Raw genomic sequence first — 144,179 nt, 5'->3', positions numbered from 1 at the left:
TCTAGATATTTGTCTTCCCATGAAAAGTGCCAGACCTCTTTTTTGTGTATCCATTGTATAAGTTTCAGCTTAGACAAAAGATAGCCATCAAGACCTTTGTTCACCAGGTAGCCATAGCCTGAGGATACGTTCAGGGGTATAAAAGGACCCCCGATTCCAGCCCTCATCGGGCTTGTACAGCAGAAGTTCTGAGCCTGATTCCAAGCTGGGCTTATTGAGCTTTGAGTTCCAAACCTGATACCTTGCTTGTAGAGCTGCTACTCCAGGCTTGAGTTCCCTGAGCCTTGCGCTCTGCTGAAATCACTTGGGCAAAGCCAAAGCCCTCTCTCTCAGGCCTCTAGTTAGCTTTGCCCACTGGAACTCAGCTCCTAGCCACTGCGGTCGCCACTTTCTTTCCCCGTTCTCGCGGCCATGTCTCGCCATCCCCCATCACTCGCATCTGTCGCATTGGAGAAGACTCTTAAGGTAAATATTTACCTAAGGTAAATATGCCTCTATTCTTTCTCCTTTACTCCCGAACTCACCCCTCCATTGCTTTAGCATTAAGTGTGTGTGTGTGTGATCCCCTTTTGTTGTGTGGCTTTAATAAATGTTTATATTTTTATTGCAACTCATTGGCATTCAAGTCTCTGTTTCTTGGGGTTGGACTAGATGACCTCTGGTATACACATAGGGAACCAATCCCGCTGCGTGCGTTGTTAGGACACACCTCTCGTAAATTCCCCTAATTCGATCCTTCCTAACAAAATGAAGTGTTAACTTATACAATACTAGAAATGTGGGAATTGAGGGAAAATTTAATTTTAAGGACATAATATTTATGGGGGGACAATGCCCCCAAGCCTTTCCCCCCAGCTACACCCCTGCTGCCACATCATCTTCCTGGACTGACTGGAAGAGAGAGATGTGTGATCAAATACATCTGAACAATTCCAGGTGGCGAAGGTTGGTTTTTCAGATGCTTGCCTTAGCAACTCAGAAGAATGTGAGCATAGGCTGTATTTTACAGAGCACGTATGGTTCCTATTGCTCTTTATTTCACTTCCTTCGAGGTCCTTTATGAAATGCATGCCTCTTCATTATGTTTCACATGCTTCAGGACTTCACAGTTCATGACAGCTGATCAAAAGCAAGCTGTTGTTTTAAGTGAAAAGACATCAAAAAACTGTAAGCAATCAAAACAGGCAATACACATTTCTCCTCACAGTGTGATTTCAGCAAGACAGTAGAAACTTGGAAATTCTCATTATTCCATTCAGTGTGACTAGCCAGAATGGTTGTTTGGTTCTCCCAGAATGGTTACCTGCCCCTTACAGTCCAAAAAACCTAGATGACATGTCCATTAAGGGTTTAGTCATATCATTTTTTTAAATTACTTTTTATAGACTTTTCAGCAACTTACATTATGACATTGATACATCTACAAACACACATACAAATCCATATAAACAAACACATACCACTACATATGTATTTACAAATTTTAAATTCCATTGTTACACATGGCTTCATTATAACAGAGACTTTCTTATTAATTTCCATCTTCCATCTTCCATGCCTTCTTCTATCTTGATCCTTTGAAAACATATACTGTCTCTCTTGACATTATTTTTAAAACACATATAAAATAAAAGAGTACTTCCTACTACTTGCATTTTTCCTTAAAGTCCTGGTTTTTCTCCATTGTACTATCTTTTCCTTTCTATTGAAGTTCCCTTCACCTTAAAAAGAATTTTTTGATTTATATCCCACATTTCTCCTTGTACAGGATCCAAGGCAGATCCAAGGAGTTAGCACCATGGAAATACATTTTACACATAGGAAAGACTTACTCCCATGAAAGTATTATAGGATTCATGCTTAAATTGCATTGTGCATGGAGATGTTAATGTTCAATTGTTTTTCCTTTTGAAGAAGAAATGAATATTTTTATTGAACTCCCCCCCCCCCCCCTGTTAACTATCTCACTCTATGACAGTAGGGATGGAAAGAATATTAGCCATTATCTCTCTAATCTACTGAGGCTTTTTGTGAAATTTTCATTCAATATGTGGAACTCTAATGTACAGGAACTTATTATGTGCAGAAACACAGGTGAGCGTTTTGCATGAAAGCTGTATTTTTGTGCAAAAGCCAGAACTTTACATAAAACCACTGTTTCCAGATAACTGCATGTGTTATACCTCAAACTATGCAGCCAGGTTTCCTGCATTTGGGGAAATCACAGGGATAAGCACACCAGGACTGCAATGGATGAGCCTCACCCCAGGAAAACCACCTCTGTGATCATGGTATCTCCCCTGCAAGGAGTGATGGAACCCCCCCCCCCCCACACACAAACACAGACACACAAATTTGCATGAAAAAGTGTACAAAATATCATGTGCATTTCTGTACATGATAATTTCCTAGAATTCTTCAAGATGTGTGAATACCAGATAAGAATTGCAAAGAAATTTTGTTTTCTCTCTTAAAAATTATTTGCCCTGATTTACAAAGATGAAAATGGGTGAACAATTGCATTGCTACCAAGAGATAATCAATAAGAAACTCTATGCCAAGTGTGAGAGGCTGACACCGGTGGCAGAATTTATCTTTCTTTCTACTACTCTTTTAGTTTGTTGTAGTTATGTGTTTTCAAGACAACACCAGCTTATGACAATCATATCTTAGGGTTTTCTTGGCAGTGTTTATTCAGAGGAGGTTTTGTTATTGTCTTTCTGTTACTTTGAGAGAGCATAATTTGCCTAAGGTCATCAAATGGGTATTTTCCCATTGAGTATTTGCGCTGGTCAAGCAAGGATTCACATTCAGGGCTCCCAGAGTCCTAGTCCAAACCTTAATCTACTATGACATATTGGCACTCTTAAATGTTAAGATTCTGTCTTATGCTTAAAAACCTCAGGGCAGCGTACTATACAATTAATTTAACCCATTTAAAGCAATAAAAATATTAAACACAGTGCACTTGTGTTTTACATGGGGACGCCATACGTGGCTTTCAGCATATGCACACTGGAAGAGCCTGTTGTGTGCCCCAGAAGAACAAATGGAGTGTGCGCCCGCTGCTGTGCTGCTGTGTGCAGTGAGCGTGAGCTCCATTATTTCCTATGCGGCTCCAGCATACACTGATTTCCCCTTATGTAGAGGGATCCAGAATGGATCCCCGTGTAAGGGAAGGGCCCACTGTATGCACAAGTGCAGATTACTCTTTTCCTATTCTCTCTCACTCTCCCTTTCTTCTCCTCTCAGTGAGCTGCTGAGGAGGGAGGGAAGAGGTCATTTGAAGACTGAAGTTAAAGCTTTTGGAATGGCCATCCCCCCTTCCATGATGGAGGAGTTGGAGTGAGGATGGGCTATTTGCTTCCCTCCCACTGGTTGAGACCAGGATGGTTAAATCATGCCATGGCAGCATTACCATGACATGGGACTGTAGAGGGCGTGAATGGCAAGTTTTGCCAATCACCCCCCCCCCCCATGGTCTCATTCTGAGATTTTTTTATTGACCTACCCACCCACCACTGGTATAGTGTGGAATTTTACCTGTTGTCCTGGGGCTGGGTAGAAATTTTTGCCCTTTTCCATGGTTTTTTTGCCTACCCCATACTGTGTCCAGTGGCATATGGGAAATTAGTCAGGGTGGTGTCAGGATAATATTTGATTTGGCTTTAAAATGTTGAATTCTGATTGGTTTATATAATGATACATCATGGCATAAATATTTGATTTTGGGGAGCACCTTGGACACCATTTGGGTGAAAGGGATATTTCTGGTACCACCTCTTTAGGCCTTGAGACCTGGGAGATGACACAATGAAACTGCCTTTAGGTCTGACTGGAAAGATAAACTCATTTTTTTTTAATCTTCGCAGAATGGGAGAGGGGCTTTCTTGTTGGACTTCCTTATGCGGGCTGGCCAGCAAATAACCCAGCTTTTGGGTTGTCATTGAAGGCTCAGATGTTAACGTCCTGATTAGCTGCAGAGATGGTCTGAATAAGACACCAGATGCAGCTTCTCCCAAACTTGGTTTTGTTAGGAATTAGTTGCGGTTCCGTTAAGAAGTTAATAAATAGGTCAATAAATGGCCATGTTTTTTTTCTGGTCTCATTATTCTAGGGGTTGGATAACAATTATGTTGGTCAGGGAACACAAGTTTTCCTTCTATATGACATTTTGTCCTGTTTTATGTCATACTACTGTATGACATTACCTTGCAAAGGGGCATTTCTTTGTTAAATCCAGAAATGGGGAAAAATGAAAAAGAAGAAGAGGAGGAGGAGGAGGAAGAAGAGGAAAAAGACAAAAAAGATCAAACAACAATAACAAGATACCCAGTTTCATCTTCCTTGGATTTCTATAAACAGAATAACCAGAATACAGAACACTTCAAAAATGCTACTTTAAGACTCTGTCACCTGTGTAAATATGAACAGATTTATTACTATTTACCTTCTCTCAATCACTGTTTTATTATCAACAGTGCTTTATAGTCTTGGAAGAATTATGAGTCTTTGTAAACTAAAATAATGGATATTCCCTCTTTGATTGCCAACTTCACGATAGCAAAATTGATTCACATCACACCAAGGGGGTGAAAAGCAACAGAAAAGCAAAACAAAAGCAATTAAAAATGAATTTTGTGTGCCTGGTGGCTTAAAATCTCTGTGACCAGTAGCAATAATACAAATGAACAGTTACAAAAAGGAAGTCTAATCTAATACATTCTTATGTTAGTGCCTCAGGCATACAGTGAATTTTCAGAGCAATATACTTGTGAGTTTTATGAACCTTCACTTCATAACAAAATTAGCAGCTGCTTTTTTGTTACTGTCCAGAAACCAAGAAAGCTGGGTTAAAATCAATGGGCAGTTAACTCCTTTTTACAAACCAGATCATTAGAAAAAAATGTCATCCTAGTCAGAAAAAAAAGTCCTGGAATCCCGAATGTTTTGTGCTATGACCCAGTAGGAATCAAAGTGTTTCTGTGATTATTTCTACAGATAGAAGAGGTTTTGAAGGCATATGTACCAATAATAACTGGACAGAAACTTGTTGACTAGTACCAATGAGAGTAGACCTATTGAATCAACTGTTGAGTGATGATGTAACAGTTAAGTAAAATTTATTGGTTCATTGGATCTACTCTAGTTAGTACTAACAGTATAATTTACACCATAGTATAACAGTAATATTTGAGGTCAACTCTTTTAGGAAGAGTTGTAAAGTCCAACATTTCATTCTCTCATGTATAGTCTAAGATCCCATCTGACCGTGGAAGCTAAGCAGAGTCAGTCTGGTTAGTAGTTGGATGGGAGACTGTCAATGAATATCAGGTGCTGTGGGCTATATTTAAATAAATAAATAAATAAAATTTTTATTTATATACCGCCCTTCCACAGATCAGGGCGGTTTACAACATTTTAAAAACAATACATTAAAAACATCAATACCGTTACAATAAAAAACAGAGAAACAGAAAAAGCCCCGAGTTAGCCAGTCCCCTTGCCAGTGAAGAGGAAGGAGGTCCATAGGACATCTTAGTCGGGGAATGCAATACCAAAAAGGAAGGTCTTCAAATCCCTTTTAAATTGGGCCAGGGAGGTGGCCGAGCGGAGCTCTATGGGCAGCGTATTCCAGAGGGCCGGGGCGGCGATGGAAAATGTCTTCCTGGTAGTGGAGACGAGCCTAGCCCCGGGAACCCTAAGTAGTTGCTGCCCAGATGTTCTGAGGGTGCGGGACGGAATGTATGGGGAGAGGCGGTCCTTCAGGTATCCTGGGCCCAAGCCATTTAGGGCTTTATAGGTCATCACCAACACCTTATATTGCGCCCGGAAGCGAATCGGCAGCCAATGCAGATCTTTTAACACCGGTGTAATGTGGCTGGCCCTGGAAGTACCAGTGACCAGCCTGGCTGCCATGTTTTGTACCATTTGTAGCTTCCGGGTTTGGTATAAGGGTTGCCCCATGTAGAGTGCATTGCAGAAATCCAGTCTCGAGGTTACCAGAGCGTGTACCACAGTTTCAAGGTCCCTTTGGGCCAGGTATGGACGCAGCTGGCGAATAAGCCGAAGCTGATGACAGGTGCTCTTGACCGTCGCATTCACCTGAGCAGTCAGGTGAAGGGACGAGTCAAGAAGCACCCCCAGACTGCGCACGGAGTCCTTCACAGGGAGCGTGACCCCGTTCAGGACAGGTGGAACCACCGCCATTCCTGGACCAGGGGAACCTATCACAAGTACTTCCGTTTTCTCTGGATTCAGCTTGAGTCGGTTTTCCCTCATCCAGCCCATTACTGACTCCAGACAGGCCACGAGAGGAGAGACGCCATCCTCGGTCACTGCATCAGTCGGAGACATAGAGAAAATTATTTGGGTATCATCAGCGTACTGATAACCCCACGCCCCATGTCTCCGGATGATCTCTCCCAGCGGTTTCATGTAAATGTTAAATAGCATGGGAGACAGAATGGCTCCTTGAGGGACCCCAGTTTTAAGGGCCCTCTCATCGGAGCACACGTCTCCCAGCTCCACCATCTGGGACCTCCCAGAGAGGTAGGACCGGAACCACTGGAGCGCAGTGCCCCCGATTCCCACCTCTGCCAGGCGCCCCAGAAGGATACCATGGTCTATGGTATCGAAAGCCGCTGAGATGTCCAAGAGCACCAACAGGGACACGCTTCCCCTGTCGATGCCCAGATGGAGGTCATCGACCAAGGCGACCATGGCCGTCTCAACCCCGTAACCCGCCCGAAAGCCAGTTTGAAATGGGTCCAGATAATCCGTTTCATCCAAGACCGCCTGAAGCTGGATTGCAACCGCCCTCTTGATCACCTTCCCCAAAAATGGCAGCAGTGAGACTGGCCGATAATTATTATGTACCAGGGGGTCGAGGGAGGGCTTTTTTAATAAAGGTTTTACAGTGGCCAATTTGAGATCAGATGGAAATTGCCCTTCCCTCAAGGATGTGTTAATAATCCGGCGTAACAGTAAAGTCACTGCCGGTCCCCCCTGGGCTGCTAGCCATGAGGGACAGGGATCAAGAGAGCAGGTCGTTTTCCGAACACTTCCGAGGATCTTGTCCACATCATCGGTACTTACCAACTCAAACCGATCCAGTTTAACTAAGTCCACGGAGGCTCTGGATGCCTCTACCCTAGGTTCTGCTTGAATGTCGGCGTCAAGACCTTCGCTTATCCGAGAAGTTTTATCCGCAAAGAAGTTATTAAATTGGTCACAGCAGGCCTTAGAAGGTTCAAGGATCTGGTTCGGGGCAGGAGGGAGCTGAGTTAGCTCCCTGACTACCCTGAACAACTCTTCTGGACGCGACTCCGCGGACGCGACACGAGCACCATAGAATGGATTCTTAGCTGCTCGTATCGCCTCTCCGTAGTCCACTAACAGTTGGTCTAGGAGAGTCTTGTCGTGTAAGCGAAGGTGTTTACGCCAACGGTACTCTAGCCGTCGCAGTTCCCGCTTCCTCGCCCGGAGATCTTCCGTATACCAGGGCTTACGTTTGGAAGCGGGTCTGAGAGGGCGCTTGGGAGCGATACTGTGTATAGCCCTCGAGAGACCAGTATTCCAGATACCAGTCAGGGCATCCACAGAATCGCCGTCACTTCCAACCATGTATCCCTCTAGGGCTTCTTGGAACCTTTTGGGTTCCATCAGCCTTCGAGGGTGGACCATCCTAATAGGTCCACCACCCCCGGGAGGGATCTGGGTAGAGACCTTGATTTTTGCCTCAACCAGGAAATGATCCGTCCATGGCAGGGGGGAAATATTAGTTATTTCCGCCCACGGATTTTCCGCATCCGAACAGAAGACCAGATCAAGAGTATTACCCGCACAATGCGTGGGACCCAAGATCAGCTGGGACAGGCCCATGGCCGCCATGGTATCCATGAATTGGCGAGCTGCACCGGGTGGAACATAGCTGGCCGTGAGGGAGATGTTGAAGTCACCTAGGACAAGTAGCCTGGGTGTCTCCAGCGTCAGTTCAGCGACCAGCTGTGTCAGCTCATTAAAGGAGTCCGTTAGCGCACGGGGTGGCCGATACACCAACAGAATACCTAGACTGTCCTGCGTCAAAATTTCAGAGGAAGGAACTGGGAAAATCATATCTGACTATTCCTTGTATAAGAAGACCCTATGAAATTCATAGTGCCACCATGAGTCAACAGGTGACTTGAAGGTGCACCCATACACACACTGTGGGAGAATATAATAAAATGTCCATGCTTTGTTCTACTTTGATGAGGCCTCTGCTACAAAATTTAAGTAATGTGTATACCCAATTTCATTGTTGTATTATCTTAATGATAAGGATACCAGTTAAGAACAAACAGATTATTCAATGAAAGAACAATTGGCATTAGCCTAAGAGCTGATGAATTCTTGGGAGGATGGCTGCGCTTTTAAATTAGATTCTCTCGGTAACTATCTTTGTGCTTTGCAAATCTTTGTTTCGAAGAGGATCTGCAGTAAAGTACAATAACTACATTGAAATTATGAGTAGTACAGAAAGGAGAGGGGTAAGTATAACATCCACAAGGCATTTAGAGATAATATAAGAATGAATTTGCACTATTAAGCCTAATGGACCAGAGCTAGAACAATCTGGACTGAACCCAGAGACATTGTCAGGGCAGAACTATATATATATATATATATATATATATATATATATGATTTGCAGTCAAAACTCTGTAGACTATCATACTTTGACTATACTTTGACTATATTATGAAAAACATGACTCACTAAAAAGATGATAATGGCCTGGTGCAGACCGCCCAAAAAGGGTGGTCTGCTGGTGCCTGGTTTTGCTCCGTGGGCAAGTCACAGCCTCCAGACCGCGGGACTTCCCTGTGGAGCAAAAAGAACCCCCAAAAAGGGAGTTCTTCTTGTGGCACCATAATGATGCTGCAGTACACCAATGGCGCACTCGCGATGTCATTATGGCACGTCGATGTGTGGACACTAGGTGTCCATTGCGTCAAAATGGTGGTGCCCAACCCTAGTACATCGCCAGGATGTGCTATGTGCCAGTCTGTACTGGGCCAATACTTGGTAAGGTAGAAAGCAGTAGGAAAAGAGGAAGACGGATGGACTCAAGGAAGACACGAATGTGAGTCTACCAAAAATGAGGAGGGCTGTTGATGACAAGTTGACTCTCATTCATGGAGTAACCATATGTCAAAATTGACTTGATGGCAATTAACAACAACAAGCAGAAGACAGATCTGGCTGTACTAGTAGATATTTGGAGGATTCCCGGTTAAATCCAGTGGTGGCTGGTTGACTCAGTTTTAATTGAGTTAATGAGCCCCTGTGCAGACTTGCCATTAAGGCCAGCCTGGGGCGGTGTCGGAGCATGGTGTCCACATGATGCATGCCCCAACTCCGCTCCCAGGTTTCTGTGATGTCATGCACTGCTCCACATGATGTCATGGTGCCCCTTTGGCACTGCATCCACATGATGCAGAGTCAAAGGAGTACCTTAAAGCCATGGCACCGCAGCTATCATGCCCTTTCCAGGGTGCAAGAAGGAGTTGCTTTATTTGGTTCCTTTTTGCACCCTGGAAAGGCCAGATCAGAGCTGTGGCATATGCACATATTATAATATCTTGTCAAATCACTCATTTTTATTATTGTACATCTGCTTTATAAACACTACATTTATTCTTCTTATTTGCATGCACCTTTTTACACATGTTTACACAGGTCATTCTCTATATATCTCTTATCAGAAATAAATTCTACTGAATTTAGTGGACCTTGCTCCCAAGGAAAGAGTTTATCTCCAGCCTCCTTTCACTTTGGTAAGGGGGAAAGGGAGTGAGGATTCTCTGGATTTTCATCCCCAATTTCCCCAAACCAAAAGCACCTTTGAAAATTCTCCCTTTTGACCTGGGGAACATGCACCCCAACTCTCCAATCCACCCACCCCAGTTTGAAGCATATACTATGAGATGTTGCATGTGTATATAACATCTTAGGCTGGAAAGAACAGATAATGGTTCCCATGAAAAAATAACAAGAAGAATCAACATGTCCCTGCCTGCTATATGTGTCTGATCAAAACTGAGATTAAGTGGGGGCATGTAAAAAGGACTGAAATAACCAGTGATATATTCAAATATTTTACTCCATGTCTCAAATCAAGTCTCAGGTCACTACCTTCAAGGCAAAGGTTGAGTCTCATGTCCTTGCAAGATCCTTTCAAGTCAAGTCTCATGTCTAGGAGCTCAAGTCTGGGGTGCATTTCTCTAAGAGGAACAGCAAACATGCTAAGCAATGGGCTTCAGGGAGGGTTTGAGGTCTGCTTGGCAGCCCAATCCCACTGCACATCAGATGAGTCTTCTAAGGTTTTTCAAAAGCTTTAGAAGGATCTATCCTCCTCAGGCACTGAGGTGATTTGAATCCGATGAGTAATGGACTAGAGTCTATGGCTCAATACAGACTTCCCAAAAAGAGAGGCCTGTCAGCACCTTTTTCCCCCTGCAGGGAAACCGCAGCCACCAAACCGCGTGGCTTCCCTGCAGAGAAAAAAGAACTCGCAAAAACCAGGTTGTTTTTGTGCTGCACCAGTTATGCCTGAGTGTGCCAATGATGCATTCATGATGTAACTAGCGCAATGTGACATGCGGATGCTATGTGTCCATCACGTCATAATGGAGGCGCCCATATACATGGGGTGCCACCATTGTTACATGCGGTTGCTGCGTGGTCCCTTACCCCTAGTACACCACCAGCATGGCACATTTGGCCCATCTGGACCGGGCCTATATCACTAGAAATAACCCAGTTTAAATGGAGAGAAAGAATGAGACTAAAACAGAATGACCTTAAGCCCGAAGGAATGGAAGAAGTTTGGATTTGACTGTAAGGTCACTGAATGTTGTGTTTTAACACAAGGCTAGAAATGGTGCAGAGCTACATTTTCAGTCCCTTACAGATTAGTCCTGAGCTTTTATAAATTATGTTCTTATACATTCATGCCATTTTCCACAATCATTGGGCACAGAATCAGTGGCCTGTCCTGCCAACCCTGCCCTGCTTCTATGACGTCACAAAACCCAACTCTGTGGCATCAGCTTCTCCTTTGTCTCAGATTTTGGCTGTGAAATGTCAGGTGATGGGATTTTGCTGATACCTAGAGGAGCAGATTGCCTCTCCCTTTTTGTAAATAGCAGCTTTGGATGTGGGCTGTTAATACTAAGGGTGTAAGAAAGAGTTAAAATCTCTCTTTAGTCTTTCTACTTTTCAACCCTCTCTTCCCTACAGTTGCTATTTATACTTTTAAAATGTGTACATTAATTGTATCACATAATTAATAATCTCATAATCTGACAATGCAACATGTTCTTTCAAGCATTTAAGGTATTATCAGAGTCTCCCTCCTCTCACTTTTTATGCTGTATGAAAACAAAATGAATTGGGCTGCAAAATAAGCTGCAGTGATGAATATTAAATTGTGAAAGAGAGTGAGTGTATGTGCAGTTTCTTTCTTTTTTAAAAATAGGATCATTTTAACAAGTAAATAGACAGCAAATGAACCATATAATTTACTGTGGTTAACAATACATTACTTGAAAAACACACCTCTGTGAGCAGCATTTGTTTTCCTGTTCTCAGAGGGAAAAGAAATGTTAAGATTCAAAATGTTTGTGGTGGAAAGCTTATGGGGGTGAAAATGTAAGAGCTAGTTCTAAAACCTGACATTCATTCAAGGCTTGATTAATCACTTCCTTTGCACTTTTCTGCTGTACTGCTAACTCAGACATTTTCTAATTGGAAAATCCATGAACAAATTGATGAACATTGATGACACATTAGGCTCTGCTATTAGTATGCTAGAGCATAAGACGAATAATTCAGGATATTGTTTTTAAAGCTGGAAAAGTGTAGAAAATACTAAAGAAATCTGCTGCAATTGTCATTATGGTTCAGGTCCAGGTTACCTACAAGATCACCTTTTCCCATACAATCCACCTTGTACATTCAGGTCCTCTGGGAAATGTTTGAGTCAACTGGCCAGAACTAGACTGGCAATGGTTTTCCAGAGGATCTTTTTGTCTTCTGCCCCCAGACTGTGGAATGACCAGCTGGAAGAGATACTATCACTGAAAACACTGATGGCATTTAAAACAACATTAAAGATACATTTCTTCCAGGAAGCCTGCCCAGTCAATTTTAAATCATTACTTTTTAAACTGGTATATTTTCAAGAATGTATTATATCAGTATATTTTAATGGTTTTATAGTACTGTATTTTCACTATTGGTTTTATGTGTTGTTTTTAAACTACATTTTGCATTTTAACATGTTGTACCCTGCCTTGAGCCCTGAGGAGAGGAGGTAATCTGTACCAACCAGGAAAGCTTGGAAATGTTCTTTTTTGAACTACAACTCTCAAATGTTCATGTTGGCTAAGGGATTTTGGACTTATAGTCCAAAAAATAACTTTTCCAAGGTCTGCCAGTGGGACAACATAGAGTAACTGTGTATTTTTAAAGAGGAGAAATGGCTATCATTCCATAACTCAGATAAGTTATCCAGATCTCAGCTCATGGTATAGAATGCAGCCTAATGAACATATCCACATGCACTTACCTAACAGAAACTGTGATACCCATAAACTGAAGGACATTAAAATAACTAGGAATCTCCATTAATTTTCATCTTAAATGAAGCAACAAATAATTTTAGCAACATTCTTCTATCTGCAAGAAAGTTTTTGAAAACAAAGTGATCCAAAATAGAGACTGTGGGTCACTTCATAGCACCAAGTGAGAGCAGGGAGCATTGGGAATAGAAATATTGACACCAACACGCACACCCCTGGAAGTGGGGCAAAACTAGCTCCAAAGCTGCAAGTGTCTTTGGACTACCCTTTCCCTTTCAGTGACTTAAATCATGTTTGGTCAGCAGATTGGGGTAACAAAAGTCTCATTCAAACTATCACATAACTTCTAAAACATTGTTGTCTTGCTGTGGTTAAAAATATTATTTAAAAAATACTAAAGAAAATGAAGATTTTTTTTTTGTGAATGTCAGAAAACCCAAAATATTTGCAGTTCATTATTTATTCTTGGCAAAATTCTCATCATTCAGAAATCTCCAGAAAGAGAGAGAGTTCACAACCTTTTGAAGCAGTCTGTTCCACTGTTGAATAATTTGTACTGTCAGTAAGTTCTTCCTAATATTTTGGTGATCAAGAAGGTTTTCATATTTCCAGATTCTTTACTTTCCTTGAAAGCTCATCACCTAAACGGTTAACTAGTGATTTGTCTAAGAAAAAGACAGGTCCGTGTTTTGCTGTGATGCTAGGAGGAATCCTGGAAACTATTCCCTTTTGCCATAAATACTAATCTCCAGTCAAAATATTAATTTCCATTAAATATGAAATTTAATAGGCACAGTTAATGCAATGTAGCCATTGTTTTGTTTATAGCATTTCAAATACAGCATGTGAGACAAAATTCTCACCCCCAAAATAGATATCAATACAGAACAAGAATCGTCTTTTTATGTTGGCACAATGACATTGTTGAATTGACTAAGGTGTCTATCATCTCACTAGCACAAGCAAGACAGGTGTCTCAGCCATCTGTTCTACTGAATAGTGCGTGCTTCTATTAACAGCGCTTCCCTCTTATTATTCCCACATACCTGAATGAAATCCTTCCTCTGGTTAAAATGTTCAGCTTGTGAAGATCATTGCATTACCAGATTGCTGTAACTAAAAACAAGTTCTCATTGTTTGGAGGCAGCTTCTGGGGGTGTTAAAGGTGTATTTTAGGCTTCAATGCTTATGCTAAGAGATGAGAAGGGGAGAAAGCCATCTATGTAGTAATACATATTTAGTTTTATATCATTGTTATTGTTGTTTTGTACCTTCAATCATTTCCAATGTATGGTGACCTTAAGGCAGATCTATCATGTTTTCTTCTGAGGCTGAGAGTATGTGACCCACCCAGGTTGACCCAGTGGGTTTCCATGGCTGAGCAGGAAATCAAACCTTGATTTCCTTAGTCCAGTGTTCAAACCACTGCACCATAGATCTATATGCCCAGATAAAGACACAGCTGGATATACACATAGCTGGTGGATTAGCAATATTTCCTACTTCTTTTTTGGAGAGGCTGTCATTGCAACTAAAGGAAATTAATGGGTAAGGAGCAGAAAGTGATTGGTTGGAGATGAAAGAAGTGAGAGTCTCAGAAATCTCTCCCTTGAACAATAAGGCATGGTATACACAGTTAGCCCAGAAACTGTACAGAGTGCTGGGATGCTGAATAGTTGATGGTTGGGGTCAATTTCAGTTTACAAGCCTGAGAAAGAGGATTTAAAGACTTTGTTCAACTACCTGTTCTCTTCATTCTTGACAGTCTTAGCTGGGATCATCTAGGAGTGTGACACTGACAGAAAATCTCAAGAGTATTAGTGTTCCACTACTGTTTATGACCATTGCATTGAAAGAGCCTGTGCTATCTGATCACTCTTTAAGGCCCCATTCCCACGTGGCCTATAAAGCGATTTATATCACTGTGAGTCTGGATCGGATCAAGTTTCTGAGCTGTATTTGAATCAAGTCCATCGTTCCCATTACAAAAGGGAGTAAATGGACTCGGTTTTTCTTGACCCATGTTCTCGTTCCCATTGATATTTCTCCATTGTGTTTTGAAGCAGGTTTTTTTGTTCTCCATTCCCATTGCCTTTCTGGAACCGTTTTTTAAAGCTGTCAATCAAACACTTAAGTGATTAGACATTACAGTGATGTCTAATCCCCCCTTCTTCTTCTTATCCCCCACTTCTTCAAACCACCCCAATATGCAGCAGCCAGCCACCCCTTTTCTGTCTCAATAAAGGAAACAAGGCTGGATGCAGGAGCCACATTCAGGGTTTTGGGTTTTTTCTCTCTCTATTTTTCCTTTCCGCTCACAGAAAGTTTTTGCCAGCCTCCCTTTCTCCATATCCCATCTCCTCTTTCCTTTCTTTTTTCCTTCCTCTCCAAAAAACCCAGTTTAAGTTTCTCCTTTTAAAAAAAAAGTTTTACACACCACTGTGGAAAGGCTACGCAAACAAGGGAAAATGGCACCTGGAATGCCAGGAAAGAGAACAAAGCTGGTAACACCCCCGGGACAGCCCCTTGAACATTGCTCCTCCCCCGATTTGGACACCCTTGTCATTCCCATTAGTTTGCCATGGATCCGACACAGCAGCTGCCAAAAATACCCTCTGGAAGAGTGGTGTCAGGATAACCCGGGTTATCCACTGCTGATTCGAGTTTTAGCTAGAGAAATCAATCAAAGTTGAATCGAACGCAGATTCAAATGGGAATGATTTTCCTTAAATGAGGATCAAAAGTGAGTTCAAATGGGAACAATGTTCCTATAATCCGTTTCTTGATTTGATTTATAGCCCAGTGGGAATGGGGCCTAAGACATTATCTCTGGTCCTTTGGAGTAGTGACTTGAGATAGAACATTTTCAATGGCAGCACTCTGGTTATGAAATTCTTTTCTCAGAGAACCATGATTAATCTTCACATTGTTGAGTTTTAAAGAAAAATTAAAAGTTGTTTCTCCATGCTCTTGAAATATAGCTTGGCTATGGGAACTTTTTGCTCTAAAATAGGATGTATTATTCTGCACTGTTAGCTTGGTGTTACTACTGGTTTTTTAAATTATATAGAATTAATATATTGTTATTATGTTGTAATAAAACTAAGAGAAAGGGTGTTCCATCTTTTCATGACACAATAATTGCTGGTCTTGCAATTGTTCATATTTTGGGACTTTTTGCAAAAAAAAAAAAATGTATAAAAACATTTTGCACAGAAAATAGTGTCGAGGTAGAATCTGAAACAAACCCATGCTCCAAGGCTAAAAACTAGTGCAAAAAGAAGCTGAGGTACTCCACACCAACATATAAACAGCCCAGCACCAGCCAAAAAAAAAAAAAAAAAGTATACAGTATTAAACAGGGAAGGTCACCAATAATGCAATGGATGTAATTGCAACATATACAAACCAGACAATCCAGTAGGGGACATGGGGGTGAAGGAGGGATGAAGGGGGCATGTATAGAGGGCCTCCAGGATTGTGCTTTGTCAATGTATCATTTGGCACACTGATGCACCGATGCACTGTACAGGCAGTGCATCACATATGTGACTGTGTGGCTGATCATACAAGCAGGTGTCCAATGAAATGGCATCTGGGTTGGAAGAGGGAGGTAATTGGAGGTCACAAGCAGTGCTTGTGCAATGGTGTGCATGCATGGTAGGGAGGTGACAAAAATACAGCGCGCCCGCGCCATACGCGGGCGCACCATACATGGGTGCACCATACATGGTCTTGAGCGTACACGCTCAAGCCGCGGGGAGTGCACAGGGCGGAAGCGGCAGTGCGTCCCATTCAATTGAATGGGGGCGCGCACCCATGACATCCTGCACACTGCCATGCTGCTGCACCGCTGTGCATGAGCCCCGTTGTTTCCAATGGGGCTTGAGCATAGGCGGAATTCACCTTATGTGGCAGGATCTGGAATGGATCCCCCATGTAAGGAGAGGGCCAACTGTAATAATAACCACACATCACAGTTTGATGCCATGTGGTGTTTGGTCCACCTTGGGAGTGGGCTGTATGGACAGCAAAGTTTCGGCCCACTTTTAGAAAACCCATAATTGAGCTGCTTTTTCCTGCTCATCTGCTCCAACCCTAAGTTGGTTGTTTCATTTCACATGTGCATATTATTAATTGCTGAAACTTGCTTAACTTGTGTTCCTTTTTATGTGGTACATGAACCTATTAATAGTGGTTCCATGTCATTGCTGCCTTCTTTTCTATTAAAGAAGTTGTGTCCAGGAGCATATTGACTTTGTTAACCGAGGTGTGTGTGTGTCCTGCAGAAAAACAATGTTGCTTGTACAAATAAAAGGTTTGCACTAAATGTCTCCAAATGTAATAATAACAAAAACACAACAACAACAACACACCTAAAATATATAAAAACTCTAATAATCTAACTCAGTGGGGAAGTGTTTCTTTTCGTATTGGTCACCACCACCACAAATTCCAAATAAAACATAATTATAATGGGCTCCTTGTGGATAAAGGGTGGCAATATAATGGATGGATTCAAAATTACACCACTGCACTATTAAAATATAGTGACCAAACTCCTAACACAATGAAGTTGCCCCCCCCCCCGAGGGAAAAGACTACCAATGCCCTCCTTTTATTTTCCCAGAGTCCAGTAAGCTAGTTTGCCATGTACTCCCCTAAGCTTGCCTGATGAAAATTTGATCTCCTGAGTTGCATGGATTAAAGTATTCTAGAATAACAGATTTCTGAGGGAAGATGCAGTTTATTGCAAGTTTCATGAGACATGAAAAGAAAATTTTCATAAGGAAATACAAACCCAACAAATTTTCTCAACATCCCTCTGCTTATCATATTCAGTTTTAGAAAACTAAATGCAGTATTGGCTGAAGATATATATTTTTTCTGTCTGAAACAGAGCCCATATGTTCGCACTCCACAAGAAGACAGTATAAAGGGATATTTCTGTCTCACAGGCACCATGTTTTGCTTGTATATGTCTTCTTGCATTGTGTTTCCTGGGGCGTGGTGTTGTTTCACTCTGATGCACCCCAGGACTGGTACTCTTTGCGCTGGCTGCATGTGGTTCATAGGCTGCGTGATACCACCCCCAACACTACACAGACAGTAACAAAAGCTAATTGATTTGCAAAGTGTTTCCCCAAAGCACTCTTTGACCTACTGTTCTAAAAAGTGCTCTTTTAAAACTTCCTTAATGAGTCAAACCCATTCACAACAATATGTGTGATAACATAGTATTTTAGAAGTTTCCCTTGCACCCCCCCTCACCCTGGCACAGGTCTAGTTAAAATTCAACTTGATGTCTGTTGTAAAATTTAAATTGGACTCTAGATCATAAACTGGGCATAACTTTTCCCTATAAATATTAATGAAGTGCCTTACAGCAAAACAAAATTGATCTAATAAGTTCTGTTTTGCTTGTTTTAAAACCACCTAATTTAGTTACAGATCATAGGTTAATTCCACATTTGTAATGAACCCACAAGCCTGCCTTAATCCAACACTACATTTATTTTAGGCCACTTATCTGGAAACTAAAACAACAATAATGAGAACAGGTAATTTAAGGGGGTGATACATCTATGACCGTAACACAGAAATGTTTCAGTAGAAAAGCTTGCAGTTTCAGGAGAAACCCCTCTTCAAGAGGGTTTTCCCTGCCCCTAATAGTGTTGTGCTTCATGTACATTATACCCCAGTTGTTATACCCCAGTTGTGGTACTAAATATGCTGGATATCATCTGGACTGCTTGCCTCAGAATTGGAGTTTGGGACATATGCCATCTAAACAGGATGATGACTGAAAGGGCAGGGGAGGTTCTTTGGCTCATGCAGACAAGGACTCAGTCAATAAATCATAGAATCATATAATCGTAGAGTTGGAAGAGACCACAAGGGCCATCCAGTCCAACTCCCTTCCATGCAGGAAATGTCCACTATTAGAATATAAAAAGACTATTAACATACAAATGTGAACATGTAGGAGTTTCTTCTAGTGACTGGAGGGCTATAAAACATTATACCCTCATAATATTTTGGTTACAACCAATGTGAGTTTCTCACAGTTATCTCATGAACACATCAAAACAGCTTGTTTGGGAAACATGTTTTTGCATGTTTCATTTCCTCCTTTGTTTGAAAGCAAGTGAGATCTATTTGCTCTACTGTGTATATGAGGGCATATATAAGCTTGAAGCTTCTTCATTCTTGTCCAGATCAACGTAAATATTAGCATGCTAAGTGTAGAATTTCTATGCTGATGTGTGTAACATTCCCATTCTAAGGACTATTTCCCTTTTTTTAAGAAAGGGTGTGCCCTTGATAGTTCAGACTTTTCAAATAAATCCAGTTATGGTTCAATGAATGATGCCATTTCACTTGTATCATGGCTCATAACATTTTAAATTATAATTTGTTCATTAGGAAGCATATTAATATTACGGCAACCTTTGTTTTTGTTTTACAATAAAATCTTCTGTATTGTGAATCTCACAAAATACATATTACCTTATTTATGATAGATTTAAGTTCAAATTCCCACACATCTGAAAGGCTTGGCAAGTGCAAATTTGTCATGTTCAGTACAATAATTCATTCAAAGCCTGGGGAAATTGTACTATTTAGTTCATGGGGCATAGTCTTAAAATCAAGGCTCATTATGTCATGTCGTTGGCTTATTTTTTATTTTTATTTTTATCTTTTTTTAAAAATAGAAGTTGAAACTGTGGGGAAGTATTGTGAAATGTTCCAAACTGGGGGGGGGGGGGGGCTCTCAAAAAATCAGTGGTGATTCACTTATTTCCTACAGTACAAGAAGAAAAGAAAGCATACATTTCACTGTTTTAATAAATGACACTCAATGTCCTCAGTCTGCAGGATGCAGGAAATCAAGGGCAGAATATGTATTGTGTATTCATCACTCATTGTCCATTAAAATGTTAAATAATACCGCAGTACCTGAGAATGTCGAACGCACAAGAAAGGTATTGTCTTTTGACTTAATCACACTCTGTACAAAGCTTTTCTCTCACTCAGGGGGAGACGGGGCTTAAATTGCAATGTAAAGCAAATTTCCTGTAGCGTATCAGGGAACATTACAAAGAGCTGTAAAAAGTTCGGTCAGTAGGCTCTTTAATGTGAAATGATAACAGAGGCAGCAAAGTTCCCATGAAAAAGGAAAGAGAAATCCACCCTGAAGCATAACCCCCAAAGGAACTGCCTCAAAGTTTATAGTGACATGTATGTATAAAGTATGCATATACAGGTATTCACATGCCATTAACTTGCCAAGGGAGTAAAAAAAGTCTTTTACTTTGCCCATGTACAAACTATAACAGGAAAATTTCCTTTTTTAGATTACAACTCATAGAGTCCCAGAATCTTTGAGCCATTATGCCCAGTTTCCATGCCAAAGTTGAAAAATTTAACATTTCCATGTGCCATCCATTTCACACCACAAATGTTTTAACCCTCTTATTAGATCCTTAGCTAGAACAAATTTTTTGGCTAAGAAACTCCAAGATGGCATTTTCTCATTAAGAGAAAATATATTCAAATTAGCAAGACATTTAACCCTCATTTCAGTATTAACAATGCATCAAATGAACTGTGAGGTATTTTCTGGCCCCAGTGAGAGTTCTGATTTATTGGAGATTAGAAGTAGATGTAGCAGTTTGGTGAAGGTTTGAGTTGGTTTCTGTACCATGAGTTCACCAAAACATATTATAAATACTGCAATGGCAATGGTGGTAGATTCTTGGGACTTTTTTATGTTTGTAAACAAGCAAACAAACATAAATGTACATGTCATAAGTCTAAAATTTGGGGAATTTATTTACTATTCAGGTGATAATTCCACTGAATGCCTGCATTGTAGGTCTACTTCTTCTAGAAAATGTAAATGGAAGACTAAAATGTCCCATCCTGGTGCTTGAGGATTAAATAGAACAATAATTTAAATGTGTTATATATTATGTCAATGATACTAAGTGTTATTTTATTAGTGCTTGTCAATTATCACTCATTGGGTAGAACATTAAAAGGTGGGAAGAGATGGAAAAACCTCTGACATCGGTAGTCTGCATGTTTTTTATTTATATATTCATGTATAAAATTTGGATTTAAACCTCATTATGCCACCAAGTCTAGCTAAGCTAGTAAATAATATCTAATGCATTTACAGTGACAATCATCATCATCATCATCATCATCATCATCATCATCATCATCATCACCCACTGTTTAAATTCTTTAAAACAAATGTATCTTTTATTTCATTATTTTAAGGGAGGGGTGGGTTAGCCACCTGGCAATTGATTAGTGGCAGTCAGTAGATCCATCACTCTGGATTTTAATGGTGGTCTTCCCACAGTTGCTTTGAGATGCTACTTAAAGATGTCAGACTATAGCCCAACAGTGGCAGAACTCCTCTCAGATGTGAATGAGTTTCAGGAGGAGTAGATTTGAAACCCATATCAAGAAATCATCCTTTAAAGGTCATCCTTTATATTGATCTACTAGAGAAAGAGACAGAGTGAGCGAGAGAGAGAGAGTGAGAGAGGCATGGTCCAGACAGGTGCAATAGGATGCCTTTGTTACATGCGGGGGACAGAACTTCTAGATGCCCCTCACCTTTTACACATGACGAGGGCATCAAAATGGTGGCACCCTGTACAGATGGGCGCCGTCATCATTACATGACGGACGCCTAGCATCCGCATGTCGCGGTGCCATTATGACATCGTGAGTGTCCCTTTGGTGCACTGCAGCATCATAATCATGCCACAGTAATCATGCTTTTGGTGAGTTCTTTTTGGTCCGTGGGGAAGTCCCATGGTCTGGAGGCTGCGGCTTCCCCACGGACCAAAGATAGCTGCCGGGAGACCATCCTTTTTGGATGGTCTGTCCCACGCCAGAGAAAGCTTAAAGAAAAATCAAGAAAATGTATGATAAAGATAGATGATAGATAGATAGATACTTAAAAAATAAATAAAAAGGAACTCAAAATTCAAATAACAAGCCTAGAATCTTCCTGAGTGTTCTGAGACCTTCAGACATATTTGTGTCTGTGGTGCTGCCTATCACTTTTTGTCTGTGAAGAGAGTTCAAAATAATGTGGGAATGGAGAGGGTGGATTCTGCTAGAAATTTACAGCCCAGTAAAGCATAATTCTGCTGGCCACCTATCATACAAGGGCTGAAAGAATGTTTTTACTTCAGCGTAGCCTGAAACAAAATAAGAAATGTTATAATTGGTTTTTGCCCAGCAGTGACCCTAGAAGTAGTCCCATTAGTTGCAGCTTCATGGAACGTAATATAATGTAATAAATACTCCTCAAAATCCACATCCAATTTATACTGGAAAAATACATTTGTTAATATTTTAAGGTCTGATCATAGCATTTATTTAGACTTCTTCCCCCACCCCTTATGTTTGTCACATCAGTGTTTCAGCTGCAAAGTGAAACTTTAGCCCAATAAATCCTGTGAAAATACACACAAAAAAGTGTTGATTAAACCTCTTGCACAGCTTCCCCTAGGAATAAAAGCCTTCCATTCCCCCAAATGTCTTACCAGTGTGCTGATAAATTATCATTTTGGATACAGTAACATTTTTTTTAGAAAATGGCATATGATAAATATAAGATGAAAATAATTAGAAATAGCTAGGATGGTTTTAACACTGGTTGGAATTAATTGGCCACTGGTTTCTTCTAGTACATTCACATATACTAACAGTAAGAAAGAAGGGAAAAGGATTTGAACATATATTAAAAATGGTTAAAACGGGTTTCTTGAGTGTCAGGAAAACTAGCAAAAAGAATTCTAGATAGGCAGGAATCTTCAGGACTTTTATGTGGATACAGAGACAGATTCTTGAAATCTCTGCTGCCTTTTCTGGGATTTGGTTACAAGTACAGTGATCTAGCCATACATTCTCCAAAAAGATTCCAACACACTCCAGTTTTTTAAGGAGAAAGAAGTGGGGGGGGGGAGCCTTGTTCTCCTTTCTCCCCCAATGTTGAATTGGGGTGTTGAGGGTAACAAATGTGTTTGTTCACAAGGTATCCTTCTAGTACACAAACATTCCTTCTTTATCCATCCGTTATTTATGAATATTTTCAGCATACAAGTTAAACAGATAGAATGATAAAATACAGTCTTGCCTGACCCTGTTGCAAATTGAAAACCATTCCATTTCATCATATTCTGTCCTGAAGGTAGCCTCTTATCCTGAGTACAGATTACACATCAGGACAATCAAATGTTGTGGCACACTCATTCCTTTAAAACCACTCCAACATTTGTCATGGCCTACAAAATCAAAGGATCCTATTCCATCAGAAATGCTTGGGGCTTTTTGGCTGTGTAGCTATAATACTTGACAGGACAGCCTTACCCTCGCTGGAGGGAGGATGAGTGCATCTAAGAAGAAAATTCTACTGTTGCCAGTCATTAGATTAGAGTGAGGATTTCCTTCTGGCTAGCACAAAAGACAGGGATTAGAGAGGTGAGGAATTCACAAAGGGAATGGTGCTTGCCTCCAGTTCTCTGTAGTCATGACAGGGAACTTCCTTGGGTGGGAAATGAGATGCAACATTTGGGAATGGTTTCAGTTGACATTATTGTGGTAAGCAGCTTGATAGATAACACATTTGGAGACATTTTCTTCCCCCTGGATGAAACAATAGCTATCATCAATTAGATTTTCACAGCTCCTGCTCAGTCATTACATGTTGCTTATGGCTACCTCTGGGTTCACATTACTTTCATAATGAAATTACATAAATGTCTTGTCTTTTAACTAGATAAACTAAATATACAGGATATCGTTTCTTATAGATTTCTGTTTTATAAAGTTTTTCTTGCAACTTTTAAATTTTATCTATTTTTACCAGCAGGAAAATTGAGGTGATGTGGGGGGCTTCTTAAGTAGTCAGTCCCCTGATTGATCAATTGACTTTAATTTCACATTAGCAAGCTGCTCCCCAGATAATATTAATACAATGGAAAGATAAATTTAAGGTCTCGGTCCTTTTTCCTCTTTCCCCCTCTCTCTCTTTTTAAAAATATTTATAAGTTTTATGGTCCATAATACAACATATATAATTAAACTTTACAAAAAAATTACCATTGTTAAATCACATACGTTTTGCCCCCTCCTCTTCCCTGTCCCCCTCCAATGGCTATGACCAAATAATTTTAGTACCCAATATTCCAAGAAGCACAACAAAATCGAGACTGTGAAAATTTAAACATCCTTACAATTGCATAGGAGTCATGATCATATGGGATGCCTACACAATGGCTGGGTAAACTTGAAGTGTTTGGAGGCCATCATCCTCATAGTCATTTTCTCCTCTACAGCACCCACATGGGCCACACATTGCTGTGTGGAGTTGTGTACAGGTAATTACCTGAAACATGTCTGATTTTTGCTGATTGGGGACTGCTGTTTGTTGGCTGGGGGCTAGCTGGGGATAGTGGCAGGACACAAACCACTTCACTGTTGTGGTATTTGGAGGTATGTTTTTTTAAAATAATAATAATAATAATAATAATAATAATAATAATAATTTGAAGTGTGGGATGTCAAGGCAGACACAAAATGGTATCCTAAAGGCCAGCTGCAGTTGACAAGCTGCACTTTTACCAATCAAGGCCAATCACTGCTGATTCCTTACATTTAGCAAGGCTTTTGATTTCGGCCTTCAGCCAACAACACCTCGGAGGATTTTCAAAAGCAGGTAACAGCAGAACTTCTCATAGGAAAAAGAAAACCTGCCACAGCAGAAACTCTGTGGGGTGACTGCATGCACTTCAGTTATTCTTGAAATATATTTTTTTAATTGTGTTTGCACATTTTTGACCTAGTCAGATTCCTGTTCTCTCAAAAATTCTACCATGTGAGATGTGCCTCATTGCTATACTTTTCATTCTGCAGCTGTTTTGTAGATTTAATTGACTGGGCCTCAACAATTTAATAAATAAACTAAAATGACCACCACCAGCTGCCAGAATCTGAAAAACCTGGATCTTATCACTGACAGCTAATCAATAAGCAACAAATGAGAAGTAATAATGCCCAACTTGAGAAATACTGTTTGTATTCCTATCCTCAAGCCAGGGCTTACCAACATGTTAAGATCAATCAGCCTTTACTTCCAGACTTAACTTAAATCTAAATAAGCAAACCTACTAATGCAATGTATGCAGAACAGTCTCCTACCTACATGGAAACACCCAAAACAAAATAAAGACATAAGAGAACAACCTGGAATAGAACTACTATAGTATGGTGTTGAAAATACCTGAAGTAAATAACAAGATGTTTCTCCCCAGTTCAGATTAGCTTCTCTGCCACAAGATGATCAGTTTGCTTTAGGTAAATGTTTAAGGCAACATTTAGCCTCTTTATCCATTAATCTGCCTGCCATATGATTTGCAATATGAAGTAAAGATTGGGAAATTCAATTTTGAAATCAGCTTGGCATTTGAGAAAAAAACATACTTTGGTTGGCCCTGACCTGGTTTTCTATGACTTGGTTTCCACACCTAAACTGATATTTAGGGACCTAAACCTTCCTGTCTTCCACTGGCTATTGGAAATATAGAAATTGATATAATCTTCATTCTCTTTGTAGCAATTGGATTAAATTTGCAGAGTCGGTGAACCTTAGGATAAAATTATGGTTGCCAACCAATTGGTCCTGGGGATTTAATGTTACATACATCTAGTACTGATTGTATTAAAGGGAAGGGGACTAAGAATACAGAGTTCTTTTCCTTTTTTTCATAAGACATGAAGGCCCCATTCACACTAGGAAACTGTTCAGAACAGTTTTCAAAAAGTGTTCCCTCTGGAACGGATTGGGAACAGAAGAGAGGGGGAACGGAACAAGTGAGGGACTGGAGTGTGCGGTAAAATCCGTCCCCCACTCATTCCATTTCCTGCCGGGCCGTTCTGAGAACGGCCCACAAGCCCAGTGCAGTAAGCTTCCTAGTTTCCACACTGGGTTATTTTCTAGTGTGAACAACCCCCAAGGCTGCTAAATTTCAGATGAATAGGTGGATATAATTTTGTGCAAGTGTATTCTTTACAACTGAATACAATCCAAAAGTGGTCACAGTCTTCTAGGTAGACCATTATCCTGAAAATATCACACTGCATACACACCAACTGGAAGAATTAATAACAAGGATTTATGTGGAAGGGTAGTGATAAAAAATATTAAAGGGGAGGATTCTTTGCTTCCTCTATTCTCACCTATGTTTTTTTTCTCCATTTAATTTGTATTTAAAATGGACATACATAATACAAGTCTTCCCAGGACTGAAAACTACAAAGCTTCAGAAGAACAAATGAAGCATCCAAGAAATTAGGATGCTTGAAAACAATATAAGGATTTTAAAATAATGAACAATGCTAAGGGAAAAATAGTTTGGCTATGTCAAGGATCCATCCCTGTCCACCCCAAAAGTACAATGATTCAGAGGCTTTCATAAAATGCTTCTTAAGATTAAAAAAGTAAAAAAGTCACTCACCCTACTCCATCCTTCTCTCTCCCACCATTCTCTTCACATATATCAAAGCCAAAACATGCTACTTGTATGTCCCCTTTTTCTTTTTTTTATAACATAAATAAACATTATCACATCCAATACAACCTTTCATAAAACCTTTTATAAACCTTACATTACAATTATTCTACAATCATGTTTCAAAACATAACACATACAATTTGTTCTATATATCCTTCTCAACTGTTTAGTACCATTTGCTTCTTATCTAGAATGGTATTTTTCTCTTCTCCCAGCTTCAACCAAATTTGGCTATATATTCTTATCTTTTTTTTAATGTATTTATTTCTTCCTTCATGATTATCACTAAAAAAAAAACTTTGTTGAAATTTTTTCTTCCTTATATTGTACTCAATATTTCCAACAGTATATACCTACATATATATATATATGTGTGTGTGTGTGTGTGTTTCTTTTTAATTTCAATTTCAATTTCGATTTTGATTTTTTATTTTTTTTATTCTCCTTTAATTTTTATCTGATATTTTATTTCTCCAGTATTTTGCTATTAAGTCACATTCTTCCTGTTTCTTTGTATCATCTTCATGTTTTAACCTGTGTGAGAGTAAATCCAGATCTCTCATCTCAAGTTAATTTTCTAACCATTCTTCCTCTGTCAGTATTTGACAAGTCTTCCATTTTGTCCATATAATAACCTGGCTGAGATCACAATATATCATTTTTCAATATTTCCTTTCTATTTCCTTATGTATTACAGAAGTTATATTCAAGAAATAAATCTCTGATTTCATATAGAAGAAGGTTCCTAAGATTTTTTTGATTGATATATGAATAATTCTCTAATATATTCTAGCTTTTTTTGCAATTCAGCCACATGTGGAAATAAGATCCATCTTTTACTTTACATTTCCAGCATTTTGATCTTAATTTTAAAAATAATTTCTTGCCAATTTAATTGGAGTTAAGTGCAACATGTTCAACATATTATAATATTTTTAAAAAAAAAAACATTGACACAAGGTAAAATTATTTGTTTTTTGCCATGATTTTTCCCAAGGCTCCAGATCTATATTTTCTTGTATACAATGACTCCATTTTACCATTGCTTCTTTCACAGTTTCCTGTTCCAAATCTCTTTTTAATAATATTTTATAAAATCTACAAATTTCCCCCCTCTTTCCCAAAATTATTTCATCCAATTCATTATTATTTGCTTATTTTCCTACAGTTTTCAGTCTTTCTTTTTTCTATCTAATAATTGTCTATATAAAAAACAGTGTGTTTTTATCCCTTCTTTCTCCAGTTCTTCTCTAGTTTTCATATTTATTTTATCTCCATTACTTTTTTATTTGAATCAATTGTTTATATATAGTCCTGTATGTTTCCCCTCTTTCTGAATACTGAAGCTTCAGCTAGTGTCCAGAATTGATTACGTGTTTCAGAAGGCATCCATACCAATCTGAAAGGGTCAAATTTACCACAGAATTTGGCTTTCATTTACATTTAATTCACATTTCTAAATATTTGTCAATATGGTTTGGAAGCAAATGTGTCTCAGTTGCTCAGACTATTTTCTTGAGAGTAGGCATAGGATGTAAGTATAGGAAAATGTGGGGGGGGGGGGATCATTCATCAGATGTTTCAACTGCTACCCTAGTGAGTTTCTTGCATCTGATATGTTTAACTCAATCAAGTTTATTTTACAATAGCCAACCAGGCTTTTGTATAAAATCACAAACAATCCAATGCCACGTTAAAACATTAATAAAATGGGACAGTTAAATTGGTAGTAAAACATACAAAATAAGACTAAGATTATATCTTGTCTTTAAAAGAATAATTCCTTCCTTCCTTCCTTCCTTCCTTCCTTCCTTCCTTCCTTCCTTCCTTGTTTTATTTTCCACCTTTCGCACATAAATGAAACTAAAGTTATCCCATACCATCATTTTAAAAGAGAACCTGGAAGGGCATTAAAACACAATTAAACAAGTTATAAGGAAAGAACACAACTAAATTCTAAAAAGCACATAACTTAAAACAATAATTTAAAAATTAAGAACATTCAAGACCCTCTTTAGCCATTAATCCATTGTTGGCCTTAATTTTATTACTAACATGCTCCATGAGATCTTTTTTTAAAAAATAGCATTCCATATTGCCAGCTTGTTTGTTTTGTGTATGTGTGCAGATTTGTTTTTCCTTTTCTTATTTACATTTGAGAAAGATTTCCAATTTCTGAAGGAAGCCTTCTTTTCTCTAACAGCTTTCCTGACACTGCTTGTTAACTATAATAGTGACCTGCTGGATTTGGCATGACCTTTCCCAATTGACAGTATACATTCTAGCTGAGCTTCAATTACTGTAGTTTTTAGTATCACTAAAATAATTTTGGAAATATTTGACCTCTTGACTTCTTTTCTACCGTTCCCTTCATTTTAGAGGAATTTCCTCATTTGAAGTCAAATTTAAGTGTGTTGAAAACTTCCATGCCAATTATCCACTTATAGATTGAATGTAACAGTGCTATGGGCACTGTTGCCTATTAGTTTAACAGCACTCTTATCTCAGACTAGGTCCTGGTTAACATCATTTAAGATTAAGTTCAGGGTCACCTCCCCTCTGGTCAATTCTGTAACCATCTAGCACAGCCATTTAGGGTAAAAAGAAATGCTATCTTTGTCATGATTCAAACATACATTTGATTTATCTAGTCAATATAAGGGTAATAAAAGCCACCCATTACTATAACATTTACCCTTTTAGGCAGCAATCTGACTTTGTTCTCCATGTTGCAATTAATCTGAGCATTTTTAGTCAAGGAATAGCACTTTTCAGTTTTACATTTTAAAGAGTCTCTGAATAAGACCATTGAACATATTTTTAGTACAAGGGCTATAAAGCTGGAAGCTAGTGTAAAAGCTAAGCTGGAAGCTAGTTAAATCGAATATAAATGAAATCTAAAGTTCTTTTAAAAACTTCTTTAGTAAAAGGGAATATGTGAATGTAAATTTAAAACTAAAAAGTGATGCAGTATAAGTTTCACAGGTAATAAAAAAATACTTTCAGGAGCAAATATCTGTATTCAAGTTTATACAAAGCAAAATGTTGACTGCTAATTGAAAGAAATGGGGGTACAGTGGAAGTCTAATGTGGAAAACTGTTGCTATCTCATCTCTAGGCTAGAGATGTCATTTTTATGGATGCTGCTTCACACACAAGTTCAAGGAGAACATTTGCCATATGGTCAGTAGATCCATCCACACAGTTGTACTGATGCTGGGACATAATTCACTAAGATGTGAAAAGTTATTGATGTGACACAGTCCACTATCCATGTCATGCAGCAAATCAGTGACTTGGATGAAATTTGTTTGCTTTTCCATAGCACAAAAAAGAAAATGAATCAACCCCCAAGTCAGTATTTGACAATTATAAAGTTATGATGAATGCAATATGCATTTTTATGAGAAGTATCCAGAACCTTTTGACTCTATGATAGTCACATTGACTCTTCATTCAAGGCATTCTTGCTTTGAAGAATTGCTTTTTTGTAATTGCTCTTCCTGAACAACCTTGTTCTGTTGCTAATTTCAATTACTCAAATTAATTAGGATATAAACACACCTAGAAGGACTGTAAAACCACATTATGACTGTAATATAAAACAGGACATTTGCCAATGCTAATTGAAATTATATATATATGTTTATAGGATATGCAGACCAGCTAAAGTCATCCCTCCTTGCCTTCATGCAATGGTACAGTAAATGCTTACTTTTCTTGATATGATTACATTTTTAAACAATAAAGAAAGAGCTGATTCCATTATCTTATGTCAAGCAAACCCCCAGAGAAGATAAAAGTCCAGTTAATAAACAGGATTTCTTCCCAACAGCAATTGCTCTATAATAGAAAATGCACTTTCTAACCTTCTAGCCTAGGATGTTAATCAGTTAATCAGTTCTCTTTCCATAATAATGGCTTGAAGCATTTTCCTCCCTTTAGAGTAAAGGTGAATTCAAGGTTTCTGTACAGATGAGCAGTTAGTGAGCAAGTGGAAAGAGGAAGTGCCACACACTACACTCCTCCCCATATACACACATACAACTATCCATACATTTCCTGTGGTGAGAAGTTCCTAGGATAGTTCTACGGACTTAATATCTTTTGAATGAAGAAACAGCTGGAGAATTATTTAACAAAATGGACAACAAATCATAGGGATTATCTGAAGTGCATCATCAAGAAATCTTGGACTCAATGATATATTAGAGGAGAGATTATCTTCATGTACTTCCCAATGGGGTGGCATAACAATAGGTCACTCCCTGTCCTTCCTACCTAGGTATCACATTTAAATTTGTGGATCCAAATCCCCTATCTCCTCTACTTGTCTGTTCACTTGAGCCAGCTACTTCCTAAATTACAGATATACTTACTTTCTCACATGTTAGCTGAGCCATTCTGTGACCTCCTAGTAATGTGCCTTCCTCTGAACTGGTGTTACATAGCAGCATCTTTACCTTGCATAGATAATCCTCATCCACCACCCCTTCTAACACCTGTATACATTTGAGGGCCAAATCATCATGTTGTGCAGTTCACCCCTAGTGGATTTTAATATGTTGTGAGCCGCTTTGATTGTCTAGTTACAGAAAAGTGGGATAAAAATAAAAGTTTTATTATTTATTTATTTATTTATTTATTAGTTTCGATGGGGGGCACTGACATCTATATTAGGGGGCAGTGACCAGCCCTCTGGCAGGTACCACCCCACTTTCTGGCACAAATGATAACAGCTTCCACACTATCAAATATAGTTCTGAGGGACACCATACCATAGGATGGGGTTGTTCAAACCCAGAGGTGTTCAGATGGTGCAGGTGCTGTCAAAGGTGTTTGGCACATGCTTAATGATCAATTATTAAGCTCAGACTCAGGCACCAAACAAACCGCCCCCGAAAGGGTGGGCTGGAGGCAAACAGTTTTCCTTTAGAGGGACACTGCAGCAGTCAAACTGCATGGTGTCCCTCCAACCCAAAAAGAACCCAGAAAAAATGGTTCTTTTTTGGACGTCACCATTGGCACACTTTTCATATAAGCAACGTGCAGTGATATCTATATGCTGCGCATCACTTACATCATGATGGCAGCCCCCATATGAATGGGAGGCTGCCACTACAATGATGCCATGACGTGCTAGGATTAGGGGCCATGTGGTTGGTACGTGGTCCCTAACCCTAGAATCGCAGCCTGGACGCCACTTCTTGGCAGTATGTACCGGGCCTCAGTTTGCTTTAAAAAGTTCCCCCATTTTTCCACAGTATGATCAGGGGTAAATTGGCTAATCTTCTGCTTCAGATTAAGGTAACTTCTGTACCAGTATCTAATAGAACCAGTACTCATTCAATATAGACCAGTAAATAGTAAATGGCATTTGAAGGTGTGGATCTCCAGGTATAGCCTTTTTATTTACCTTTCTGATGGAGTGTCACAACTCCATCAGAATGGGGACATCTCCCATCCTTCTGGCTCTTTAGTTGGCAGAGGAGGATATAAATATAGATGCTATAAAGGAGAGCTGTTGGTGAGGCACCTCTAATAGGCTGAACCTCTTCTTTCCCTCTGTGTTTAGGGGTGCATTTTTCTTTCAGATGTTATAAGAAGATAATATAAACCAGCTGTTGGTAGACCATCTATATCTATCCTAGACACTTCACATTTTAGTAACTCAGTAAACATTTGTTGTCATGACACCTTGCTAGTCTGAGAATTCTCACTATTTGGCATTGCCCTTCCTCTTTTCCCATTCTAGCCCATGGCTTAGCTTCATTTTCTTCCTGTATGTCTCCTAGTTGGCCAGTTAGAACCACCACTTCCCTGAGCATGTCCCAACAGTGACAAAATATAACTCCACATGTTGGGGGGCAGAGCATTAAACGAGCTCTCATACTGGAAGTAAGAAGTGGGACATCAGGTTTCTGAAATCCAGCCTGATGCCAGTTTCATAACTCAGTTCTTCTTTGGTTTCTTCAATGTTATGCCATGGAGGTGTTTTCTCCACCCAATCTGTGACAGTGGAATATCTTGCTTATATGGTTAATATACAGCTGTCAAACAAACAAACAAAAAAACACCCAATGTCCCTAATGTTGGGTTCCTAAGATATTGACTGATTAGTGTATCTCTTAAAAAAGCACCTAGTTTTGTTAACAATAGATATATAAATGCTACTGGCACCTTGTTCCCACAACCTCACTACCCACTAGCTTAACCCCTGTTTTTTTCTAGAAAGTATTTGAAACTCTTGCCCCCTGCATAGATTGGAGACATAAACATGCACTCAAATAATAACATTTTAATAATAATAATAATAATAATAATAATAATAATAATAATACATTTTATTTATATTTTCCCCACTTCTCCCGATGGATCGAAGTGGGATTACAGTCAAAATGTATATACCACAGTACAATACTAATGTAATTACAAATACAAACACAATTATATAATTCCAATAAGAGTGTTAAAAGCAGGGTATAAAAACAATCTTTTATCTAAAAAGATACGATATACCGATCTTAATAAACATCTTGAGGTAGACTTATAATAATAACAAGCAAAGATAATGGCCAAATACACCTCAAAAGAGTAAATGTCAATACATTTGTGTATTGTACCTTGCTGAACCCCCCCCCCCCCCAAAAAAAAAAAAAAACAACCTGGAGGGATGTCTCTGCAACTGAAGTGAATGGAACTTGAGTAAGATTCTCTTCTCTACTGTTGCCTAGCACTCTCTCATCTCAGTGAGATGTGTACATAAGAAGTCCCAGTGGATCATGCCAGTAGCTTTCTGCTGCCAAAACCCACAGAAGAATTTGTCAACTTCAAGCATTAACACTAAACATCACTATGTAGGGGTTGTATTTTGAGGTTGGCTAACAGAAGGTAGGAAGCAACATACTCCTAGTACTCTCTCTGTGTGTAATCAATATGTTAATCTTAAGAATAGAGTTACAAATGTCAGCATGGGAATATACTTTAAATAGTTCCCTCCTCTACCATTTACTTTAATTACCATCTTCTATTTCAGAATACAGCATACAATAAGGACAACTACACAATGATTTTTGTATTTACTTTTAAGCAAATGTTGCAATTCCAAACCTCTATTCAAATTTTAAGATGTCTTTTTTAAATCAGTCCCTCTCTATTGAGGCAGTGCAGTGTAGTGCTTTGAGTGTTGGAGTACGGCTCTGGAAAATCCATGAAACCCACTGACCTTAGGCAATTCACACTCTTTCCATCTCAGCAGAAGGCCATGGTAACCCCCACTCCCTGCCCAAACAAATCTTGTCAAGAAAATCCATGATAACTTCACCTGAAGTTTACCATAAAACTGGAAATGAGTTGAAGGCAGACAGCAACAACAAACCTTTGTGTTCCTCCATTTTTTGCTAAAACTCTCTATTCCTCCTCTTTATTGAACATGTATTAGATTTGAAAAATACTTTTGGTAAATTAAGGGAATTCATTTTACTTTGCCTTTCCCTGTATTAGAGCCTAGGAAATGCATCAGTTCCACTTTATCCCTCTTTGAATGATGACCAACGATGGAATAACAAGATCAGACAAAAAAGCTTAGGGAGGCTAAAATGTTCTGCAACTGGCTTTGGGGTATTCTCACTTCTAATATATGACTTCTGTCTTCCATAGAGACTGTCCTGTTTGTCCAGTGTAGCATGCAGAGGGAATGGTTGGTATAAAATGGCAAATATCACATTGTAAGAAGAGTAAGTAAATACACTTCTAACCTTACAAGTGATGTTATTGACCCCTGTAATATTGCTAATCCACGAGATTGTGAAACAGTTTCTACATATATTTATGGAACAAATTGGATACAAGCATGGGTCAAATTCTGCAACAGATTTGGATTCTGGAAAACAGTTGGACTAATTAAGAACTGCAGCACATGAACTTTTTCATCAGTCTTGTCAATGAATAATATTACAACAATTTATTCTATAAATGTATATGGAAACTGGCTAATTGTCTATTACATGGTTGTTTTAAATATATTGTAATGGATAGCTTAAAATCTTAGTAGACAATATTTTTGACCATTTGCAATTTCATTTTTCCTTTCAACCCATTAGTATTTCAAACCATCTCCCTTATGGTTTGGTTTGGTGAGAGGTAGAGCTGGAATTCCCCCTTCTGTGTTTCTGTCTCTGTCATATTGCTCCCAGAGAAGATGTGGGGACAGAGTATGCATCTGGATTTGTGACAGGATCTTGTCCCTATATTACCATCCATGTTATGTATCCTGTTGTAAGTGAATAGTTGTTTAAAATTTGGAGCCCGTCTAAAAGCCTAACAGGATAGTCTAAAAGGACCCAGGCTGAGGAGGAGTGAGGTACAGGGACACAATCCCTATGGTCTAGACCTCAGAGATTTTGGGAGACTGGATAGTGAAAAAATAAACAATATATTAACAAATATGTATTGGTATCTCAATAGACTAAAGAGCAGCTGTTGCTAAATGTCGGGTAGATAATTGATCATGCATCTTACCCAAACACCAGTGCCAGCTTGAAGCAGCCCTGGAAAAGTACATGTTAAATAAAGAAACAAATATCCCCCATATCCTTAGTATAAAAAGGTTCAGCAGTAGTTTCACCTCAGGATCAACAGTTGCTCAGAGAGGTTTTTAAGTTTCTACTCATCTCAAGCTATCATGCAAAGCACTAACAGACTCATTATGATACAAACCCATTCTCTGTTGGCTCACTCATTTTGGTTTCACCTCTTGGTCATCTGGAAAGTTCAAGTAAGCTTCTGGATGTTGCAAAAAACCCAAGAAACCCATCAGTCATGAGCAATCAACAGCTCTCCAGCTAAGGATTCCCTGTAGATATTTATTCTCTTCAATTCTGTAAGAAATATTGGGCACTGCACCTTTCATTCTGTGCTGCAGAAATCTTTGTGGACTAATTCTCAGCTCAGTTAGGCACTCAGGCATAAAGAATGAAATGTAACAACTGCTGTATGTACCATCTAACCAATTATACCAAATGTGAACAAAAGGAGCACAAGAACACAGAAGTGTTCAAGCATCCATTATAAATAGTTCCAATTTCGTTTCTAAATGTCAAGTGCAAAATATATATTTTACATGCAAATAACTCTGGAGGGTGGTTGCTAATATACTCCTGAAATTACATCTTTTTTTCTAAACCATGACCTTTCTTACTAACAATAACTTACATTTTAATTAAATCTGTGGCTATTTTCACTTCACGCCAAATATCCCAATGATATACATTAGAGACTTTCTCTGTTAGAAAAAGAAAGCAAAAGGTCAGAGACTTAAATAATTATCAACTTTAACTTTCTTGATGATTTATATTTTAAAACCTGACAGGTGTGTGAATTTGTTACTGAAAAAAAGCAGAATGGCACTGTAAGTGAAAAAAATGTGAGTGACAAGCAAAAATTTCTGCACTTTGCAGAGATTCTGAAAGTTCAGTTATTTAGTAAAGATTTATCTCTGCAATGGTGTAAGTCTATGCAGATTTTTCAGATGATATCCAGGAAGGGTACAGTATTGTTCTGTTTACTTAATGTTGCATTTATCTCAGCCATTCATTTTTAATCCTAAAGTATTTTCTGTTTGATGAGTATAGCTAGACAAACTAATCTAACACTCTAAAAAGCAATTTTAAAATGTACGACTATCTTTTATGAGAACAATACTTTATGGAAGAGTTTGGAATTAGGGTTAGATGAAACTGGAAAGTGGGAGAAAGAAAACATCTTACAAATACATTTGTGAATTTAAAATTAAGATTTGGGAATCCACACAATAAAGGTGGATACTTCATAGTTTAATAGTACGGCACATTATTTTCATGTTGTTCAAAACCAGCATCTTCAGATAGGGCTCGGGAAAAAGCCTTTCTGAAGCCCTTGAGAACCACTCTACCACTGTACCTATTAGAACAGTCTTTCTTTTGTTAATAGATGCCACTTTCCTTTTCCCCCAGTCTGAAATCCCATGCAAGTAACCCAGTATTTCACTGTATTTCTGAGTCTTAACAATTTTGTTATGTATAGGGTCACCATATTCAAGTCCCTCATATCTGGGCAATTATGCATATTATTAATTTATATTATGAGTATGTAAATTCAACACATTAATAATTGCATTTTTCTACCATTATGTTTCAACCTCAGCATTTATTTTGTGCTTTTTGGTTGTCTGAATAAAGGTATCATTATTTTGTGGATTTTTGGATGTTATCGTACTTTGCTATTTGGTCAACACACCTAATAATAATAATAATAATAATAGTTTTTATTTATATCTTCCTGCCTCTCCCGATGGATCGAGGTGGGATCACAACAGAGTTAAAAACAATTACAATATTACATTAGTTACCACATAATTAAAAGTAGTCCAACCTACCCCTGAATATAGTATCAAGCTAAAATCTCCCCCCTTCTTTTCCCACCTAGCTGTTGTGAAGAGAGAGAGGCTTCAAAACAGCCCCAGAAAGTAAAGGGTGTCCCTTTACTCTCTCCAGGTTGTTTGAAAGTGTAGTTTCACCATGCTGCCTAGCCCTAGGCTCAAGTCACTGACACAATAAACAACATAAGGCCATCTCTGCTCATGTCCTTTTCTTTCCTGGGTCTATGGGGGAGAGGGCAGGGAATGGAAGAATATCATGGCAATGTTATCCCTGTGCAGTAGCAATCAGATTCTGCAGGGTGAGATGAAGCTACCATCAGTGCCAGTCTTCTTGGATGGTTTTCTGCTTCATCACTACTGCTTTTTAACCTATCTGTAGGCCTGTAATGAAGGAGAAATTTGGGATTTACTGCTTTAAGTGGCCCAGCCAGCCAGGACAATATTTTGTCCCACCAATCTGTTATTTTCCAGGTTTTCTGGTTGTGCTGGTCTATGACCTCAATAAAGATTCTATTCTATTCTATTTTCTATTCAAATTTTCTGGGACAAAAGGCAACCCTAGTTATAATTTTGTTTTTCTTATCTTTTGTTTTGTTTTATTCAAATAATGCCCTCTAGATGCTTTTGGACTACAGCTCCTATGTCTCATAGCCACCATAGCCTCTGATAAGTGATCACAGAAGTGGCAGCCCAGCAACATCTGGAGAACCACAGTTGCTCATATCTGGACTAGGGGGAAAAAAGCAAAATAAATTAAGATTTAAATCTCATTCAGAGTGTATCTTGTGAAGTAGGATCTAATAATACAAGTGGACATAATTAAAAGCTACATCATGTAATAAATAGCACATAAATATAGAATATTAATCAATAAAATTGCAAATCAATAAGATTAAAACACTCATATTTCTGGAAGAGCAAGGAATGAGATAAATTCCTGGGCTAGAATGAAATGTGAAAAAGGAAAAAGGAAAAGGACAAATATCAAGAGAAAGAAGAATAAAAATCAAAAAGAGTAAAAATGAAATGCACAGATATAGGATGGGTGACTCCAGGTTTGATGTCAAAAATACATAAAAGGGATCTCAAATTATTAGTGGATCACAGGCTAAACATGAGTCAGCAGCTAAGAAAACCAATGCAATTCTAGGCCGGATTAATAGAAGTATAGTGTCTAGATCAATAGTACCACTCTATTCTGCTTTGGTCACACCTCACTTCTATCACTGAATACTCCAAGGTCATCCAATCCATCATTAGCTGCCGCTGCATCTTCTTCAGTTTGTGGCTAATTCTGGTCACCACAATTCATAAAAGATGTTGAAAAGTTGGCATGTGTCCAGAGGAGGGCAACCAAAATGAAGGTTGCTGGGTAAGTTTAGGGAGCTGGGTATGTTTTGTCTGGAGAAAAGAAGGTTAAGGGGTAATGTGAAAGCTATGTTTAAATATATAAAAATATGTCATATTGAAGATGGAGAAAGCTTGCTTTCTGCTGCTCCTGATGACAGGACACAGAGCAATGTAGTCATACTGTGGAAAAAGAAATTTCACTTAAACTTTAGGAAGAACTTCCTGACAGAAAGAGCCTTTCAACAGAAACACCCTACCTCAGAGAGTGAGTCTCCTTCTTTGGAAGGAGGATGGATGGCCATCTGTCAGGAATGCTTTGATTGTGTATTCCTGCATAACACAGGATTGGATTGGATGGCCCCTGTGGTCTCTTCCAACTCTATGATTCTAAGAAAAAAGATGGTTCAAGAAATAGGACACACAGATTATCAAATAGTTCTAGTTCACAATAAACATGTAAAGTACTTGAGAATTATTAGTTTTGTAGTATTCCTCTCAAAATCAATATAATTTATATTACATAATGCCTTTTGTTTCATCTCAGTGGTGTTTATCACACTATACTCTTATAGTGCTACTATTCCACTTTGACTGCTCTAGCTGCCTCCTGTTGCATTCTGGGATTTGCAGTTTTAAGGAGGGGTATTTAGAATTCTCAGGCAGAGAAGTTCTCTGCCTGAGAATTCTAAATACCCCTCCTTAAAACTGCAAATCCCAGAATGCAACAGGAGGCAGCTAGAGCAGTCAAAGTGGAATAGTAGCACTATAAGAGTATAGTGTGATAAACATCAGTGAGTAAATTCTTGAATTTTTACAAAATGCTCTCTGGCTTTTCTTTGCAAACAAAGATTCAGGAAGGACTCATTCTACGCTTTCTACAAGCGTGTTGATGACTAAAAAGGCCAATCTGAGATAAACAAGTCTGGCTGCAGAAAGCCATCCATCCACAGCAGAAAGTCTCACTGGGTGATGTTTCCGGGCTGTGGTTCTTTCTGCATTGTCATTTCTCTTCGAGAATCGTTCGGCATGAGCTTTCAAAAAAGGCTGCAGCATCATGGATAGTGTGTCTCCATGCCTCCTGGTGCGAGGCCAGGGCAGACCATTGTTGGTGATCAATTTGGCCAAGCCTGAGATGTTGTTTCAGGGAGTCCTTGTATCTCTTCTTTGGTGCACCCCTCTTACGCTGATCCATAGCAAGTTCACCATAGAGTATTATTTTGGGGAGGCAACACAGGAGACTACCTCTGACTTGTAGTGGTTGCATCTTCCAACTATGAGTAGGGCATCACTTTTCATTGACGGGGAAACTTATCAATGCTGGTGATCACTGCTTGCTCAAGGACAGCAACATTTGTCACATAGTCAGTCCAGTGTATATTTAGAATTGTGTGTAAACAGCTCTGATGAAAGCGTTCAAGGAGTCGTAGGTGTTGGCGATCGGTAACCCATGTTTCAGACCCATAAAGGAGAATAGACAGTACAATGGTTCTATACACACTGATTTTTGTGCTTCGCCTCAAGTGTTTGTTACTCCAGACTCTTTTGTGAAGCCTTCTGAATGCACTATATGCCTTTGCTAATCTGTGATCGATCTCTTTATACAAAATGCATGGCCATGATAAACAAAGAAATAAGTGGAATTTTAAAAGTATTGGTCATGTAGGCACTTGGACATATCTGTTGCCTTTTTGGATGCCTTCACTGATTTTGCAGTATATGCAGATTTCCAACAGTGTAATTAACACCAGGCTATTTGCATAAAATAAATCATAAAAGTGTTTGCCTCCAGGCTAGAATAATAGTTTGCATTTATGATGCTGTCCAATGGTATTCAAAAACACTGTTGAAAATGATCACTTTCCTTTCAAACAGTGTAATTCTACAAACATACAGGATCAATCTGACAGCTGTTCCATCTATTTAAAAAAATCCTCATACAACTCTATTGAGTTTTGTACTCCTGTTAATTAAACAGTAGTTTGTTTTCGTCTCCTCAGTTTGTATGTCAATCAATTTTTGTAACATAGGATCTTAAGAGCCGGTTCATATTGTAACTAACTACATGCCATGTATACCAACAGAAAACGCAAGAGATTATGACATGTGACTTTTAAACCTTGATTATACCTGGAAAAAAGTGGCATTGGTGATATTTATCACATGAGACCACCTCTGACTTGTAGTGGTTGCATCTTCCAACTATGAGTAGGGCATAACTTTTCATTGACGGGGAAACTTATCAATGAGGTCTCAATAGTGCAAGTCCCTAGGTGCAAAATGTTGCTTTGTCAGCAGTCATGTGGTGTCAGTGTCCCCTCCTCTCCCCCTGTCTCCCTTCTTCTCACTTTTTCCAAGCAGCCCAATTGCATCATCCAAATTTATTTTCTTTTTTACTTTTTTACTTTTACTGCAAAGCTCTGGAATTGAATGAGTTAAAAGAAAAATAAATAAAAATAAGATAAAAATAAACATTAAATTAAATACCAAAGGCATTCTGCATAGGGCATAAGACAGGGAGGTGGAGTTTTGGTGGACTCAGGAAGCAAGTGTGATGGCATGAAGAACCCCATATGCATGATTCCAAAGATGTGCAGTACTGAGGTTATGAACACGGTATGTTCCCTTTCCTTTCCTTTCCTTTCCTTTTCTCTTTCTTTCTTTCTTTCTTTCTTTCTTTCTTTCTTTTTCTTTTCTACTGCATAATTGCTGAAATAATGAGGCTCATGTGGTAAAGTCTTCAGTCTCTGAGTGCCAGTCCATATGTAGCCAACATGTCAGCTTGTATGTATGTATGTATGTATGTATGTATGTAGATGTAGATGTAGTATTAGCACAGCAGGATTGGAGTTCATAGCAGTACAACACATAGAGAGCCACAGATAGACAGGCAGCTGCTTTGAATAGCTTATAATATCACACAATTTCTGAAGATAACATATGCCTTTCTGTGAATTTCCTATGGGGAAGTAGGGAGGAAAATGTGTTAGCACTCTTTCATGCCATCTAGGCATCTATTTCATGCATATAAACTTCTTTAGATGTATTATCTGTGTTCCTATCCACAAAAGCTCATGTTAAAATAAAAACCAGTTAGTCCTAAATGTACTATTACAATATTTTCCCCCTCCCCTCCCTTCTTCTTTTTTTGAGACTATAATTGCTAATTATTTGAAAATTACAATGGGGAATAGGCATTTGAGAGATTTTGGGAGGTGAAATCCTTTGGAACTCTTGACAGTGTCTCTTTCAGTAAAGAAGATAAACTTATAAACATTATCATTTCTTCCAACTGGTGGTTGAGAAGTGAAAAGACTGGACCCAAAACAGGACTATGAAGAAAGGGGAGCAAGAAAAGTGAACATGCTTTACTTAATCCAATGTAGATAGAACTAGAAATTGTTCTTTTTAAAGGTAAAATGGTGCCAAGCCTCCTTTCCACAAAATCTAATAAAGGGATGACCAAGTTCAGTGATTACAGGATCTCACATATATACACAGATACTGGGGTACCCACCACAAAATTTATACAGCAGACCATATAACCACTATTTCATCAACAACATTTTAAAAGACCTCTGCATTTGTTTCAAATATCTGCATAAAGTGAAAACAGTTGATGCATTATAAAACTTTATTATCTGCAATTGAAAAAGGGAGGAAACTGTACTACAGAAGCTGCAGAACACTTTACATTAACCTCTTATGTCCCATTGGGAGAAAAAGTGTTGTTATAATCTTTAAACTGAATCCGTATCTCCTGAATTATGAATAGTCAAATTGGAATTGAAAATTTTAAGCTCTGGTATGGGATAGGAACTTTGTGAATGATTTGACAAGAATCCTTTAAAGGCACTGTTGTCAAAACATCATTTTATAAACCATTTTTAAAACGCATTCTAACATAAAATAAAATACAAGACACAAAAGGAGAAGAGAATGGCAGTAGGGAATGGGAAAAGTCCAGCAGATCTGCACTCCCTTGGAGGCCTGTTGGAGCTGGGTTGCCTTCCTCTCCCTTAAGATGGTGGATAGAGGGATGGAGTCAGATGCCTTCTGGGAGGGCTCAGTTCTTTAGAGAAGGCCTGATGATGTTGGACCCACCTTTTCTCTCCCTCACAGGCCAGGATGGAGTCAGATGCCTTCTGGGAGGGTCTTCTCTACAAAGCCCAAAAGGCCCATCCCTCACTCATCCCCATTCTGGCATCAACCTGTTTGGATGACACACAACCAAAACCCTGTCCTGGTGTTGGCAGTCTGTATGGTATCCAGCATGTTCTGCACCGGAACCAGGGTAAAACAAAGTTGAAAGGCATTTTAAAAAAACTCTTATCAGTTGCTCAGATCTTCTGGAAAAGTGTGAAGCTCTCAATTTCTGTGTTGCCATGGCTGTTTGCCTGGGTGTTCCATTGAGCCACTTAGCATATCCTCCATTACCATGGGTTGTTTATTCTGAGGTCAGAATGAAATGACCAGAATGTGAACATTATTGAGCACATTGTTCTGACTTCAGACATGAGTGACCTGTGGTAGTGGGGACACACCAGAAGGCCCACTAGGTTCTCTGTACAAACCTATAACAGAAGACCAGGGCCTCATTCCCACTTATAAATAAATCAGTTTGTGATCAGAATCAATGGATCAATTTGACAGTGGAGTGTGGTTCACTCTACATTTGCCCTGATCACATTTTCTTGTTGAAAAATAACCCACTTGTCATTCACATTGACTAATGAATTGATTCAAAATGGATCTTATTCAGTGGGTCACTGATCATGTCATGGGAAATCAATTTTTAGCCACATCTCATTCACACTTGTGCTGAATTGATTTATTGCAAAAGACACAGAAAAAAATGAATGTTAAAAAGACACATGTTAAATGGGTCTAGTGCAGGGCCCCCCTCACCAAACCACTTCAGCATTTGTGAAGTGTGAACAAGGGTCATTTAAACCACTTCAAACCAGTTAGCAAGCTGGTTTATAATGTAGTGGGAATAAGGCCCAGGTAACTGGGGGAAATGGGGCTGCTGTGGGGCTAAGATACTCTGAGCTGCCCCTGGAGTATACTTACCAGTGTGGACCATTTCTTTATCTTTGATTGTAAATTAGATTGTTCATGTTCAAAATTAATTTAAAAATTGAGCTATAAAGATGGAAAGAAAATACCAGATGGATAGCATGATGACAAAAATGGAGGACATCCCTAAAGGTAGTGAAAGAGGTCAGCTTGGGAAGACATCCCATCCTCTTTCCAATAATTTTCCGGTTTGTAGTAATGAAAGATCTTCCTTAGTTCCAGTATGCAGCCAGTGTCTTTATGAATTTTAGTATGTGGAGTGGTTGGGTCATCAATCACTGCAGTGAAACTCATGAGCTGTGGAATAATGTTAATGAAATGCTAATAGCTTGCCAGTTTCCTCTGGGCAACCACGTGCTGGGACTAATATAATATTGATCCTGGGAGGCAGTAATGCAATAAGACTAGCAGGATTTCCTCTGAAATAAACATTTCTGAAGAGTTCAACAATTATGAGCAATTTTGTGTGTAATTATATTAATTCCTGAAAGGTCCTTCAGAATTTTCTAACAAGTTTTCCCTTGCACTTCAAGGCTTATGTGATGCAGGATGAACTATAATGACAAGGGCAGTGAAACTCTCCATGTGGCTACTCCCAGAGACTTGAAAAAAACTATTGTTTGAGGGGCTTCTGGCTGGGAAATTCTCAACCAAGAAATTAAGTTTTCAATTCCCAAATTACTGTATTCTGTCTGGAAAACTCTGATACAGAGTCAGTGCTCTCAATAGCACAAAAGGCCACTCACATCAGGCAATAATAATTGTGGATGATTTTGCAAGTCTAAAGGGTTGTATGATACTGCACTTATCTCTGCTGATGTGAACATTTAATTTTAGAGGACCAGTTCAAAACCTTTTTCTGCATGAGACACAGCAGCACATGTTTCTCCTCCCTACCCCAATCCTAGTCAAGATACACACTGATCAAAATCAACAAACCTGTGTAAGTACTAAAAGCAGAAACTTTGACCAATGCCTCTCCCCACCCTGACAATAAAAATACTGACCAGAAAATAAAAATACAGACCAAATACAGATACAGATTGCTTATGGGAGCTATCATTTCATAAGTGGATTTACATATGCAGGAATTAGAAATGGACTGTTCTGTAACATTAATATCCAGTAGAGCACTGCTGCTACGTTACTAAGTGGGAGCTGGCAAAGTGACCAATGTGCATCAGAATCAATCCACAGTGGGAACAATGCACATCAGTCCTGTTGTCCATCAGTCTCAATGTATATTAACCCCTGCAATTGCCAGTGTCCTGTTATACATCTTTGCAATTCGTTAATAGTCTTGCATAGCACATCTGCTACTTAGTCAAGTATATGTAAAGTTAAGTAAAAGGACTTCAGTGACCATAACTTAAATCAGTAATCATGCTGTGTGTGTCTGTGCTTTGGATAATAAAAGAGGAAGAGATAACATTTGTTCAAAGGCTTTTTAAATAAATGATAGGAAGCTGATGGAGGAAGGTGCTGAGAATTTGCTGTAATTTAGAAGGGTGAATCCTTGTGGTAGTTGCCAATATTTTATTTTCTCTCATAGAGAGTGAAAAAAGTTCACCAATTATATCCACATTTCCAACAATACCAGCAACAAATACTTGGCAATGGAAGCCTATGTGAGGCACTTCATCTCACCATGATGAACAGAGGTGTCAGGTTTGTAGATACGTAGTGAACAAAGATATGTAGTCGCTAGGGGAAAGGGGTTGGGATAGATCATGATGAATGATGGAACAAATAATTTGGCCAGTGAAGATTATCCTCAAGTGTTCTGGACATTCTGAGTGTATGTTGTGAGTGAAAAGAAGAGGTAGATGCTGGGAAATCCTCACCAAGGGCATTCTTCATCAGTAATCTGAATAAGAAACTATGTTCATAGACAGTGCTGACTGTCCACCATAGTGTAATGATGGTGGCATTGAACCTGAGTGTGGAGGTGGCAGTAGAGGCATGGAATACCACAGACACAACATCCAAGCAGTCACTTATTAACTGAGGATGCAGGACAACAATTTATGAAGAAATCATCAGTTTGCATAATGTTGACTGTTGCAACCATACCTTTCTACTGCTGTTTCTTTATATCTAAAGTGTAAAAAATGCCCTTCTCATGAGAAGTTTTACCTTATCAGCCACCAGTCTTTATGACACTTAAAAGAGTACAATGTGAAGTGAAAGGCTTTCCCAGCTGGTATCCATAGATTTTTTGGGTTTTCCTGGATTTTTTTGTGGGTTATTCCTGATGTTTCTCCAGCACTTGTGGCTGGCATCTTCAGAGAATGCTGGCATTGAAGAGAGTGGGATATATAAACTGTTGGTTGAGAGGAAGCAATTTGAATCTTAATCTGTTAATCTGTTGTTGTATGGCAAGGCCTCAGGGTGTTTATTTAATTAATGAACCATTGTCTGTGGGTCTTGATTTTGGTGTTTTTCAGTATTGGTAGCCAAACTTTGTTTATTTTAAGGATTTCTTTTTTTCCTGTTGAAGTTGTCCAATTTCAATGGCCATTCAAATCCATAAACACCTGGGCAACTTCAACAGGAAAGAAGAAAACCTTAAAGTAAACAAAGTTTGGCTACCATTTTTTTTAATACAAGTTAATGTCAATTGAATATTAACATTGACATATGATCTATTATTATTATTATTATTATTATTATTATTATTATTATTACTATTATCAGCAGCAACAGCAAATCAAACATTTCTTGAAAACTGTAGGTATTTTCTTTGTTCACAGCACAACATGAACTGCATAGTTTTTGAAAACTGTGCAGGAGTTTGAGAATCTCTGCAGCTTTGTAGTTAAACCTGCATGCACACACACACACACGCATATATATATAATTGCACAGCTTCCCAAGGTGGCAGGGGTGGTGGTGGTGGTATTCTCACTTGCTTCTATTGTTTTCCATTATCTACCTGGGGAAAGTGTAGAAAAATAGCAAACTAAATGGATCACTAGCCCTATACAAAGAACATAGTACATCACTCAGTGTTCTGGCTAAAGCCTGTTATCAGCTTCGGCTAATCTGCCAGCTGTGCCCTTTTCTGGAACCAGGAGACCTAGAAACTGTAGTACATGCACTGGTAACCTCACAACTTGATTTTTGCAATGTGTTCTACATGGGGCTACCCTTGTGCCTTGTCTGGAAAGTTCAACTAGTACAGAATATGACAGCCAGATTGGTTTCTGGAACATCTAGAAGTGAGCATATAACACCAATATTGAAATCACTCCACTGGCTGCCTATTAGTTTCTGGGCACAGTACAAGGTGTTGGTTATCACCTTCAGAGCCTTCCATGGCTTGAGCCCCATTTATTTAAGGAATCACCTAATTCCATACAATCCTCCTCATGCTCTCATGTCCACTGGGAGGAATTTATTGCAACCTTTAAAGACCAGGTTATTTGCTACCTCCCAGAGGACTTTTTCTGCAACCACTTTCAGGTTATGGAATGGCCTGCCGGATGAGATCAGTCAAATCACCAGCTTAAATGCTTTTCAGAAAGCAATTAAGACGGACCTCTTCCTGCAGGCCTTTCCAGAATAAAGTCCTTGGCCATATAACAACCACACAACGACCACTTCCTTACCCTATCGAGTTTATGTATTATGTTATGACTCTGCCCACAACTTATTAGATTTTATACTTAATGTCTTATGTAGTTTTAATCGCAAATTGTTTAATTCTTTTTTTAGGGGGGGGATATTGTGTATATGATACTACTGTATGATTTTATACGCTGTTAGCTGCTTTGATTGTTTTTACAAAAAGCAGGATATAAATAGAAGTTTTATTTTTATTATTTATTATTTATTTGTTGGCTTGAAAGTTACACAACCGAAATGTTATGCCGCAGGAAAAGAAACTCATCCCAAAGGTAGTTTCAGCCACATGTGACTTTGTTCTGTAACACTGCTGAATCTTGCATGACATTTTTGTTGTGGAACATTTCTGTTTTTTATGTGGAAAGTAGCAATGTGATATAACAAAATTGTTCACAACAAAGATGTTATGCACAAATTCAACAATGTTGCACAAAAATAGGCACATGATTTTGTTGTACAAAAAGTGAAGTTTTCTGTGCAACACTTTTGTTGTGCTGAAATTTTGTTGTGAACATTGTTCTTTACTATGTTTACAAAATATACCTGTGGCCTCCTGAAATCTGTCCTTTCCATACCAAAAGCAGCACAAGTTTGAGGGAAGCCTGCATAGTTCACAGGAGGAAATACCTATCTTCCAGAAAACTGTGCAGGTTTCTGGGGAAGCTGTACAACTTTCATCTGTGTTGGAGGAAAAAATTCCCAAGTGTCTTGAAGGTGTGTGTGTGTGTGTGTGTGCGCACATGCGCTCGTGTGTCCACTCACCTGTGCACCTTCAGGTCTCTCATGAATGTATGGTGAGTCCATAAATTTCATATGGATTTTTTAGGCAAGGAATACTCAAAGGGTATTTTGCCAGTTTTTTTTCTCTGAAATATCATCCGCCGTACATGGTATTCCTTTATTATCTCCCAGCCAAGTAGTAACCAGGGCTGACTTTGCTTAGCTTCAAGATCTGGTGCCTTTATGACACTGACTGATATTTCTTGATGTCTACTGAGACTTGGAGAAATTAATATTTACTATTCATACTTCAAACCATGCATGACTGAGGGAAGATCTATGTTCATAAAAAATTGCAGTTAGAGATGTATAAAAGCATTCCTTGCCATTTCCATCTTTTATCTATCCAGGAGCAAGAATGATCTCAGGAGTTCTTCCAAACAGCAAAGTGTCTGGAAGGGTGGGATATCATAGTGCACTAGGTATGATGTACATCAGTGGTTCATGAGACTAGCTATGGGGATACCATTTGGTTATAAAAGTATGGAAGGGTGGTCTGCACTGGAATACTGAAGGAAGGGATAATAATTTTAACAGTAGAGTTTTTATTGGCTTGCAAGAGCCTTTCAGAATATAGTAAATATGGTGCAGAGGTGAGGATAAATAGTAAGAGGAAGGAAAAGTTCCTTGTATGCTGTTCATGGCTGAGTGAACCAGAAAATAAGTTTCCTTTCTCCCTCACAAGCTCTACTTTACATGTCAGGAAAACTGCTAAAATTTTTGTATGATGGCATTAGAAGAACAGATGGCATTCAATTTGACTAAAGTGTTTATGTGCTTGTTGGAAGGGGATTAGATTTAAGAGTTTACTAGATTCTGCAGGAGATTAGTCATAGTGTTCTGCTGAAATAATGCATGTGTTATAAAATCAGAAAATATAGTTTTCATGTAGTTTGGAATTGGCAGACCTATCTTTTCTCGATTATTCCGGAGCGGGGAGAAATAATATATAGCATAATATTACTTAACTACATTCTTCATTAATAATGTAATCCTTAAACCATGTGTATTAACACTGCAATAGCCAAAAGTAATTGTGTCTTAATAACATTCAACACCTTTGTAAGAGATTCATACAAGGATGTGTGTTATTCAAATGCTTCTCAATTACCATGTTCTACACAAATTATAGCGGGCCTGTCGGCATGGAAGTAAGTCACATTGTGTTCATGTGCAGTTATCCCCAGGTACATGTCATGTACATGTCAACACAAGTATGTTGCAATTTATTATTTACCTTATTGAAAGATTATTCAGCCACAACGGCACTGCAGAAAAAATGCAGTTTTATATCACTGGCTGAATGCTATAGAATTCTAGCAAATATCTCCCCCCCTTCCCCCCTTTTTTCTTTTCTTTTTTCTTTTTCTTTTCCCCCTTTTTTGGATTGCAACTCTCAGAATCTATCAATTGACACAACCATACCAGTGTACACATCGCCCTGTGGATTCTGGGAGTTCTAGTTCAAAGAAGTAGCATTTCAATGTCTTTGGTGTGAAGTAGGCTGTACAACTGATTCAACTGAATCATTAAGCAAATTGGGTTGATTTGATGGATTTGTGCCATCTCCCAGATTAGATGGAACAGGATCACACAATTCAGAGTGATCTCGATATCAAAGGATGTAGCCACACTGAAAAATTTAAACATTTTGTCACTACTTTAACTTCTATGAATCTATCTGACAGAATCATAGGATTTGCAGTTTGTTGAGGCACAAGGACGATCTGACAGACTAGGCTGACTACCTCACCAAACTACAAATTCCATGATTCTGTAGGCTAGAGGCTTGGCAGTTCAAGTGGTGTCAAACTGCTTTAATTCTGCAGTATGACTATACCCCAAATAAATGGACATTTCTAGACAGTATGGTCTTCAGCATGACTATATACATGATGTGATATGGGATAAAGAGAAAAGCTGAATGTAATCTGTGGATGCCGTAGCTGGCAGTCTTCACTCCCATTAATATTTTTAAGGACTCAAGATTATGGTAGTCAGAACACATGTGCTTCCAAAGACAAGAGTTCCAAGAGGCTGAGATAACCAACTGTGGAAGATATGGGATAAAAACAGTTATGGGGCTCTGAAATGGAAGTTTCCAGCATCACCTCAAATCATCAAATGCCTGAGTGGGGACCAGGGAGATTGTCAGGGGGCACCAACTAGAGTGGTGGTAAAGTCTCTCCCCATCTCTCTTGTGTACTTGTAATGTCTCACATAGAAGATTTTCACATGTGTGCTTTCTAAACAACCCAGCAATGTTTTACCAGTGATTCTGCCAGGTATGAAAATCTTCATAATCTCATTGGATGCTAGTAGATTAAAACAAAAGCATACTGTCAATTAAGTTGACATTCGTTGTCTCTTACATTATTATATCAATTGTTATTTGCACTTCAACAATCTGAGCTGACTGATGCTCTGTGCTTGACAAATTGACTTAAGAAATAAAAAACATATAAACACGGATCCTTTTTTGCCTGTCTGCCAAGTGCTACTAGATCTCCACTGCCCACTTTTCTTCCTTCTCTCCCTCCCTATCTTTTTTCTTTTTTTTCTCTTTAGCTTTGAGGGTGTAATTCTTCAACTGCAGGAATCAGAGATCCTCTTAGTGTATCCCAGTACTAGAGAAACTGTGTTAAGAAAGGATGCTAATTCTTTGGGGTCTATCAGGCCATCATATTTTATTCAATATTTTATTTTATTGAAATCAGCATTTTGGTTTTCCAGTGAAGTCTATGGGACAGGACAACCAATCCAAACTTCCAAATTTCAATTTGCATTTGGGTGCCAGTTCATATCGGATTGGGTTTGAACTGAATGGGTCCAGAGTAAACAGATCAAACTTGCTGACTCCATCTCCACTTCAGAAGGGACACGCACAGCCCTCAGAAGTCCCCTTTGTTTTGGAATGAGAGCATTTTGAGCTTCGAGAACATATATGGATTTGTATTTTCCCTGTCAGCTTTCCCACTCAAACATTTCCACATGGAAGAAACTCACTTTGGAATCTCTCTCTCTGCTGAGATTATCACACAGTCATTATTGCCCTGGGCATGGATGGGATGGGATTGAGGAGGAATGAGGAGAAATGGATGAATCGCACAGAAAATTGCTGCTGTGCTTCTGCTCAACCATCACCCATCCCCCGGACATGCTCTTCTGGACAGTTTTGGTTGTATGGAAGGCTTCCATACCACCAAAATTGGCTGGCAGAGTATGCCCAGGGCACAGGTGATGGTCGGATAGTAGGGCAGCAGCAATTTTCTGTGCAATAACACCTGTTTTTCCCCGTTCCACCCTGATCCTGTCCTGTGCACAGCCAAGGCAAAAATGGCCATGCAACAATCTCATCTCTCTGTCTCTGTGACTACATGACATTATTTCTTCACCCAGAAGGTGCCTAGTCCTTACATTAATAACCTTGAAACAGTAGGCAGCTTTATGGGGATGACCTAAGAGTAGTGATGCCATGAATCTCTGTTAAAGGTTTGAACAGTATCAGATCCAACCAGTGCTAATACTCTGCCTGTATAAGGCTATAACTCAAAGGGAAGAACTATGTAGTCTTCCAGATGTCTTTAAATGATAATTTCCACCACTACTCATTGGTGATTGTGTTAACTTGCATTCATCTGTATCAGATAATTAATGCAATTTGACACTGCTTCAACTACCATGGCTCAATATAATGGAATTCTGGGATTTGTAGTTTTGTGAGATATTTAGCCTTCTCTGTTAGAGCTCTCTGGTGCCACAACAAGCTAGAGGCTCCAGGATTCCATAGGGTGGAGCCATGACAGTTAAAATGATGTCAAATGTATTAATTCTGCAGTGTGGCAGCAGCCTGGGTCTGATGGGAACTGCAGTACAAAAACATTGCAAGCACCAACTTCTTTGTCGTTTCCATGTGCTTATAAGCTGACTCCAGTGTATAGACACAGGGTTGATGAGGTTTATTTTAAAATATTTATTCAAAGGAGGTTTGCCATTGCCGTCCTCTACCAGTGAGAGAGTGTGACTCTCTTAAGGTCATTCAATGGGTCTAGATGGCTTAGCAAAGATTTTAACCATGTTCTCCCAGTGTACCATTGGCTCTCATTTGCCTAAGCCTTGCTTTATCTATTAAGATCAAATCACACATTATAAAATTTGTCATTATATTGTTAGTTTTTTTAATAATAAATTGGGGTGCATTTTTATTAAAATCACAGCTGGAGAACAAGGCTTAAACCTCTTTGCATAATGCCAACCTGTTAAAAATTGCTCTGCATCTATGATTCTATTTTCAAAAACTCAGATATGTGGTTAGCATCATGCCTAATTTACAAGTGGAATATTTTCAAGCCTCACATACAGCTCATGTTTATATGATAAAGACAACACTACCACTGTCTTTGTCCCTGAAATCACACCTAACCTCTGAAGATTTTGATTCATCTAAAACAGAACTAGCATGTTTAATTTCCTGTGCATGTCAACTTTGCTTTGTCTCACATAAAGAATGATGGCCAGGGATTGTACTCTAATGGATTTGCAACGAATACATGCTCTTCAGCAGGACCTTGTGGAAACATATCACTATTAGTGGAGAAATATTGTACATGAACCACAATTTCTCATTTATGAAAACGAACATGTTCTCTCTATTCAAGTGACATGTTTTCATCTGAAAACAAAAGGCAATTTCCACAGGCAAAAGCTGTAGCTTTAATGCAGCTATGATTAGATATTACTGTGCAAATGGCAAAATTTTGCCTGAAGCACTTCTATGAAATTTAGACTCCTCTCTTTGCACTCATAGAAGCTGAATATAGCAGGATAAATATGGTGAAATAACATGCATAATTCTGACAAATTTTACAGTCACTTCTGAATGTACTGAATTAAATTCATAGTATTGTGCACTAAGCTCTAGAACCTTCCTGCTGTTGTCATGGTTTGCATTAGTAGCAATTTTGAACAAAACTCCAGCATATTTCTGTCTGTCTGTCCACCCATCTATCCATCCATCTATCAGTCTAATCATTCACACATGAAGTACCAAAGCAGGCTATGAGTGGAGCATGAAAAGTTAACACCATAGCTCATGTTATTGCACAGAGAAGAACATGAACATGAAAAAGAACATGAACAACAGCAATAGGTGTACTCATAGGTATAGAATTCAAAGTGTACCAGTACAGTGAAAAGTGTTTGTAGTCCTAAGCATTTAGAAGAGGGGAGACTCGACCTGTGCTTACTTTAAAAGTTTCATATTTGTTGCTTTCATCCATTATTCTTATAATTCAAGACGGGATAAATATAGAAGTAAGAGAATTAATAGTGCCACTGTATTCTGCTTTGGTCAGGCCCCACCTAGAATATTGTGTCCAGTTCTGGGCGCCACAATTCAGAAAGGACATTGAGAAACTGGAGCGTGTCCAAAGGAGGGCGACAAAAATGGTGAAGGGTCTGGAAACCATGCCCTATGAGGAACGACTTAGGGAGCTGGGGATGTTTAGCCTGGAGAAGAGAAAGTTAAGAGGTGATATCATAGCCCTGTTTAAATATTTGAAGGAATGTCATATTGAGGAGGGAGCAAGCTTGTTTTCTGCTGCTCCAAAGACTAGGATCTGCAACAATGGATGCAAGCTACAGGAAAAGAGATTCCACCTGAACATTAGGAGGAACTTCCTGACAGTAAGGGCTGTTCGACAGTGGAATGCACTTCCTCGGAAGGTGATAGAGTCTCCTTCCTTGGAGGTCTTTAAACAGAGGCTGGATGGCCATCTGTCAGGGATGCTTTGATTTGGATTTCCTGCATGGCAGGGGGTTGGACTGGATGGCCCTAGTGGTCTCTTCCAACTCTACGATTCTATGATTCTATGATTCTATGATTAGTCTGTTAAAGCATACAGAATAATATTAAATTTTGGAGTGTGTGTGGAATTCACTTTGACCCCAAGCTGATCTCCTAGTGGCACCGCCATTTCTCCAAAGCAGAGATGCCATGTAGGCAACTTGCAAAGGAGGGGGTAGGAGCCCTAGAGAAAAGGACTGGAAATTCCCCACAGGAAATTTCGGATTTACTAGACAAGAAAAAACATCTCTTCCAAAAATCAACACAATACTTGCTGTTTGTTTTCAGCTCCACACCTGATGGCCCAGTGATTAAGTCAATGGCCATCTATTCATCTGTTTGCCTTCCCCAATTGTGTTCAGATCCAAGTGCCTTGGCTAAGTCTATTCTTCACCTTGGTTTAACAAAAGCCCAGGTCTTTACACCCTTTGTCTTGGCTGCAGCTAGAGGCTAGAAATTGTCTATATAAACCACAGTCTAAGCACACATTGGTGTGCTATATTCAGAATACAGCCTGACTTCATGTCAAGACAGAACTCTGATTTTAGCTCCCTTGGCCATTTTCCCCCCACGTTTTGGCGGCCGTGTCCTTTCATGATCTACATCCACATCTGGTTCCCAGAGAAGCCTTTGGAAATAAGTAGATTTGCCTCTCTCAACTCTTTCCTGAATTTCCCTCCTTTACTTTCATTGAGAATTGTGTGTATGCATGTGCCCTTTGCTGTGTGTTTGTGTTATCTTTTTCATAAGTCCGTCTCAGCGTCGTCTCTCAAGGGATTCTTGGGGACCTTTTCGTATACACTACAGGGCACGGTCTCATGAGGGTATTGTTAGGACCCTCCCCCTCAGCAATTTGAGCTAAATTCAGAAATTTCCCTAATTAGATCCTTCCTAAGAAGTCTTTGGTACATGTTCCACTCCAAAAGGCATCTCACTCTGTTCGCTCTTCCTGTATATATGGATATGGCAGAGAGTTATGTTTGAAGGAAGAAGACTTCTGCATGGATATCCCTTTCAAATATATATTGGTAGATTGGCAAATTATCTGTGGGGCAGAGTGATTAACTTCATCTTTCTTTCCTATACTTCTCTACTCCAAGTGATCAACTCTGTCAAAGATGACAGCACTAATCGGTCAAAAAGTTGAGTGTGAATATTCACCTGTGGAACAACAGTTGCCTCTGACTGTGCCTGAGGATCTTTGGATTAGGCCAGGTATGATGTATAGTTACTGAATTGAAAGAAGCCTGGAGTTTTGTTACCAGTATCTGAAATGTTCAAACACACACACACACACACACACACACACACACACACACACACACATATTTTGAAGGCAAGTAACTAACTCAGATTTTTAAAACTGTCTCTTATGAGGAGAAGCAGCTTCATAGATGCTGCACTGCTTATGGTTAATATTAAATTACAAGGTTACATGCCCGAAGGCATAGAAAATTGTTACTGTTATACATATACACAAGCCCCTAAATGTATACTCTCCTTCAAAAGACAGAGGAGCAGTCTTCCTCCCTTGAAGGCTTCAGATTCTTACAATATGATTATCATAGAGGTCACGTATAGTTTAACTTTTATTTGGCAATATTGCCTTCAGAACAAATATTTTGCTTCAGCATTTGAAGCATTTTCTTATGTGTGTGTGTGTGCATGTACTCATGCAACCTGGATCAGATGGAGCATGTGGGGCATCTGAAAAGTAGGGATTTACACAAACTCTAAAAAATTAGGTTAAATTCCAATCAGGTGCTTTCTAAAAGGGCCCAGTTCTACTCAGATTAATTTGTAACTAGCTCTCTTCAACTGAAGCCTCAGGTCCAAGGCAAGATTAAGGTATCTAGTAGCTAATGTACAAAGAGCAGGTTAAACAAAATGTAGCCCTCCAAGTATTGGAGAATTACAGCTCCCATCAGCCTTGCCAGCATACCTAATAGCAAGTACAGTCAGCCCTCCTTATCCATGGATTATTTATCTACAGATTCAAGCTTTCAAAAATATTTAAAAAAATTAAATTCTAAAAAGTAAACCTTGATTTTTCCCTTTTATGTAAGGGACACTATTTTATTCTCCATTGTATTCCATAGGACTTGAGCATCCATGTATTTGGTATCCATGGGGGGGGGGGGGGTCCTGGAACCAAACTCCAGTGGATACCAATGACCCATTGTAATATTGGAGGTGCAATAGAGTAGAGAAAATTAGAGGACTATGTATGTAAGTGTAAATCAGAGGACTATGTATGTAAGTGTAAATCATCTGGATAGTGAAATATTTTACCTAATACTTATGTACTGAATCGTTGTTCTTCTATAGCTAGAAGAACAAAATCGTCCAGTAATAAACAACAAAAAATCAGTATATATAATTTATTATAATTTATGTGATGCATTGTTTTGAGCATTGTACTACAACTCTGAAGACCAGGGCTCAAATCTCAGCTCAGCCATGGAAGCTGGGGTGTGTCCAAAAGAGGGCGACTAAAATGGTGAAGGGACTGGATACCATGCCCTATGAGGAACTACTTAGGGAGCTGGGAATGTTTAGCCTGGAGAAGAGAAAGTTAAGAGGTGATATCATAGCCCTGTTTAAATATTTGAAGGAATGTCATATTGAGGAGGGAGCAAGCTTGTTTTCTGCTGCTCCAAAGACTAGGATCTGCAACAATGGATGCAAGCTACAGGAAAAGAGATTCCACCTCAACATTAGGAAGAACTTCCTGACAGTAAGGGCTGTTTGACAGTGGAACACACTTCCTTGGAGTGTAGTGGAATCTACTTCCTTGGAGGTTTTTAAACAGAGGCTAGATGGCCATCTGTCAGGCATGCTTTGATTGAGATTTTCTGCATGGAAGGGGGTTGGACTGGGTGGCCCTTGTGGTCTCTTTCAACTCTATGATTCTATATTCTCAGCCTCAGAGGAAAGCAAGGCAACTCCCAGAAAAAATCTTACCAAGAAACCCTTGTGATAGGATCTCCTTAGGGTTGCCATAAGTAAAAATGATTTGAAGGTACATAACAACAACTACACATGCTGTCAACCTTATCTCTAACTCTAATACCAAAGTACTGGTTGGGTTACTAAGCAAGCATGAACAAATGAACCCTTGGATATTTTTATATTCATGTAAGTGCCACCGGCCATGGCTCTAGCTTTAATATCAAAACATTCAAGGGTTGGTTTCTTCATATTTGTGCAGTACCCATCTTGGGCTATGTGCCAAAAGATGGTCCAGAAAAGCAGACCCCCACACATTCACAGGTGCTTAATTACTTCATTGGAACCGAACCAGCATTCCAATCACATGGAACTATTCTGAAGCATTAGAATTAGTGTAGGAGTTTACAAAGGCCTCTCTGGTGACACACTGGTGCCTATTAAAAGTGATTCAAAGTTTTATTTTTAAATAAAGAGCAGCAGGGCTTATTACACTCCAGTAGCCTTTCTCTTCAGTACCCAGAAGAAAAATAGGTTCTCAGAGGTTACTGTGGCTTGGGGCATGTGCATAAGAATGAGGCTTGAGAATTACTCATCACCAAAGACACACAAGACAGGTACAGAGAGTTCAAAAGGTATTTATCAGATTTGAAATCTGGTTACTAGGATTTCTAGCACAAAGTGTTTGCTCTGTATGTTCTCTTGGCAAATTGCATGCTTCTAATGCAATTTATATTTGTCCATTAAGAGTAGATCTCCTGCTGATTAGAATTTTATGGTTTTTGTTTTGCATGATATTGTAAAGAAAAGGCATTACTGTTTGTGTTCATTCTTATTTATTTGAAATCTGGAAAAAAAGAAGCATACTAATACTGAATAAGGTTAGTAAATTAATTTTTAAAAATCATTTTGATGATCTAGGAAATGTGTGTGTCAGAGAGAGAAAGAGATTTATCTATGAACTGGCTTGGGTTGCAGTCTAAGAGAAAGGCAAAATAAATACATTTTGCTTAAAAGTCAATATTGTTTACATTTTTAAAAGTGGCTTCTATTTTTAATTGTTAGAAATGACAAGTCATTCATTCTGAAAAAAGTTCTCTTTTTTTAATGTGAAGGTTGAATTTATATATCAAAATATACGCTCACATTAAAATGTGATATTTTCCCAAGTCACTCTAGTAAAGTACTTGGCATCTGCCATTTTTGCCAGCACAATGAAGTTATTTTGTAGTGTGCAGTCATGCTCTCTGATAACAGCTGGTGATACAAAGTCTTGGTCCTCTGTGGTTTACTAATGCTCAATCTACAGTATAGAAGTAAAAACTGCAGATGTTCCAGTTGCAAAAAGGAAATCATCAGTTGAAGCCAAAATGTATTTATGGAATACAGAAACTCCACATGGTACTTGGCATAGTGTTAAGGAACTGCTAGTAACCCAACAACAGTGGCTCACTAACTTACAGCTTCTCAGAGGCTGCGTGCTTAATTCTCTAAAATCAGAGAAATTGTCACTGTCAAAAACTTGCAATCAATCCTCAAGCAAAGATAGGTTCCTGTTCATCCAGATCAATATAAGTGACTGGAAAAAAGTATGATTTATTTCTGAAACCCTTTAATAGATGGACATATAAAGGTCTTTGTCCTCTGCCATGAGCTCACCTATCAACATGATGAAGTCATCAAATTAGGCCCTGTATAACATCTCACTACCACTGGTGGTGCATTTGTGTGGAAGTGTGGAAGAGGGCACCCTTTTTAGGAGTAGCAACTCTGCTTTCAAATCTTTTTCTTAAGGAAGTTTACCAGGCCTCTTTGTCTGTTTTGTGATGTGTTACTGGGGATTGAATTGCACAATGTCTGCATATGTGCTCCGGTATTCTGCATTGGCTACCTTGTTGTATTTGCATAACTAAGTAATGCCACTTAACAACTGTTAAGGTGGATCGGGGAGAGGGGCATAAATATTGTTTTACAGTAAAACTATGTAGTTTTACAGAATACAGAGCAGTTCTGTAACTCTAGTTTACAAATCCAACACCTCAATACTGAATATCAGTCATGATCTCAGGATTTGAAATCATTACTGTAGCCAATATTGTCAATACTCTTCTGCTGGCTTGCTGGTTTAATACCAATATCTTTGTTAGTTTTTATTTAGTTGTCTGTCAGACTAGTTTTTATTTTAGTAATCATTTAATTACTTATGTTGTAATCAAGTTTGGAGCCCTTTAAAATAAAAACAATATTCAAGCCAATTGAGCAATAGAATATGACTGTCTCTGGATGTAAATTATTAGATTTTGCACCTATATTAATGCCAATATCAAACTGTAACAATACACAAGTATCCCTGCACGAATGCCATAATACTTACATTTTAAAAATACAACCGCAACATTCTCCAGGAAACCAGGAGGAAACATTGCAGAGAAAATGTTGAGGGCAAAGCATGGTTTTATTAAGATGTTTGTTTGTTTTGCAGAAAATTTCCATTGCACTGTTGTCTATACCAGTGTTGTTCTTTGTAACGATTCATCACCAGTTAAAGCATATAAGCTATATAAACTGGAAATTCTAATTTGTGTAGAATTGAACATATATTAAGAACTGAAAAGAATATATTAGGAAGTCTAGTTAGCTTTAGACACTTAGGTTATCCACTGTCAAGCGTGTGAAATTATAAAGGCAGATTTATTCATGGCCTTATAAGGAACATATTACTGTAACTTACATTATCAGAATTCTCCCTCAAAGCACACTTTTCATTATTGGCAAAAGAGTAATTACTATAATGCAAGAGGTAAAAGGTTGATTGAATTATTTTATATTGCTTTTAAAATTATAGTCTTTATCAGATGACATTGAATTATGCACTTAGAAAATTACAGCTAGTCTTCTAACAATTTCCTTAATACTAGAAAAACTCACTGTTTGAAGGCTAGTGTTCAATTAGATATCTATCAGTCAGTGGATAAAACTCCCACAGGCTCTTCAAATAGGAGATATTGCCTGAGGAGATATGGAAACCCAGTTCATAATTTTCTCAGTTTAAAGTACATCTTTTAGATGAAAACCATTCTGCTGTTCATGCTGCCTCTCTGTGTGTTGTATCAAAGAGAGCCCGCATAATGAACTATTCCATTGGCTTGCAACGTTGGTCCTACCTTTCCTCAAGCTGCAGATGATAGATGGCAGTGGTTGTAGCCTCTGAGTTGCCAGATACTTTCACTTTCACATTTATGGAGAATCAGTATGTACATGCCACATAACCAATCAGGTAGATTTAGGTGTGGCAGAGAGCATTATCCTATCTGTAGAACTGTATGTATAATGGAGAGAAGACACCATCCTATTTTTTGCCTTAGGCAGGAAAATGTTTTGGGTTTGCAGGGACCACTGCTTTTTTACTCATTGCCTCCCAACATTCTCTCCATTTGTTGCCCTTTCGTTTTCCCCTGTAAGAAGGAAGTCTGGTCTTCACTGGCCAAGTTGCTGCAAGGGCAACCCAGAGTATCCTGGCCCCAGAGCTGCCCTAACCTCCCCAATTACCTTAGCCATCTGTTCCGACAGTCAGTGGCTGTTCACATGGATGTCCTGAATTGCCAATTTTCTTCTGAGGTCAGAAAAAAAAGGTGCTCAGCCTCAGTCACATGGCTGGGTGCATCATTTGGATCTCAGAGTGAAGCAGCCCAAGCTGAGTGGCACAGCAGCAGGCCCATGTGAACAGCTTCCCAGCATCAGAAGGCGGAAGATCCAAAGCAACTGTTGACCAGCTGTTGAGTTTTTAAAATTGGCATTAATGGTGTTATACCCTGGGATTTGGTGTGAAACACCTCAATGTTATCTGGACTATTCGTGCCAAAGTTGGGGACTTGTCTTGCATCATTCAGTCTTCCGACCAAGAGGATTGAGGGGTTTATTTGGCCCATGTAGACACGGCCAATGACTCGCATTCTGATAGCTCAGGTTGATTGGCACACCTGGCCCTGGAAATGTTCTGTTCTTTTCTCAACTCTGACAACTGCCTATGGCTAAGATTCAACAATATCCTGTGTGAGGGTGGTGGGTGGGTTGTTTGTTTGCAAATAAATAACTAAATACAAAAATCACCTATTCCAATTAACCTTTTGGATGAACAGAATGAATTGAATAGACTGTGGTACAGAAGGGAAAGAGATATCCTGAAAAAGAAAAACAGGCCTCTTCCATGATAGATCTCACAGAAAGCACATTAACTGATTTTCAGATTTTGACCCTCTCTCCTACAGAACCAGTGTGGTGTAATATGAGGAGTGGACTACTGGAGATCAGGGTTTGATCACAAGCATGAGTATAAAATCCCACTGGATTACCTTGGGCAAGTCACATTTGCCAAGAAATGTATGTGATAGGCTTCCCACTAGACCATAGCAACCCACTGGATGATCTTGGGCAAGTCAGGGGCGAAACAGACCTCCCCAAAGGGGCAGCTTGAAGCCGCTCCTGAGAAAGCTGGATTGAGGCCATGGCAACCACACACTACAGCCCCAATCCACCTTTTTGCTAGCCCAAAAACCAACAGCAAAATACTGCTCCTTTTTGATCCTGCAAAAATCTGTTTTTTTCTGCCCTACTGCAGCTTTATGGTACTCGTGAGGCATGTAAATGCTATACCTCTGGAGTGCCCTGAAGCTAACTGTTGGCCATGCATTCTTCACCCCGATCTCACCCCCAGTGACCCCCTGCCACCTGTACCATCATCCCCTGCCTCCTCCTTCACCCCAGTCTCACCCCCAGTGACCCTCTGCCACCTGTCCCATCATCCCCTGTCTCCTCCACCCTGATCTCACCTCTCTGGCACCCTGCCACCTGTCCCATCATCCCCTGTCTCCTTCACCCTGATGAAGGATGACAGCTAAGGAGGGGGCAGGGAAGGATGACAGCGTCCAGGGCCCCACTGAACATGTGCAAAGGTGCCAATTCGAATCATAGAATCCTTCTGGTGTGATAATACAATGTGCACTCACTCTGCTTTGCCCAAGTAGAGACCACAATTTTGTTTCTCAGGTATGATAATACATCACATGAATTGCCTTGGATCCGAAGTGACTGTGCTCCCCCCCCCCCCTCGCTTCAAATTGGATCTCCAGTTTCATGTGTTATAAGGCCCAATGTTTTAACAGTCTCCACAGGCAGAAAAATAACAAACAAAACATACAAATAAATAAATGGTGGGATATGTTATGCAAAAGTTATACTGACTATATATTGGCTTGAAACCATACGATTCTGTCAAGTTTTTACAACTTTAGGCTCTCATGCTGCAAGAGAAATGAAGCCTGTGTTCATTTTGTTCACTATGTACATTATCATTTTCTAGGGCACATTGGTCTTGAGATGTGATGCTCCCTTGTTGTAATGCTGAACAATTAAAGGAGCCAAATTGTACTGACATTGATACCAGTACCTTACTGATACTGTTCTCATCCCATTTTGTTATTTTTAATGCCAGGTTATTTGATGTTGTGAAATATTGATAAAGTGATTAAAACATCAATTGAATTGTGCTTTACATTTTCAGCTAGAAAGCCTTTAATAATGATGGACTGTACTTTTGCTAACTGCAACGTTAATAAAAGACTGTTATACTCAGTTTTGTTTGTTAATGAGGAGATGAAAAGTGGTCTGCTGTAATTATGTTAATATCTAATCCAAAATAAAAATGTAAATTGACTGTGGGAGTATTATGATGTTTTACAAAAATTATTTGAGAGGTATTGTTAGCATGGCTGTTCTTGTTTTTAACGCTGCATTTGAAGATCTAGAATTTGAATGGTGTAGGGAAATAGCTTAATTTAGTAGTGGTGATGATGGCTGGGGAAGGCAGAGTATTTGAGAAAACAGTAGTGCAAAGTTCAGAGGACTGTAGTAGAGAGTAGGGGGTTAAATAAAATAAAATAAAAAACAAACATTAATGAGAAATGTGAGTATGAAGGGAAAACATCCCACATGGGGTGGAGGGAAGGGATTTGGCTATGTTATCAGGAAAAGAGGAGATTCAGGGTCGAATAAAATATATGAAAAATAATATAAAAGAAAAACAGAGACTGGGGGATAGAGTGAAGAATATTTTTTAAAATTTTTTATTGAATATTACAAAGTACAAGAATATTACATACAAATTACTGCAAATAAAATACATCATTTGTCATATATTATACATTTTCACCCTATTTCTATCTATATTATACATCCTTGGGGAAGTATCAATATCAAATATCAATATTATTAAAAACATGGTTAAAATAGTTTAAACACTTAAAACATATTTAGAATGTAGTTTCATTAAAAGATTTTTTAAAAATTAAAAAGCAATTCTTGAACAAATCTTGCCAAGAAAATCCTATGATGGGTTTGCCTTATGATCACTCTAAACTGGAAAGGACTTAAAGGCACACAAAAAACCTGTATGTTTGTGTCCGCGCACATGCACATTTCATTAACTCTTCCCTGAGACCCCTCAGGGGTATTAGGGTGGAACCTCAATAATATTGCAAGTATCTTCCCCCTCAAAATTCCTAGCATAGAAAAATAATTATTTTTATTCCTCCCATTGTTGCAGGCTGAATAAATATATGGATGCAAAACAAAATGAACTATAGACTGGTCTGGCAAGTGGCTAGCTATATCTTGCACATTTGCTCAGCATGGCACAATGAAGTATTCACCATCACACACAGGCATAACTTTTCAAAAAGAAAGCATGTAATAGCTTCAAGAACAGTGAGCAAGAAATGACATGGCACCAAGCATAAATTGCATCACCTCCTTAACTGTTACTGGTTGATGAAAAATTAGATTGCTTATACTGAATATATGCAGAGCCAAACAAAACATGCAAGAATCAATGACAGCAGCTATAAATGCAAATTTATGACATACTGGGAATGATTTTATATCAAACATTAATCAGGCTTGCTCTCCCCACCTTCCTCTCCTGCTTCCTGCATCTCAGCAGTGCAGCTTTACAGCTAACAACTTGTAGATCAGCATGAATATGGTGGAGAATCTGCTGTACTGCCTAAGACATTTTGACAGGTACAATCTGGGTAGAATCCAAGATATTGCTTAGCAGGGTGCTGGGCTGAATATTGTGAAAGTGTCTCTAACCTTGTATTTTATCACCTTGTTTCTCCATATTTCAGACATCATGAAGATCTGGGATTGAGAATGATCCTAAATTACATTTTAAGTGAATGTATTAAAAGAAAGCTAGCCCTTTTCTCACCTGAGTTTTGGGGCATTAAAAAAATCACTTTTCAAAACTTGTAATTTCCAACTCCCCATTGTCCTTCAGCCATAGGCAAATACTACACACACACACACACACACCGATAGGATTTTAGAATGAAGATTTTAAAATAAAGGCTTTTAAGAAGATGCGGTATTGTTTTAATTGCTTTTTATTGTTTTAATTCCATTTTTAATTGTTTTAATATTAGGAACAGTTTGATTTTATATAATTTAATAATACAAAAAAGAACTTTAAAAATAAAAAAGGTTTCCAAAGTAGGGATCTAAAGTAGCATAACCAGTACTTTACACTTCTTATCTCATTTATTCTCAGAACCCTGTGGGACAAGCTATGGAGCTGTTCAGGCAATGGATCTAACAAGTTACGTGTTGATAGTAATTCTCTTTTTTGATAACAATGGTGTAGTGAAGTGGGTCATAACTGAATATCCAATAGGAACCAGACACTGTCTGATCTTGGAAGATAAGCTGGGTGAGCTTTGATTAATTTCTTGGATGGGAAATTACCAATGAATACCACATGCTGTAGGCTAAAGCGGAGTACAGACTGTCCAAAAAGGGCGGTCTGTCCGCACCTTGTTTTGCTGTGCGAGGAAGCTGCAGCAGACAAACCGTGGGGCTTCCTCGCGCAGCAAAAAGAACCCGCAAAAAGTGGGTTCTTTTTGTGATGCCGCAGTGCACCAATGGCACAATTGCGACGTCACAATGGCGTCGTGATGTGCGGATGCTAAGCGTCGGTTGCGTCAAAATGACGGCGCCCATCTGTACAGGGCACCACCATTTTGATGCCCTCGTCACATGTGAGGGACGAGGGGCATCTGGAAGTGCCTCCCCTCGCACGTGACGATGGCACCTCATTGTTCCTGTCTGTCCTGGGCCTATATTTCAGAGGAAGGAACTGGTAAAATCACCTCTGAGTATTCTTTGCCTAAGAAACCCTATGCAATTCATGGGCCACCATAAGTTCACAGGTGACATAAAGGCACATTTTACATATGTGGAGATTTGACATAACATTCTATGTTATACAACTTTGCAAATGCTTAGCTATACTGAGGAGGTGCAATGAAACTCTGTTAATGATTTACAAAGATGTGTATCAGAGAACTGGCAACAGTGCTTCAATGCATATCAGCACTTCTGATGCACCTTGGGCATTTCTGATTCACACTGGATACTTCTGATTTGCATTGGGCACTCCTGCTGCAGCCAAGAACCTTCTAGCTGGTTTCTGGATGCACACTATGGAGTGCCATGATGCACATTTGTGTCCATCACACATTGGGCCATGATGCATCTGTCACCCAACTACTGTGCAAGGATACCTGCATGTAGTAACATCTTTGCAGCCCCTAAGTGAACATAGATGTTATGAAACTGCTTAATCCCATTTCCCACACATGTAAAATGTCCCAGGCTGAATTCCACCCAACAGATGTTTTTGCACGTGCACACACACACACACACACACACATACACACAAATAATATTTATGCATACATATATATTTTAGGTGCAGAAAATAAAATAAAATTTTCCTGTTGGGAAAATGCAACCATATGTGATTTTTACAGAGAATAGGCCATGAACTGTGAAGATTTTCATCAGTCTAGGATTGTTCTTATAAGGTTTCTTGACACAGAAAAAATATTTGTCTTTACATTTGTTTGAATATTTTTGAATTTATCCATCTCTCTTTGTTGTTATCCTGCCCACAAGTTGATCTACCCATGGTGACGCTGCTGATGAGACATCTCCAAGACATTCTGTCCTCCACTGCTTTGCTCAACTACTGCAAACTCATACTCATGATCTCTTTAATAGAGTCCATCCATCTTGCATGCAGCCTTTCTCTCTTTTTACTTCCCTCTACCTTTCCTGGCATTACTGTTTTCCCCCCGAATGTTTCATGCCTTCTCATTATGTATCCAAAGTATGACAACCTGAGTTTTGTGATCTTGACTTCTAGGAAGAATTCTGGCTTGATCTAGTCCAGGACGATTTTGTTGTCTTTTTGGCTGTCCATAGAATCCTTAGCACACTTCTCCAGCACCACATTTCAAATGATTTTCATCCTATCCTTCTTCTTAACTGTCCAGCTCTCAAATCCATACATGGCAATAGGGAGTACAATGACTTGTGCGATTCTAACTTTTATGCTCAGTTGTATGTCCTTGCATTGTAGGATTTTATCCTGTTCTTTCATAGCTGTCCTTCCCATTCTTCATCTTCTTCTGATTTCTTGGCTGCACTCTCCATTTCTATCAATGTTTGATCCCAGGTATGAGAATTCTTTTACTATTTCTATTTTTTCATTGTCTAATTCAAATTTGTGTAGGTGCCTTTGCACTTTCTTCCTTCATCTTTCTTAGTAGTTGTTACAGATCTTTGAGGTTTTCTGCTAATGTTATGGTGTCATATGCATATCTCAGATTGGTATTATTCCTTCCACCTATTTTTACGCCTTCTTCTTCTGTGTCCAAGCCTCCTTTTCTTACAATATGTTCTGCATATAAGTTGAAAAAGTAGGGTGATAAGATGCATCCTTGTCTGACTCCTTTGCCAATTGGGAACCGTTCTATTTCTCCATGTTCTGTTCTGACAGAAACCTCTTGTCTTGAGTACAGATTCCTCATCAGGATGTGTTGGCACTCCCAAGTCTTTAAGGGCATTCCATAGCCTTTCATGATCTATGAAATCGAAGGCTTTGCTAAAATCTATAAAACAAATGCTGATTTTCTTTTGGAACTCCCTAGTGCACTCAATTATCCATCGTATATTTGCTATGTGGTCCCTAGTGCCTCTTCCTTTCCTGAACCCTGCTTGGACCTCTGGAATTTCTCTCCCCATTTATGGATGGAGTCTATGTTGTAGAATTTTGAGCATAACTTTGCTTTCATGGCATATTAGTGCCATGGTTCTATAGTTGCTGCTATCTTTTGTATCTTTTTTTGTGAATGGTGATGTATATTGATAGTTTCTAGTCTGTCGGGTATCGTTTCATTTTTCATATCTGTTGAATCTATGATTCTATGAATCTATGATTCTATGACTTATGTTAGTTAGCACTATAGTTGACTGTCAATGTGGATTGCAGCAGCTCAATTGGAATACCATCTGTTCCTGCTGACTTGCTTTTCTCCATTATTGCAGCTTCTACCTCATTTTAAAAAATCTGGGGTTCATTCCATGTGTTCTTAATTCTGTCATCTCTTCTATATAACTCTTCTGTGTATTGCATCCATCCTCTTTTTATTCTTTCCTGATCTTGAATTGTGTTATTTTTATTGTCATAGAGCATCCCAGTTCTTCATTTGAACTTTTCTTTGATTTCCTTGATCTTGTGGAAAAGGTCTCTCATTTTCCCCTTTTTGTTGTTGTCTTCTATTTCTCTGTACTACTCATTGTAGTAGTAAGCACTAGCTGTTGTGCTGTTGTGTTCATGGTTCTTAGCTTGTTCCTATCTCCTTTTTGTTTTGCTTCTCTTCTTTCCTTTATTGCTTGTAATGTTTTATCTGTCATTTATGGTTTCTTCTCCTTCTTTTTGCCCATTGAAAGTGTCTGTCTGCATTCTTCTTTTATTCTGTCCTTGGCTTCAGACCTGTTCTCAGTCAATTATGCTTAGTAGTGCAAATCTATTCCTTACATTGTTGATGAACTCAGTGGATATATTGTTTAGATCATACTTTGGAATAATGACTGGTTTCATTTTGTTCTTCAGTTTTACTCTTATTTTTGATATGTGTAATTTGTGATCTGGCTTCATAAAATTCTATCAGATGCTCATCTGCTTCATTTCTTATGTCTAATCCCTTTAGTTTTTCCTTAAATCTCTCTAGTTTTTCCTTAAATGGCAGGGGATGTTAATACTTTTATTAACACTAAAAAGTAAGACAAATTGTGTTCTTGTTATGTTAGGAAAAGTCCCACAAGGCTACATGGGATTTGAGATAAATGCATACATTTCCCCCAACCATGGTCAATGGTAGGGGATTCTGGAAGCTGTAATCCAAAACATATGGAGAAGAATGGATTGAGAGTCACTGCTGTAAGTGAATGGGGGAAAGAAATTGAATGGATAAGATAAAGAGAGACTATGTATTCTAATGCATAAACTTGCTGAGGCAAAATTTCAGTGACTTTTAGAAATTAATGATATGGTGTTCTGGGGACTATGAAGGACAGATAAAATGAACCTAGACAGTATAATGTATGCAGCTCAATTGTTTTTCAAAGTGCTGCATGTATTTGAAATGCTGAAAAAGGCCCTTTGAATTACTTTGATTGTAATTAATTCTGATGTCCAACAATATTCTGTCCAAAATAAATAACTGAGCTCATATTTCCACACAAAGCTCTTGAAAATAATAAGCAAAGCTTAGCACACTTAGCACACACATAAAACTGGGGTCTATATTTAGTTATTTAAAAATATTAAGTAATGAAAAGTACTGCTACAGATTAAAATATGCCATGCTAGTTTAAATAAAATCACCTATATGTGGACTGTATTCAGATATAAACAATTGGGGAATACTATCTTTGAAATTAGAGTCGGCATGGTGTAGTGGTTTGAACATTGGACTATGATCCTGGAGACCAGGGCTCAAATATCATGGACACCTACTATAAGTCGCTCCCTCTCAGCCTCAGAGGAACACAAAGGCAACCCTCCACCTAAATAAATCTTGTCAAGAAAATAACTTGATAGGTTCATCTTAGGGTTGTCTTAAGTCAGAAATTACTTGAAGACACCCAACAACCATCTATGAAATGGAGCATATGTACTTCCTCCTCACAAATGCAATGAATCATAAAGTTGTATATGTCCATTTCCCAGAATCTTGTATCTCTAAACCATTAGGGAAGGATCCAAGAAATCAATCAGAATAGAACATGCAGTAGCAAACATGAATAGATCACATGATGTAAATAAATGAAAATTATAAAATAAGATGAAGATTATAGAAATAACAAAGGTATATGACAATTACAAAAGAAAGAATTACATTTGGATCTAAATTAGATCAGAGTAAAGCCCCATAAAGGCACCTCCTGAGTAGGGGGTGTGGGATTCAGCTTTAAATAAACTGGATTTAGTCACAATTGAAAGAGAAATTTTTTAGTCATGCCTTCGATAAACCTCATTTATTTCAGTAGGAACTTGGTCTGATTTTTTCCCCTCACCTGATTATGGACATAAATTAGAATCATTTCAAAGTGATGTCATAGATCGCTCATTTCAGCATGTATATTAAGGGATTACATGGGCATAACTCTGTAACTTGTTGGAAGGACATGTGTGTACAAAAGTAATTTCTTTTTTTTTTTTTTCAGTTGTCAGCCAAACAGTACTTACAAATCTCTTTTCATTTCTTTACACTAAACACAATTTGGCTATCCAGCTATTTGAATATTCATGATTTGATTATTCACATTCCTGAAAGTATGAATTGTCTTCGTTGAAATATACTGTGGTTGGGGACATAAGGCATCTGTGTGCTGTCTGAACTGGGATGGCTTGCATATGCATCTTAACATTTGATGCTGAAGTCATCAGATAACTTTCATATACTGCAGTAAACGTGCCAAAGGACCTAGCAGTTATGTCAAGTCCATATTGATCTTATTTCTAGGACAACATTATAATGTGTGATGATACCCATTTGTAGATGAAATAAAGACATATCTGTATTAACAAAACCCCTGACATGAACGAAGTCTGGAGAAACACCAGCTTTCAGTGTCAGATTGCAGCAAAGTGCTGGAAGTAAACAATTTAATAAAGCCTGCACTGTAAAGAAGCAGGATTGTACTCATGTCAATCCTAATGAAGTCATGTATGGCTGGCTATCACAGACAAGGTAGAGAGTAGCCACCTCCAGGATCCCTTACTGAGCATGTGTAAGCAACAAAACAGAGGGGAGAGGGAAAACAGATAAACCCAGGTCAACAGCTCCCTCCTGCATGTTAAAGAAAAAACAAAACAAAACAAGAACAAGAAAATATTCAATGTATTTATAAGTTTGGTTACCTAAATGTAAATCACAAGAAAAGTGGAGGCTAGTGAAACAAAAAAGTCATTTTGGAAGAAGGCTCTAAGTATCGCGAGAAGGTCTAATATGTTTTTTCTTTACTTTGTCAAGACTTTTATGACCTGATTCTTTCATTTCACATGTACATATTGTTAACTGAATTTTAAATGTGCATTAAAACATGTATCCTTTTCTGATATAGGGAGCTATTTCTATTCTTTCCATGTTATTTCTTCATCTAGCACCACATATCATGTTAAAGAGATAAGGCCCAATAATAAATCTACTTTTTAAATGAGGTATACCTATAGTGTCTTCATTGAATGACAATGGTGAAGATGATGGGAGATTAATTTTCTGATGTAGATGCCATTTTAATCAGCTTGGTACATTTATCCATTAATTTAACTTGAGAACAGAATAGGAACCTTAGTAAGCATATAGATTTATAACTCAACAGATGTTCCAACCAATACATAATTTTTTCCCCTTCTTGGTAGATATTCATCATTTTCATTGACTCTTAAGTCTATACCAGAAATTTTCAAACATCTGCTGTGTTCCCCCCTTCTCTATTTATAAATAATATTTCATTTGGGGAAGATATTTTCCATGTAATACTTTAAAATCCTGATGTTTATTTTTGAGCTGAACACCAGAAACTAGAGTTCCATAATTAAACATTTGATTTTCTTTAGTGAGAACATGATTTCTTTTAAAAAAGTTTTGAGAACAAAATATGCAAGTGTAAGATTAATGATGATTCTAAGATCAAAGGTGAACTTTGGGTCTCTACAATAGACAAAGGAAAAATAATGACCCTAATGAATTCCTTTTATAGTTAATTGATATAGATGGGCAGGACACTTAAGTGAAATGATCCATATTGAAAAGAGAGAGAAAAAAATACTGGCAACAGATAACTGTGCTGAGTTTGTCATATCATGGTATAACAGAATAGGGTTTTTTTTAATGCTCTTGATGAACTGCAACATAAATTATTAAGGTATGCATCCAATGGTATGCTTGTGCTCACCCTTTCCTCTGGCATTTTCTTTCCTCTGGCCATATACATCTGCTGAAATATAAGCTGACAGGGGTTCCAGCCTTTCAGAACAGGTATTTTAGGTTCATGGAATGTGCAGAGAGGAGGAGGGATGTCTACTGTCCTATTTTTAATAATAGAAGCATTTAAGATAGCACAAAGACCCTCCTAAATAATGATATCAATAAATCTAAGTGACTGGATTTGTAGAGTGATAACTCACAGTATTTTACATAGTCTAACTATGGACTGAAAACAAGCAGCCCTGAAGGGGCGGCTTCAAGCTGCCTGTTCTGAAGGCAGATTGGGGCTATGGCAACCACACACCATAATCCAATCTGCCTTGAAGCAGCCCGACAAAGGAGCGGCAAAGAACCACTCCTTTTCCAGGTGGCTTAAAGCCAGCTTTTCCTGACCACTGTTGTTGGAAGCTGGCTTTAAGGTGCTCCAGTGGCATGTGGCATGTAAATGCCACACCGCTGGAGTGTCTAGAAACCGGCCCACATGTGGGGAGCTGCTTAGCTTGAAGGTAGCTTCCAGGCATCTTGGCAGCATGTTCATCTGCACACCATGCCCCCAAGATGCCTGAAAGCTGGTTTTTTATGCTGGTCTGTTCTGGACCTATGAGTCTTATCACATGAGAAAAAAACCCTGAAATGGATTGGGAAGGTAGTGACTTTCTCTGTGCCACTTCACATCCTTCGTGGAAAGGTATTGTATCTAAAAACATTATCTGTTTGTGGTGGGACATTTATATATATGGGCAATTACATCTTGATCAAGGCAAAGAGTGAACATAATAAATCATTTAATGGGCATACATATCCTGCTTTTCTGATTCTTAGCAACATAGGAAGCTACTTTATATTGAGTCAGATCAATGGTCTATCTAGCCCCTTATTTTCAACTCTGACTGCCAGTGGCTTTCCAGATTTGTTTATTAACTCTACATAGACACACATAATGTTTACTAGTGGCCTTTCAGCTAGGTATTAACCAGTCTAGTTGAGGTTTAGCTCCTGAAATTGTTTTTTAAATATTGATATGATGGAGCTAACCCATATCTACATTCTGTACACATCTGCTAACAATTTATTAATTCAAATATTTGTACACCACCTCATTTCAAAAAATCTCAGGGCAAGGCACAGATGGGGAAAATTTCAGCAGTTTAAAACCATATTACAATAACAAGTGTGGTGTAGTGGTTCAAATACTGAACTTGGAGATCTGGGTTTGAATCTTCGCTTAGCCATAGAAACTCACCTGGTAGCCTTATGGAAATCATACTCTCTTAGCCTCAGAGGAAGGCAGAGACAAACCTCCTCTGAACAAATCTTGGCAACAAAACCCAGTGATAGGTTCACCTCAGGGTATCCATAAAATGGAAATGACTTGAAATAAAAAAACAATATAAAACAAAGTAAAGATTGAAACTATTTTAACGAAGTAAAAAAATTTAAAGCCATGTTCTGAACTAACTGTACAAACTGTTCAGGCCATGATTGCTATGCTCTGAAAGTGTTAACAAGAACCAAATTAGAACATCCTAACTTTTTTGTTGCATGTTACCTCTAAGTGAGTCCAATCCATGCCAGGAGCAAGAAGGAGTAAATGGCAGAGTTCTTTTGGATGAATCTCATGTCACAAATAAATCTGTATTGATAACAGTAATGACGGGCATTTAGAATGGCTTTACTTGTAAATTATTTTGGCAATTATATCAATTCATTGTGGCTAAGAAAACATTCTACAGATGTCTTATATTAAATTTAAATCCTATTAGTTTTATTGTCTTTTCCTTGTGTTTGTTGTTTTAAGCATAAAGGTGCATTTTACCTTTGAAAACACTGTTAGATTTTATTTCTTTGTGCTATGGAGAATGAGAAAGACAAATGGCTCCAGTGGTTTGCTTAACAAACGAAATGCTTTGTGCCATGATGCATACCAATTTGGATTCCTAACTTGAACAGCAAGTTAGCTAAAAAATACATCATTTGCAGCTTGATTAAAACACTGACAAAAGTCCTGAACTGTGAAGAATTATAAATGGGCTCTCACTGCATAATTTCTAATCTAATTACTTGAAGAATTCTTAGAAATTTAGAGTAGGTATTGCTAGATTTGCCACAAAGTCATTACTGTAAAAAGAGAGAATAAATGACTGAGTTAACTAATATTGTGATTAAATCAGAATTCCCCCCAGGAGAATCTAATTTGAGGAATGTTAAACAAACATATCAAAATGCCTAATGAATTCTAAAATAGTGTTATGACTTATTTCAGCAAGCAGGCATAGTCCAATCAGCCTGTATTATATATAGATATTACCGCCATATTTTTCAAAGATTCTTTGAAGAGATGATGGGGTGGGGGGTGAAAGCCAAGTCATAAACCATTTAAAGATACAAAGGATTCAACAGTAGAGTTGGAAAATAATATGATGGTCTTAGCCAGAACTAAAGAAACCCAACAATTATATTCCAGGATTGGTATTGTTTCCAACACTTTGTCAGAGTGACTGCCCAGCTGTACTTAGTGACAATATTCTCAGATGGATTTTTTCCTGAAGAAGACACACTGCATCTCAAGATGACAGTTTGGCTAGCTGATTTTGCCTTTCTTGAGGACTAGATGCATATTCTTTCATCTTGTTAGATCCAGAACTCTCCTGTGAAAAAAGAAGTAGGACCCAGCTATCAGACTGGCTGTCTGGTGGGTCTCTTTCTTTCAGGCTGTCAAGGTAACTTTTGCTTCTCATCTGATGAAGTCCTCAAGGGTTGGGCATGACATTATTCAAACAGTGAGAAGAACAAAGATCAGTATCTCACTTCTGTTCTCCCTTGGGGTGATTGACAATATTGGATGTAAAGGGATAGATATAGTGGTGATGGCAACTGAGCAAGAAAGGGAAAATAAACTTTTTGTTTTAGGGTCCTCCAAAAGTGAAACCAACAGTGTCTCTGTTCCTTCATTTGATTCCAGGATGTATGGTTTCTTTCCATTGCTACTGACTTTATTCTAGATACATGGAGTCTTGGAAGTGGATTTCATGTTGAAGGGTGGGATTTGAGTTTTTCACAAGTTGAAGGACACTGTTCTAGCAGCCATTTAAATCTGGTAATTACTGGTCAGGAAAGGGGAATATCATCAATATTAGATGAAGAATTATCTTTCATTTGCCATGCCGGCTGGGAAATTCTGGGAGCTTTACTTCGGAGCTGATTTAGCCATTACCACTTTTCTTGTTCAGGAACCCTTGATAAACATAACAAAATCTCAAGGATTTCTTGAAATACAGTCTAAAATTGGCTCTTCTGAAGGCCTCATTATTTAAAACAATAAAAGCTAAATATTTGATGCCATGTTCTTAATATTTGAAAGTCAATTCAGAACAAGGACACTAAAATAGGTGGGAAATCAAGAGTAATCTAATATATAATTAAGTTGTAAGAAATTAAATAAATAATGTGTGTGACCCATGCCCTTTCACCAACCTTTGGAAAGTGTCCAAGTCCTTGGATCTGCTCTGCAAATTAATTAATCACCTTTCCTTATAAATATTTTTGAAACGTTTTCTGCTTTATGAATACAGTTTTACCCTTCAGCTCAATACAGATGATGAACTTAAACAATACATGTCCTTTAAATCTGATCATTTTGTCTCATCTATGTCTTTACAGTTCATTACTCTCTGATGTTGTTGAACTTTGTAGCATTTAACAAGTACCTGTATATCATTCCAGAAATTAATAAAAAATATTGGGATCCATACAGGTGTGCACATACATGTGTACACACACACACACACACACACACTTCCATTCACTTTCATTTGCCAATTCTCTTTGAGGTTTTTTAAAGGTAGTCCTGAACCAGACCTTAGAAGTTTACTTTTTGTAACTGTCTGTACTCTTTTTGTGACAGCCGGTAGCCTCTATTGGATTTAATTAAATGGCCACTATTATACAATCATGGGAAATATGTTTGAAGGGTCTTAACTCCTCACCTCTGAGCACCGGACCTGAACCACTCATAGACCACATTGTGTTTATAACATTTATTTGGATTAATATTAATAAAATGAAAGAAGACTCAGAAGTAGATTCACACCAAGATATTCTCCATACTTACAAACTTTATAAGTTTGTAGTCCAAACTTTGGACCAGATCTTGATAATGGCTAACTTTTTGTTAGTATATATTATATTTCAAAAGTTTAATACATATAATGTTCTTTGGTTTCAGAACAAGCAGTGGTATCAGAACAATTATTCACTTGAGTAATGTCCCTAACATGTGCCCATGTTTAGGATAGACAACACCTTCCCTCTGTGATTGATTACTTGTTTTTTCCCACCAAGGAAAAAATGTGTAGATTATTATGTCTACTTTAGGATAGCAGAGTTCAAGAAGAATAGTGACAATATGGAATGTATACAAAGGATGTGATCAATATGGTAAAAGGTTTAGAAACCAAGCCCTGTTTGGAATACGTTATAGAGATGGGTATGTTTATCTTGGGGAAAAACAATAGGCAACATTACTGCCATCTTTAAATCTCTGAAAGCATGTCATGTAGTACATGAAGCAAGTTTTTTTTCCTGCAGCTCAAGATGAACCAATGTATTCCAAGTCCATAGGGCCTGGAAACCCAGCCCTATAAGAATCAGTTGAAAGAGGTGAATATGTTTAGTTGGACACATCTTTAAATAATATTAAAGAGCTGTCTTATAGATGATGAAGCTAGCTTGTTTTCTGCTTGCCTAGAGCCTTGAACCTCTTCCCCCCTCTGTCAGTTGTTTGTGATCTGGCACAAGTTTTTTTTATTACTGTTTTAATGGTATTGTTTTTATAAATTGTATTGAATATTGCTGTTAACCGCCCTGATGTTTCGAAGGGCGGTATATAAATAAAGTTATTTATTTATTTCTTTATTTATAAGGCAGTGATTCCACCTGCACAATAGGAATAATTTCTTCATGGTAAGAAGTGTTTGAAAATGGAACATACTGCCTCAGAAGATGTCTCTCCTTCTTTGGAGTTAGATGGTGCTCTCTCAGGGATACTTTAGCTTTGTGTGGGGAGTAGACAGCATGGCCCTTGTGGCTTTTTTCCAAATCCATGATTCTATTAATCTAACTCCTGGAAAACCCTTGGTCATGGGCTTTAACAGAGTCATCCAAAATGTTCAAATTATTTTGGGAATAGTGGTTGGCACCTTGGATCATTCATAGTTTGGAGCAGGACAGCCAGCCTCGCTGACAGGTCACAGAAAGGTGGAGCGTATGAATTAAGTGTGCAGGAAGAGGGCAAAGAAATTGCTGGTTGTGACTGCAGTCATGAAAAGAGAATCAGTTCAGTGAGGAACATAACTAAAGGCTTCTTGCCCAGAGGTGTCCCCAAAACTTAAGTAATCACTGTCAGCACTTTGTGAGGGTTTTGGTTTTTCAAAGATTTGCAAAAACATGTCGAGAAATGAAGTTGCTGAGCGAAAGAGGATGAAAGTTATTTCAAACAGATGTACCTGTCTTCCCTGGGAAAGACAACAAAGTCTTTCACTAGGAATGGCATAAATTAGGTTGCATTCATACGTGCTTGAACAGGGATCTAGTTTCAGACGTTTGGAGTTAGAAACACTCAAAACTTTAACTTGAGATGGATAAAACTAGAATTAAATCTAAACTCTAGTAAAAAAAGTCAACTGAATTATCTGTTGTTGAAATATTGTCATATTTTCTTCTGATCTAGATTCATTAATTATGGTTAGAAAAATAACTTGTTCTGATGACTAGTTCTGAGAAGGAAAGGGCTATTGAAACTCTGCATTCATTTGCAGTACAAATTGTAGTAAGTCTCCAGTAGGGGCCAAAGCACTCTGGACATGCACAAAAGTATAGCTTCATATTTTTTACATTATTTTTCATTATGTTCCATGGCACTAAAGGGATGGTGGAGCCATTTGGTTCATGAATGTTTAGGTCGCTGGAGTATACAGATCTTCTGCATTTAGAATGGAAGATCTGCAAAAACAAGATCTTCCAGAGAGTGTGCTGATACCTGTGTGTATGGTTTGCATGCATGCAGAGGATATGATCACAAAGTATGCTAATTTCATATGCAGAGGTGAGTCCCACCACTATGATCTTGCTCTTCCCTCTCAAAAATATGTGGTGTGCTCTTTCATCTTGTACAAGTGCATTAGTTTTCTTCTGTCCACAATATTTATTGGCCCTTCTGAACAGTTGTTTTTTTTTTTTACTGAGTTCTTTATAGTGGAAATATGGTTATCTCTTGTTGATATAGGGCTGGGTGAATATTTGCATCTACTTTTATTAATAGTAGGAAGAAAAACATAATTAGGGTGTTGGGTGAGTAGTACTAATATTGTCCTTACTAAAAACCTGTGAAAGTGAGAATGTGAAAGAAGTAAAACTTTGGAGATGATTCCATGGACAGGTCTGTTGGTGGAAATAGGTAAGAAAATCCTCCATACTCATACACACTCAGCCACATACAGCCTGTATATCTTCAAACCTTGCTCTGAAGGGCTGGGAAACCCTAACACAGAGAGGGGTGGGTGGGGGTAGAGGCCAGAAGACTGCAAAGGAGTCTGGAAGGGAGGAATTCTGTTACACTGTCAAGCATCCATTAACATTATGTTGTATTCAGGCCTGTACATATGGTACATTTGTATTGTACAAGTAACACCCATACCATCCTGAAGTCCTTCCTTTGTAAAGAACACTCTGTTCAAGACCACAGCATCATTGACTTTAGTGGGAGTATGCTGGTGTTCTCTTAAATGTTTGTGGCCTTGACAATGATGTTTATTTTTAATACAGGTCCCAGGCATTTTAATCAATTATACTAATCCCAATAGATAATACTATTACTGCTTACTATGGAGGCGAGTGTGTGTGCAAAATATCCTAAAGGCAGCAGAACCTGTCTGATCTTTAGAGCTAAGCAGGGTCAGCCCTGCTTAGTACTTGGATAGGAGACTGCCAATGAATACTAGGTGCTGTAGGCTATATTTCATGGGAAGAAACTAACAAAACCACTCTGAATATCCCTTGTAGTAGAAAACCCTATGAAATTCATGGGTGTCACCAGAAGTTAACAGATAACTTGAAGGCACATATACTTACATATATATATGTGGGGCTGGAGCAAGGGAGAGAAAAATAGTTTAGTGCATTGTTGTTTTGTTGGCTGTAATTGCTTGCTGTCAGAGGAATTTTTGCATAGTTATGTGTATCCGCCAGAGAACTGAATATGGAATTGCTACTAGCTGTACAGTTTATTGATATTTATGTTACATTAAGTATATCATATAGTAACTATGTAATGAACTATTTATGGCCAAATGTTCATTTTTTAAGTTAGAAATTGCTAATATTGTTGAAATATTTGGTTTAAATGAAATATTTTGTCACTATTTGCAGTATGAATATCACATGCCATATAGATTTTGGTGGGGAAAGAGGAACAACAGTACTGCAAAACAATTGCTTTTGTTGGGTAGATTTGGGAATTACAATATTTATGTCCAAGATCCAAAGTTACTTGGTTTAGTTCATGATTAGAATGAGATGATTTTCTTAGTTCCAAAAGATAAAAGCTTTTCAAACAAGAAGCAGTAGAATGAGTTGGAAGGAAATGGTTGTGTTTGCATCCTAATAATCTTCTTGAGGTCCATATATACCAGACACTGCGTAGAGGCTCCTCATTTGACTCAGCAAACTGAAGCTCTGAAACCTGAGAATTTGGCTAAGATCCATGTGGGATCCTATCTGGGTAACCCAAAGAAGATAAGCAGATGAAAATATAAAGGGAGTAGAAAAGAAAAACATGAAAGAATTTTTAATGAGATGATTATTTCTAAAATTCCTGTCCAATTTCATCTTTCCCAAGCAAAATACAGAGGCAAATCTCTCACAAGTAAAACACAGAGGTTAAGATTAAAATAACTGACAGCATTTTCCAGCTTTATTCTGGTACGTCTCAAATGGCAAGCATTTAACTTAAATTTCAATACAAATTTCACATAAACTTCTCTTCTAATGGAAATGCAACTGACTTAGATTTTAAAACTTATTAATAATTAACTAAACATAATGACACTTTTCCACTTACTTTCTTAGCTCTGGTTAAAACTAGTTTTACAGTCTATATGATTTCATGCAGTTTCAAGTAGCAACAGACAGATATCAATGCTGTTTGGCTTAGCTCTATAACTTGAGTCTACCTACAACTCCATTCTGTCAGTCCGATATATTAATAACACACATATTCTCCAAGATCTCATTCATATGCTGCCAAAGTGTATAGACAAAAAATCCCCATGGTACTCAATTCTGAATGAACAGTTAACATCTTTGCTATCAAAACAGGGACATGTCCATTGAGTCCTACTCCATTTATATCTTGAGATTTCCAAATATTTTAAAGAGATAAAATGCATTCATGAACCTCCATTATCTTGCATAATTCAACCCACAGGATTGTGTTTAATCCAGAAATAGCTGGATTAACTAGAATTAATTCCAGTATTGTGTGAAAAGTCATTGCTTTTCCATCAAATTATAGCCATTTCTGTAAATAAAACATACATATTATCTGGATGGTGAAAACCTCCATATGAATCAATTGGTGTTTATGCTTAGCTTTAGTTAAAATTCATACTCAGGGTTAACAACTATCTGAACAGTTAGTACAGATAGTTAACTGTCTTAATCACTTCTAGCCATAGCTGATATTAATTAACACAGAAACAGGCATTTCATCTGTCTGTATTGTAACAGAGATTGGTTTTCTTCCCATGTCTACCATACAGATTCTGTAATAAATAGTCTAACAATTTTGAGTGACATTTAGGATCTTTATTGAGAAAGGAATTTCAGATGTATCTGTCTTTTGTCTGGTTTATATGTGACATTTATAACAACCAGCTATTACCTCTCTAAAGCCTGTATTTCAAGCATTCTTGTCACTCCGTTTTTTTTCTGTGCTGCATAATGGTGACATTTCCAGATTTTCTCTTATTTCTTGGCTTCTCCTCTTTCTACTACCCATCACTGCACACACAGTGCAATTATTTCATCAGCTTTAAATCTAGTCAAATTGTCACAATCTACACAAGTGGCTGCCTCTTGGCAAAACTTGATCATTCTCCTATTTACCATATCCTCCCAGTATCCTCTAGAATGACCCCATGGACTGATCGTTCTATATTTCCATGGTTGAAGAATCGTATCCTGTCTCCCTCGATCTTTTTGCCATCTGTCACATATTATCTCCCATCTATGAGGTTTTATTTTTGGGGTTGCTTATTTGTATTTTGTCAGTTTTTTCATTCCACACTTTTTTCCTGCTAGGAGAGCTTTATTTCTTTTGAGGTGTTCTGTTTTATTTTCATATTTGTTGGTCTGATTTATTTGTACTGGAATGAGATCCAATAATGCACTATTCCATGCTTTTCTGCCAGTAGCTTTCTAAAGTATCATGTGGTGTGTCTAATCCATGTGTCATTATTGTAAGCCACAAGATGTCTGGGTAGTGACTTTTATCTTGGAGGGATATTAATGTCCTATATGTCTGCCATCTGTGGATTCATTTTGGCATACCATTGTTATGAGCCTGAGAGTGATATTTTCTCAACACGAAAATCGCTTTGATGTTTTCCCAGATTGCTTCCATACTTTTCAACATGGAAAGCTACTAATATACAAAGGATGCTGATTGTTTGCAAAATTTGTGGTGAATTATTTACAGTAACAGTGTTCTCACTGTTCATAAATCTCAATAGAAATGTAATTTTGAGGTCAATATCTTAGCTCTGGAGATATTTTGACTGCATGTTCATGTCCAAAGTGGTTTCAGGCAAAGGGGCTAATCTAAGTGGGTTTTCCTGAGTGGCGGGGCTTTTTTGTAGTCTGGTTTAGTATGATTTTAACACAAAGCTTCCATTTACAAGTTTTCTACAATGAAATGTGTCAAGCAGAAGAGGGGGACTTAACAGTGGGGAATAGCTTTATTACTCATACCTTTAGTTTCCAGTTAGGCATTAGCTTTATCAGAGTGCTCCTATTAAAGTGATTTTGGAAAGGACATTGAAGAAAAAAATATCAAAAATTATTTTCTTTTCTTCATGACAGTGGCTATTATGGTGTTGAAAGCATCAACATCAGGGTTTCTGTCATTTCAAAACAAATGAGAACTTTGACTTATCTTGGCACTTTTGGACTAACAGCCAGGGCCTTGATGGCCTTTCCTCACACAAAAACATCTTGGAAATTTTCCTGTACTAAGTTTTACTGTTAAGAATATTATATTGCTGTATTGTGGTGTTTGTGGTACAGCATTATTCACCATGGTTCAGCTTAGTTCTGGATGATTTTACGTATAAGGGACATCTTGTGTAATATAAAACTTTTGATGGGTGATGGATGATTAAGAAGAGGGAAAGGAAGAAAATTCTCTTTACTGTAGGAAGATGCTTTATTGTGAATCATTGCTGTGGGTGTTATACTATTTTTACTTCATGTTCAGGAGAGTGCAGGATGTGGACTGTCTGGGGAAGGAGGTGAGTCATTCCTAAGAATATCAGCCTACATCTAAGAGAGAGAGAGAGATGAAATAGATAACTGTGAGAGCTAATTGTTTTTCCATGTGGCATATTCTTCATGAGTAGGGAAACACCCATATTATCCTAACTATCTGACTCCTCCATTACTGTCCCCTAATTGGATTTCTCAGTCATTTTGTGCAGAACATTGTTCAAGTAGATACCATGAACATAGCTTCCCACAAACCCCTTCCCCCCACAACCAGATGTCCACGCTAATGCAGTACTTTCAGTTCAGCTTCAAATATTTGTCAGAAACACGCATAATAAATAATAATAATAAATTTTAATTCTATCCCGCCCCTCTGAGAACAATCGGGGTGGCTAACAAGTTAAAAATATACAACATATCAAATCCCTGGTACCTTCCCCCCTTAAAAAGGTATTAAATCTAATAGAGAATTAAAACCATACAGGTTAAAACTGACCCAAAGTCAAACAACAAAACAATACAACAAAACAACAGAACAATAATCAATACAACAATAATCAATAGGAGCAGCGGTATCTCTTTATAGGAGTTTCCTGAGGCCGGGTTCACTATTCTGGAAAGGCCTGCCGGAAGAGATCCATCTTAAGAGACATTTTAAAGCTGTCTAATGATGTAAGCAGATGGATCTCATCCGGCAGGCCGTTCCACAGTCTGGGGCGACAATGGAAAATGCCCTCTGGGAGGTAGCCGAAAGCCTAGATGTTTATGGCTGAAGTAGGCCTCTCCCAGAAAACCAGAGTGTGTGGGGAGGATTATAAGGGAGAAGGCGGTCCCGGAGATAGCTTGAACCCAAGCCATTTAGGGCTTTAAAGGTAATAACCAACACCTTGTACTGGGCCCGGAAACTAATGGGCAGCCAGTGGAGGGACTTTAGAACCGGAGTAATATGGTCCCTCCTAGATGTTCCGGAAATTACTCTGGCTGCCATATTCTGTACTAGTTGCAGTTTCCGGACCAAGTACGAGGGTAGCCCCATGTACAGCGCATTACAGAAATCTAGACGTGAGGTTACCAGCGTGTGGACAACAGTCTCAAGATCCCTTACTTCCAGGAAAGGATGCAGCTGGCGTATCAGCCGAAGCTGAAAACAAGCGCTCTTGACTGTCGCATTTACCTGATGTGACCCCATCTAGGACCGGAGGTTGCAACCCAATTCCTGGTTTCGGGGCCACTAGCATGAGCACCTCTGTTTTGTCTGGATTCAATCTCAATCAGTTTTTCCTCATCCAGCCCATTACTCCCCGAAGACATTCATTGAGAGAGGAGATGCCATCAGAATTGGAGGCCGACGAACGAGACATGGGGAAATAGATTTGGGTGTCATCAGCATACTGATAACACCAAGCTCCATGACTCTGATTTATCTCACCCAGCGGCTTCATATAGATGTTGAACAACATCGGGGACAGGATAGCACCCTGTGGGACTCCACAGGTGAGCTCCCTTTTACTGGAGCAACTGTTCCCGAGCATCACCCTCTGGGATCTGCCCAAGAGGAAGGAATGGAGCCACTGCAATGCAGTGCCTCCAATTCCCAATCCCCTCAGGCGATCCAAGAGGATGCCATGATCTATTGTGTCAAAAGCCGCTGAGAGGTCTAAAAGCACCAACAGGGTCACACTGTCTCTGTCGATGTTCAGATGCAGATCGTCGGTCAAGGCAACCATAGCAGTCTCAACCCCAAAACCTGTCCTGAAGCCAGTTTGAAATGGGTCAAGATGATCGGTTTCATCCAAGACAGCTTGGAGTTGAAAAGTAACTGCCCTCTCGATTACCTTGCTCAAGAATGGCAATAAAGAGACTGGCCTACAGTTGTGCATATCCAGGGGGTCCAGGGAAGGTTTTTTCAGAAGCGGCCTAATAGCTGCTTCCTTTAAACAAGATGGAATGTAACCTTCCCTGAAGCATGCATTGATGATGTTCGTAAGGAACTGTCTTACTGCATTCCCCTCCCCCCCCCCCCGGACAGCCAGCCATGATGGGCAAGGGTCGAGCAGGCAAGTTGTTTTCTTCACTCTACCAAGGAGCTTGTCCACGCCATCGGTACTCATACATGCAAACATTCAACACTGAAATGAAGATTAGGGGTGGGTAATAAAAGGAACATTGGATGTAGAGCAATTCAGATGAGACTTGATTATGCATAGAATAGAAATCACACCAGAAAAATTTGACCAAACACACATACAGTGGTGATGAGAACTGGCTTTGATCTTTTTGGAAATCCCTGGTTGCTTAAAGCAAATGCCTTGCTGAAATGTCACTTTTCTATTTCAACATTACAAATAATGACTGGAAAAATAGAGACAGACATCTTAGGGAGGTTTGACTTGGGGGGAAGGGAATGCATAAGTTGGAATTCAAAAGTCATTTGGACAACACTAAACACAGAAAACAAATGAAACTCCTTTCCTGGTGACTACCCTTCTGACATCCTCAAAAGTCCCATAAATGATTTCACTCTAACAGGAGATTTTTGAAAACAATGGTAGCTTTCAAGGCTTACCCAGAAACTTCCATAATAGTAATCTTTGGGGGAAATGGCAGTTCATAAACACTGGCAAGAAAGGTCTTCCTTTCAGCTACCTACAAAATTCACCCTCTTTTAAAATTTGGCAACAATATAGGATTGCTTTTTCACACATTTCCACCAAGGCTCCAAATGAATGGAAAATCTCTGGTTCAGCAATACACAGAATTATGAAATGATATTAGAAGTCAAATCAAAATCAGTAAAGCAATGAAGGTAATGCTTAAACTTGATGATTTACAAAAGTAAACAGAACACTCTCAGTCCATCTTGAATCATCATGACAAGAACACACACAGGGTAAATAAAATTGCCAAAGGTACCAGAAGTGTTTACCAAAGGCAAAGAAGCAATGCAAACACATTTCTTCACAGTTTATATTCTAGGTACATTCCCAAATTCTTTTATGGATAAATTTGAACCATGATGCTAAGTTGTTGTTCACAGTCCTAAATATTTAATGTTTCATTATTGCAACAATTTATTTCCAAGCCGTCTAGGGAACACTGAATTCATTCAATTTTAATTTTTTTCTTCAACAGACTGTATACATTAGAAATGTAATACTGTCTGTGTTTCATATTCTTTAATATAATACACAGACAAGTAGGTGAGGCTGGGCTGGTCATACAGATTGTATACATCTAGGTTAACAGTTCATGTTTCAGGTTATCAGAGTTTATTTTTAAGTACCCTTATCAATATTTGTTTCTTAAAGTTCTCCCAATCTACTCTCATTCCTCCTTACTCCTCCCATTCTTTTAATGTAAATTGTCTCTGTATTGGTCTATATCTCCCCTTTTAAAAGTGAGATTGACCCTCTGTATCTATTCTTTATCCATGGATTTAACAAAACCTGAAAATATTAACACAAAAAATAAATTCCAAAAGCAAACGTTGGTTTTGCCATTTTATCTAAGGGACACCATTTTATTACACCAATGTATATTATAGGACATGAGCATCCATGGATTTTGCTATCCATGTGGTGTTTTGGAACCAAACCCCAGTGGATATCAAGAGTCCATTGTAGTACTTGATTAGACAGCGAGACATCTATAATTTGGCTGCATTTTAAAAGATGAAGATTGGTTTTGATTATAATCTACTTAAAAGACTGAATGCACAGCAAACAGAAACCCTATTCAGGCATTCAAAAAGGGTTAAATTAACATGTGAACAAAGGTATCTGCTTAACTCTGCCCATGTGTCATGAAGGCTCATTTTTCAGACTATTGTTACCCAGATAAAGATAATAGCAATTGAAGGGAGCAGAGCTCTGCTTACCTTCTCTCTCTGCTCACATTTACCTCCACCTGCATCTGAATAGGGCAATATTAGCAAAATAATTTTGGAGCAAAATTGAAAAGTGGTACCTTTGTGTAACCATCTGAAATGTGTGCCTGTGTGAAATGATGCAAGACTCCCTCACTGTAAGAAGGCTACCATGCCTTCAAATTTAATCTCAATTTGCAAAAATCTCAAACTTCAGCTTTTTCCTAAACTGAAAAAGATGAAAGGTGTGAGCTTTCTGTTTCCCCATGAAAATCAATAAGATAGATGAACAATTTCAATTTCAGTTGAGATCCAGATGAGGTCAAAATCAGTCCAAACCAAATCAGAGTCAATCCTAACTGATAGTCAGGCAGTGAATCAAGAATCCCCTTCACTACCCTATATGTATAAAGATGCCTGTGCTAGGTGTCATGTCCTGCCTGGGGAATGTCTCTCTAGAAAAGAGGGGGAAGAAGAGAATCCAGTTCTCACTGTGACATTACCTTTTCATGGTGACAGGATTTTGTGCTCTTGTCCTGAGAGAGAAAAAGCTATGATGATGGTAGCAGTGCTGCTAGTGGGGTCTCCCATGTCAGGCAAGGTTTTGCTAAGAAACCAGATTAAATGTTCCAAAAACTACCAGGCAATAGCAATAATGAGGAGTGACACTGGTAGAGGATCTCTCAGAGACAATAGCAGTGGCACCATAGCAAAAACATGTTAGCAATACACAGAAGGAGACACAGTAACCCCTTTTTGAATGTTTTTTGCCATTATTACTGCACAGTGAGACAATCCAAAAGGAAACAAGAGACAGTGCCAGAAGTTGAAACTCCCATGTTGTAAGGTATTTTACTGTGATACAGCAGATGACAGCTACAAGCTACAATAGCTAATGATGCAACTGGACTCAAATTGAAAAGACATTCAGCTGTTGAAAGGAAAGTCCATGCTAAACAGCACATATTATAGGAAAATAGAATATGAGAAATATGAATCAGAGGACGCTAGACACATAAGCTTATTGCACAGTGTTCTGATAATGTTCTGGGAACCTAATGAGAGTGGAATGCCATAAACTTTACCGCACAGCTTGGTTCCCATCGAGTTCCCATCCTGAGCTCAAAGTGTCCCAACAGCGTTCCAGGGTGAGAACCATAAAAAAGAGTTCTCTGCCAGCTGAAACGTTTCCATACTGGTCCAGGAGAAGTCAGTGCGCTAATCCTATCCATTCCCATTCCTTCCTCGTTTTCTGATTGGCTGGGACAATTTCCTCTTCTGCCATCCTAGAGCGTCTACAAACTCTAATGTTCTTCCGGGTATGACACAGCACCATTTTTTAAAAAGAAAAGAAAAGAAAACAAAAAAACATCAGCATGTTAACATGTCAACATTTTATATTTTCCTCAAAGCCGAAATGGTTTTCTCCTACATATTTAAACAAATCTTTACATTTGAATTCTTTTTAAATTGTTATTGAGATATATATGCATATGTGTGTATGTATGTGTATATGTATGTATATATGTATGTAATGTGTGTGTGTATAAAATATACATATTTCATATTATATTATTATATTATTTTATGGAATATGAGATATTAAATATGTAATCAATATATGTATATGTGTGTGTGTGTGTATGTATATATATATAATATGTCTAAAGTATATGTATACAAAATATTACAGACACAACTATAGACACAGTATACACACACACACACACACACACACCTATTTATATAACAGCAGGATGATATGAAAATGTACTCAGCAAAAGTACCCATTCAAAGGGTGGCACTGTGTGATAAAATGTGTTCCTGTTAAGTTATCATCCCGTTATTACTTCTCAAATGTGATGAGTCCCATTCCCAAATCATTCTGCCATGGAATGTTTCTGGGACTCGATGGGAACGTTACAGGTTCTGAGGCAATAAGCTCCACAGTGAAACAAAAAATGGGATATATAAACATTGTTTGATGAAGTGGACAAGAATGGGACAATTTGAGTAAAAAGTTACACAGTATTTTACTTAAGTAATGAAATATAAGATGAAATGGGGTGGCATTAATAGTGAGGAGAGATGCAGCAAAAGCAGTCAAGAGATATAACATAATGTCTGACTGATTCATATTAAGAAGATTTTAGAGATAATGCATCAGTACAAGCATAAACTAAGTTTATTTGCCAACTACGGATACAGAAAAAGAAATGGAAGAATTTTATGATAGAGTCTAGGAGACAATTGCTGAGCTGAACTATATATCATATATACCATATATACCTGACTGCCTCTGTATACAGAGAGAGAGAGCAATACATAGCCATTTCCGGTTTTGTGGGGAGCAGGCAACATCCTTGGAGATGTCCCTATCTCCAGTCATAAAATAATTATTGGAGCAGCGAGGTCTCACCACAATTTGTCAGTGTCTCAGTGTGAGAAAAACTAGCCCACAAATTTGACACATGCTATTTAGAACATACAGATCTTATCTTGGGTTTGAATAGATGTTCATGTCAATGGATGATGTAATCTAACATGTGCTCTCCTTTTAATAATCTTAGAAAACTGAAAGAGAAATTAGTGGTAATTTCATTTCAATTTAATTTGATACAGAAGTTATGGTAGAGAGGAACTGCTGGACCTCATCCCCTTCCCCACCACCTTTCCCTTCTCCTTTTGTGTCATGTCTTTTTTAGATTGTAAGCCTAATGGCAAGGAACCAACTAATTAAAAAGATTGTATGTACAGTGCTGTGTAAATTTACAGCACTTTATAAATAAAGCTTAATAATAATAATAATAATAATAATAATAATAATAATAATAATACTTAAGCTACAACTTCATATTTGTGATGAAAGAATTTAAGTATTTGTTTTTAAATCAAATGTGTGAGGAAGTATAGTGAATATATTGCTCTATTGCATAGGTCTTTAATTCTTAAATTCTGGTTGTGAATCCAGCTTGGATACAGATTGTCCAAAAGGCCGTACCACACTGTATGACCTGGCCCAAGTTTTAAGAACTGAGGGTGGAAGCTTTCTCTCATTGCTACCATGATTCCAGAATTTTTTGGTGAAGGCACAGTGCCTGCTCCTAAACTGTGAAACTCCCTTCTATAGGAGGTCTGGCTAACCCACTCCTTCCTTTATTTCTGCTGGCAAGTTTAGACCTTTATATTTATGTAGCCCTTTGATTAAAAAATAATAATAATGAAAGAATTGTACTTTAAAGTAATCTGCTCTGCCTTTATGTTGTATATTTTTAATTATATTTTAAAAAATTATGTTTATTTTTTATTTTAAATTATTTTATGTTTCCTTTGATTCCATGGCAGGAGAAAGATGGGGTATAAGGTGAATGAATGAATGAATCCATATTTATTGTGATCTGAATACTGAATTAGAATACTAATTCTCTTTTTCTTATTTTTGCCTCCGAAAAACCCCTGTCTTTAACCCCTGCATTTCAGGCAAATAACATATGTTCCTCTCCATGCTTCAAAAGGCTTTACCTATTGAAGATACAATATAAACAGAGGATCATTTTAATTCCGTTCAATTTTGAATAACTTTTAAACATTTGTCAATGAATGAATATGAGGAGCACAAAAACTGACATATTATCCCAATTCTAAACTATTCACCTTTGTCTACAGGACTATTCCTTTCAGAAAACAAATTAATGATGCTGAACTCAAGTTGAAAAGAAGCATGAGGTTTTTTGTAAAGGTCCAATTGAAATTCTATTCCATCAAATATAAGACTTGGATTGAAGATTACTTTCTAACATCTAGTGTATCCAAAACCAGCAGGGCATTCTCTGATGTACACAGATGTCTACTTAATAGCTCTGGAAACAGTATTATCACAGGTGCACAGTGGCCAGGAATGTGTAATTGCTTATTTCCATGAAATCTGGCACGGCAAGACTCAATATGCTATTCCTTGTATTTACCACCCACCGTATCATGTGTCTGCAGGCAACCATGATCTCTGATTCTCAGTCTTTCCAGTAAAGTACTGCAGCAATTAAGCTGTTTAGCAGAAAGCAAAAGTCATTTTTCCATAAACAAATACAACTTTCCTCTTGAATTTGCCTCAGAAATTGTGAGAACTTGTAGGTCAGAAACTTTTTTAAACACTTGCTTTGTCACTCTGTGATTCTTTGATGCTAGTGTGTTGCATTGCTGACAAAAATATTCATGGAAATATGATATATTGGTTTTGCTATCAGTGTTAAATTGAACAGGATTAGAAAGTAATGTGTATCCCTAAATGCAGAAGATATATTTGAGGAATATCAGTTATTACTATTTAAATGGGAATCAGTTTGTGATCAGTTATCCTGATCATGTTATTTAGAAAAATACTGTTAAATAACTGTTTTTATAAGTAAATTCTCACACAAGTCCAGCCCTGCCATTGGGCACAGTGAAAGAATGATCCCCTGACTGTAGATTTGTGGAATATGAGTGGCAGCCTTTTGAAAATTCCTTATGAACTCACCAGCTGTATCCCACTGTTGAAGTACAGAAACATGTATGAAACAAACAGTCTCCCTTTCCCCCAGCTATCCCCCTGTAACAGGAAGCATAGCAAATTCAATTCCTTACCCAGTAAGCTTCGAGATATGGATTGGGGAAAGGCACCATTTTGTCCTTTACTTCAAGCAGCAACATTTCTTGGGCCAACACTGTACTTGTTTAAGCAAAAGTGACATATCTTGATTGGGCAGCCCAATAGACAGTGCAGTATGTGTATGTGTCCTAGCAAGTAATGCAGGTAACAACTTGAAAAGAGGAACATAGAACAGCTGCTCCAGCTGTCTTAAAGTGACATTTGGGAATGAGCAAATGCTGGACTCCAACAGAACTGAGATTTACTGAGTCATCTACCTACCCACACAGCACAGTAACAACCTGAAAAGAAAGTCAAACAGAAGTGTCAGTAATGTCTCATGCACCTATCCTCTGCTCCTAATATACCAAAAGGGGTGGTGGTGGTGGTGGTGGTACCAGACAGGCAGACAGATGGACCCAGTTGCTTCACATTGATGGGGATGGGGCCAATGATAATAATAATAATAATAATAATAATAATAATAATAATGGTTTATTTCTAGCCTTTACAACAATAAAATACATCACATTACAATGGAGTTAAAAAAATCAAATCAAATCAAATCCTAGACCTTTCCCCCCATTCCCAGTACTAAAACAGAATTAAACAGTAATAGTATAAAAACATTAAAGACATTTTTTTAAAAAGGCAGAAACATAGGCGGGGAAGAATAGACAAATGAGGGAACAAATATCTCTATATCTGGGGAGGGTAACTAAGTTGGAAAGGCCTGCCTGAAGAGATCCGTCTTCCTTTCCAATGATTCCTTTTCATAGATGATGATGGGGCTTGCATATACTTGCATATATCAGGATCTTCTACTTGATAGCACACCCTTCTGTTCTGAAAGATGATGGAATAAGCAGCTCAGATACTGTTGACTTTGTGCACAACAGTTTTCCTGAGGTATGGTTGTTATCATGATATACGCTTGTTGTTTTTCATACTGTTTAACTTGTATGCTGAAAATATTATTGTATGAGAAATTAACTCTATCCTCCTATTAGTTTTGAAACTGTGCATGAAATTGCTTTGTATTAAAATGAAAGGTAAACAATACCTCCCACATTCCAAGTTATTACTGGTCACATTTGACACAGATTGTTCTCACTGTAACAGAAACATAAAATACAACTTAAATTAAAATATCATATGCCAGTACATACATGTGTGTATACATAAACACAGACCATTTGCCCAACTTTAATTGGAGCTCTGAAGTCTTGTTAGCATTTCCCCCTAAATGCTCATTCCATGTGAATTTAAAAAAATAAGATAAAATAGTAACCAGATTTTTAAGTATATTATGTTTTAAGTTTGAATTAATATTATAAAAATGAATCAGATCTATTATCCTCCCTGGCTCTCCACCATTGCAATACTACCTGACTACAGAATGTAAAATACAAAAACAAAATAAACAAAATAAACTTTGAATGAAGACTATTCCAAATACATGGAACAAAATACATGCATATTGTAGAGTATATACTGTAATGCATAATGCTGGTCAGCACAGATTTGTCAGTTGAAATTACGTAATCTTTTTTCTAGCAAGGTCTGGGCCATTAGACTTGAGTGATTAGACTTCTTCTGAGTCTACTGGAAAGAGCCAGTATTGGAGGCACTGTGGCAAGTCTTCAATTATTTCATTGCAGATTGGATTATATGTGCCTCATTCCCACTTGAAACCATTTCCAACCCGACTGCACTCGGTTTCAATTACGATGAAGCGAGGCAAATGCAAAAGAACCACTCTTTCTGAAAATTGATCATTTTGTTGTTCTTTTAAAGAGAATTGTTTCTGAAGTGTGTTCAACAAGTGGGAACAATGGATCTGAATCACAACATACTGGAGTAGAGAGACTAATGGCAGAGGGGTGTTTATCATTCCTTCTCAGTTTTTTGGGGAAATCCACCATCCCCCCCTCTCAGCACTGCCTCTTTGCTTTGTAGTGTGACCTATGGGTGCATGATAGATAGATAGATAGATAGATAGATAGATAGATAGATAGATAGTATATGCACTCCATTGTATTAGCTATTATTTGCGGGTGGTGAGCTGGGTGAGCAGACCGACTACGGCTCAGTGACACAAATAATTGCAAAAACAATGGAACACATATACTGTCATTTAAAAAAAAACTGCATGCATCCCAGGGGAGAATTCTGGCCATGTCACCTATGATTCTCTCCTGTATTTTTTTGAATGTGTTGCCAGTTGTGTCACCTATGATGTGTAGGTGATTGACAGCCATTTTGAAGCAGCTCAAACTAGTGGGAATAACAAACATGCCAAAAAAGAAGCAAATAAAGAAAATACCCATTTCCATAGCGGGAACAATACAGCAACTGTAATCGATTTACCGGCCCGGGGCAAAAGCGAATTGCATACCAGCTTCAAAACGGAGTTGAATACCATCCTGTTCAGGGCAGCATTCCCAGGCATTGCATAATTGTCACTTGCTATTTGATGTCTTTTGTTGTATGTTTTATTGAATCATTTCCTGTATTGCTATGTATTTTAAATGTATTATCCTACTAGAGAGGCCCCTTCCCCACCACCACTCCCTTTGTGTCGTGTCTTTTTAGATTGTAAGCCTGAGGGCAGGGAACCATCCAATTAAAAAGATTGTATGTACAGCGCTGTGTAAATTTACAGCACTTTATAAATAAAGGTTAATAATAATAATAATAATAATAATAATAATAATAATAATGTAAGTGGGAATGAGCCCTGAGTTTCACTTTATTACTGGCCAAATCATTTTGGCTGCAGATGGACAAAGCATCAGGCTAAATCACTGGTTAATGTGCCCGGGGCATTCAACCCAGTATAACTTCAGACCCTTAAAGGTTTTACAAATGAAACCAAGGACATATGTGATCCACCAACATCAGAGTGTGGTCAAGATGGCAAAAGTTATTAATGAGGAAGAACACATAAGCTATAAGGGTCTACAGAGGTTTTCTTTTATCTGAGTCTACTAGAAAGGGCAAATTTTTCCTCTTTCCTCTCCTATGTTCCTTGTTCATTAAGTACAAACTATTTTTGCACTTTGGTTCATTTTGCAACAGTTGAAGTAAGCAGAGGACAAAAAAGGAAAGTAAGAGGAAGAAAATGAAACTAGGACATTTTAAAAATATTTTCATCCTACGAAAAAAGCAGAATGACATATAAATTATGAATTTAAAAATATGGATTTATTCACTTATTTATTGTTTTAAACTGATGTTGTGTATTTTCAACTGATGGTGTGTTTGTTTTGACTGAATATGTTGTATATTAATCTCAATATATATTAATTAAACTGGATTAGTCCATCAAAACAAATCAAAGAAAGAAAAGTGGGGAGATGTCTCTGTGTGTGTATGCTAGAGAGGCTAAGTAAACAAAAATCTTGCTCTGCATGCCTGATGTTCATTTAGAGAATCCACACTATAGCAAATTTAATCTTCCTACTATAATGAAGACATTTTATAAAACTGATTAAAAGTTATTGATTTTTGCATATATTTTTGTTCAGATAAATTAATGGAATGCCAAAATGTTCAGACAGGTCTACAACTTGTCATTTTTTAAACAGGCAATGTCAATAAATCTTTATCACTCAGTGTATGTACTCAGACAGAAACTCTTTTTAAAAAGTGAGTCATAAATTTACCTTTGCAAATTCAAATGAAAATGTTGTATTCTGGCTTTGCCCAGCTTATTTCACACTAAATTCTTCCTATTTTAAAATCAATCTTGACTTAGAGTTTTAAGTCTTGGGGAAGAGGATCTGGTTGATAAAACCAGAAAACTAAAACAGAGATGATTGCTGACCCACAAAGAGACCAAATAGAAGAACTTGGGTTGAATAAGGGTCACTTTATTGAACTATTAAACTATTTAACTCATTTAAACTGTGATAAAAATAGAGGAGAATAACCTGGTGAAGGAGAACTGAGGCAATAGACCTCCACCAGACCTCCCCTCTCCCCAGCTTCTGTTGGGCAAACACCGGAGCCCTAAGGAGAGCCCTAAGTTTTCCCCAGCTGGCGCTAATGGAAGGCAAACCCAGGGAATCACTTCCTGAAGTTACAAGATTTAAAGTTAGGGCATAACCTAAGCATATTTTTCTTCACCACCCTCTCATCCCGTGACTTAAAGAGGCAGTTCAGAAGCTCATCCCTTCCCCAAAATTGGTGCCATAGGTGTTGACCTTAATCTTTTTCCTCCCCCCATTACCTGCCAAGTTAACGCCTAGTTATTGACCCACAAAGACAATTGCAAATTCCCTAAGGCACAGTGTAAGATGGGGGGTGGGGGGAGGAAAAATAGGAAAGATTTCTACCTGGCCAAAAAGTGACCAAAAATGCATATACTGCAGAAGGGCAGGCAGATATGTCAATAGCAAAATCCAAAGGGGAAGCAGAAGGGTTGGACCAAGCCAAATAAACCCTATGCCCCCCCCCACACTCCCATGCTCTACATCACAGCACTGTGCATCATGACCTTTTTTTTGAAGGTCTCCAAAACCTTGGGGCCTAGCAAAATCAGTTCTTTCCCATAGCATGGTTCTGGAACTGGCTTTGATCTTTTCTGAAAGGTTATAAATCAGTTAATCCATAAAACATTCATAATTCCAAATAGTTCACCATTAAAATATTATCTGGGCATTTTTAATTGCAAATTAATTGTCAAATTGCTATACATATTAAATAGCTACTATCAGAGGATTCTCTATCACAGTTTTGATAAAAATAAATAAAAAATAGGAGTATGCAAATGGATTTCTGAGGGGACTATCTCAATCAGAAATAAATTCTTTGGTCTAAAGATAATGTGAGGTTTGTAGTAGCACTGGGATTTTAATAATAATAATAATAATAATAATAATAATAATAATAATAATGATGATGATTTATTTTTAGCCCGCCCAATCACGAAGAATCCAGGCGGGTTACAATAATAAAATACATCACATTACAATGGAGTTTAAAAAAATCAAATCAAATCAAACCCTAGACCTACCCCCCCCCCCATTCCCAGTACTAAAACAGAATTAAATAGTAATAGTGTAAAAAACCATTAAAAACATGAAAGACATTTAAAAAAAGGCAGAAACATAGGCGAGAAAGAATAGACAAATGAGGGGACAAATATCTCTATATCTGGGAAGGGTAACTAAGTTGGAAAGGCCTGCCAGAAGAGATCCGTCTTGTGTGCTTTCTTAAAGCTGTCAGAGTGGGAATATAATGGATCTCCTCTGGCAGGTCGTTCCATAGTTTTGGAGCAGTAGTAGAAAAGGCCCTCTGGGAAACTGATGTTAGCCTAGATTTTTTTGGCTGTAGTAGATTTCTTCCAGAGGACCTTAGTGTGCGGGACGGACAATAGGGAAGAAGGCATTCCCTCAAGTACTCTGGGCCCAAGTCATGTAGGGCTTTAGAAATGTAGCATTTTAGGACAGTCGTTGTGGACAGTAATTGGATATTAGAACATTTACACACCCCATAAGGACCACTATGATTTCAGATCATTCACTAATTGCAACTCTAAGAATGTAATTCATGTTCTTTTATGCCATTGTCCAAAGATTTATGTAGGACAGGCTACTAGAAATTTCAGAATTAGAATTAGTGAACATAGAAGTAACATTAGAAATGGAGGTTTTGCTACCCGTTAGTAGAGCATTTTTTCTCAATTTGGTCCAATTTTCTCCAGATTCCTTAAAGTTTTTTTTGTTGTTGAATCAATTAAGTCTGGTTCCTTTAATATAGGATCTCCAAAGACCAAACTTATACAAAGGGAGGCATTTTGGATATATAAATTATCTTCTAGCAAACCTATGGGTGTAAATGAATGTTGGGATTTATTGGAATTTTCTGTAAAGAAGTTGTAAACTTGTATTTACAGTTTAGGCAATTGTTAAATTTATGTTTACTCTATATTTAAATTTTGAACTCAGTACAATATCAATTGTTACATAGTATTATTATTACAGCTCAAAGTACACTTAAGTTATTCAGCCTGTTCTTTTTTCTATGCCGGGAAATTTAGTTTAAATGGGAGCAAACTCACATGTTCCTTTAAGAATTTTCATGGGGAAAAATGGCTCAGGGTAAAGAGTGAAACCTTTCCACCTACAGTATGATCCTTTTTTTAGGATTCAAAGACATAATTAATATATGTGCTAGTCTGACTCTGTGGAGGAAGAAAAAGAAAGTGGACTTGGATTGAGATGACTAGAGCTGTAGAAAACAGCATATAAATTGAGTTTCAGGCCCTTAGTACTTAAAATAATAAAGCAGACAAGTCAGCTGGACAAAAAAATGTATTTTGAAAACACACAGACACACACTATATTTCCTTTGTAGTAACAAGTGTGTGGCTTTGTTGATGTAAAACCTTTATACAGCATGTTCCAAAGATTTAGGTCTCAGAGATATTATTTGACCCCCTTCACCTAAATCTCTGGAACATGATGTATAAATTGGAATGTTTCTTCACAGTCAGTTTAGATATCAATGAATAATTCACAAATGCTTTCATTGGTTCTATCTTTCCTCCACTCTTTCTGCTCTCTTGAAGGGAAAGAAAACATGTACTCTTTTCTACTCTTTTGATACTTACAGAAGGTTAGTGTTTGTTTGTGTGTGTATCTGGGGATTTATTGGTACTTTATAAAGTACCAATTAGTTATCACAGGCTTACTTTCCTAACATGGAGATGAATGCTAATGAGAGATAAAGGGAATAGCCTTTCTGTGACAGAAAAAGTGTGGAAGTAGTATTTTATTTCCAAGTGCACATAAATCAGGTAGCAAACATGTAAGGATCAACCTCTGTATATGAATTTGCATTGCATATTATGATATTTCAGGGCTACAAAGATATATGCACATGAGTTTGAGAGCAAGTAAGACTATTTTGTTTCTATCTTTTTTATTGTTTAGCCTTTAACTTTTTATTTTGTGAATTTTTAACGATGTGTTTTTAATTTGCTGTACACAGCTTTGAGTCCCACACTGGAGAAAAGTGGGACAACAACAACAGCAGCAACAACAAGAACAATAGAATCATAGAGTTGGAAGGGCCCACCAGGATCATCCAGTCAAACACCCTGCCGTGCTGGAACACTCAATCAAAGTATACTCGACAGATGGCCATCCAGACTGTGTTTAAAGACCTCCAAGGAAGGAGACTACACCACTCTCTGAGGGAGTGTGTTCCACTGTCGAACAGCCCTTACTGTCAGAAAGTTCCTCTGTTTCCATTGCATCCATTGTTCTGGGTCCTGTTCTCTGGAGTAGCAGAAAAAAGGTTCCTCCCTCCTCAATATGACATCTCTTCAAATACTTATATCTTCATATCACCTCTTAACCATCTCTTCTCCAGACTAAACATTCCCGGATCCCTAGTTATTCCTCAAAGGGCATGGTTTCCAGACCCTTTACCATTTTTGGACATGCTCCTGGTTCTGAACATCCTTTTTAAATTGTGGTGCCCAGAACTGGACACAATATTCCAGGTGGGGCCTGACCAAAGCAGAATACAGTGGTACCATGACTTCCCTTGATCTAAACACTATACTTCTATTGATGCAGCCTAAAATTGCATTGGCCTTTTTAGCTGCCGCATCACACTGTTGACTCATGTTCAACTTGTGATCTACTTGGTCTCCTAGATCCCTTTAACATGTATTCTCCTTACACCAGGTGTCCCCCATCCTATATCTATGCATTTCATTTTTCTGCACTAAGTGCAATACTTTACATTTCTCCATGTTCATGTTCATTTTTTTAGCTTTAGCCCAGTGTTGTAGTTTATTCAGGTCATTTTGAATTTTGATCCTGTCCTCTGGGGTATTAGCTACTCCTCATAATTTGGTGTCATCTGAAAATTTGATAAGCATGCCTTCTATTCCTTCATGAAAATCATTGATGAAGATGTTGAATAGCACTGGGCCCAGAACAGAACTTTGTGCCACCTCACTGGTCACTTCCTTCCAGGATGAAAATGAGCCATTGTTGAGTACCCTTTGGGTTCAGCCGGTCAACCAATTACAAATCCATGTAACACTTACCTTGTCTAGCCCACATTTTACAAGCTTGTTTGCAAGAATGTTATGGGGAGCCTTGTCAAAGATCTTACTGAAATCAAGATATGCTATATCCAAAGCATTCCTTTCATTTACTAAGCCGGTAATTTTATCAAAAAAAGAGATCAGATTTGTCTGGCATTACTTGTTTCTCTGAAACCCATGTTGACTTTTTGTGATTATTGGAATTGCTTCTAGATGTTCACAGACTCTCTGTTTAATGATCTGCTCTCAAATCTTCCCTGGTATTAATGTCAGACTAACTGGACAATAACTGTTGGGATCCCCCCCCTTTTTTTTGAAGATGAGGATGATGTTTGCCCTCTTTAGTCTTCTGGGACTTCTCATGTTCTCCAGGAGTTATCAAAGATTATTGCCAATGATTCCAATATTACATTTGCCAGTTCTTTTAATACCCTTGGGTGTAGGTCCTGGAGACTTATATTCATTTAGATTAATCGGTTATTCATGTACTATCTCTTTACTTATACTGTGCTAAATTTCCCCTATTATGTTTTCCTCAGGTTGACCAACATTTCCTTTTCTGAGAAGACTGAAGAAAAAAAGTTGTTGAGTAATTCTGCCTTTTTTCTGCCCCCTGCTAGCATTTTGCCATCTTCTCTGCGTGGAGATAACAACAACAACAACAACAACAACAACAACAATGTGTTTAATTTATGAGTAGTAGTGATAGTATTTAAATGAGTATCCAAACAGAATTGATTTCATATTTATACATTTTTTGGACAGTATTCAGAAAAATCTTGACTTCTTTCTGGGACTTCTGCTCCAAATAATATTCTGGAATAATAATTATTTCCAAATATATAGCTTTGCTGAAAAACTGTCTGGAATGGAGATTCAGACCCAGCCTTGAACTATAGTGGAACTAATATAATGTTTTATTGCTATATGAAGGACAACCACCTCACAAAATGACCCAGAGATGAGACTGGTACCCAGCAGTCAAGCTTCATCCTAAAGTTTCAAGTGTGCCCTTGTTCTTTTATGTTCTTTTATGTTCATTTACTCTGCTTCCTCTGTCTGATTTTTAAATTAATATTGATGTCTTGCTGGGAAAAATGTTTATTTTAATGATGATGTAAGCTGCACTGAGTGTTATTTTGTCAGTTGAGGGGTCAGGTGTAAATTTTCCAAATAAATAAACCAATGACTCACTGAACAATAACTGCTTAATTTACATCAGCCCCTAAAAAATTATTGATAAAGGCTTAAAATTAAGTGACCTCTATGTATGCATATAGCATTTGGCTCTGCATGTCATGTAGTTTCAAAACAATCTAGCAAAGTTTCATTGAAAGTTAAGCATGGACTATATATGAAAATATTGGACTATATATGGACAATATATATGAAAATATACATTAAAATATTGAACTATTTTTCATGCTTTCTCCCCCTAATGCTGACCACTTCTAATATAAATGGTGTTTAACATTCTAAGCTAAAGAAGAATGAAAGAAACCCGGTTAAAGAAGAACGTAAGAAACATTGTTGGTAGTGAAGGACAAGATAGCACCTTGCCTCTTTCATGTACAAAGGTTAGCTGAAATGGTAGTTGAATCTAATGTTTACATTGACAATGTGACAGCATTCTGCATGGTACCCAAAGAGAGTATGCTAGCTTAGAGGACATTTCATGATCCACAACTGTATTTTATTCTAGCATCCAGGTGCCCCTTATAATCTTTTACCAGAGATGACTATTCGGGCTGCCTAATGGAAGACATATAATGAGAATGAAAATGCTGCTGGATCAGACCCTAGGCCAATGGAGTCTAGAATCTTATGCCCTACTGTGGTCCACCAGAGTTTCTAGGAAGCTTACAAATATGATGTGAGGTAACTGCCCTCTCTTGCTGTTGTTTCATAGTGACAGATGCTCAGAAGCATGCTGCCTATAATCTTGGAGCTGGCATACAATTTGTACCTGAATGGCTTGGGAAAATCCTACTTAGTATGGCCACACTTCACCAGCCAGTTTATTTGTAAATTGATCCAGATAATTATGAATTTCTTGTGAAATCATTTACCACTAATCTCCATCTTGATAGCATTCTTCAAGGACCTGGGGAGATAAATTTTTAGCTTTGGCATTTGTTTCAATTCCACAATACTAGGTTTGAATGGTCCTTCCTCATGAACGAAGCAAAAACACCAGGAAAGCTTTGAAACAAAAGGTATGCAATTGCTCTCATAGGACGGGGGGGGGGGGGATCTTCCTCTTTAAGTGTAATTTGCAGAGGTTTTTTTCCCCCTGATTGCCTGAAATGGAAAATTGGACACCTACAGCTAACCTGATGCACACAGATACCATTATTTCCTTAACAGGTGTGTTGTTTTGCTTTTGTTGCCCAGATCTTTCATAAAATGCTTTCAAAATTTTAGCCTCAGGGCTTGGTTCAAAATTGTGAGTGGAATTAAGGAGAGGTCTGTTGCTTATTTTTGCTCTGTATCAGCATGGCTCCCCAGCTCCAGGGCTGCCCAAAGAACTTTTGACTCTTGAATCATTCAGTCTGCCACTATTAGAGCAAGATTATGACACAAGGCTTGAAAAATAAGCTTTTCAAAATGCAAGTGTGTTCTGTACTGACAGCACTGGCGGGTGGGCATACAATTCTTTACGATCTAGCTGAATGGCATTGGGTATGGCATTGGGAAGCAAGGCTCTGTATATCAGCCTTGCATAATGAATGCAAATTGCATTTCAGGTTCCAAATGGGAAAGCATAAAAGGCTAAAGAAAGCTTTAATTTATGATTTGTACAGTTTAAAGCTTCACACCATTAAGTGCCCATTAAATCCCTATTTTATATGCTCCAAAGTGCATCTCTATAATCCAGATTGAAATATTGTTTTAATTCACCTGGACCAAATAAAGCATTTTAATGAAGCAGACGTATGATGACAAGGAGCCTGGAACAAAAAGTGTTGTTGATAAGATGTGACAAGAAGTCACCTATATGGTTTTGTAATATCTTTGTTTTCTGTCCATATTCTGAAAACTTATATTTTTATTAGCTTTTTCTATGCTTCCTATAGTAGTCAATTAGTGCAGTCCAGCACAGAACAAGTTAGAACCAGAAAATGTTATTCCTATGACTTCCAGGATGTCCTTGTGTATTTTTATTTCCCAACTCCACAGTGTAGAATAGAAATAATAATAATAATAATAATAATAATAATAATAATAAATTTTATTTTTATCCCAACTCTCCAAAATGATCGAGGGACTTACATAAACCAACATATAACATAATAATACAATCACACTATCCCTCCTTCATTAAACAATACATATAACTATAATAGAATAAAAACTAATAAATACAATTTAAAACAGTAAAAAAACAAAATTAAAACGGTCATAACAGACATTACATGAATAGGACAATCTGGCTAATCTTTGGAGCAATCCATATCACTGATTGAGTTGTTCAATCAGGGAAAGCCTGTCAGAAGGGATCCGTCTTGAAAGCCTTTTTAAAACTGTCAAGATTTGTGATAAGTCAGATCTCTTATGACAGGCCATTTCATAATTTAGGAGATAAGCAGATAAGAAGGCCCTCTGGTCTTTATTGGTTGTAGTAAGTTTTTCCCAGAGGACCTAGCATGCAGGGTGGATTATATGGAAGAAGACGTTCCCTCACGTAGGCTAGAGTCAAGCCATGTATGGCTTTAAAGGTCATTACCAACACCTTGTACTGTGCTCAGAAACTAAGAGGCAGCCAGTGGAGAGATTTTAGAATTGGTGGTATATCGTCATCTCTAGATTTCCCGGTGACCAGTCTGGCTGCCCTATTTTGAACTAATTGAAGTTTCTGAAATAGGCACAAGGGTAACCCTATGAAGAACACATTACAGAAGTCAAGTCGTGAGGTTACCAGCATGTGTACCACCGTTATCAGGTCCCCTACTTCCAGGCATATCAGCCAAAGCTGATAACAAGCACACCTGGCCGTCCCATCTATCTGGGTTGATTTCTGAAGGGACAAATGCAGGAGCACTCCCAAGCTGTGAACACAGTCCTTTAGGAGAAGTGTGACCCCATCCAGAACCAGTTGACATATGTCCACCCCAGATTAGGGGTTCCTACAATGAGCACCTCTGTTTTCTCAGGATTCAGTTTTCATTTGTTTTTCCTCATCAAGTCCATTACCACCTTAAAGCATTCATTCAGAGGAGAGATGCCATCCTTAGTCATTGCTGTACTCTGAGACTTGAAGAGGTATATCTGGGTGTCATCAGTGTACTGATAACAGCCCCCCCCCCCATGACTTTGTATGATCTCTCCCAGCAGCTTCATGTAAATGTTAAATAACACTGGGGACAGGATGGCACCTTGAGGGACACCAAATTTAAGCTACCTTTTGGAGGAACAACTGTCCCTAAGCATCACCATCTAGAATCTGCCCGTGAGATGAGAACAGAACCATTGTAATACAGTGTCTCCAATCCCTAACTCCCCCAGGCATTCCAGAAGGATACCATGGTTGATGGTATCGAAAGTTGCTGAGAGGTCCAGAAGTACTAACAGGGTCCGACTTCCCTTGTCAATAGCTAGATGAAGATCATCCACCAAGGCAATCATGGCAGTCTCAACTCTGTATCCTAAAGACGGTTTGAATCTGCCCTAAAGATGGTTTGAAATGGATCTAGATAATCTGTTTCATTCAAGACTACTTGGAGTTGAAGGGCAATAGCCCTCTTGATCACTTTGCTCAGAAACGGAAGATGTGAGACTGGCCTATAATTGTTCATGTCCAAGGGCTCTAAGGGAGCCTTTTTCAGAAGCAGCCTTACAACCACTTCCTTTAAACAGGATTTAAAAGATGCTTTAATAACGTATTTCAGATATGTCACTATAGCATCTCCACCCTGGACAACCAGCCATTAAGGGCAAGGATCAAGAAGGCAAGTTGTCTTCTTCACACTACCAAGAAGTTTGTCCATGTCCTTGTTACTCAAACTGATCCAGTATAAGCTTATTTACGGAGTTGTTGGACACCTCAAATATCACCTCTTCTGTAATGCTGGCATCCAAGTCGACTCTTATTTGAGAGATTTTAGGTGCGAAGTGATTATTTAAAGTGTCTCAGCAGGCTATTGTAGGTTCTAATAAAGGATTCTGGGAGGTGGGTATTTGAGTTAGATCCCTCACCACCCTGAGGATGTGGTGAATGCTGGATGTGAATTCACAGAGGCTTCTTCGTTGCACACATTGCTACCCCATAGGAATAAAAAAAAATCCCTATGATGTGTCTTGTCAAATGGGAATCGAGTATTTTGCCAGCAGGGCTCTAGTCATTGTCCAGCTCATTTCATATTTCTAGGTTCTTCCATATACCTTGGTTTACAATTAGAAGTGGGCTGGATAGGACTCTTGGGGGCGATTGTGTCAGTAGCCTTGGTAAAATCACAGTTCCAAGTATTAACCAAAGCCTCAACAGAATCATCAGTATTACCAACCATTAAACCCTCTAAGGCTTTCTGGAACCCTACAGGTTTCATCAGCCTTCATGGGTGGACCATTCAAATGGGGTGAACAGTTACCTTCAGTCCGACCTTAACCAGGAAATGATCCATCCATGACAATTTAGTGGTATTAATTACCTCCACCCATAGTTGTGCCTGTTCCATACTAAAGACCCCAGCAAGGGTATGACCTGCACAATGTGTAGGCCCAAAGACTAATTAGGATAAGCCCATGCTTGTCATGGATACCATGAACTCCCAAGCTGCAACTCTTAGATTTGTCAGCCTGGACTTGAATGGGATATTGAAGTCACCCAAAACTAAAAGCCTGGGCAACTTTAGTACTGACAGAAAACCCAGCTGGGAAGGCCTAGGCCCAAGTTGTAGCACTGTTATCCCCCAGCCAGGGCACTGTAAAGCATGTCAGGTCAGCTTTCTCTTCTGTAAGAAGGTCATAGATGATATGTGTTTTATTTTTAACCAACCTGGTGTTGCACAGGAGCATGGAAAGGGTCTATGGTTGGCTTGGTTCGCTCCCCAGTCCTCTTGGGACAACAGGGTGAATGGAAGGTGAGATCGGTTTCAAACATCGATCATGCCTTCCCTTATAACAGTATTTCACCCTGTTATCACCATATCTTCCTTTACCCTGCACTACCTTTATTGCCACTCCCTGATTAGTCTTATCCATACCCAGTTGTTCATCATCAAGAGGGTGCCCTCCCCTACCATCCTCACTTCTCTCCATTTGTCCGCCCTCTTGTTACTAGAAGTGGGTGACTACAGGTAATAATAATAATAATAATAATAATAATAATAATAATATTTATTTATATCCCGCCTCTCTACACAATGCAATCGGGGCGGCTTACAAGGTTAAAATATACAATCTAAGGCCCCAACCCCCCCTTAAAATACAACTAAACAATGTGAAATTTAAAACATACTTTAAAAACAATTCAATAAACAATTCAATAGTGAAGTCAGAGATCGGCATTTGATTTTCCTTCTGATGGCCAGGGGACTATTCAGGAAAGGCCTGCCAAAAGAGATCCGTCTTTATAGCTTTTTAAAAGCTATTTAGGGTGGTAATATGACAGATCTCATCCGACAGGCCATTCCACAGTCTGGGAGCAACAGCTGAGAAGGTCCTCTGGGAGGTCACAGACAGCCTTGTTTTACAAGGCTGTAACAGATTTTTCCCTGAGGATCTAAGTGTACAGGGAGGATTATATGGAAGGAGGCGGTCCCGAAGATAGGTTGGACCCAAGCCATTTAGGGCTTTAAAGGTAATAACCAACACTCTGGGCCCGGAAACTGATGGGCAGCCAGTGGAGTGATCTTAGGATTGGTGTTATATGGTCTCTTCTGGATGTACCAGAGACCAGTCTGGCTGCCATGTTCTGAACTAATTGAAGTTTCCGGACCAAGCATGAGGGTAGCCCTATGTAGAGTGCATTGCAGAAATCAAGGTGTGAGGTTATCAGTGCATGTACTACAGTCTCAAGGTCCCTGACTTCCAGGAAAGGGAGCAGCTGGCTTATCATCCAGAGCTGATAACGGGCATTACTGACTGTCACATTCACCTGATTTGTCATATGAAGCGACGAATCTAGGAGCACCCCCAGACCGCGAACACAGTCTGGTAATAACCAGTGTCCATCCTAGTGTCATCATCATCTTTTATTCTCAATTCTCTTCCCTCTCCTATCAATCTAAAAGACTACAATAACACTCATAAATTGGGTGGGAAGAACTGCCGCCTACTCTCGGGTTGTGGAGGAGGAGGAGGAGCATGCTTTTAACAACACTGCTGTTCTCCTGCCGCATGCATTGTTGCTGCTGCACTGTCACCCAGCCACTGCCTGCTTCAGCATTGTTGAAGGGGGGAGAGGGCGGGTTTTTAACACCACTGCCATTCTCCTGCCATGTGCATTGTAGGGGTATACAAAAATACAAGGCAGTGTAACTATAATCACATAACTGTGACTCAGGTTCAGATCTTCACCAGTCATCTAGGAGTAGTTGAAAAAATAAATTAGACTGGAAAAAAATGTGTATACTGTATAGAAGGAAGAATGACATAGGAATGTCAAAAATGTCAAGGAAAGAAAATGATATAGCCTGTATCTCTCTCCACCTAGTATAAACAATAGACACCTGCTATAAACCTCATATGCATATCCATACATTGTGCACATTAGGTGTGGTGCAACTTAGAATTCATCAACATCCTCCAGTTTCCACCTGAAAGCTTATTCTGATGCATGACTGTATCAAATTGCAAACCACTTCCCTGCATGAAAATATAAGACCTTTTTTCAAAATGAGTGCATTTTTCAATGATGCACATTTTTTCTTGACCAGAGCATATTTAAATGTACAAATTTTCCCATACATATTTTTACAAATTGACACATTTTTGTTAGTTTGTTGTGGCCTGAATCAATTGTAAGCTTAGAACATGTGGATGTATGACTGCAAGTTGTGTTCATATACATGTTCAGTTCTGTGAGGTACAAACTGGACAAATTCTGGTCAAAACCAACTGGAACAAATTTCTTACCCTTACTTAAAGTTGTCCAATTACACACATTTTCTTGAGGGGCTGGGTCAGAAGAAGGGAAAATCTTTCTCCCACTGATGGGCACCTACCTATCTACTTTTATTTCCAAGCTTGAAATGAATTGCTGGAAATTAGGAATATTTTTACAACTTGTATACCAATTGTTACTTTTTCTATATTCTTTGGACTATTTTCCATATGCGTAATAAAACCAAGATCAGCTCAAGATGGCAGCATTTTAATGGTCAGACTTTGAGGTAGCCACATTTTTAAAACGTGATACTCGAGATCTATGCTTTCATTTACTGTTCAAACTTATTGAAAGCAGATGGAAGGCATAAGGAAATTGCTAAGAGACATCAGTGTAACTATTTTGCTTTTTCATTTGGTGTTAAGACAGTATACGTTTTTGGTGCCTTTCACTTTATCATCCCAGTCAAGTTATTTTCGAAGTCAAGATGATAATTGATTTTAAAAGTCATCAACACAAGCATTTGATCTTTAAGTGGCAAACAGTCAAAAAAGAGCTCTCAGGATCCGTGTAAAATATCAATGACTTTCTATCCTTCCTGGGATGTATATGTCACAAAATTCAATATGCCTTGATGCTGACAGTAATAAATTGAAAACTCAGCAAAACACAGCCGTTAGTCAACAGTGCCCAATGTCAAAAACACATGCTCAAGTGATTCTGGAGTAGCTTAGATCTGAATTAAAAACAACTGGCCTGTAACAAGTAATACAGCTGATATGGAATCATCATGATTATTCAAGTTGAGTGAACCTAATTACCAAATGTAGATCAGACAGAGCATCTGGATGTCTAATCCTGGATGTCTGATCATTTGTTTAAGGTGAAATGTATGTATGACTCTTGTTGCACTCTAAGCAGTGAAAGGAATTTGGATAAAGCACATATGGCAAGGCAATTTGTCAGAGGCAAATTGAAAAGCATGACTAGAAGACCTAGAAGCTGAGCATGACTCAAGCCAAAGAAGTGTTGCAGTACATATAATGCCATAGGGAGATGGACCAATCAGAAGTTGTCTGGGAGTCACTTGACTATGATTTAGATAACCTTAAACAGAATCATTATGAAAATGAGAATGAGATCTTAGTTGTGTGCTTCAGTGATTCAAGAAAATCATAATCTGTAAACTACAAACTGAAGTCACACAATGCCTTAGAAATTGTGAATCACTCTCAGTAGTTAGAGACCTTAAGCTACTTGTTTCAAAGTAGACAAACTGAAGTCCATAACAAAGTTTAAACACTGTATGTTGGTAGCAAGTACACAGGGTACCAGCCAGATCAAAGAAAGACAAAGGTGCTTCTATTTTGATATCTGTACAGAGAAAGGGATCACAGCAGATACAAGTTTTTCTACAACTACATGACATGTCAAAACTCGCTTCTATATATCTTTAAGACCAACATAAGATTAAGGTCTAGTGTTAAATAATTTACTGAAAAATCTCCCAATTATCAACAATACTTTCTCCAACTACTTTCTTTACTAAATTGGGCTGCTGAAATAAATAAAGCTCTGGGGAAAACTTGATATGTGTGAGAGAAAACAAAGGAAGAAAGCTGAGCTCAGTTCTTGTACTAAAAATAAACCATATGTGTTGAGCATTTGTTCAGAGAACTCTGTTTCTAGTTTTTAAATTGTAGATTTCTAAAAGACGTCATGTTCTTGGCTCTGCAGTGGGTTATAGACTCAACCTGTTCCATCTTAAAAACTGCTAGTAAAAATAAATAAATAAATAATCTGCCATGACTGGGTTTGAGCTAATCCCTTACCATTCAGCCTCGGTGTTACAGTGTGAGTATTCATTAGTAGTTTCGTAAAGTGCCAGAACTCTCCGGCTAAGAATTCTAAATGCTCTCCCTAAAATGAAACTTCCACAATTCCACAGGATGGAAACATGGTAGTTAAAGTGGCATCTGCTAAATCTGTGTGCATATGTAAAAATGTTTAACTGTATACATACACATGGATGTACCACACTTGTACTACCATATTACATTATACCATATTATACGGTGGGAAGGTAAACAGTATTCTGTGCAATCATGCTGCCACATGATCACAGAATAGTCTGACATTTCTGGCTCTTTGGCTTAGTAACAGAGATAAGCACCGCTCCCCATGGTCAGACACAACTTGAAAACCTTGTCAATGGGAATACCTTTACCTTTACCTTTAACTCAAAGATGCAGCAGCAGCAGCATCATGTTGAGAATTTCCATAAATTGTTCCACATTCTGACTTGGCTTCTGAGGAGCAGGCCTGGCTCTAACTTAAGGCAGAATGGGACAAATTACAAAAAGCACCAAGACAGCTCAGTCTGCCAGGTAATTTATGTGGTATCTTTTAAAGTAGTGTTTGCATCTGAGATGTGGTGAAGGATGTTATCCATCACCAGTGATGCAGTTAGATCATCTGCTAATCTGGTCATTTTAATAATGGGATGTGGAGGGGTAGCATCTTTTCCTTTTTCTCAGACAACAAAATGTCTTGGGGTAGACCTACTGGGAAGTGTGTAGACGTGATGGTGAATGTTTTATCTTGGATGAAGATCATTTGAAAAATTAAAGTTCCTTATCAATTATATGCTTGGTTCATATTCTGGCCTACTGCATGTATTTTATCACTTTATAATTTTATCAACCTGTTTCTCATTTCTCTATCACTAGGGTTTCCAGATCTCAGGAAAGAAAAAGACTGAGAGACCGAGAGAGAAAACGAGAGAGAACACTGTGTGTGTGAGTGCATGTGCATGCATGCTATACATTACATTGTGGCCAGCTATGACCAAAAGGCAAATTGGCCAACCAGTAACCTTCATGTTGGTCATAGCTACACTTGTTTTTTGTTACTAGCTTTCCCCTGGCAACTGTGGGCTTGCAGCATAAAAGGAGAATACGTGAGCCTATCTGTTCTATAAGTTGTTGTGACCATTTTACATCCTTGCTTTCTGACTGTGAACTGTGGGCTGTTCTGTAGGTGAGTGATGTGTGAAAGATCATGCCTTAGGATGGTAGATTGAAATTAACAATCACCCATTCTTTGGTTTTATAATTCTGTGGGGAAAATGAGCATTGTGAAGCCTTCTCTTACTCTGCATGCATCAGAAATTTCATAATAAAGCCCCGTTGAGCTTCTTGTAGAATACTCATTAGAATATAATTAATACCTATGAATGAATAATAGTTTAGGTAGGAGTATGGTAACTTTAGACAATCTAACCACCATAAGCCATAATTACACATCTTTGTAACAATAGTGATTCTTGAATCCTTATTATCCCAATCCCTTCTTGCATAAGATACCATTCAGTCCCATTTCTCACTGTTACTGAGAAGCACATTAACTGACACCTAGAGAGTTATCATTTTTATACATCTTCCCCTCATTTTGTGTGCTGTAACATTTTCTTTTCTGAAGGCTACCTACTGAGTGACTTGCAGAGGCCTTCAATAATGTTTTCACAAACACTATACTAACAGTCTCATGTCCTCTAAAGAACCCCAAATAAAATTTGGAATAGAAGGACACAAGGGATCCCCAGCCAGCAGGCAGGGTTATATCAAACTAATCTGGTGTGTGAACAAAGAAGACAACCTGCAGCAATCTAGGTTTTCAGACAGATGTGCTGGAGATTTTAGGTCTTTTAAACTGACTACTTACAAAAGAACTAGGAAAATACTGCTGTGGGGAAGCCTGTCAGCCAGTTCCTGAGATTACATTCAGATCCAAGAACAACACATCTGGAGTCAGCCATGTCTCAGAAAAGCACAGCTCTGCCCAGCATAGCCTGGGGTTTAATGGGAAGTGAGGAGCTGAAACTAATGAAATCATTTCATTAGGAATTCCTACTGTACACAGATAAAAGCAGGTGGACTTGAAATAACATTATTGATGCCTTTACAATCCATGACCATCAAATAAAATACAACTGACTATTCATGTAGTATATCTCCAGAGTACAAAATATGCTAACAAGTCAGATTTACCATTAGGTAGAGTTAGAGTTACGTTTATAGCAAAACCTTTGCTTGTACAGCCTGAAGAAATGGACAGGATTTGTTCAGAGGTGAGAACCACTGCATTTGTATTGGACTCAGATCCATCCTGACTCATAAAAGCAACAAGAGAGAAGGGGACTGGCTGAGTGTGTAAGGGAGCAGGTTTCCAGCCTGCCTAAAAGAGGTTGTGGAGAGATCATAACTGAAACCCACCATAAAGGAGAGCCACCAGCAATTTTCTAGGCTATCTGGTGGCTTTTCATTTCCAGGGATTTCCGGATGAGACAGATTATCTATATTCATTTTAATTCAATTTAATCCTGGATATGGGATAGAGACAACTTTGGTAGCCTTTCTGTATTATCTTCATAGGGAGTAAGTGCCCCTGTTGCAATTGTTGAATCCCTAATCAGCTTTTGGTACCATTGATTTTATGGCCTGCTTCTCTGGGATGGGACTTGGAAGCACTGTTTTACACTAATTTTAGTCTTTAGCAGACAGTTGAATTTGGAAGGTGGTGGTGACAGATTCCTGGTTGGCCCCTTGGTTAGTGTACTGTTGTTATTATTGTTGTTGTTGTTGCCATTGTTTGTTTATATAGCATCATAAATTTGCATGACACTTTACAGGCATCACCAAAACAGCATATAACCTGCCAATGGCATACAATTTATAAGTAATAAAATATAAACATACAAAATAAAGCACATTACACAATTAAAATGCAAAATGTAAAAACAAGTAATGCATACAATCAAATATCAAATTATATAACAGTATTAAAACACAGTTCCAAATGCTTTAGAGAACAAGAAAGTCTTTTATTCAGATTTAAAACTAGCAAGAGAAGAGAGATGCAAGGGACAGACTGCCCAAAAAGGGCAGCCTGCCGACCGCCTAATTTCCTCTGGAAGGAAGCCACAGCCACCAAACTGCATGGCTTCTCTCCGGAGGAAAAAGAACCCAGAAAAAACAGGTTATTTTGAACTGCAGGACTGACGTAACGAGTGTGCCACTTGTGCACTCCTTACGTAAGCGCCGTGTAGCCACGTGAGGATGCCATGTGGTGCTTACGTAACAATGGCAGCACCTGTGTACACAGGGTGCTGCCGTTGTTACGGTGCCATACCATGGTAGGGTTAGTGACCATGTGGTTGCCACGTGGTCCCTTACCCTAAAATCGGCGTAAGCATGGCACTTCATGCCCGTTTGTATTGGGCCAGAGTCTGCAAATGTTAAGTTTTAGAGGCCGATAAAGCATCTATAATGAGACAGCTGAGAGACATGATGCAACACATTGTTCAGTATCTGAAGAAAGTTCTGGAGTAGAAAAATATGACTGTTTATCATCAGCATAAAGATGATACTAAAAATCATACAGACTGACAATATTATCAAGAGATAAGGCATATAAAGAAAATAACAATGGGCCCAAAATGGAGCCCTGTGGAACCCCAACTGACAGACAGAAAGGAGAAGATACCTGACCTCTGGCTACCACAGAATTTTACTGCACTAGTCCTGGAAGGGGCCTGTAGCATTCCAAACAGGAACGTCTGGGGACGCTCGGTGGTTGGGAATGGATTTTATCGCACAGAGAGAATGCTGCTGCCGCCGCCTACCATCCCCATCCCATTCCGGATGTGTTCCTCATGGGGGATTTCTGGGAATGCTTCTCAAGCATCCCTGAAAATCACCCCCTCTGGGACACATCTGGAACAGAATGGGGATGTTCGGTGGCGATGGAAGTATTCTCGCTGTGCAATAAAATCCATTCCCCGCTGCCTTCCTTCCCCAGACCGTTTCGTTTTGGAACACTACAGGCCCATTCCAGGGCCAGTGCAGTAAAGTTCCCTGTAAATGACCATTTTGAAAGATATGGTCTGAACCAACTAAAGACTAAATCAGTAAATCCTAGGATCCGATAGAAATCTAACAAAAGACCATGATCAACTGTGTTGAAAGCTGCAGAGAGATCAAGGAGAATGAGAACTGAGTATAAGCCTTTTGACTTGGCCTGAAGCAGATCATCTGTAATTTTTGTGAGAGCTGTCTCTGTAAACTGCTGAGGGTGAAATCCAGATTGAAATGGATCCATGATGGGATTATTAGAGAGAAACTAAAGACAGTATGTAAGAAAGGCAACAGTGAGACAGGCCGATAGTTAGAGGAAGAAGATAGATCGAGTGAGGACTTCTTGAGAATTGGAGAGACAGTTAGAGAAAGAAGATAGATCGAGTGAGGACGTCTTGGGAATTGGAGAGACAGCGGCATGTTTAAACTCAGAAGGAAATAAACCAGTAGAAAGAGAGAGATTAATAATATAAAGAAGAGAAGGTAGTTGTCCGGGAAAGCAGCCAAAGGGCTGATAAGGCAGCTAGTTCTCAAAAACAAACCCCCTCCCAGCACAGCAAAATCAGTGTAAGCTACACAGTCCTGGAGATTCACAGTAGTTCTAGCAAAAGGGATTACCAAGAGAATTGTCAGACGGTCCGAGGTTCAGGGTAACAGATAGGCAGGTCGATGAAGCAGTCCAAGGTCAAGGTTTCCAGGTAGTCAAGACAAGAAGCCAAAGGAGCCAGAGACAGAGTCTTTCCTCTAAAAGAGTCAGATATCCACTGGCAAAGAACCACACATGCTCCAGGTGCTTAAGAAGGCAAGGAGCCGGCCTTCAGCTGTGTCTGATTACGAAGACGCTTCTGATAAAGCCTCCGAGATCTTCGAAGGCCCTCTCTTTCTGCTCGACGCTCATTGAAGGTAGGCACACTGCCCAGATCCTCCTCCATGTCCACAGCCTCGGCACCAGGCAAACTTGGCTGCTGAACCTCTGGAGAGGCCATAGACTCTGCTCCAGCAGAACTAGGGCCAGCCTCTGGCTCCTCCATTACAGGTTCAAGCCCCAGGGGCTCTGGCTCCTCCATTACAAGTTCAGGTCCCAGGGGCTCTAGCTCATCCTCTGAGTCCTCCAAGCCATCCTCCAGGCTGGGCATGACAGTAGTATAGCAGGAGCAACAATGATTAGGAAGCGAGAAAGAACTGGATAGTGGTAGTTGTCATTGTTAGCAGCAGCAGAAGCAACATTAGGATTCAAGGCAGTCTACAATTTAAAAAAACCAATATAGCTAAAACGTACAAAAATGTAATCATTAAAATTAATGGTTTTAAACTATTGGCTTCTCTCAGAAAGGAGTTTGAGAGTTCCAACACTCTCGCAAGCTGCCTGGATTTATCATAAGAAAAGTATTACCGTATATACTCGACTATAAGTCAACCTCATGTTTAAGTCGAGGGCAAGTTTCAGGCCCAAAAATAAGGATTTTGCTATGACCCATGGGTCAAGGGTAAACTTTAGGGGCATATAGCAAAGGATCTAAAGGACGAAGCAAAGCAAAACAATGTCAAAGAACGTACAAAAGTCCAGCAAACATAACTGTTTGTGTTTACTCTTAAGGCTGGATGGATGAGAGAGTAGAGGGGGTTGGTGCTTCACATATTATACTCCTGCTTTTTACCAGGGGATGGTTCCTTCTTTTAACTAAGAATTAAGATACACTACTTACATTGACCTGTGGATAAGTTGATTCAGGTTTTTGGGGTCCATTTTGTGACCTAAATTTCTAGACTTATACATGAGTATATACAATATACACAAGCTAGCCTCATAAATCCAATAAATACATTGCAAAATACAAAGTGTATATTCAAGATACCAAGAACCAATGTAGTGTTGTTGTTTGAGCATTGGACTACGACCCATGGGGTTCAAAAATTGGTTGACCTTGGGAAAGTCACATTCTCTTAACCTCAAAGGCAGACAAAAACAGCACTGTGTCTGGATAAATCTTGCCAAGAGAATCTTTGCCTTAGGGTCACCATAAGTTGAAAATTACTTGAAGACACACAGCAAATTCAAGGTATCAGTTTTACATGTGATATCTTGATAGCATAAACATTGGTGTTACATATATAATAAAAATATTAAAAATAACAGAAATACAGAGTACAATAAAACATAGCAAAAAACTGGGACATCTGATTCTTATGTTAACAACATTTTAAACGGAAAGACAGAAGTCTCTTTCATACCACACATTTATAGCATTTTAACACCACTTTAACCACCAAGGCTGCATCCTGTAAAATATTGGGATTTCTAGTTTGGTTGAGGGACCTAGAATTTTCTGCCAGAGAACTCTAATGCTACAAATCCCAGGACTCCAATAGCATGCAGCTATGGCAGTTTCAGTGCTATTGTTTCCCATTATAGTAGAGATAAAAAATCAAGTGAGTGGCATAGGTTAGTTATGTATAATTGGCAGCCGTATGGGTTTGTTGGTCAGACAAGTGCACAACACTGCCCCACCATTAGGAGCTTTCCTTTCATTCTACTCCAGTTCTACATATAAGGAATTTTCTCTCTCACTCAGCTAATGCAGATATGGACACATTCTACACATGTGCATTAGGATTCATAATCTCCTTTGAACCATGGAACTTTTCATAATAAAGCCATCAAAATGTTCAGAAAATTCAAAATGACTTCCCTCTTATTTTAATGTTATGAGAATTTATTTTCACATGCAAAACTGAGTTCAGTTCTAGATCTATTTGGATATCCTTCTTCCAAGTTTAAAGAACAGTTCATTATTGGGATGGATAATTAGACAAACTCCAGTTTTGCATACTTTCCTCCTGACCTTCTAAAATCCCCTCTTCAAATGTTTTGAGCACACTTGTCTGCTACTTGTTCACATACAAATATTTATTTCATCCTTTCAGGCAATTCTCTTCCTAACACACATGTTGTGTCAGGATTTACATTCAGTCCCTTGCTATCTCACTGTTTTCCAAAGTTCAAAACCTGGACAAATAGCAATTTGTTTAGGCAGAATTAGTAATACCTTATTTTTGGAGGGCACAAATAACCATGTAATTATTTTCTGAATTAAGAAATTACCATACTATCTCAGACTCATTACATTATTATCTCAGTCAATTATGTTTGAAATGTTATGTGCAAAATGGTAACTAGAACCAAATGTAAATAATGGTTTTCTCAACATCAGTGAGTAGCAATTAGGCACAGAATAGTGTCAGGCACTGAGTCCTTAAAATAGCACAAACATAAGAGTCATGTTGGATTAGAACAGGGAAATGTAATTGTTGGGGGTTAGTAGACTACACTGGTGTTCCCATGTGTATATATGGAGGGCCATATATACACAATCACTTTGGATTTATTTTATTTTTTATTTATTTTTATTTTTGCAATGTCTGTAAGGAGGTGTGGGCAATTGTGCCACATTTTGAGACTTCTTTGCACCATTCTAGCTCCAAGAGAGTTCCCACTGGGGAGGAGGAAAGGACTCTTCTGGATCTAAAATTCTTCTAGGGTTAGGCAAAATGTGCCAAAAAATGAACTGAGGTGCATTGACAGCAATATTATTTGGGGGGGGGGGGAATAAAACTGTGGGGGGCAGGGGGGAATCTAAATGTCCTGGCAGGATACAAGAACAGCTCTGGGAGCTTGTGCAGCCTGAAAGCTTCACTTTTCTCCCCCTCTGGACTAGATGAAAGACTTATCTAGTCAAATATCATATTTCCACAATAGCCAATAGTGGCCTACTGGAAGCCCACTAGTGGGGAATGAATGAAACTCCAAACGCCATCTTGAACTGGCCAGCAACAGATACTCAGAGGCATATCATTTCTGGTAATGGAGCCAATACATAATCAGCTTGTCTAGTAACCATTGATTTTCACATGATCCATAATTTTATCCAATGCTTTTTTAAAGCTGCCAAAGTCTGTTGGCATACTGTAGAAATAAAGCACTTTGACACCACTATAGCTTCCATGGCTCATGGAATTCTGGGATTTGTAGCTTGGTGGGGCACCATAGCTCTCTGATAGGGAAGGTTAAATCTCTCATAAAACTACAGTCCCAGGATTCTTTAGCACTGAGCCATGGAAATTAAAGTGTTATCAAACTGTTTTATTTTTGCAGGGTGGCAGCAGCCTAAGTTAACATTGAGTTCTACAGTTTAATTATCATTTTTAATCTGCTTGGCTCCCATTTGGTAGCTTCAATGGATAAACCAGACTGTGAGATGAGAGGAATTGGTTCTCCCCAGGTATTTTTTCCACACCTTGCACAATTTTACACACTTCTATCATGCTTCCCCTTATTTTTCCTGCATAGGACAATTAATTTGGTACATTGTGGTTGCTATTTTCTGCATTTTTTAAATTTTATTTTGACATTATATTTTTGGGCTGTGGCAATCAGCACTGTATGCAGTATTTCAGATATGGTCATCCTAGGGATTTGTATAAGGATAATATGATGTTGGATGTTATTTCAAATGCCCTTTCTAATTATGCACAGTATTGATTTCTTTTAAACAAGAATTAGCAAAGGTTAGTGAAACAAGACATGCATTTGCTGAAGTCATGTTGATTCCTTTTCATCACAGTGTATCATTCTATACCCTTCTTGGTTTTATCCTTAATCATTTGTACCAACATACCTGGAACAGAGGTTAACTTTACTGTCTTATATTTTCCTGCATCTCACCTGGATCACTGTTTGTGTGTGTGTGTGTGTGTGTGTGTGTGTGTGTGAGAGAGAGAGAGAGAGAGAGAGAGAGAGAGAGAGAGAGAGACCTTACCCATTCTCAAGCCCACTGTTACATAGGCTGACCTTAGACATCTTAATATATTGCATGTGTCAATATTGCCAAATCTGTTCATCTACCAACTTAGCTATTGCTTTCTCTCTCCCTCCCCCCTCTCTCCAATGTATATATAGAAAGAGGGAGGTAAGGAAGGAGAGGGATATTTTGTTTCTGAACTGTTAGTCATTCATAACATGATCTTACTGCTTTACACTTAGGAGAGCATAATGAAGCAGACTTCACAATTTACCCTGAAGCACTTTCATTGCAATATTGGATTGGGAGCTGTAATTTGCATAAAAGAAATGGAATAAATGAAAAGAGAGAGATATTTTTCAATGCATTTGTCACAAACCACTTTATCACTTAAGTAATTAAAAAGATGTTGTGAATATAATTCACACATTCAATTGAAAATGAATTAATAATGCTGATTTTGCAGCAAATATACTACATTTATTTTCAGAAAGATAACAATGTGTATGTGTGTGTGCGTGTTTCAATAACATATTGGCTGAGAAGCACAGGTGGGTGGAGCGGATCCTTTGTTAAGTATGAGAGTATTAAACAAACTCAGGCCTGTTACAGACAGCCAAAATAAAGCTGCTTCGAGTCACAGTGGAGGTATGGTGTTTCAATGATGCATGCGTCCTAAGAGACCAGAAGTCATACCAAAGCCACGCTCCAGCCCTAAGGACTGGAGTGCAGCTTTGGTGCAGCTTCCGGACTCTTAGGACGCATGCATCATTGAAACACCATACCTCCAAAGTGACTCGAAGCAGCTTTATTTTGGCTGTCTGTAACAGGCCTCAGTTTAATATTTGCCCTTAAAGCCTTAGTCTGCATGAAAACCATACATGCTGACCAGATTATTTTCTTTAAAGGCTGAAAATTCCCCCAAATATTTCAAACTCCATACCACCCTTCATGGTTCTGAAATTACATGGAAAGTTGGTCAGTAGAGTTGTTTTCTGAATGAAGAATGTAATGGCATGTTATGAGAGCATTTAGTGCTGACAAAGAAAAAGTCAGCAATGGTTTTCTCACTCATTATGGAAAGTACTTCAGAAGTGGTACAACTTCTTCCTAACAAATGTTGCTAACTCTTCCTTCTGGATTTTCAAACATAATGTAATGCTATCACAATCCAGAAAGCAGGATGAACTTTTGCTTCAGGAAAAGGTTGATTTCAAATTTACTAAGATGGATGGGTTTAAGAGTCAACAACAGGTAAACACACAGTTGGGGCAGTTTTCAAAACTCCAATGAGGAACAGTTGAAATTGGCAGTCAGGGAATATCTAATAACATGTTTGTGTTCTAGCTAAATGACAAGTGAAAATCTTAGTTTCAGTTAGCCTAGCCATGTATTTCTCTGTGTAAGTAAAATATTTCTGACTTTATGAATGGCCCACAACTCAAAATATGAGTGTGGGTTTTTTTAACATCACATTCAGTTTATATAAAAGGAAAACCATTTTAATCCTTAAATAGGAGGCATTGCATATAAGAAGAAGCATATGCCAGTCAGATAATAGACACCCCCTTTATTATTGATGTCACACAACCATAAAAATTGAAGCCAATAGTTATAAAAAAAAATGGAGTTGCAAGAAATTCAGGATGGAATTCTGGGTTTGGAGAGTTATGACAATGTTCCAGAAGAAGACGACTTAACTATATTTGAATAAATGTAGATTGTTTTACCATACCTAATAAAAAGAAGACATTCCCTGAAAATAAGCCATATTATGTCTTCTTGAGGAAAAAATAAATATAAGACAGCATCTTATTTTGGGGGCAATACGGTAGTGCCAGCAAGGAGAGTATATCACCAACACCCAGAAAGTGCCTTTGCCTGTTGAAGTCAGTCCAGAGAAATATATTTGTTAAGCAGTTAGGTATGGGAAAACAGTCAAAGAGGTCAATGCAGTTCAAAGATTGAAGAAGTCAAAGGTCTGGATTGCAGTAGTATGGAGACAGGCATACTGACCAGAAAGCAAATGAGTTGCTTCCAGCACTAGCTCTACGAAGCCTCACCTCGTAAATGGATTGAGACCAGCGGCTTTTAATCAAAGGCCCTGTACACATCAGCCATTAATCTAAATGTATTTACAACTCTGGGACCAGATGAACTACATCCAAGGGTATTAAAAGAGCTGGCAAATATAATCTCAGAGCCATTGACAATAATCTTTGAGAATTCCAGAAGTCCCAAAAGGCAAACACTGTCCCCATCTTCAAACGGGGAAAAAAGAGGATCCAACAATTATTGCCCAGTTAGTCTGACATCACTACCAGGAAAAATTCAAGAGCAGATCATTAAACGGACAGTCTGTGGACATTTAGAAGGGAATGCAATAATCACAAAAAGTCAACATGGGTTTCTGAGAAACAAGTAAATAAATATAAAATAATAAATAAAACTTTAATTTATATCCCACTTTTTGTTTCCACAATCAAAGCGGCGTACAACCTTTAAAAAATACAATATATACAATTCCCCCCCCTTAAAAAAGGATTAAACAATTCCATCCATTAAAATTACAGATAAAAATCTAAAAACAATACTACAATAATAAAATAACGGTGGGCAGAGTCTTAATTTGTATATTTCTGTGGGGTGAGTGTTACATGGCCGGGATCTATTCTAGTCATGCCAAACTAATCTAATCTCTGTTTCTTAAAAAATAAAATTACCTGCTTGGTAGATTAAGGTTCCCCATGACATTCTTCTAAACAAGCTAGAAAAATATGGGTTAGACAAGGCAACTGTTAAATGAATTTGTAATTGGTTGACCGGCTGAACCCAAAGAGTACTCAGCGATGGCTCCTCTTCATCTTGGAGAGAGGTGACCAGTGAGGTGCCACAGGGTTCTGTCCTGGGCCCAGTGCTGTTCAACATCTTTATCAGTGACTTGGATGACAGAATTGGGGGCATGATTATCAAATTTACAGATGACACCAAACTAGGAGGAACAGGTAATACCGCAGAGGACAGGATCAAAATTCAAAATGACCTGAATAGACTAGAAAGCTGGGCCAAAGCTAACAAAATGAATTTCAACACTGAGAAATGTAAGATACTGCACTTATGGCAAAAAAATAAAAAATAAAAAAAAATGAAATGCATAGATATAGGATGGGGAACATCTGGCTTAAGTAGACTACATGTGAAAGGAATCTGAGTTCTAGTAGACCACAAGTTGAACATGAGTCAACAGTGTGATGCAACAACTAAAAAGCCCAATGCAATTCTAGGCTCCATCAATAGAAGTATAGCATCTAGATCAAGGGGAGTAATGATGCCATTTTATTCTGCCTTGGTCAGGCCTCACCTACAATACTGTGCCCAGTTTTGGGCACCGCAATTCAAACAGGATGTTGACAATTTGGAGCGTGTCCAGAGGAGGTGACTAAAATGGTGAAGGTTCTGGTAACCATGTCTTATGAAGAAAGACTTAGGGAGCTGTTTAAATATTTACAGGGGTGTCACATTGAGGATAGAACAAGCTTGTTTTCTGCTGCTGCAGAGATTAGAACACAGAACAATGGATGCAAGCTCCAGTAACAGATTCCACCTCAACATTAGGGAGAACTTCCTGACAGTAAGAGCTGTTCGACAGTGGTACACACTCTCTCAGAGTGTGGTGGGGTTTCCTTCCTTGGAGGTCTTTAAACAGAGGCTGGATGGCCATCTGTCAGATATGCTTTGATTGTGATTTCCTGCATGGCAGGGGATTGAACTGAATGGCCCTTGTGGTCTTTTCCAACTCTACAATTCTATGATTCTATGAAGTTTATTGCACGGGCCCTGAAATGGGCCCATTGTGTTCCAAACCGGGGGCGTGCACAGGCGTGCACAGAACGGTATGGGACTAAGAATGGAGTTTACCACATACTGGAGTGCCACCGCTGCCACCGTGCATTCCAATTGTGTCGTACATCCGTTCCAAAGGGCGCGATTTCTGAGAATGATTTGGAACAGTTCTCAGAAATTGTGCCCTCTGGAACGGATGTAGGATGTGATTGGAATGCCCGGCGGCAGTGGCAGCATTCCAGTGTGCGGTAAACTCCATTCTTAGCCCCATCCCATTCCGTGCACACCCCCTTTTTGGAATGCAACAGGCCCGTTTCAGGGCCCATGTGATAAACTTCTATTATTAAGGCCAGCACGGGGGCGGAGTTGGGGCATAGCGTCCTCATGATGTACACCCAACTCTGTCCCCCAGGGTGCCCTGATGCTGTGCACCACTCTAAATGGTGTGCAGCATCATGGCTCTCCTCCGACGTTGCATCCATACAATGCAGCACTGAAGGAGTGCTGTATAGCTCCGGCAATTAGGCTATGGCACCCTTTCAAGTGTTCAAAAAGGAGATATTTTTGTGGCTCCATTTTGCACCCTTGAAAGCCTGGATAGGGGCTGCAGTGTGAGGTTGCCATGGCCCTGATCCAGCTAGGAAAGTCTCAAAGTGCTAAAGTCTCTTTATTGCTGCTTAGCAAGCAGCCTAGCTGTCATTGTTCTCTCTTTGTTCCCTACACTACATCCCAAGACTTGGAGCCCATGGTGCCTCCTCAGCTGTATCCTCTGGCCTATCAGCTGGAGGTGAGTCCTGCCTTTGTCCTTCTGCTGGCTGAGGATTCTCTTCATCAGAAACTGCCGAATGAGGCTGCACTGCATTTGCAGGCTGCTCTTTTAAGTCCCTTCTTCAGCCTTCACTTTTGAATACTTCTTTAGTCAAGATGCTGGCCCATGACAGCTGATCTCCTTGCCTCATGACAACCCTGTTCATATATTTCTAAAACCAACTTTGGAAGGTTAAGAAACTGCCTGGAGACAGTCTTCAGTTGTTACAGAAAGCTGCAGAATGTAGAATATGTACAAAAGGTCTACAATCAACTATTGTTTTTAGTCTACAGTGATGGAAGTGTCTTTATTATGAAAAATTAATTGGTAGCAGTGAGGCAGCCATAAAAGTGGTGGGCAGGAAGATGGGTACTCCAGAAGTGGATAAGAAACAATGTTAAAGCTAAAAAAAGAAAGAAAGAAGATTGGATATAAGCTTCTTAAAACAGATTGGATGGGGACTGGGAAACATAAGAACATAAGAAAAGCCTTGTTGGATGATGCATCATATTCTTAGAGTAGCCATTGACATACCTATGAGATGCCAACAAACAGCCATGAATACAACAGCATTATGCTGTCTATATTGCCTCAGCAACTGTATCAAGAGGCATACTATTTCTGATACTGGAGGTAGCATATAGACATAATGACTAAAAACCATTAGCAGTTTAATCATCCATGGATTTTCTATTTTTTTAAAGCCGCCCATAGTGGTGGTCTTCACTAAATGTTGTGGTAGCAAATTCCACATTTATCTATGGCCTGTGTGAAGAAGTATTTCTTGTTATGTTCTGAATTTTCATTGGCTGGCCCAACTTCTACTATTTTGAAATAAGGAGAGAAAATCTCCTTTTGACTTCTTCAGTAAATGTAGCCACAGAACCTCAAGTCTTGCAACTTTTTTTTAAAAAAAATAAATATGCTCTTTTATCAACTTATGTTGACCTTTTCCAGTTTCACAATAATTTTTTCAGGTGTGCTGACCAGAAATGTATACAATATTTCAAGTGTGGCCACCACCATTGATTTGAATAAAGATAGGAACTCACCTGTGCCACTAGCTTTAAGAATGCCATGGCCAAAGACAGTGTATGCCTGCAACAGTAGTGCAAACTTAAACTATAAAATGTTCATCACAACAAGAGTTGTGGGGAGGAAAATAACATTTTATGTGCCTATTTATTTCAAAGTTATTAGACCAACCATGTCATCAATGTCACACCCTCCCTTTCTTATTTTGAATAATTTCTTGCCCCCTTACTGTGAGAGAAATATACCTGCAATTTTGAAGCTAAGCAATGTTCTCATAGAAATGAATATCAGTGTATACTCCCTTTAGCAATAAGAACTTCATAATATATCAATAGATGGCAGTAGCTCAATTCTCAACTAAACAAGAGACATTGGGAAAGGCTTTTAATTGCATGCTTTTCTAGACAAAACAGACGCTCCTTTTGCACTTAAAAATAATTTATGTGCTATCATAAACCAGGGTCAGTGTACAATTTCCCTCCTTTTTTTTAGTCCTTACACCTTTTCTCATTAAGTTTCATATTACAGAACCAATTTTGCTGCAAGCAATAAACCTCAGGGGACCACAAACTCAACATGGGATCAAAGACAAAGGTCATTTACATTATATGAATATTTCTATAGGAATTGAGATCTAGGTAAACTGTTCATAGAAAAGTCATTTTGATTTTTTTCTCAGATTGTTAACACAAACATACAGACACTGGTTTAGGGGAAGAAATTATACTGAGTACTACCTGGAATATAATGGTTGTGCATTTTTTTTCAAAGTTTACTGTCCTGTTAAAATAAAATGTACTACTCCATTATTTGCCGGGGGGATCCTATGGTTAATTTACTTAATCACACATTGAAATTTAGAGCTTCTCAGATTGACACCAAAGGCAGATTTAGGCCCTATACAGACCGAAAGGCTGGCCTATGGGCGGAGTCTGGGCACAGCGTCCTGACACCACATGTCCTGACTCTGCCCCCAGGGTGCCATGATGCCACACGCCAAAGGGACACCATACAGCTGTGACGCCATGGCTATGGCACCCTTTGGAGGCTTTTTGTACCTTCTTTTTGCACCCTCCAAATGCCGGAGGTTGCCACGACCCTGATCCAGCCAGGAAAGAGGCAGCATCCCACCACTGCTTAGAGGCAGTCTGTAGAGGCCCTTATTCAACTCTTTCTGGGTGGAGGAGTCATGTGGAAATGCTATGTTGGACTACACTCTAAGACTGGTTATTTGTACTTACAATTCCAAACTGATTCCATCCAGGATTTGGCTTTTGGTACACCACTGGCAATAGGAAATGTTACCAAAATTTATATCACCTGTTTCAACATATGAATGTATCCAATTTGTCCTGCTGGCTGCATTATCCACTGGGCACAGGATATTACCAAAACATTTTGCCAAGATGACTTTCTCTGGTTCAAAACATAAACTAAACTTCAGAATATGTGTGTCAGCAGTTATGTGAACCAGGCTGATTTGTAGGCACATGCCTAGATGTTAGTCCTTTGCTTTCAATGAAATGTAATTGATTGCTGCTAACAATACACCCAGGTGATGAGATGCCTGACAAATCCAATTTCACTCTTAGTTCCAGCTGGCTTCTTTCGGGCCACACTTTCCAGACTCTCCACAGGATGGACACAGTTTATCTTCTGGAATTCTCACATGGACAGATGGCTGTAGATACATGTGAAAAAATCACATTTGAAAAATGTATAGAGGAAACTGTATACATCTGAAACTAAAGGAAATAGACTTTACATCATGGGGAATGTGTTCAAGAAATGTTTAAAATGTGCAAAACTATGTTGACATTTGATCAAAGAAAAGAACTGGATGAAAAACAAAACAACAGCAAGAATAACAGCAATTTGATATATATGCATAGACCAATATCAAAATGGCAAAGATACATTCACAGTTGCAGACTTTGTAAGTGTGCACATCCCAGGCCCAGACCAACTAAACAAGCAATGTTGTGGTTCACAAGCATCATCTCTATTTGAGTCTATATTCTTGCAAATGTATTATAAAATTGCTGTGCCACATCCTGATCTAAAGTTGCCTCTTGTTAACTGGTATGTTGTTATTTGAAGGGATAGTGAAAAATTACCAACTGGCTCAGCCATACCTGGTGCTGGGAAGTGCAGTGATTAAATGGCTATATGACCAGAGACATGTGGCACTATTATGAGATGGGTGATAAACTTGCCTTGAATGCTCACAGAGAAAGATTGTATATACCAAGCTGCTTTTGAATTGAGCTGAGGAGAACTCACCTGTCACTATGGTAAACCTCATTGAAGGTGATGCCAGTTATGAGACTCAAGTGACATTGTGAGCTCCTGTCATTAGTCTCAGTCTCTGCCAACTTAGTAGTTCGAAAGCATGTAATTGTGCAAGTAGATAAACAAGTACCATTTCAATGGGAAGGTAACAGCATTCCATGCAGTCATGCTGGCTACATGATCACAGAGTCATCTTTGACAATGCTGGCTCTTACTAATGGAGACCAACACCACCCCCTATAGTTGGACACAACTTGACAAACTTTTCAAAGAGAAAACCTTTACTTTTACCTTTTTATGTCAATTAAACTGTTATTATATAGTGTGCCATGAAGCCATTGTCTCTGTTCAACCTACTTTAGGAGCTGTTTTTCTTCCCAATCTTCTTTTATTGGTGCTGGTGTTTTTGTTGGATTGCTGTCCTGATTTCAGAGATGGAATTCCCAAGTAGTGTGAAGTGTTCTGCAGAAGGTTTTTGTGTATTTCTAATATCTGATTTATGCCCATTAATCCTGTCACACAGATACTGGCCTGTTTACCCAGTGTAGGGTGCTTAATGGCATTGTTGACAGAGGATGGGACATATCACATTAGAGAGTTGAACAGTGGGTTGAACAGAGACAATGGCTTCCTGGCACACTACAAACATAACACTAATTAACACTTAGACTCAGGAGGACATTCTTGGCCACTTTATCACATCCTTTTTCTGGTTCCAAGCCTTCACATACCACATTCCAAAATCCCCTCCTCTATTCATATGGTCATTCACCCACCCTGACCTTAGGCAACATCTTTCCTTCTGCCCTATCCTTCCATTACCATCCTTAAAACCTAACTTGTCACCTCATCACCATACCCAGAAGATCTACATCTATGGCTACTCATACAGTCAAAATGGTCCTTCCTGGGTAACCATTCACTCCATACATCTGAGGAAGTAGACCAAGTCTATTAAACTTTTTGCTAGAACTTCTTTCAAACACCTAGTCTCAAAGGTGCTACAAAGTAACACAGCTATATCTCTGAAGTATGAAATGCTATTCATAAATCTTCACAGACTTGGAAGAAAACACCTACACCTATACATACAGTTATATCCATATATACTGTCTTATACAAAAAGTGAGAAAGCTCTTTTCAGTATTTCATACTATATTAGAAAGCAGTTAAGAAGCATTTACATTTTCAGCAGGAGTGGGTAGTTATCCTGTATCCCCACTATTTTTGAACCCCTCCATCCCTCCCTCCATTCCTTAGCGTTGGATCTTCTGGAGAGATTAATGGGAACTGTATGCCAAAACACTGAGGGAGCCAAAGATCTTCCATCTCAGTATAGTGGAATAATACTGTGTTTACATTAATTCTAGTTCTGTGGAAAAAAACCATCCAGTTAAAAAATCAGATGTTGATTTTATATGTCTGCTTCCACATAAAATATCATTGAATATTCACTACTGTTCAGAAAATATCACTATCAAAAAGGAACACTTTAAAAAAACTGGGGAGAGGTTCCTCTCCACTCTATTTTATTTCAAGGTGAAAGGAAACTCTTTGGCTGGTGTGGCAGCTAAAACTCTGTTGCCGTAAGCATTTTGCATGCTTAAAAAGCAGCAATGTAGAATATATCATCACAGAAGACAGATCTTCAGTTGATATGCATGCATTATCTATAATGCTGTACTAAAAATAAATATGCAATTTACAGCCTATTCTTGCCTTCTTTTCACTGCTGTAGATTTTTATATAAAAAAAATCAATATAAATATAGATTAAGTATATAGATCGAGTAAGAGATATTTTGCAAGGTCACTGTGGGATTGCGCTTCACAAACATCCATTTGCCCACTTAGTTTTGTATATTGGACTGTATGGTCTTAAGGATGTGTCTAGATTACTCCCCTGATCCTAATGATGAGTTAGATCATCTCCTCTGAACTCACAAGTCTCACTTAGGTGCAAGTGCAATAGCAGTACAGGGAAGTAATGGAAGAAGCAGAATGGGTGAAATCTAGCCTTTAAAAAGACAAATAAATATAAAATGTTACTATGCAGCTCATCATAGTTTTGTGGTATGTTAGAAGTTTTGTTGGACTTCATAGTTTTGAAAGACCTGACTGCATCCAGTTTTAACTACTTTAAGCTCTCCTCACCCCCACCAGAAAAAAGGTATCTGGAGTTTGACAGTGGCAAGCAGAACATGAAACTAGCTTTCTTACTGTTGAATGGATGCTGCCATTAGTTAGTTTGACCACTAAGTTGCACTGAACTTAAATATTTCTGGCCTGGAAATTTTCTGTTGCTCTATCTAAAACAGGGGTGGGCAGGTGCTAAATTTTCTTCTTGTAACTCCCCTCTCCATTGGCCAGACAAGTACATCCAAGCACACTGAAGGTGAAGTCACAGCTCTTCTAGTAAGCATTCTTGGCCAATTCACACTTTAAAATAAGACTCTGAAGGGCTGGGAAGGGGCTGAATGGGGAAAAGTGTAATCATCATATTCATGGGTAGATTATATGGTCTGGCAAAGGTTTGGGGAATAATTGTTTGCACAAGTGTTTCTTTTAAAAACGAAAGATTTACAACAATGGAGTGCAGGAGCGCATGCAGCCCATGGGCTACACTTTCTTCATAACCAATATGAGCCTCCTCTAACCCTAAATTCTTTAAGTAAAACACTTCTCGCTACTCCATTTCTTCATGTGCATGTTTAGTGGAAACATGGGAGAGGTCCTTCTCTGTGGCTGTTTCCAGACTTTGGGATGAGGAAGGTTAGAATGACTTCCCCTTTGCTGTCTTTTCAATGTTGCATTGTTTTCAATCTTTGTTTTAAAGTAATACTTTAAATGATTTTAATCCTATTACTGCTTTAATAGGGTTTTGATCACAAGTTTTGTATGTTTAAATACAGGTGGTTTTATTGCAGTGTTCTGTCCTTTGCAAGCCACCATGAGTCCCAGTCTAGGAAGAAGGCAAGATATAATTGCCTTGGTGGAGGGATGCATGGAATAACTTTCTTCTCTGTTTTCATTCCTTGTGTGCCATCTGTGTCTCCTAGGTCACCTTAACCATGTAATGATCAGAGATATACTTCCTCTGGACCTGGAGCTTCCAGTTAGTTGTCATGTCTGAAATAATTCACCTTTTCAAGTAATGTGTAGATTGGCTCATTTATTTGAGTATTCAGTAGATTTTTCCTCATTTATGGGAAATAACTATTCTCAATCCATTCCATTCTGGAGTGACAAGTGAGAGAGTATCCATGCAATTATTCAGAAAACTAGACTGTTAGGTTCAGGCTGGTCCAAAGGTCTCAATGTATGTACTTGGTGAGAAAAGTCTACAATCTGGTATAATTCCTATTGATTTGAGTTTCCATCAAACAAAACACTGTTTCTTTTAACTGTCACAATTTATTAACTCACAGCACAACAGTTGTACATGAAGTGTGATTTAGACAGTCATTCAGTGCTAATAATTGAGACGGGGGAAACAACGCTCTTAAAAGTCAGCATTTTCTGTTTAAATACTGAAGATTATCAAGGATGCATACTAACAAGCAAAGAGTGAATATTTAAAGTGTGCCTTAAATTTACACTACATTGAAGCTAATTGACAATGAAATTGCAAAGCAAGTGCTTAACACATCAAAAATTAATGGCTAGGAAGTTCATTTTGCATTATGATGATCAGAAGAATTTGCTCAGTGCTACATCCGAGCCATTTCAGCAGGGGACTATTTTAAACAGCTTCAGTAGGTTAGATTTGTTGTCACTCAGAGAAGACGTTTCTGTGTCCTTATATACACTTTGAGGTGGCCAAAAAGCTTGCATTGCTGAAATGCACTACTAACTGATGCACTGGAGGTGGGGGCACCTGTAGAATTGGGTCCAAGGGCCACTTTTGTAGCCCTAGGCCCTCCTACTATGCCTGGGCTGCCACAAATTGCCTCCAGACTAAAAACAACAAAATCTGAAGTGGTTGGAAATCTGCTTCTGGGGCCCTTTGACACTAAACTGGTAAACCACTAAGGATGGGCCTACACTGTGGAAATAATACTGACTAACGCCACTTTAACTACCATGGCTCAATTCTACATAATCCTGGGATTTGTAATTTTGTGAGGGACCAGCACTCTTTGACCATGTAAAACTAGAAATCCCAGGATTCCATAGGATAGAATTACAGCACTTAAAATGGTGTCAAACTGCATCATTTATACAGTGTATATGCATACCAAGATTCCACTTTAACTGTCATAGTTGGATCCTGTGAAATCCTGGTTTGTAATCTTCTGAAGCTCCCTGTCCAAGAATTAAAAGTCCCCCCTTTAAACGACATATTTTCATAGAATGGAGCCATGGGAGTTAAACTGGAAATCATAGTAGTAAAACATTAAAATACCCCTGGTTTTGAAAGGAAGGCCACATTACACATAGATTGATTTGCTGAAGGAAGCCACAATTGAATTTTCAAGACCTGATCAGAGCTTTTGTTGACTAGGCTCTTGGAAGTATCTCATTCATAGGGTCACCATAAAGCAAAGCCACCTTGATGGTAAATAACAACAGCAAGAAATGCCTTTTTATAGCAACTACTAGCAAATGTGAATTGGAAGAACTGTAGTTCTCATACAGAGCATTTACCTGCCTTACAGTGCTTGGTAGCATTTCATCCTTTCCAATACAGTTTATAAATTCAGCATATTTATAATCGTTGTTTCAAAGAATATTACTATTTGTATCTGTGCGGTGAGTATTTCTACGTCTGTATAATGTACAGTATAAAGGTAAAGCAATTTGTCTAGTCATGTCCAACTTTACAGGGAAGTGCTCATCTCAGTTACTAAGCCAAGGAAATCAGCATTGTCAAAGACAATTCCATAGACATGTGGCCAGCATGACTAACCACCAAAGTGCACATAACACTGTTACTTTCCCACTATAGTGGTACATATTTATCTGCTTACACTTTTACATGCTTTTGAACTGTTAGGTTGGCAGAAGCTGGGACTAGTAATGGGAGCTCACTCTGTCACACAACAATTGGATCTCAAACTGCTGATCTGCCAACCTTGTGGCCATCAGAGTCAGCATCTTAACTGCTAAGCCACCATGTCCCTTAGTGTTTAGTATACTATATATGAAATCATTCTTAGCCATTTTTAGCTATTTTGGGATTGCATACAACACAGAAGACAGCACATTCTTCTGGCTCAATATTTCAGGTAAATGGCCCCCAACTACTAATGTACAATAACAGTTATTCACGAACATTTGGTTATAGAGATGTAACCAATCACAATTTAAAATCTTTGCCTCTGCAAAAATACTATTTAGAGGGATCAAATATGTCTTGTCTGACATCCTGTCCAGTTTTCCTGCTACTCTTACATGCCCCCCCCCCCCCATCTATTAGAGAAACTAGATTTGAGGAGTCAAGATGCTCATTTCTTAAAGGAACCAACCTGGTGGGACTTTTTCCAGGTCTTATTCTGATTTAGCTGGCAATACCGAGAAGCAGAAGTCAGTCCTGCACACAACCTTTACCTGTCTTTTACACAACCAAGTATATTTTCAACTGCAGATTTCCAAAACACAGAATCCCAAATGCATCACCATCATCATATTATTGGCAAAATATAATGGCTTTCCCATGAGATCAACTCTTTAGGAATATTGGTTCATATGCTAACTGAAATTTGTCTGACAGATGGCACCTAGAACAGAAACATCCAATGTGTTCTTCGGAGGAGGGGGGATTAATTTCTTGAATAAAATTATGTCAGATACTCTGGGGCTCCATAAATAGGAAATACAACGAATGAATTTGTCAATTTTGCTTTCTTCCACATTGTTTTTTGAACAAAAATATTTCTTTTAAAAAAAAAAGGGGGGGGGGAGAGAAGAAAAAGAAAGAAAAGAAAGAAGAAGAGAGCTAGATCTGGCAATCATTGGGCCCACTGTAAACTAAACCCAGTCTTCAAAGAGAAGGTTTGAATGCTCTCTGCTGATAATGGCTTTATCAAAGGTGTAGTTGGAAAATTTGCTTCTGAATCCTACTAGTTATAAAATCCAATATTAGAACTGAACCCACAGATCAACATTCATTTGGTGTCATTGTTATAGAGTGTGATAGGTTGTATCTGTGCATATTCATTTCCCACTCACTTTCCAATATTGTTTACTCTTTTCTTCTCATGTTACTCTCAATAGTACTAGTGGTGTCATCAACACCACTGCTACTAGTAACAGAATTTAAATTTCTTCTATTTTTCCTAAAATAAAAGTCTCAAGATGCAAAATATATTTTTAGAAAATGTTATATAATATTATCAGCCCCCCCCCCCCCCCCACACACACACGCATCCTCAACAACTTATAGGGGTAATTAATTTAAATATTTAGTTTAAAAATTGGCCAATCATTTCCCATTAAATTGTCTGGGCGTAGAGAAATATTGGCAACTGATATTTTCTGGTAAAGTTGATCATCTTGTGACTCCCTTCCCCTAATAAAGTCTTGCTTTAAAAATTCCCTTTTTGACTTTCTGCTTCCTTTTGTTGCTGTTCTGACAACTGCAAAAAAATGGAGGATGTCCTCTGTCATACTCACCTCTCTGAGGATTGATGTGGTGTTATGGTAGCGCATAGTAGCATATTAGATACAAGGGAGTCCTGGTAGATCATGTTTCCCTAGTGGTCTGGGGTCACAGTTTTTGGGATCACAGACAAAAGGGGAGTTAAATTCTTTGCCAGCTCAGAAATTAATCAAAGCTGAGGGAAGATGTTCAAATCATAGTGTTTACATCATAGTGAAGTAATATAAAATAAGAACTTTGACAGCATCATTAACAACTACCAGCCCTATTTAGGTATAGAAAAATATTAAAGTGAATTGTGATACTGTTTCATGACAGCAACCATATTTGGTATTTAAAAACTCTCCTGTGATTCCGAGAAGAAATGCACTGAATCTGTTTGGCTTTATGTCATAACTCCTTGTCTTCTAGTTTGTTACTATAAGAAGAAAAATAAAAAGATGTATCTTTTGAAAGTAAAGGTCAAAAGACATGGCTTTGCAAACTGATGGTCTGTATAGAGGAATAATGAAAAGGGATAATGAAATCATTTGTATTGAGAATGCATATGAAGGAAACATTTGTTTGGCATAATAGAATCAGGTATTGCATGGTGTTCCATTCATCTCATTTTCCATTGGAACAGGGACAGAAGAAAAATAATAGTTAAATCTGTAATGACAGCTGAATGTATTTTGAATTAAGTGAGAAAGATATAAGGCACATAAGTTCATTTTCCCAAAGTACAGCAAAGCTCAAACAAGCCTCCCAAATAATTAAAGTGTCTTTACCGTCATAAGCCAAAGGCTTCTGTTTAATCAATCCCTATGTTACATTATCATTAGCTATATTAAGAACAGGCCGTGATTTATAAGGCACACAGGACAAACTTTAGCTGAAACTGAACATGTTGAAGTCCCATGGTTTTTCCCCTCTTTTTCTTCCTGTGGTGAGGTAATGAGAACTCTTTTATTACCAATGGTAAAAAATGGCAAACATTATGATTTAATACTGTAGAGAGTGTTTTATTACCATACATCATTCTCTGAATCAAGCAAACATTTCTTCCTTTGTATATCACACACTATACACTAGAGGTTGTCTCTTTATTTTATACTGAAATGGCTTTTTTTTTTTTTTTTTGGCCACAGTATTTTTCTGGAATGTTGTGTGCATCAGCTCAAAATGACTCCCCTGGCAGTGTTATATCTACTTAGAAGAAAGTCTCTTTGTTCATTTAGGCTGAGAGTGGTGAACCTCAGCTCCATGGAACTGATGAGACCACATCTGACCTGCAGCCACTCTTCTTCAACCCTGCCAGAAATTCTTCATCACCCATCTGATCTATAGACTTGTATATGTAATTATGATACACAGGCTTTAGAGCTTACTCTTTGCTTTGTGATCTGCTTAGAATACTCCCTTGCTCATTTTTAAAGAAGGCTAGGAAGCAAAACATATTTGAAAATTGTTTTAAAATGGTTTAATTATAGAATTCATGATGGTCAAAATTGTCACAGATCAGGACTTATTCTACATAAAAACAATATTTTATGAACAGCAAATGACACTTGTGCACAGATAATAAGTTTACTGTATAGAGAAGAGCAATTTTCAATGTTATTTTTTTTGTAAAGCAACTCCAAATTCTTTCTTTTTTTGTTTGCACAGAATAACTCCCAAAGTGCAAAAAGTCTTCTAAACCTGCAGTTTTCAATATTTTTGTAGCAGCAAAGAGAAAAGTGGCAAAATTATTCATTCATGCCCATGAGAATGAAATTTATGAAGTTTTAAATTCCTAGTTGTGACAGCATGCTGTGTTGGAACCAAATGCCTCAAAGCTCATCAAGTACATTGAAGCTACCTCTTAGGCTTACCTGTAGGTACATGTGGCTAGGATTGCAGCCTATGACATAGATTCATTGAGACTGAATTTGCATACTCGCTAGGTAAAGTTTGCATTCCAGTTCCAAGCAATAGATTCACAGGATTTAAATCAGAGTGGGAATGATGCAGCCTACAAGTTACAGGCAACCCTTGTGGAGAGAGATCTCATGAGGCTTTTTATGTCTCTAGGGATCCCTGAACCCCTGAATCTTGAAACTGTGTGTGTGAAAAAAAAAATGCTTTCAACAACAACCACAACAACAACAACACATCTTGGGCAAGGTGGTTGCCGTAAAGGCCTTTGTGCAGATTACCTCTGACAATGACTCTTTGAGCAGGAAGCTGGATGGGGTCTGGGGCACCAGAGATATTTTTGTCAATTTTGTCAGTAAAGGACAGAGGCCTACCCAAGGACAGGGATATACTAAAAGTGAATGACTGGCTATACAGATGTGTAGATGGGAGAGGTTTGGCTTCTCGGACCCCTTAGACAGAGGACTACTGACTACAGATGGGCTGTAACTCATGATGACTGGGGAAAATGTCTTTATTAGCAGAATGGCAAGTCTGATTAATAGGATTTTAAATTAAATCCTTGCAGGGGTGGGATTGGAGATAATTGCTCGAACATCTCAAAGGCAAGCTCTATGTGCAATGATGCCAATTGTAGAGAAGAAGCTGAAGGAGAGAATGTCAGAAAAAAAAACTGATTGTAAATTAATGAGTGATGACAAACAAATTTTCAAATTTACACCAGTATACAGAGTTTGGGAAACAAACAAGATGAGCTTGAAGTCCTAGTGCAGGGAGGCAAAGATGAGACAAATCTTGGGTTTTGGGGAGGCTGATTTTAACAAATTCAGGAAATATTTGGTGTAATCCCAGTGCTATATATGCTAATGGGAAAAGATGCCTAGAAACACTGGGAGTTTTTGAAGATGGATTTGCAAAAAGCACAATCACAAACAATCTCATGGAAGAAAATAAATGAGAAACATCTGAAAAAGCACAACAAACTCAAAGGGGAAAAAAAGCGGGGGGGGGGGGGGGGGAGAAGAAAAAAGAAAAAGGAGCATAGATAGACAGAATGGAAAGAAGGAAGGACAAATCACCAAGGAAGATGCATAGCCAAGCTTGAAGGATAGTATAAGGAAAGCTAAAGCTCAGAATGATCTGAAACTGGCTAGGCAAGCAAGGAGCAACAAGAAGGTCCCCCCCCCCCCCCCCAGATACCCTGAAGGCAACAAAACAACCAAAAAAGACAGTGGTACCACTGTTCAATAAGGAAAAAAAATTCTAACTAATCACAGTGTAAACACAGAACTACTCAATATCTATTTTTCTTCAGTCCCCCCCCCCCCCTTAAAAATAACTGTGTGCTTCCAGCTGCAGAGATCTTGGCAATGAATCTGCATTTAAATTCAGGATTGATAGGGAGTTAGTCAGGAATTGCCTACTTAACCTACCACTGGACAACTGTACCCCAGCGTACTGAAGAAATTTGCTGATGTGCTCTCTTAATGACTTGCTATCATTTTTGAGAAATCTGGGGGACCAGTGTCAATGAACTGGAGAAGAGCAAACATTGTCCTTCTCTTCAAAAAAGTCAGAAAAGATAATCTAGGAAATTGAAGACCAGCCAACTTAACCTTGATACCAGGAAAACAGGATTCTACAGGATTCTGCCTGCAAGTATCTTGATGACAAGGCAGTGATCACTAGGAGCCAGTATGGGTTTGTGAATGACAAATTCTGCCAAACTAATTTTATATATTTCCCCAACCTCCAATCAAGTCACTAGTTAAGTAGATATTTGGGAATATTCTGGATTCAATTCATCTGGATTTCTTCATAGCATTTGATAAGGCTCCCCATAATATTTTGATTAACAAACTGATCAAGTGTGGAATAGATAGGAACACTGTTAGATGGATCCATAATTTGTGGAAACCAAGCTTAAAGAATTGTTATCAATGGCTGCACTTCCAATTGTAAGGGGTTTTATACCTGGGGTTTTTATACTAGGGCCATGGACTCATGAAACTTCTTCCAGTTCTATGATTCTATGATTCTATGAGTTTATGACTTGCTGCCCAAATGCTGCCCAAGTGTTTCCCAAACATTTCAGAAGCGCCGGAGGTGGGATCACCCATTGTGCTTCTGAAACATCATAGTGGGTTCCCGCTTCCAGAAGCATTTTTGGGGTAGCCTCAGAAAAGCCATTTTTATTAACGGGCTCTTTTGTTAATAAAAATAGCTTTTCTGAGGCTTCCCCATGAATGCTTCTGCAATGGAAGAGAAATGGGAACCCTCTATGACGTTTCAGAAGCATGACAGGTGATCCCACCTCTGGCACTTCTGAAACATTTGGGAAACACTTTGGCAGCATTTGGGCAGCAGTAAGTGCCCTGTGTGATAAACTCCTAACTCTATGGTACTGCACATACTGATAACCTCAAGGTTGAACTTCTACAATGTGATGTATTCTGAGCTATCTCTGCACCATGTATGGAAACCTCAGCTAGTTCAAAACATAATAGCCAGACCAGAGAGCTTTCTCTTTTCTCCCCTTGGGTATTTAAACATTCCTTCCATCTTGCTTGCATGCTTCTTTCAATCTGTGTTCTGTTCCTTGACTTACATGTTGCCAAGGAGGCTAACAAGTGTGTATGAAAAAAATGCTAATATTCAGTAGTAAAACCTTGATCAAACCAACAACTAAATAGGTTTTGTTGTTGTTGCTTTAAAAAAGGACACTACACTCATTCTTAATCCAGCAACCTCTAAAGTTATATTGCTTTCTTTTAAAGAAACAAAATGACAGTTAGATAAGGCAGCAAAATCTCTCTTAAGAAACAGTTTAGTAAGCAGCAGACAACTTTGTCCTGTAGTCTTTTGCACTGTTATCATAGCAGGACTCTATTGTGGTCACATGGGGGGGGGGGGGATAAAAATTCCATATCAAATTATATAGGATTAAATGTGAATTGTGTCCATTCTGAATTTGAACTGATAGAATAACAGAGCAATTTAGAGGATTAATTATGTTCTTTCATACAACACTGAGCAAAGAAAGGACATGATTTTGCAAAGAACTCTGTTCTTCTCTTATCAACATATATAAGAAGCTTCTTATTCAATAAACCCCAAAGGCAATGTCAATATTAAATCATTCTATGTTCAGTGTTTCTGTGCAGCCATAATTGGAGGAAGAGGCCATTTTAAAAGCATTATGTCTGTTTTTTTATTACAATCAAAGAAGCTAATAATCTGATAGCAGATGGTATTTTCATATGAATTGTCTTTTTTAATAAGTTGTAAACTTTATAAGACTTCCATATTTGTTTTGCTTACCTAAAAGTGCACTAATAGGGTTGTAAGTGTTTTGTCTTTGTATATGATGACGAATAATTTCCACAGTGGAAATTACTCCCCACTGTGGAAGTAAATGAATATTTCCATGCAGGTTCCATCTGGAATTCATACATCCCAAAGTGCAGAAATGGGCCTGGGAGTTGTTGGGTTTTTGCTACACAAAACCACACATTTCAGATATAGGTCAGTACCAACTTCTGGCAGCTGTGATGAAGTGAGAGGAGGTGCGGGCTTGAGCTTTTGTTTCTATATATAATAATAATAATAATAATAATAATAATAATGATTTATTTATAGCCCACCCAATCACAAGGAATCCAGGCGGGTTACAACAGTAAAAATAAAGATAATAAAATAAAATACAATAAATAAATAAAATACAATAAAATTAAAGAGAGCGAAGTGAGTACATTCACAGTTAGGCCTGATGGAAGTTGGGCCTCTCTTTTTCACTCCCTCCCAGGCCTGATGATGATGTCATGGAGGGAGGGCTCTTCTTCTTGAGGCAAGGATTTTATTTTAATTAATTTTAATTTAATTCTTCTCATTAAATTTAAGAGAAGAATTGGTGGACAGAGTGACATAAGTCACAGTAAATGGGGAGTAGAACTAGGTAGGGAAGGCCTGCTGGAAGAGATCCGTTTTAAGAGCCTTCTTAAAGGCTGTAAGAGTAGAAATGTCATGGATCTCCTTTGGCAGGTCATTCCATAGCTTCGGAGCTGCGATGGAAAAGGCCCTCTGGGTGACTGAAGTTAGCCTAGATTTTATTGGCTGAAGTAGATTCTTCCCCGAGGACCTTAGGGCCCATTCACATTACAAAAAAAATCGGTTCTGAAACCGATTCAATCACGTGAAGTTCCTACTCACCCCGAATCTCACACAAGCGAATCCGGGGCTTGCACACCCGTTCCGTGTTAAATGGCCCCTAGCGCGGTGTTTTTGAAATCGGCGCAAATACCGTTTCTTTTGGAAAACCCCGGGTCCTGGGAATGAGAACTTGGCCTCGATCACGATCGAGGCAAATTGAGGGAGGGATTTAGGTCAGAGGGTGGACAAAGGGCAAGGCATTTCCTCCCCTCATCGGAGGGGAGGGGGAGGAGGAAAGAGCCCTGGGAAGAAGGGAGCAAGGGAAGGCATTCTTTAGGAGCCTCTTTTCCCTGCATCCCCTGCCCAAAGCCCTCTGTCACTGGGCATTCCTTCCCTTGCAGGAGCTAAAAATTCAGGTCACGAACGGAGCTCATGTCAGGCAACCCCCCCCCCCCTTTTCAAATTAAAACAATTTTTTTGGAGCAAATATGCGCATTGAATACATTATGTTTGTATTCCAGAGGCAGATGGAGCTGGGCTTGCACTTTATATCCTTGGATCTCCTTGCCTTCTGCAGAGGGGGAAGCTACAAATGTTGCAAACAATCAATGTTACATTTTTAACAATTTTTTTGGAGCGAATATGCGCATTGAATACATTATGTTTGTATTCCAGAGGCAGATGGAGCTGGGCTTGCACTTTATATCCTTGGATCTCCTTGCCTTCTGCAGAGGGGGAAGCTACAAATGTTGCAAACAATCAATGTTACATTTTTAACAATTTTTTTGGAGCGAATATGCGCATGGTTTGTCTTCTTGAGCAGATACAGCAAGGGAAGCAAAGGGAAAGCTAATGTTGCTTTTAAAAGCATAAAAAAAAATGCATGGCAATCCCATCCTTTGCCTGGGACAGGGGCAGATCTGACCCCAAAGCCCACAGGTTTATAAAAAGAGAGAGAGAGAGAGAGAGGCATCTCTCTCCCTGCTTCAGCCGCTGAAACCCCTGTGCCTGGCTCTTTAAAAAGGGAGGACACTTTCCCCGATGCCCTGCAAACGTCACCATGACGATAGCTTGATTGGCAGCAGCCACCTCGCCAGCAGACACAGAATGCATTCGATTTCTAATTTGCAGGTCAAAATGCATTCGATTTCAAATTTGTAGTGGGCACTTGCTAACGGAGCGATTCGGGGGAGGGGCATCCGGATCAGCCCAGTTCCTTCCAGGTCTTTTAGACCAGTATGAATGGGGCCTTAGAGTGCAGGACGGACAGTATGGAAGGAGGCGATCTCTTAAGTATTCTGGACCCAAGCCATGTAGGGCTTTGAAGGTAATCACTAACACCTTGTACCTTGCCTGGAAACTAATTGGCAGCCAGTGAAGGGATTTCAAAACCGGTGTTATGTGATTGTTACGACGAGTACCTGTAATTAACCTGGCTGCCATATTTTGTACAAGTTGAAGTTTCTGAACTTGGCACAAGGGTAGCCCCATATACAGCGCATTACAGAAGTCCAATCGAGAGGTGACCAGCGCATGTACAACTGTTTCAAGGTCTCCCTGCTCCAGGAAGGGGCGCAGCTGGCGTATCAGCCGAAGCTGATAACAAGTGCTCCTGACTGTCGCATCTATCTGAGCTGTCAGGTGAAGTGACGAGTCAAGGAGCACCCCTAAGCTGCGGACAGAGTCTTTCAGGGGAAGTGTGACCCCATCCAGAACTGGCTGACATAATTCCATACCTGGGCTTGGGTTTCCTATAACAAGTACCTCCGTCTTACCTGGATTCAGCTTGAGTCAGTTTTCCCTCATCCAGTCCATTACCGCCCCAACACAGGCATTCAGAGGAGAGATGCCATCCATAGACACTGCATCAGTTTGAGACATAGAGAAATATATTTGGGTGTCATCAGCATACTGATAACATCCTGCCCCATGTCTCCGGATGATTTTTCCCAGCGGCTTCATGTAAATGTTAAACAGCATAGGAGACAATATTGCGCCCTGGGGTACACCAAATTTTATCTCTCTTTTAGAAGAGCAACTGTCTCCTAGCGCCACCATCTGGAATCTGCCTGAGAGGTAGGACCGGAACCACTGTAGAACAGTGCCTCCGATACCTAACTCTCTCAGGCGTTCTAGAAGGATACCATGGTCGATGGTATCAAAGGCCACTGAGAGGTCTAAGAGCACCAGCAGGGTCACACTTCCCCTGTCGATGCCTAGACGGAGATCATCAACTAAGGCGACCAAGGCCGTCTCAACTCCGTATCCTGCCCTGAATCAGGTTTGAAATGGGTCCTGATAATCAGCTTCATCCAAGACTGCCTGTAGTTGATTGGCGACCGCCCTCTCGATCACCTTGCTCAAGAATGGCAACAACGAGACTGGCCTATAGTTATTTCTATCCAGAGGGTCCAGGGAGGGCTTTTTTAAGAGTGGTCTGACCACTGCCTCCTTAAGACAAGAAGGCAGGGTACCCTCCCTGAAGGATGCATTGATTATATTTTTCAGCATCAGCTTGACTATATCACCCCCCTGGACAGCCAGCCAGGATGGGCAAGGGTCAAGAGGGCAAGTCGTTTTTTTCAGACTACTAAGGAGCTTGTCCACGTCCTCAGTACTTACCGACTCAAATTGATCCAGTCTAACAGTAATGGCGGAGGCGTTGGATGCCTCTCTCATTGCTTCTGACTTAAAGTTGGCATCTAAATCAGCTCTTATCCGAGAGATTTTATCTGTGAAATAATCATTAAAAGCATTACAGTAAGCTATGGTTGACTCTAATAGAGGGTTCTGGGTGGGAGGCAGTTGTGTTAAACTCCTTACCACCCTGAACAGCTCAGCTGGACGAGATTTCACAGACGCGATAGATGCAGAGTAGAAAGATTTTTTGGCTGCATCTATCGCCATTTGATAGGACCTAAGAAAAGTCCTATGAAGTATCTTATCAGATATGAGTTGAGATTTTAGCCAACGTTTCTCTAGTCGTTGTCCAATCCGCTTCATTTGTTTAAGCTCTTCAGTGTACCAAGGGTTACGGTTTTTACTGGGTTGGAAAGGACGCTTGGGAGCGATCATGTCTATAGCTCTGGTGATGTTGTTATTCCATAAATTAACCAGAACTTCAACAGAGTCACTGGCACTGCCAACCATAGAACCCCATAGGGCTTCTTGGAACCTAATGGGTTCCATCAGCCTTCGAGGGCGGACCATTTTAATTGGTCCTCCACCCCTAGAGGGAGGAATAGTAGTCTCCAGACCAACCTTAACCAGGAAATGATCCGTCCATGATAATGCGGAGATACTAGTTATTTCTGCCCATGGATATGTCTGTTCGGTACAGAAGACCACATCAAGAGTATGACCTGCAGAATGCGTGGGCTCAGAGACTATCTGGGAGAGGCCCATGTTTGTCATGAAACCCATGAATTCCCGAGCCGCACCAGTAAGATTAGTCAAATCGCCCTTGAGAGGGATGTTGAGGTCGCCCAGGACTAACAGCCTAGGCGATTCCAACATCAGCTCTGAGACTAGTTGTGTCAGCTCAGCTAGGGAGTCTGTTACGTTACGGGGTGGGCGATAGACCAACAGAATCCCCAAACTCTCCCTGGTCTTCAAGCGAAGGTAAATGCATTCAATGTGGTTTAATGCACGGATAGGTATCCTGGTTAAAGTGAGATTGTTTTTATGGATTATGACTATGCCTCCCCCCTTCCCGCTTCCCCTTATCTGCTCATTGACAGAGTACCCGGCCGGAAGGGCCTGAGCCCAGGTTACAGAGCTATCTGCTCCTAGCCAGGTCTCTGTGATACATGCCAGGTCAGCATTGTGATCTATCAGTAAGTCATAGATGATAAGGGACTTATTCTTCACTGACCTGGCATTACATAAGAGCAGGGAAAGGTTTGGCGAATGGTTAGGCATGCTTTCCAGATCTTTTGGGGTAGCAGGGCGAATGGAAGGCGGAATAGATATCAGACATCTATCACGTCTTCTTCTGTAATGACCTTTTGCCCTGCTAATGCCATATCTTCCATTGCCCTGCACAACTTGAATTGCTGCTCCGTTGAAGAAATCTAATCCCTCCCCTGAAACATACAATGATGGATATATATCTTGATTGACCTCAAGACCCTCCATCTAACCAGTGTCTCGTAGTCCCCTAAATAGTCTGCAATCGATCTATTGTGACTTTTTAAGTAATGACAAAAACTGGGGAGAGAGTTCAATGGTCTTGAGACTAGGCAAGTGGAAGGAAGAGCAGAAAAGAGCCTCGCCTAGGCCTGACTGCTTCTGCGCCACCACTGTTGCTGGAGAGCCAATGGTGAAGAAGGCGGCAATGGAGTCCCGCCTTGGCCTCCGCTTCAGTTGCGTCGCTCTGGCAACCAGGCAGGTGGAAGGAGGGGCGGAAGAGAGCCTCGCCCAGGCCTGACTGCTTCTGCGCCACCACTGTTGCTGGAGAGCCGATGGTGAAGAAGGCGGCAATGGAGTCCCGCCTTGGCCTCCGCTTCAGTTGCGTCGCTCTGGTAACCAGGCAGGTGGAAGGAGGGGCGGAAGAGAGCCTTGCCCAGGCCTGACTGCTTCTGCGCCACCACTGTTGCTGGTGAGCCGATGGTGAAGAAGGCGGCAATGGAGTCCCGCCTTGGCCTCCGCTTCAGTTGCGTCGCTCTGGCAACCAGGCAGGTGGAAGGAGGGGCGGAAGAGAGTCTCGCCCAGGCCTGACTGCTTCTGCGCCACCACTGTTGCTGGAGAGCCGATGGTGAAGAAGGCGGCAATGGAGTCCCGCCTTGGCCTCCGCTTCAGTTGCGTCGCTCTGGCAACCAGGCAGGTGGAAGGAGGGGCGGAAGAGAGTCTTGCCCAGGCCTGACTGCTTCTGCGCCACCACTGTTGCTGGAGAGCCGATGGTGAAGAAGGCGGCAATGGAGTCCCGCCTTGGCCTCCGCTTCAGTTGCGTCGCTCTGGCAACCAGGCAGGTGGAAGGAGGGGCGGAAGAGAGCCTTGCCCAGGCCTGACTGCTTCTGCGCCACCACTGTTGCTGGAGAGCCGATGGTGAAGAAGGCGGCAATGGAGTCCCGCCTTGGCCTCCGCTTCAGTTGCGTCGCTCTGGCAACCAGGCAGGTGGAAGGAGGGGCGGAAGAGAGTCTCGCCCAGGCCTGACTGCTTCTGCGCCACCACTGTTGCTGGAGAGCCGATGGTGAAGAAGGCGGCAATGGAGTCCCGCCTTGGCCTCCGCTTCAGTTGCGTCGCTCTGGCTATATTCCCCCAACCTGCAAAACAAAGTGGGGACCCATAAGACTGGATTAGAGTCAGTGGACAGAGGATTTGTTGGAGGCTTTGAAAGGTGGAACTATGCATCAAACCAGCAAGGGAGACAGCTGCAGAGACCACCTAGAAGTTGAAGAACAGCCAAACAGTGGGAAGAAGTGGCCATAAAGGCTTCCAATTTCACCAGCAGATTCATTATTATTATGAAATAATTTATCTAAAAATAACTAATAATAACTGAACATTTGAAATATGGAAATTCTTTATTTGAAAAATGATGTAGTAGTAGTAGTAGTAGTAGTAGTAAAATTTATTTGGTCATTTACCAATAAAATAATAATTGCATGGTACAGTTTTTAAAAATTGTTAAAACAATTTCTAATACAAATTCTGAATCATCTCTAAACATGTCAGTTTCTGTCAACCAATTGGGGATGTAATTTACATACAATGTAGCAAAATTTTGCTATCTTATGGACAACATGAAAAATGATGCTCTAAAGAAGAGGAGAAGAAAAGAAAAAAGAAAGGAAGTAATTCAGCTTTCGAAGAAGGAGAACAGGAAGTCAACAAGAAGTTGAAAGGAATAAGAAGACTGAAGAAAGGAATAAGAAGACCGACAAGAGGACAGGAAAATGAAGAAAAATACAGAATATATTTATTTTTACACAAATGTATTTTATTATCAATGTGTAGATTGTAACCTGGAATAAAAATTATTATTTTTTTAAAAAGGAAGTAAAAAAAAGAAAGAAAAAGAAATAGGTCAGTACTCTATAACAAATGGTTAGTTAAGTATAGATATAGTAGGTAACTGCCTCACCTCTCAACCTGGTATAAACATCATTTACGTTTGCCCTACTTGCTGGCAGAATGAACCCAGTTTTTATGATACAGATGATGCTTCTCAAGGTGTATGGGGGGGGGGTTGCAACTGTGGGTATAGTGTCACACTCATGACTAAGTAGTAATTATGAATATGGGAAAGTGACCTAGATTTATTCATTCATAACATTTGCACAAGACCCCCACAACTTTGCAGCACCACAATGTTTGTGCACAACTCAGATAGATTTCTATGCAGAATAATTTCTTAAAATACTTGAAGGCATGTGATTATCAGGCAAAAACTGGGCAAAATTTTGCTTTGGTTTGTGTGTTATTCTTGCCAACTGGGTTCCTTGAGTGTCAGTAACACCTTTTGGGGGTTTTGGCGAGAAGACTAATAACAGTGGATATTTTTTCATTCCTATTTGATACATACAGTAGTGATGAAAGTAAAGAGAAAGAATGGAATGCAATACATGAGTTCTAAAAGGCCAGCGTCAACAGCTGCATTGGTCCAGAGTAATTACTGGGATGGTTCAACTATCGTAGCACTTCCTAGTTAAAGAACATGTCCTGGCTGATTGCATATCTGCTTAACATGCTATTAGGAGGCTATAATGATCCCATCACAACTTGAAAGGGTTACTTTTTGGACGACACTTCCAAGAATCCCACATCCAGCATCGTCAAAGAAGCAACATTGCCATAGTCTGAGTCCATCAGCAGTTTTCTTTGAATGAGGTCTGCTGTGGGGACAGAGAATGAGAAGGGGAGGGGGTGCTGAATGACATTTGAAGATAGTTATGAACTAGAAAGTGAAATTGTTATGCAAGTGCCAGCACCAAAAACCTAGTTAGGTTGATTGCAAATTATACATTGTAGCAGCTTTGATGGTGTGACAAAGGAAATGTGACAGTTAAAGAGTAA

This window comes from Sceloporus occidentalis, unplaced genomic scaffold (assembly GCF_023333645.1).
Source record: "Sceloporus occidentalis isolate IW3139 unplaced genomic scaffold, rSceOcc1.0.p SCAF_5, whole genome shotgun sequence".
NCBI classification, from domain to species: Eukaryota; Metazoa; Chordata; class Lepidosauria; order Squamata; family Phrynosomatidae; genus Sceloporus; species Sceloporus occidentalis.
The sequence above is the reverse complement of the archived record's forward strand: the minus strand, read 5'-3'. Positions refer to the sequence as shown.